At 38.4% G+C, this 144,179-nt stretch overlaps 9 protein-coding genes and 2 non-coding genes across 16 annotated transcripts in view; 7 read left to right on the forward strand and 4 right to left on the reverse strand.

The window, feature by feature from the left end:
- Positions 1 to 10,520: 10,520 nt before the first annotated feature.
- LOC131317784 (dammarenediol II synthase-like) lies at positions 10,521 to 27,801 on the reverse strand. 2 transcript variants are annotated; one of them, XM_058347420.1, is made up of 19 exons: positions 27,532 to 27,801; positions 26,656 to 26,903; positions 24,126 to 24,314; positions 23,364 to 23,453; positions 18,064 to 18,261; positions 16,967 to 17,051; positions 16,695 to 16,861; positions 16,421 to 16,609; positions 15,858 to 15,971; positions 15,622 to 15,741; positions 15,418 to 15,540; positions 15,225 to 15,323; positions 15,089 to 15,148; positions 14,813 to 14,859; positions 14,582 to 14,725; positions 14,273 to 14,450; positions 13,769 to 13,849; positions 12,023 to 12,106; positions 10,521 to 10,949 (listed from the first exon to the last, which is right to left on the reverse strand). In XM_058347420.1, exons 2-19 carry the CDS (start codon positions 26,851 to 26,853, stop codon positions 10,827 to 10,829), a joined length of 2,289 nt encoding a protein of 762 aa, XP_058203403.1. In that variant the 5' UTR covers positions 26,854 to 26,903; positions 27,532 to 27,801; the 3' UTR covers positions 10,521 to 10,826. The 2 variants fall into 2 exon arrangements, with proteins under 2 accessions (XP_058203403.1, XP_058203404.1); XM_058347421.1 differs by lacking the exon at positions 24,126 to 24,314 and having other exon boundaries at positions 26,656 to 27,801.
- Positions 27,802 to 49,231: 21,430 nt separating this feature from the next.
- On the forward strand, positions 49,232 to 53,813 carry LOC131317792 (pleiotropic drug resistance protein 2-like). The gene is made up of 3 exons (XM_058347432.1): positions 49,232 to 49,417; positions 50,167 to 50,562; positions 52,936 to 53,813. The coding sequence occupies exons 2-3, from the start codon at positions 50,174 to 50,176 to the stop codon at positions 52,937 to 52,939; spliced, it is 393 nt and encodes a 130-aa protein (XP_058203415.1). The 5' UTR covers positions 49,232 to 49,417; positions 50,167 to 50,173; the 3' UTR covers positions 52,940 to 53,813.
- Positions 53,814 to 56,605: 2,792 nt separating this feature from the next.
- On the reverse strand, positions 56,606 to 69,691 carry LOC131317793 (eukaryotic translation initiation factor 5B-like). 4 transcript variants are annotated; one of them, XM_058347436.1, is made up of 13 exons: positions 69,568 to 69,691; positions 67,903 to 68,011; positions 63,711 to 66,368; positions 63,510 to 63,617; positions 63,329 to 63,429; positions 63,119 to 63,209; positions 62,902 to 63,012; positions 62,759 to 62,824; positions 60,828 to 60,887; positions 59,778 to 60,335; positions 59,168 to 59,287; positions 56,965 to 57,084; positions 56,606 to 56,875 (listed from the first exon to the last, which is right to left on the reverse strand). In XM_058347436.1, exons 3-13 carry the CDS (start codon positions 66,300 to 66,302, stop codon positions 56,810 to 56,812), a joined length of 3,993 nt encoding a protein of 1,330 aa, XP_058203419.1. In that variant the 5' UTR covers positions 66,303 to 66,368; positions 67,903 to 68,011; positions 69,568 to 69,691; the 3' UTR covers positions 56,606 to 56,809. The 4 variants fall into 4 exon arrangements, with proteins under 4 accessions (XP_058203419.1, XP_058203416.1, XP_058203417.1 ...); XM_058347433.1 differs by lacking the exon at positions 62,902 to 63,012; XM_058347434.1 differs by lacking the exons at positions 62,902 to 63,012; positions 67,903 to 68,011 and having other exon boundaries at positions 69,568 to 69,659.
- An 8,347-nt stretch (positions 69,692 to 78,038) lies between these two features.
- Positions 78,039 to 84,038, forward strand: LOC131317795 (enhancer of rudimentary homolog). 2 transcript variants are annotated; one of them, XM_058347437.1, is made up of 4 exons: positions 78,039 to 78,204; positions 80,059 to 80,152; positions 82,868 to 82,988; positions 83,577 to 84,038. In XM_058347437.1, the coding sequence occupies exons 1-4, from the start codon at positions 78,202 to 78,204 to the stop codon at positions 83,665 to 83,667; spliced, it is 309 nt and encodes a 102-aa protein (XP_058203420.1). In that variant the 5' UTR covers positions 78,039 to 78,201; the 3' UTR covers positions 83,668 to 84,038. The 2 variants fall into 2 exon arrangements, with proteins under 2 accessions (XP_058203420.1, XP_058203422.1); XM_058347439.1 differs by lacking the exon at positions 78,039 to 78,204 and adding an exon at positions 79,248 to 79,272.
- A 1,791-nt stretch (positions 84,039 to 85,829) lies between these two features.
- Positions 85,830 to 86,813, forward strand: LOC131317543 (B3 domain-containing protein At5g24050-like). The gene has a single exon (XM_058347085.1). The coding sequence runs from the start codon at positions 85,830 to 85,832 to the stop codon at positions 86,682 to 86,684; it is 855 nt and encodes a 284-aa protein (XP_058203068.1). The 3' UTR covers positions 86,685 to 86,813.
- Positions 86,814 to 93,275: 6,462 nt separating this feature from the next.
- Positions 93,276 to 93,380, reverse strand: LOC131318279 (small nucleolar RNA snoR100). The gene has a single exon (XR_009197606.1). It is a non-coding gene; the product is annotated as a small nucleolar RNA snoR100 (small nucleolar RNA).
- Positions 93,381 to 93,892: 512 nt separating this feature from the next.
- On the forward strand, positions 93,893 to 94,747 carry LOC131317544 (putative B3 domain-containing protein At3g24850). Its single transcript, XM_058347086.1, has one exon. It carries the CDS (start codon positions 93,893 to 93,895, stop codon positions 94,745 to 94,747), a length of 855 nt encoding a protein of 284 aa, XP_058203069.1.
- A 4,036-nt stretch (positions 94,748 to 98,783) lies between these two features.
- On the reverse strand, positions 98,784 to 98,888 carry LOC131318284 (small nucleolar RNA snoR100). The gene has a single exon (XR_009197610.1). It is a non-coding gene; the product is annotated as a small nucleolar RNA snoR100 (small nucleolar RNA).
- A 6,667-nt stretch (positions 98,889 to 105,555) lies between these two features.
- Positions 105,556 to 107,442, forward strand: LOC131317796 (uncharacterized). The gene has a single exon (XM_058347440.1). It carries the CDS (start codon positions 105,808 to 105,810, stop codon positions 107,161 to 107,163), a length of 1,356 nt encoding a protein of 451 aa, XP_058203423.1. The 5' UTR covers positions 105,556 to 105,807; the 3' UTR covers positions 107,164 to 107,442.
- Positions 107,443 to 113,090: 5,648 nt separating this feature from the next.
- LOC131317798 (dammarenediol II synthase-like) overlaps positions 113,091 to 144,179 on the forward strand; it is a 122,023-nt gene continuing 90,934 nt past the window's right edge. The window contains exon 1 of the mRNA XM_058347445.1: positions 113,091 to 113,354. Within this exon, the coding sequence (XP_058203428.1) occupies positions 113,157 to 113,354 (198 nt within the window). The 5' untranslated portion in view covers positions 113,091 to 113,156. The remainder of the gene's footprint in view (positions 113,355 to 144,179) is intronic.
- On the forward strand, positions 128,278 to 140,973 carry LOC131317799 (dammarenediol II synthase-like). Its single transcript, XM_058347447.1, has 18 exons — positions 128,278 to 128,564; positions 129,010 to 129,198; positions 131,309 to 131,398; positions 132,197 to 132,394; positions 133,145 to 133,229; positions 134,184 to 134,350; positions 134,622 to 134,810; positions 135,464 to 135,577; positions 135,687 to 135,806; positions 135,885 to 136,007; positions 136,102 to 136,200; positions 136,275 to 136,334; positions 136,522 to 136,568; positions 136,667 to 136,810; positions 136,995 to 137,172; positions 138,013 to 138,093; positions 139,643 to 139,726; positions 140,682 to 140,973. Exons 1-18 carry the CDS (start codon positions 128,367 to 128,369, stop codon positions 140,802 to 140,804), a joined length of 2,289 nt encoding a protein of 762 aa, XP_058203430.1. The 5' UTR covers positions 128,278 to 128,366; the 3' UTR covers positions 140,805 to 140,973.

Consider the following 144,179-nt stretch of genomic DNA (forward strand, 5'->3'; position numbering starts at 1 on the left):
AATGGTTCAACTTCGAAGGTTTGACAATGAAAGAGTACTGCAACTGTGCCCGTGACTGGAGGCAATAATTCAAAAGCATTGGCATGAAATAATAATGAAAATTTTTCATGCACCCTCAACACTAAGACTGCTTAATCTCAATAGAAGATATTACTCAAGGAATCAAAGCAAATGCAAAATTGCTAAAAAAAATTTGGGAGCTATTATTCAAGGTTACATAAAAAAAATCACTATTTTTTCCCGTAAACATGTCAATAAATTTGTAAATACAAGGAAGCACTGTAAGGACACAAACAATGATCAAAGTAAACACCAACTGTATAATGAAGCTTCCTCCTTCATCTTCAAAGCACCAACTTAATCACTTCCGTAGACTGTAAACTATTTTCCTTGCAACAACTTGAAGCCAAAATAAAAATCCAATTGACTGAAATCAAAGATAAATTAAAAAGAAGCAAAGCTACGTGTTCCAAGAGATAGGGAGTAAGAGAATTCGGGCACAAACCTCATGGATAACGTGCACTCCACCGAAGGTAAATCAACATAGAGATAGGTCATGAAACTTGCATGCTTCTAACGTAGTGAGAGTTTGAAAAAAAAAATGGTTAGCATTTTTATAAGAGTTATCAACCCTCTTTAATTGAAAAACAAAATATGAATTTAAACTTTTTAGGTAGTTGATAAGTGCCAAAATATACATATTTTGGCCCTCCAATCTATATTTATTAGTCCTTTATTTTTGTTAACTGATTTTTATTCTGTGTTTTAATGTTTATAGATTGCTCGAGCTCGGTTTCCAATAATTTGGGTAAAAAAAAGATTTTATAGAAGTTTTGAATCAAGATGCAAAGTCCTTCGAAGTTGAATGGCTAATGTTTTATTATGTGAAGTCCAAGGGCCATTATGTAATTATTGCCTTCAATCCCTATAAAGCCAACTTTGTTACCCTACTGATGGGTCAGCAGCCGTGGAAAAAAAAGAAAAACGTACCAGGCCGTGGAAAAGAAGAGAAAGGACGGACGGGGCTGTTGCCAAGATCTCTTTCTGTTCCGATAATTTTTTCTTTCTTCCGCGTTTTGTTCCTATCAAGTTTTAAAGCTTTGTTTAATTAATCGTACTGAGGTAACTCATTTTAATTTCTGTTTTTAATAAAAGTTATTCGCTGGTATTTAATTAGTTGTTATTTTATGTTTATTTGCTATCTCGCGTAATAGAAGCATGTTTCAATCTAGGGTTTATTTTGCTTCTTACTTTTTGTTTAATAATGAGTGAGTAGTCGTACAGGTAAGGTCGCGGGGTGATTAGCGCACCGTGGCTAGTTCGGGCACTGCTTCTTTTATCAAACAATATAAAAAAAAAACGAGTTTAGATTGGAAAATACTTCCCGCGGATGAACCTCGGCATCGTCGGAGCTCATGTGAACGGGAGAATGGGGGTCCAAAACTCATTCTTCGCTGCGCATGGGTATAAGGCGACCATAGGGTTTCGCATCTTGCGGGGTATCTATTTCAATCTAAAATTAAACGTTTTTAAGAACTCCAAACAGAGCAGGTTAATCCGGACTAGTTACAAGTGCTATGAACCCTACGACTGTACCTCTTTTAATTATTTGAAAAATACAATCAATTTCTAGGTTTCAATTTAATCTCAATCAAAACGACAAAGGGTGGCTACCTAAGAGCCCATTTAAATTATAACAACCCGAGTTTTTAGTCAGCACACATCACTGTCTTTGTGGATTCGACTCCGGTCTTACCGGATATTGTGCTACGTCGGTCTCCGCCCTACGCTTGGGGCAACCCATTAATTTAGGACTAGAAAATCGTCAAGCAGTAGTCATGCATAGAGGATAGGTAGGATATACTTGTACAATTAATACTGAATTAGGTATCGAAAAAGGGAACAAAATTGAATCAAAATCAATTGAAAAATGAAGGGGATATGTTTATTGTTTAGTCTTCTCTTGGAAATTCTCTTTAATGCTAGCAACTGGTCAACATATTTGGACGTTTGGAAAACGTTTACATTTATGTAGGTTTCTACATTAGAAAATATTCATTTGATTTGACAACTACAAAGTTAACAAGAAGTACGATCGAACAGTTGTAGATGTTGCTCTATTTGTGACTCGTTCTATTGTTCATTGGGTTATTGTTATCATAATATTGTTTCATGCTGATTATATTGGCTCACTGTTCTTCGTTTGTCATTCCATGACAAAAAGGGAGAGTAGATTCTTATGGTTCTAATGCTTTGCTTTATTGAGTTGTGATTGCAATGGTCGCATTAGTTAGGGATACTGTTTCTTTTTCGATAGTGTGTTTTGTCATGGAAGTGCCAAAGAGAGAGATTGTAAGGTCCAAAAAGTCAAGCTCCCATTTGGTTGGCAATTCCATTGTCAAATCACACATTTATTCGAATCCCATATTTTTATCGAGTCTGTATTTTTATTTTATTTTATTTAAGCTAGCGAGTTTGTATAAAATTAGAGTGAAAAGAATCTTGTTATGTAATTGAAAGTGAACATATTTAGGGGCAAATTCATGGGATTAGCTTTCCAATTTATTGGCACATTTAGTGGTGGGAGCCTTCAATTTACGAGAATGCTGGTCTTAAGATATAAAAAGAAAAGGGTTGTGCTCTTTTTATGGGTGAAAATATTAAGCAAAAGGAAAACAATGGGGTTGCCCCTTTTGTTGTATAGACATGCAGCCGTGTGAAACATGAGATGGTGAACAGTAACCATTGTTGAGCCCCCAATTTTGAGGGATAGAGATTGGAAGTAGTTAGGTACTTTGAGTCTTGGAGTACAATGAGATCTTCGACCATTGATATACAATGACAACTCTAAGAAGTTTACACATATCGTTGATTCAATTATATCTAGAATCATCTTCTAATCCGGTGGATTTCTGGAAGTATTTCGAAAGGCTTGTGGATTCAAGGCGATGCCGGCCAAGCATTGGGTACGTGTGGTGAACGTGAATTTCTGAAAGTTTACGTATGTATCGCGTGTGGCCCGGCCTCTAGTTGTCCTCAATATCAGACACCACAATTACAAAAAAGTGTCGAGTTATGCATGGGCATGGATCTAATTTATCTAATTTTTCAATGACAACTTTTTAAAAACTTAAGTTAATTCACCTCTTCCCGCGGCGGAGTACGGTCACATGCAACATCTCCAGGTCCGGCCTTCAAAAAACGTCGATTGGCCCACCCGCAGCAAAGTACGGTCACAGTGTCCCCAGCCCTCCGAAAATATCCCAGGGTAAAAATCCAAATGATTAGCATCTCATTTTTAAGGCTATATATTGAAGTGTATTTTTCCTTCCGCATGTGCTTGGCGTTAAATTTAACTTGGAAAACTACATCAGTGAGCATAACCGTAACTTCAAGTTTGATCCTCACTATTCATAACTACTTGCAAAGACGCACGCACATAAAAAGTACACAACTCAATCTCCCAAGCATGCACACAAATACCTCCGAGTATTCACGCCCCACAAAAATTGAGCACTTATAAAGAACAGTTCACCGAAACATTTGTATTCCCTAATTTTCAAAGCCACAAACTTCCACTAAACCACATGGAGAGTGTAGCAGGAGCACAATACTCACAAACAACTACTCATGCTCAACGTACAATTGGAGTATTAACGTACCCACTATCACGAACTCCAGTTCACACATACTCATGCTCAACGTACGATCACTACAAGAAAAATGAAAATTAGTGACGAAAAAGTGGCGACGAAATTTAATTTTGTCACTAAATGAGTATATTTGGCGACGAAAAAATAAATTCGTCACTATTTTGATAACTTTCGTGACGAAATAATTTCGTCACCAATTATGCCTTTTTAGCAACGAAAGAAATCTTTTCGTCACTAAAGGTACCCATTTGGCGATAAAATACATTTTTCGTCGCCGAAAGCTTAAAAAAGGTGACAAAATTATTTTTTGTCGTCAAAGATAATCATTTGGTGACAAAAAATATATTTCGTCGCTAAATGTGAGCAATTTTAATGAAATATTTTTTTCGTCACCAAATGCTTAACTTTGGTGACGAAAAATAATTTCGTCACCATTTTAACGCTTTCAGCAACAAAAAATTTATTTCGTTGTCAAATGGGTACCTTTCGTGACGAAATTTATGAATTGCGCTTTGTCACTAAATGTATTTCGGACATAACTCTTTACTAAAATCTCCGATTGAGATAATTCAAATTTGGTTTGAACAATAACTCAATTGCCTACAACTTTTATGTTTATCAAAATTGCTAATTTTAATGTTTAAAGGTCCAAAATTACATTTGAAATATATTTTCATGTTAAACATATGTGTTATATATTAGATATTTCAAATATTTACTGAAAAGTGTGTGTAGTGCAGTTGGTTGGAGCTTGCGCGAAAAACTCAAGAGACTCAGGTTCCAAACCCAGCAGGAGCAAGAAAGATGGATTTCTTTTCCCATATGAAAACATCTTTCGCAATGAAAAATTTCGTCACTGATTTCTTATATTAGTGACAAAAAATTTCGTCACCAATGTAACCCATCGGTGACGAATTTTTTCGTCGTTAAAAAGCACAATAAGTGAGGAAAAAAATTTCGTCACCAATTATTCACTTTTTGGTGACGAAATATTTCGTCATCAAAAGGCACTATAGGTGACGAAAAATAGATTTTGTCACCAGGTAGGAATCCTCGACAACCTTTAGTCGACAAATTTTTTTTCGTCGCCTATATTATTTGTGACGAAAAACATGCAATTTGTGACGATTTTCATTCGTCACCCAATTCAATTTTTCTTGTAGTGGATTCCCAAAATATCTTGGGAAGCCTAAATATGTTAGTTGATCCTCTTTATATTACAGTGAGAAGAACTTAGATTGGGTTATGTGAGTGGCTGTTGATGCCCTAAAAAGTAAAAGCTCATTCAAGCGGCTCTTTGCTATGGTCATCTTTGCGAACCATACATGAAGCACAATATGAAAGTAACAAATCAAGTACTATTTTGACCTATCGGAAGTTCAAACAACATAACATGACCAAAGAAGAGAGAAAAGCTTGATCAAAAGCAGGGTATGAAAACTTACTCAAGTTGCAACCCTGAAAGTTGAAGCTTTACGATAAAATGTAGTACTTCTGCTCTTCCCTAACTCTATTTGTTCACAAACGTCTTTCGTCCAACGCCTATACTCTCCTCAAATAACATATGCATGAAAATTTCTTTCCCAACCGACCACAAAATGCACTAATCTAAATTTGCAACTTGCCTTTAATATGAGAGTCAATGATGTTATTATGTACCCATAATTGGACAATTGGATACTCTCCTCAATAAGATTTCTCTACGTAGAGATACTGCAGAAGTGGTTGCACATGATGAAACAAATTTCAATCATTTTTTCAGTTTCCTTGTTGCATGCAATGCATAGAATAGTGAGATCTTGAACCGTTCTCTTTATTTTTAAGTAAACAAAATAAAGCCAACAACCTTACAGGCGAATCAAGCCCATCCAATAAAATCACAAACAATTAAGATGTTATGGGAACGACTAAAGCAATGTTTGAAAGAGTTCCAAAAACCACTCTAGAAGCAACAGTTAAAAACAAGGGCTCTACAAAGAAAAGCAAGTCAAAAAGCATAATCCATGACGAAGCCACTAGGACACTTAAACATTGCACATTCCCACATATGCAAGAATAAAGAATATCCTAGAACCCAAAAAAATTAAGAAGTCACCAAGGGAGTCATAAAGGACTAGCATTATACTAACAAACTAAAAAACAAATGGACTTAACACAACAAATGCGTGGTAAAATAATATCCATGTGAGGAATCAAAAGTCAAAATGTTGACAACAAGCCAAAATATCAGGCTGTCAAATTTTAAAAGAGGAAGTGACATAATCGGCACAAATTAACAAAATATTGACTAACATACTAAAATATCATCCTGAAATATCAACATGCTAAAATATCAAGGCGAAAGTATATAAACACCCCCATCAACTATCACTTTGTCCCACGGAGGCCCCATCACATTTAAAATCGCCCATACAAACCCCGTAAACTACTGAAAATGAAAAAAACGTTAACTCCGTTGATGGAATGGAGGAAATGACTAGAGCCGTTCCAGTAACTTGGAAAAGTTACTATTTGAAAAAGAAGGCAATTTCAAGCTCAAAAATTATGTGCTTATGCAAATAATTTTTCTACCAATATAGATCTTGTTTAATAGATCTCATTAAGATCTTTTAAACGGTGCAAAAAAAAATTGAAAAAATATTTTTCATCTTCATTATATTTGAGTTTGAAATTACCTTCTTTTTCCAAAAAATTTATTTTGGAAAAAGTGGAACATCCCCTAAGATACCCTTTTTATATTAGGCGAAAGTACATAAACATCCTCTCAACTTTCACTTTGTCCCACGGAGACCCCCTCACATTTATATTGTTTTCGCTTGTCTGTTGCGTTGGTAAGGCGTTGATCTTTGGGCTTCTTTTTACTTCATTTCTAGATCTATTTTGCTGAAATTTTTAAAAAACTGGGTTTATTTTATTTTCTCAATTGATCTATACATAAACCAGCGTGCATACTTGTTTGCAACCTTTTGAATTGTGAATTTTATTTTGAGGTTGGGTTTATTTATTAGGCTACTGTGATTGATCTATGGGATGTAATTCATAAGTGAGTGTCGAATATGTTCGTAGTGTTTATGAATCTGTTAGATATGAACTAAAATTTCAGTATTAGATGAAATGGGTATCTTTGGTTGGGAGTATTGTTAAATAAAGCTCAAAAGTTTCAAATTTGTTTGCTGGTTTTGGATTTTGATTGGAGGCTATATGTAGAGAGGAGAAAAAGAAGGGTTAAAGGGGGTGTATGTATGTAATGCATGCATCTAATAAAATAATGGTATTTTCGTCTGATTTATGGATGAGGCCGAGGGTTCTTCACAAACGATTCTGAGACGGAAGGATGTCACTTGGGTAACGGAGAGTAGTTGAGGAGGTCTGCATGGGCGATTTAAAATGTAAAGGGGTCTTTTTGAGACAAAGTAATCGTTTTGGGGGGGGGGGGGGGGGGGGGGGGGGGGGGGGGTGCTTATGTACTTTTGCCAAATATCAAAGTGAAAGTTATCGTTATTTAGGGGGCGACTATTCGCAGTCTCGTTTTTTCTCTCTTAGCCCACTATATTTCAGAAAATAATTGTTGAAATCATATAACTGTTGAAAACAAGATTATATTTCGGTAACTACATGTCGAAATTATGTTCAACCTTCGGTAAACAACTACAGAACATACATTTTCGGTAAATAGCTATTGAAAAAAATATTATATTTCGGTAATTGTATGCTAAAAATATATCTCAATTTCGGTAACTAACTGTCAAGTATAATTGAAAATTTTTAACGGGCTAAGGAAGAAAATACGGATCTGCGAATAGTCGCTCCCATTATTTATTAAAACTTGTTTACGGCCACAGAGATGAGGGTTTTTTTTTTTTTTTTGTTGACAAGACGGAGATGAGGTTAGCGAAGGAAGAGAAGACAGATGAAATCATGGAATTCAAAACCCTTGTATATATCATCGGTCTTTCATTTTTGGTGATGAAATTAAATTTGAGAGGTGAGCTTTTTACCGAAATGTTATATTTCGGTAAATAGCTGTTGAAAAAAATATTATATTTCGGTAATTGTATGCTGAAAATATATCTGAATTTTGGTAACTAACTGTCAAGTATAATTGAAAATTTTTAACGGGCTAAGGAAGAAAATACGGATTTGCGAATAGTCGCTCCCGTTATTTATTAAAACTTGTTTACGGCCACAAAGATGAGGGTTTTTTTTTTTTTTTTTTGTTGTTGACAAGATGGAGATGAGGTTAGCGAAGGAAGAGAAGACAGATGAAATCATGGAATTCAAAACCCTTGTATATATCATCGGTCTTTCATTTTTGGTGATGAAATTAAATTTGAGAGGTGAGCTTTTGGTTAGACAATTTTTTTATACACAAAAAAAGAAAAGAAAAAATTGGGGGCCCTGGTTCCACCGGGCCGAGGGTACCTCGGGGCTGCAAAATGTTTGTAACTTGTAAGAACCAGTCTACTGGCACAGCAAATCTATGCACAGATTTTTATGTAGGGCTCACTACGGGTCTTACACAAGTGATCCAAGTCGTTCATTATGTTTAAAACATTTTTTCAAGAGCTCCCGTGTAAAATTAGCTCAATCTGAGACCTATAAGTACTTGATCTAATCGTCTAACTTTTCATTCTAGTTTTTAGAAAATGAAAAGTTAGACGATTAAATCAAGCATTTATGGTATCGGATTGAGCTGATTTTTCGCGAAGGCCCTTGAAAAAATATTTTTACATAATGAATGGCTCGAATCACTTGTGTGGAACCCTTAGTGGGTCCCACATAAAAATCTGTGCACAGATTTGCTGTGCCAGTAGACTTTTTGAACTTGTAATCCATAATTTTCCTAGAAAATTGGAGTGCATGTATCTTTAGTAATAAGATACATGATAATATTTTGTTTTATTACAATGGGATATGTAACGTTTTCTTGGAACTTGTGACTCCTCTAGATTTATCTTAATTTGTAGTCATATAGAAGGACATGTTACAATAATTAACACAATCGGAAATACTAGCTATCAAATATTTAGAATTCTTATCAAGCTTCTTTGGTAAAGTTCTAGTTCAGCAGGAGCTCTGTTAGGCTCTCCCCTACATCTCCAACATCTTTATTTCTTTCTTTTATTATTTGCTTTAACTGCCCACAAAAGTTTCCAACATGATATCAGAGCCCGTTGCATTCATCAATTGGGTGTAACATGTGGTTACATTATTGCCCCCTATTATTTTTTTGTGTTCCACCCCAAATATTTTGTCCCACCAGCTTGTTTTGAAAATGGTGGATTTTAAGAAAAATTGAAAAAAAAAAAGATCCTATGATCCAATGCAAAAAGTTTTTTAAATAAAAAATTTCATGATAGCCAATTGCTATCAAAGTTTCTTAAAAAAAACAAGAAAGAAATGCCAAAAGGCAAAGAGCATGTTGTGAAGCCTTTGTTGCAGGATCATATATGGAGAACGGAAATTCGACCAATGTCGTGAAAATATCATTCAAAGAATCTCTTGAATGAGATGTGGACAAATTCCACATGGCATCACCAATTTGCGAATCCTACCAAATTGTAGGGACTATCAAGACAAGGAGCTTTATAGTTTTCATCTCGTACATGCAGACTTCGCATTGGCTAAAGCACGGCAAGAGAACAAGGCTCTCAAAGATCACATATCGAAAATCACATCAAAGGCAAAGGTTGCGAAAACTATGAACTGAGGGGGGTGTTGGAACTTGTAATCCATAATTTTTCTAGAAAATTGTGGTGCATGATAATATTTAGTTTTATCACATTAGGGTATGTAAAGTCTTCTTGGAACTTGTGATTCATTCTCCAGATTCATCTTTGTAGTCTTACAAAAGGATATCCTATGTTACAATAATTAAACACAATCGGAAATACTATAAAATATTTAGCATTCTTATCAAGTTTCTTTGGTAAAAGTTCTAGTTCAGCAGGCTTTTCTTCTTTTAATATTTGCTTCCGCTGTCCCCAAAATTCCAACACAAAAGATGTTTGGCAGGCATTTTGACATTGAAGATGATCATCAGCTTGTCAGCCATATTTCTAGGAAGTCAATCGATCAACTTTCTTATGTGGACTGGATTTCTGTTGCACCAGGATCGATCACATTACATTGCTCACTTCAATTACAAATTTTACTGTCTTGTTCTGTTTATGCATTTGGTAACTTATATGTTGGAAAATTTCCAGATTAGTGAATGGAAATTGGGGCACACGGAGGATCACCGAGGCAACCGAAGGATCCCTCTTTTGGGTTCATTGTATCTGAACGAGTCCCTCAGATTTCCAGCAGTTTTTCAGCAAGTTATTGCCCATAATGTATGATTATTGGCAGAATTGAATCTAGTATTGATTTCGGCAGTTTTTCCCCAATTCATTGTTGTGTATTCGTGGCCCCCAAATTTAATTTCGGACTGTTACAAGGGCCACCTGAGGTGTATATATTCAGCATCCCATTTTTAGAAGTGACTCATGAGTTCACGAATTCACAAATCCACTCTGATATTGTTCTTGTGTGAGAAAGAGGCTGACATAGCATTCAGTTCGCCAAGGCGGCTGTCCGATGGTGTTCCGATAACTGTGGTCTAACCTTTCTATCCTAGGAGACTGTTTAGTTACAGAGACAAACGCCGGTCAACCTCCAACACTCAACAGTGAGGCGGTGAATCTGTATTAACTTTTAAGGAGACTGACTCTGGGCTCGGTTTGGTGTTACAATGTTATGTACATTCCGTTTTCTGTTCATGTAACATATAATCTGTAATTTGTTTATATTGTTAATGGAATTGTACTTTAATTTGGAATTACTTACACACAATTAAGTCTGATACATAACTTTTGACAAAAAATACACCTTGAAACACATGCTTTATAAACTTTATTTATTCAGCATTGCTCTGTTAAACACACCTTCAAAAACACAAGAAGGAAGATCATAGGTACATTTGACAAAAAATACACCTTGAAACACATGCTTTATAAACGTTATTAATTCTGCATTACTCTGTTAACTACACCTTCAAAAACACAAGAAGGAAGATCATAGGTACATTCAACTCAGATCATTCACATGGTATTTGACCCCTTGTCGACGTACTCGCTCTACTGGCTATCTTGTTTCAAACGTACAGACGCACTGCGTATACTGCCTTCGAGGTTATGTTTTCGGGGAAGAAGAACATAAGTGTTTGCGATACTCTCCCAGTGCCCATGTGGGAAACATATTTCTGTATAGGGTATAATTTTGCATGCAATTCTTCATAAAGGCTCCTGTTAATTCCTGTGAGGGTACATAGCTTGAAGGTTATGAGAGGAATGGTATTATAATAATTCTCATTCTCGCAATAATGTCGAAACTATTTGCCAAAAAGATTCCTAAACACGTTATCTAGATTTTTATTTTCTACGAAAAGCCCGAGTTTCCAGAGAGTACACCAAAACATAAATTTTATCTTCACAAGAACATTCTTCAACCAATAATGAACACGATAAGAAACTGTATTTTTCTTTTTGATTTTAGAGACTAATCATTTTGGAAAAGTGTTGCGTAGATCTATTATTGAAATGAGAACCTAATTTTGGTGCAATTTGGGCACATTTGCCCCTCAATTGGGCAGCTTTGTACACTGCCGCTTTGCCTTTAATTGTAATTTCGCACTTACAGATATTAACTATCAAAACCTAGAAACAATACAAATATATAGGTTTCTTTGAATAAAAGGGAAGTGTAAAAATTAATATATATATATATATATATATTGGGGCAGTTCTGGAGACACCCAAAAAAACACCTAAAAAAACATCTCATAGTTCCCGATCAAATTTTGATGATCCGAGCCGCTCAATGTGATCAGAACGTGATTTTAAGGGTACTCATGAGAAATCAGCCAAAAAAATGACCGGAAATGGCTTGATCCGAACAGTTTCGAACAGTTTTTTATTGAACGGTTCAAATAAAAACTGCTCAAATCAAGCCTTACCCGATCAATTTTTTTTGTTAATTTCTCGCGTGCACCTTTAAAGTCACATTCTGCACACATTGAACGGTTCGGATCATAAAAATTTGATCGGGAACTATAAGTTTGAGATTTGGAGTGTTTTTTTAGGTGTTTTTTTGGGTGTCCCTTGAACCGTCCCGTATATATATATATTGTTGGATTGCAATTTTGTGCAATCCATTTTTTATGTCTTTGTCTTAGTACAAAACTGCCCTTCACACATTATTTTCTTCACACATGAAAGGGTAGTCTTGTAATTCCCATGAATGCAAAAAAAAAAAAAAAATGAGTGCTTTTAGATAAAAAAGGAGTGTAAGAATCAATTCACTTACATAGTTTATACAATTAATATTACCTGTTGCGGAAAATCGCCGTCTTCCATTTGTGCATTAATTAGCAATTTGGCTGCTTTATGCAATGGGGTAGGATCTCTGTCAGCCTAGTTAAAAGAGAAGTCAAGAAAAAAAGTAAAATTTTGAATTATATCTACCGAACAAGATCTAATTATGTGCATTGTTACGATTCAAATGTCTCACATCAGCTAAGTATGGCCTTGGCCTCGTGTGTATAAGATCATGAGCACTCTTCCTTGTCCCAATTTATTGCACCTATTTTGACTTTTACGTAATTTAAGGAGAGATCATAATTACATTGACTTTGTGTCAATTTTATCATTTTACCCCTTTGTAATTTATGACTTTTTGTTAACTTTCTTTTCATGTCATTAATTTGCTTCACTTTTCTTTCAAATCAAGTTCAAAATTAGAATTTGGGAGGGAGAAATGAGGGGTAAAATGGTAATATAAACATCCAAAATTGAAAAGTTTTGAAATAAGCACATTATTTTGGAACATCACAAAAAAAAAATAAAGGCACAACAAAATAGAACGGAATGAGTAGTTTTCGGGGATGAATTCTAGACAAGGGTATCAATTGATATTAGATTTAGCCCCCACATTGCGATATGAGTTGTAAAATGAGGCAACCTCTTAGCTGTAAGGTACTTGAATTATATTTACTGATAGATGAGTGGAGCTGCCAAAAGTGAAAGGACTATCATAGTGTCAATGTCAATAAAGTGGACCGATTTAGACGTCAATTGTAGAGTGTGACAATCCTAATAAATGTTCCACATCAGCTGAATTGACCGTGTGTGTGTCTATATATATATATATATATATATATACAGTCATTTTCAAATAAGGTGATCTTTATTTTAGTTAAAATAAGGACCTCTCCATTTATCCCATTTTCCGTTTGAATTTTGATGATCCAAGCCGCTCAATGTGTTCAAAACGTGATTTTAAGGGTATCCGCGAGGAATCAGCAAAAAAAAAAGACCGGGAAGGTCTTCATCCGAGCAGTTTTAATTTGAACCGTTTGATAAAAAATAAACAAAAACTGCTCGGATGAAGCCCTTCCCGATCTTTTTTTTGCTGATTTCTCGTTAGTACCCTTAAAATCACGCTCTGAACACATTGAGCGGCTCGGATTATCGAAATTCAATCGGGAAAGGGAGGTCCTTATTTTATTAAGTTAAGATGGTCCTTAGGAGAAATGGACTATATATATATATATATATATATATATATATATATATATATATATATATATATATAAGGATTTGTCCGTCCCTAAAGGCACGGCGCAACATGAAATCTAATTAGTGGCAATTGTGCAACTAATATTGTTTGAGAGAGAGAGAGAGCCATAAGATTTATTGAGCAAATCAATTGTTAGGATTTATAGAGAGATATAATTCAAAAATAGTTCTTCCTTATTTTATATATATATATATATATATATATATATATATATATATATATATATATCCTTTTCAAAGCCGACTTTCAAGGGTAAGTTTTGCCCAATTGTTTGTATCAAGCGCCTTTCTCAACGAAAAAATTTTAGGGGCAAGTTTTCCACAAAATTAATGATATAGGCTCGATGTTGAAAACACTTTACTAAAGCAATCCCATTTACCACGAAACAAAATTTAATTCTTGAGAAGGCTATTTGTGCACTATAGATCAATAAATAAATAAAATTGGAAAAGAAGAAGTTATAATTCATCAAAAAAATAAAAAAAGAAGTAACTCACCTGTCCAGCATAAATGAGACCCAACATAGCCCATGATGTCTGTACAAAATGCGTTCGATTTCCTTCCAGCGGTATGTATTTCTGTATTTAACAATTACATAATTAAATAGAAACCAAGTCGTTAGATATTGTATCTTTGAAATTCTGTGCTGTGATAGTAATTAAGTTTATTGCTTTACAAGCTTGGGTGGACAAACATTTCGATATATATACCATTTTAACATCACATTATGCCTGGGATGGTAATGGAACGGGCCGGACTCGGATGGTACCAAAGGAATTACAAGAAATGAATTTGATTTACTTTTTTGGTATTTTATTCTTATAATTGAGGTTAGGTTAGGTAAAATAGGTCGGGAGGAGCAAATACTGTCTCCATCTCGTTTGCTTATCGGATCAGGAAATACTTGCTCAGATCGGGAACGGAAGACGGGGACAGTATGTGCTAAATTATCCATTAGAGCCAACATTATGGAGAAAAAGATGTTAGAGGAGGTTTGTTACCATAGATGGGCATGATTCATGGCTCTCTCCCCAGCCACCTTCCTCATTTTGTTTGGAAAGCAAAAACTGAACACCTCTACGAACTGATTGGCTATTTTTGTACGTACTCCCAGCCATAGTCAACCCTCCTAGCGCGAAATATGTACCATAGATGAAGCAAACTCCCCAGAAGCCATACCTGTGGATGTTTATAATGCTTTTGGTTAAGTCACAACTCTTATGCATTTTAGCATGTCTCTGAAAAAAAACACTCAAATGATGTATCTATTTATGATATCCTCAAGTTAGTTCAAAACAAAATGAACCCACCAAGAACCGTCGGGCTGCTGTCTCTTTTCGAGGAAACACACTGCTCTTTCCACAGAAGTATCTATTTCCTTTGCTCGATACATTGGGTATACGCGTTTGAACAATAGTAAACCTTCAATTACGGATGCAGTGTTCTCGACGTGCCTAGATTCCAATATAAATGTTCAAGCCATGGAAATTTTTTCAGGGCTAATAGCCTAATACAATGAAAGAAGTGGCACAAGAGTATACTCTTTCTCTAGCACAATGTCTGCAAAAAGTTCGGAAGGATTCAACATCTGAACAAAAAGGGAAAGGTGAGAGACCAAATAACCAATTAGGTTCAAATTGTATCGTAAATAGATTAACAAAAGCGTAACATTCCATTAGACTCCAAACAAGGTTGTGTTTGAGTAACCTATTGTAATTTGGAGCTACCGAGAGAAGAAAACAAAGTATTGTATCACTTCTTATTGTTTTACATGTATATACACTGCTCTAGGAATTTAGAACAATAGAACAACTTACTTCAAAATATGGCTGTGGAACTGCTGGTTCCCAAAGAGCAAAACCACCACTTTCAGGACTCTGAATTAAATGACATAAAGAGTTACGGTTCTAATCAAAACATCTAAAAACTACTGAGATACAATATTTTTCATACATGTAAGTACAAGAGGATGTCCACCGCCTCGTATAGCCGCTCAACATCCACTTTTTCTCCTGCAACATCTAGTGGCATTTGCGAAAGTAGTAATAGACACTGTAGAATAGTTAGTTGATTAGAAAATCGCTCTTTTGAATTTCAAGTAATCTTTCTTGTTATAGTGTCGTGGAGCTAATAAGACTAAAATTACCTTCATTGCTTCAGATGTGCAGTCTGAGACAGCCCAACCTTGATCTTGATCGGAGAAAGTCCATGCCCCTTTACTAAAGTGACGGTACATTTTCTTGAAATCCCCAGCAGGGTTTTCTTTGATCTTCATATTTAGTAACGGAAAATACATAAGTTGAAGACGTTGTACAAATTTTTAATTTTCTTCTAGTGAATTGAAAGATACCTGTGATTCTTTTATGAAAAAATGCGCCCTTTTAAGAGTATCTCCGTATTCATCAATAAGATTACTTGCCATAATAGCTTGAGTCATAAGAGCACAATCCCATAACTGACTACCAAAACTCTGCAATCAAAATCACAAGTGAGCAAATGAGTACGTACTACCCAGTACTATGTTTGTGACAAATACAATTGACAATCAAATAAGCACATCCAACACTATAATTTTGTAATGTGAACCTGCATTTTCATTCCATCTTCTGCAAGCCACAAGTAATCAGGAACTCTGGCAAGGTGATACTTGAACTCATCACCATTAGGGTCCTCTGCCCACCAAGACATCATTTGTAAACTCTGTTGCAATAAACACCCATTTAAATAAGAATCATAATGCTTTGGCACATGAGATCGTAAAGTGGAGTCCTTACAAATGTTATCGATTCTAGCAGTACTAGAAAGTTGGTTCCATTATGAAAGTTCAACTTCCTACAAAAATGCACTGAGAAGTGCCTTTTCTCATTTTCATTTTTTAAAGATTCATTAGGTCTATCTAGATGGTTGTATATCATCCAGGCCTAGGGACTAGAGAGAACTACAACTAGATATGGCATTTTTGCTTACTGAAATTAAAAGGATGAAGGCCTTCTTTTTCTTTTCGAGCTCATATCAACTTGGATAAGAAGGTGGCCCGAAAATACACCCGTGTAAAGAGTGTTTTTGTGTTACGGGAAGAACTCGCTTCATTCCTTCATTCACTTTTTATGTTCACTTCATTAACTTGTTTGCATTACTCATATACTCACCTTTTCTACGCATCCTATAGTAATGTATCTGCTACTTTCTGCTCCATGCCGCATGTGCTTGATTGCTTTTCGAAGAGCTTTCTCTCTAATCTTGGAAAACGGCCACCGGTTTATGATTGGCTCGCTCACATAATGAAGACCATCCCAAAGCAAATCTTGGATGTATGTGTGAGGATAATACACATCCTCCTGCATTGAAATTTAGCACCAAATTGATTTCCAAGTTGCTGTACTTAAATGTTGCTTGAAATACCATGAGAATTCATGCACCAACCTTACAACAACTATGGCGTGCTTTATTCCAGTCTATCTCCTCATATGGTTGTGTGTGAATTTCTTGTCTCAATGATTTGACAAGTTCAGTGATCGGTCCCACGGACTTTCTCCCATATAAATACGACATTGGCATGTAAGTTGTGCGAGTATAACACCACATTTTCCCTGAATTACACGAAGAATGAAATTAAAGTCAGGCCAAACCACATAATGGCTTGAGTCAAAAGTGCCTTTGAAGTTACTACTAGTATAAATCAATATTTAGTTCACCTGGATGGTAGGGGAAAAACGAAGGGAAAAGCCAAAACTCAGGGGTTAATGGGTTGCATCCTGACCATTCGTACACTCCAAGAACCTGCACAGCAGAACTTATACACACTTTAATGTTTAAACAATTCATGTCCTTTCAAACAATATTGTCACGAAGACAAATAGATAACGGTGCCAACGCTCAGCCGTCCGATTCGCTCAATTGTTGTTTGATGTGCAGTTCTAAACTACTAGATTTTAAGATATTATAATGCAACAAAATAAGATTACAAACGTAAGAGATAGATGTGTATCGGTATCTATTCCAATATACAAAGGGAGAAAACGTAACTGAAGTATTAAAAACTACCCATCCTAATCAATCGCAACCCACTTTCACATTTTATCCTCTTTGGTTTAAACTCTCTTCTAAGAAATCAATTTGATGGCAAGGGTCTGCTATTGATCCAGACACTAATCTGCCTGCCTCTTGGTTTTGATTTCCAGTTGTTTTACCTTGTGCACAAGCCATGTTATTCTGTTCGTTTGTTTTACATTTTTCAATCAACAGAAAGTCAAAGATAGTTTATTATTTTTGTGTCGATCGCCAGAAACTCTGTTTTCTTGTTTTTTGCATGTTTCCCCTGTTGGGTTCTCTCCCCAGTTTGTGGATTTATTACTTGTTCTCACTCATATCTGTTTAATGGCTAATTAAAACGTACTTGCAAAATCAGTGGAATAAACTAAAAAACTTTATGTCAAACACTTAGAGACCAACCTTTTGGTTGGGTGGAGAGGGGTGCCTAACACATTTCCCTCACCAAACCCTTGGCTCCCGGAATTCAGAATCTTGACCTTTGTAGTCTGTTGGTTCCTAAAATCAAGTGGTGACTCTAAATAGGATAAGTGAGAAGTGAGCCGCAATGAGCTCTTCCAATCAAACAAGACATGTCGTAACGGGTGTCTATGATAAGACCTCGAAAGAGGGGTACCTTTTTGGTGCGGTGGTTACTTTCCCTCTTGGATCACAAAAAAAAAATGGGCCAAAAAATTGACAGATCTTACAGGGTGAAATTTTGCCACAAATTGTCAAGAGAACCAGGTTTAGTAAGGTTTACCGAAAGATAGGTTTTGCCCCACGATGGTATCGCAGTTGCTCCACCATGATCAAGTATCCATTTCCGAGCCCTTTCCATTTCCATGTTTTCTCCATCATAAGGCCCTTTTCCTAACAAACGCAACGCAATGTAGCTAAGTGCCGAGCCAATCATAGTACTATGACCTCCTACGTAGAATCCCCATCCTCCATCATCATTCTGCATCAACAAATTTAATAAGAGTTAAAGCATTAATTCATGAATTCAGACAACAGATCACAAACATGGATTTTCGAAAAGAAAAATGCTATGGACATAATGAATGTGCACACGTCAAATACATGTGCATGTGTTGGAATCCGTTCTATGTGTGTGGGCCTCACACGTACACTGGGAATCATGCTTAGCATTCGATGGTTCCAAACGCATATGTCATGACCCGTGTGTTTCCGTCTGTCGGTAAAGTACGCAGATGTGTCGGAAACTGTCCTATGTATGTGGGCCGCCATACAAATTAAATAGGCATCCTTTTTAGAGGACTTATTTAGGTGCTCATCCTAGTAGGTTTAAATACTTATGTTTACATCCTTAGATAAGTTGAATGACTCATTTTGTCCTCTGTTATTATTCATATCCATATTTGAATGGTACTTATTTTCCTTAATTATAGATACACTCTCCCCAAATACATTTTGGCCCTCTTTTCTCGGAACATTGAAGTGGGAGAAAAGGAAAGTACACTCCAGAATGTTGAGTTCAAAAAAAAAAACAACGGTGCTACTTGCATATATTTTTGTGCACATATCATGCACATACATTTTTGTGAGATCCATATCGGAGTCCTACAAAATGATCCGAACCGCTCATCTTTTTAAAAATATTTTTTGGAGGGTTCCTGTAAAAAATCAACTCCAATGGATATTGGCAAGAGCTTTCTCAAAAATCATAGGGCAAAATAGAATGATTCACCCTACTATTTCTAAGAAAGCCCTTACCGATATCCGTTGGAGTTGATTTTTTACGGGACCCTCCAAAAAATATTTTAAAAAAAATTAGTGATTTGGATCATTTTGTGGGACCCTGATATGAGCCCCACAAAAATGTATGTGCATGATATGTGCACAAAAATTTGTGCGAGAATCATTATTGAAAAAAAAAATCCTAAATGGACAAGACGACCACATTGGCCATCAACATCACCTCGCTGTTGTGCGGCAGGCCCTGAAGGACCCAACCACAACCCGACAATCATTGATGGTCATGATATTGGGAAAATAACAAATCAAACATATCCGAAAAACTAATGGAGAAACCAAACCAAAAAAAGAAAAGAATAAGAGAGATCAAAATATACATGGTTCGGCTTATGGTTGTAAACCTACTCCACGAGCAAGCGAACGAGAGACGATTCCATTATGTGAAGTGAACGATGATCCAAAGAGCTACAATGGTGACAAACAAACAAAGCCCTCTCAAAGGGACCCGGGGACTGTGTTGCACAACGAGTGTTGTGCAGCGTGCTGCGCCAAAACTACGTCGTTTTGGTGATGTTTTGTGCCAAGTGTTTCAGCCAACTAGGGACTCGTTTGGCTGCCCAGATTTATGTTGTTTCAAATTATAGCCACAAAACAGAGTATTCCAAATTGCAAAGTGCACTAGGAAACAAATCAAACCCAAACAATTTCAAATGTAGCGATTGAAATTTGTCCCAATATGCTCTAAATACCAAATGTATTCCACTAGGCACAAATCAAAATAGAGTATTCCAAATGTATCCCAAAGTTTTAATCAATTGGGCAACAAAACAATAAAAACACGGCAACCAAAGTCTTAATCCTCTCGGTACTGATTAAGACGTTGTCGTTTTGTTTTTGTGGGTAGCCAAATGAGTCCCTTGTTGGCTGAAACACTTGGCACAAAATATCCCCAAAACGACGTAATTTTGGCATGTAGCATGCTACACGACACGCGTTGTTTGGATTGTCCACGAACTCGGCCCGGCCCGGCCCGAAAATAGACCTAACATATGGTTTCTATTAGCCTGTTCGATCGGATTCAGGTCTGTATGGTTGGATTTTTCAAACTGTCAGCTAGGTTTCGGATGTACCATATAAAATCTCAGGTGAACTCACCCGACCGACATATTTTGTATAAAAAGAGAAAAATACCCCTAATTTCCCAAATTCCACCCCATTTGTTCATTCTATTCAACGCGACTCCACTCCTCCAGACATCCACTTCTCCTTCCTCGTCCCACAGTCCCACTCCCACCCTCACTCCTCAGTATTCTCCTTCCTCTATTTTCCCTCCCCCAAAAACCCTAAATCGCAGATCAAAAAGCCCAATACAGTAGACTCCACATGTCTTCAACGACGACGTTCTCGTCCTCAACGACTATGGCGTCCTCACCGCAGTCGTTCCCAACCGTCCACCTCGCTCGATTCCTCCTCGATCCACCGGCCGCCACCTCCTTCTCTGCCATTGGGCCATTGTAATTTTGGAATCGAAAATATGATTTTCAGAAAAAGGTGTGTAGATCTGTGATTATGAATTGTGAATTTGTAATATTATGCTGTGAATCATGATTGTCATCTGATCTGATATTGTGATTGTGTAGATCTGTGAGTGTGTTTGTGATTTTTGCGACTCTGTATGTGTTTTTAAACAACCTGACAATCCGACCCAAATCAACACTACAAGAAAAATCACAATAGCTAACAAAAAAAAACATTCGTCAGCAAAAATTACTATAGGTGACGAAAACATATTATAGGTGACGAAAAATTGACTTTCGGAGACAACCTATAGGTGATGAAAGGTTGTCGAGAAAAGTCACTTTTGGTAACGAAAATCTTGTTTTCTGTCACCTATAGTAACTTTTGGTGACGAAAATCTTGTTGCTTCATCACCTATAGTAAAAATTAAACTTCGTCAGCTATTGTGATTTTTCTTGTAGTGCAACCCGAACCAATTAAAACTTGGTTTGGTTGGAACCCGACATGTGTTTCGGTCAGGCTCGGATGGCTATTTACACAATCCAACTAAAAGTCGGGTCAAGTCCAATCCGACCCAAATCCGACCAAACCCGTCCGATGGACAGCCTTACGCTCTATGCAGCACAGTCCCCAGATCCCTCACAAAGGGACTCCCACCAACCTCAAAATACAAGTTCTCTCACCGAATAAAAAACGATTAAAATCTCTCACCAAATACAGATTCTCTTTCATTAAGTCTCACAAAACCCCTAAGATTTTAACCAAGAGACACAGCCAGAACATATATAGTTCCACAAATGTGACCGGATGTCACATAGAAGTGAATGATTTTCATGAAACCTTACGATTTCAATCTGAAAGAATCGTCAAAACAGCCGGAACATATTTCTCATACATGGTATATTGCTCTTTGTAACCAAACAACTCTTCTTCAGAACTATTAATTCGACGAAGGCGACGAATGCTTGGATTCGGCAGTGGCTTGCGGATGGTGGTTGAGACAATGGGTGGCGGATTGGCTCTGGTGGCAACTCACTCTTACCTAGAGACAATGGGCTAATTTTTTGGTTGATCTGTGAAGTTTAAGAGGTTTGAGTAAAATTTGAGTAGGGTTTACTTCAATTTTTGCAGGGTTAATTTGTTGAATTTTTTGATGTGTTGTATGTTATGTTGAAGATACGTTTTCATGGTTTATTTCCAAAATTATATCATGAAGGTAAATAGTACGTTTAAATGGATTAATGGCCGTTCAAAAAAAATGTTTGAATGGACTATTTGCCTTTTTTGTTTTGTTTTTGCTATAATGGATGGTATGTTGAAGATAGATCTCCATGGATAACTTTTAGAAATATGTAATGAAAGTAAATGATGTATTTGTTGAATCTTTTTTTCATGGGATAATTTTTGAAGGAGGTCATGAATAATTGTTGAAATAAGTCACGACATAGATGATATATTCAATAAAGTATGATAGATTTAGGAAAGAAAAAAAAAAAGACCATCAATCATACAAATATGTCATGAAAAATATATCATGACATATTGCCAAATTGCCATTAGATTTTTTGCAAATTTATCATGTGTAATTCTCGAATTTGTCATGTTTATCATAATTGTCATGAACATGATGTTTGGTTGATTTATGCTGAATTTTTCAAATCATATATGTGAAATATCTACCATATTTGTATTCAACAAGTTTATTTTACTTTTTATAATTTGATAGTTTTTTAACTTTGTATTTAGTTTTAATTAAGTTTTGTTTTGAGATTTTAGGGGACTGAAAATTTAATAGAGAAGATTAGGAGAGAGAAAGAATTAAAAAGATTAGGTAAGAGAAAGGTTTGAAAGATTGGAGAGCGAATTGGAATAATTGGAAAATATAAGGAGAGAGAAATATTTGAAAGATTAGGAGATTAGAGAAATGGTAGTTTAAGATTTATTTGAATTTGAGAATGCAAAGATAAGTTCTTAAACCCATTAGGATGAGGGCTTAAGTATCTACGTAGGGGAGGACCTCTATTTAAGTTCCCCTACTTACTTTCAATATGGAACTCACGTGCATCAGACAACAATTTCGAACATGTGTCAGGATTTGTGCATCCCTTGTATGTCTCTAGCATTGCTCTTTGAAATTACAGCCCAACTATGTGCAAAGATTGTGCACACAGATTGTGCACAGATCATAGTGGGGCCCACTTCGAAACCCAAACAAACGATTCAAGTCGTTTATTAAATTTACAGTATCTTTTTGAGTGGCTAAGCAAAAAATTAGCTAAACCCAGATAACGGTAAGTGCTTGATTCAATTTTCTAACTTTTTATTCAAATTTTTGGATCTATAATTTGAATGTAAATTTAGTACATTGGATCAAGTAATTACAGTTACCCAATTGAGATGATATCAACAGGGCTACTTGAATCAATATTTTAAATTTAGCGAACGGTTTGGATTGTTTGTGTGGAACCTAGAGTGACCCTTATGCCGTGATCTGTGCAAAAAAAAATGAATCAATATTTTAAATTTAGCGAACGGTTTGAATTGTTTGTGTGGAACCCAGAGTGACCCTTATGCCGTGATCTGTGCAAAAAAAAATCTACGTTCAAAGACTTTCTATTGAAATAAAACTACGGTACAGGCACAAAGTTGCACGCACAGGTCTGATCAACACAGTTTCGTCCATAATGATCGACGTAGGTGGGTCCTACCATGCATGCTTTGAACAATTCCTGACACATTTGTGTTAGGATTTGTTCGTATCCAACTGTGTCCGTAACATTGCTGTTTTGAGTTTTCGCTCGCAATAATTTTTTTATCACTATATACCTGGTGATTGTAAAGGTACCGAATCATCTCCTTCTTGTGCTCTGCTGTTAAGACGGTGTTGATTGCTCCGCTAATGTATAGGACAATGAGCTGCAAATTCCAGTTGATAGTTGTCAAGTTTATTGATGTGACTGAGCTATGTTATTTTTCTAATAATTAAGAAGAAAAATTTAGACTAATTTATGAGCAAATATTTTTTTGAAATTCGTATATGAAATAATTATAGAATTTTTTGTACATCCTGGATCATACTGTCAACAAGAAAAAAGACGAATCGACGGATATCAGTTATTGAAAGAAACGAATTCTACGGAAAAACAGAAAATCCATGTCGGGAAACAAATGGAATATCTGATACGTTATTTCACTTTTTTTTTTGTGTGTGCAAAGGGACTCGACCGTATAGTCTAGCCCCATTTTGGGCCCTTCTCGGATTTGCTTGAATGATCGGGACTATTAAGTTCCTTAAACCCTGTCAAGTACATCACCCACCACAACCATGTTCATCGGAATATCAAATTTCTTTTTCCCGAAACACATTTATGATAGTGAAAAATGGTAACTACAAAGTTTGAAATACTGCATTGGAACCTTTTTTTTGCAACATTGATATGTTTCAAAAACATATTAACTAATCTCCAATAAATATAGTTCTCGGTGTGTTTGATGTTCTCAATAAAGGCTAAAAATGAATGATATCTGTCATTGGAAACCACAGGATCAGTAACTATATCTATATATATTAGCAAAAGTACTACTTACCAGGGGAGGTGTGAAAAAATTCGGGCCGCTATTTTCAGCTGGCCAGTGACCATCTTTTGATTGAATTGCACGATTCAATCGAACGGCTTTTTTGAGAGCAGTTGTAACGGCTTCGTAGTCCACTTGTTCCTCCTCCCCTAGTCTCGCAGGCGGTATGCTTAGATCGACGTTGCTGTTTTCCTTTTTAATCTGCGTCGTTGGTTTTACATATCAAGAGATGCAAATTGATGAGAGAAAAAAACGGTTTAGAATTTTTTTACATCTTCAATTTTCTTTTTTCGAACAGAATTCTCTAAACCGAACAGGATTATTTCACACCCCTCGATATGGTTTTATCAAGTGGAATGTCGATATATGGAGCTGTAAACAAGAACGGTGGAGTGGCTGGTGTTGGCATTGTCGCCCGTAACCATCTCGGCAGTGTATTGGGTATGGTCTCCAAGCCTTTTACAGGCGGCTAGAATCGTTGCTCGGGTATCATTGTGGAAGGTGATTCAGCCCAAGTAGTCCAAGCTTTGAACTGGCACTACAACAAAATTGGTCTATGTCGATGAAAAAAATCCGTCGCCAATTAGCTCATTTTTGTTGCCATAAGCATTTCCGACGAAAAAATCGTCATGCCCATTTGTCATCTTATCCTTGTCGCGAAAGACCCCTGGCGACGAAATATTTTTTTTGTCGCTGATTATTCCTATCGGCGACAAAAAAAATTCGTCGGCAATGCATTTTCATTGAGACGAATTTTTTCGTCTCTAAATGCCAAACGGTAAAAATAATCTGCAATTCGTAGTTGCCACCACTCGAACTCATGACCTTAGAGATTTACCCCCGTGGTGCATACAAACTGACCAGGAGACACTATGCGTTACCAAAAAAAAAAAACAATTATTGGAGTATATTTTACAATTTAGGGGTGAGCAAAATAACCGTCAAACCGTGAATCCTGTTCAAACCGACTAGTTTGGTTTGGTTTTTTAGTGATATGGTTTGGTTCAAATTTTAAAAATCTAGAAACCGTGTTAAATGGTTTGGTATGTGGATTTACGTTAATAGTTTTGATTCCAAACCGAATATCACACACGTATACTATAATATATATGTTCAGGTACATTAAAAAAATTAATTTTCTAATCTAATCATCTATTCCACCACCCTATTATTTTACTTCCAAATTAATTCCCTAAACTTCTATATGCGATAACCTATTCCTACCATTTCAATACACAAAGCATAGGTTCGACTCAATTGATTTCTCACTCTTTTCGCTCGGTTACTAATTCTAATACTCTATTCCTTCGCTAATTACTTATATTCTACTCTTATTTAGTTAGTTAATGTTAGTGAGTTTTTGTGATTTTTATAGAGCTAGCTAGTTTTAATATAAGTTTTGGTATTCAATTTTAAGTACTTCAAATAGTTTATGTGGATGATATCTCAATTTCGAGTGAACCGTGGTTTAAAACCGAAATCGAACCGCCTTTTAATGGTTTGGATTTGTTTGGTTATATGAACTTTATGGGTTGGTTTGATTCTCCAAATTCTTAATCCGTCGGTAGTGATTTGATTCTTAGTTTACTATAAAACTGGACTAATCCGGTTCATGCTCACCCCTAATTTACATCATTGGATTTGTCTCGTCGTTTTCTCTTACAACCTTCAGTGTATCCATAATTGCCTATAAATTAATAATGCAATTCCTGCAATGGGTCACGTAAAGGTGACACATGTTAGGTTTAGACATTCGGTTTACCTATTTCAGTGATAGATAACATTTATTTCTTTCTATTATTTTATAAATAATGGATTAAGGAATTAAGATTTGATCAATATACTACATATATGCACAGGTTTTGATATATATCCGGTTCTAGAGACAATACATTTGACAATACATTTTTTGAAACCCCACGTGGGACCTTTACATAAATGATCAGAGCCGTTTAATATATTTAGAACATATTTCTAAGGGGTCCTTAAAAAATTAACTCATTTGGATAACAGTAAGGGCTTGATCGGCTTATTTATTTGATTCCTGCCAAATTTTGCAGGATAAAATTGAATGAACCGATCAAGCCCTTACCGATATCAAAATGAGTTGATTTTTTAAGGGAATCCTTAAAAACATATTTTAAACAAGTTAAACGGCTCCGATTATTTGCGTGAGGCTCCGAAAAATGTATATTGTCTCTAGGATTGGCACAAATATATATACACACACACACACACACAAATTATCCAGTAAGGGATCACTTTGAGCGGTTCGGATCATCAAAATTTGATCTGGAAAGCAAGGTCCGCACGATAAAACGGTAAGGAATCTCTCACTGGATAAGGACTCTGTGTGTGTGTGTGTGTATATATATATATATATATATCCATCATTAATTTGTAGAGCTCATGTGCATGGCTCAGTTCCACACAAATTTGTGTCCAAATCTGCGTACTCTGAGTACTTTGCATACTCAAAAAAAGAAAAAAAAAATCTGCATACTTTGCGTGCACAAACTTTTTCTTAAGATTTTATTTATACCTGCAATCGCATGAGAACATCGCCGCCGGGACGAACTCGAAATTTATTTTTCTGGTAGTCATCTCGAGCTTTTTCAACTGCTTCTCTCTCCTCTGGTGTCCCAGCATCAGGATCGAACTCCCAAATTTGTCTACCAACAAAGTTGTTGGTGCTATACAACCATTGCCCTTGGCCTTCTGCAACCTTTAGCTTCCACATGTATTCTTTTTCGAACTCAATTCAATGGCTCTCCCCCTTTCTCTTGGTAGCTGAAGTACTTGCATGAACAAAATTAAACGCGACCATTTACATGGATATATCAGTCGGATCAGTGGTGGACGCACAATTTATGTTAGCAGGGTCCGAACCACATGCATTTCCACATAATAACAAATGTACACTTTATAAGTAATATTACAAGTTTCTAGGTTTGGGAAGAGATGAAGTGGTTTATATATACGTTGCCGTTGTTCAATTTTCTTCACGAAAATATTTGGAGTGGTGAAAATCTGCAAATTGAGGTATATACATAATGTTGACTTCATTTATCATACATGCATTTTATCTAATGAAAGTGATGACTTAAGTCTAAATTATATTGGCCATTAATATTATACAGAACCAGAACACAATTATGCATCGATGTCTAATCAAGTTGATTATACAAAATTCTAGTACTACTTTTAATTTGCCACATTGGCGAAATGAATAGTTTGGATCAATGTCGTTGGTCTCGGATGAGACTTAAAATCAAGTTTGAAATCAGTTATGGGTTGGGCTTAAAATTTTGGAATCAAGTTTGAAATCAGCTATGTACATGTAGAGAGAGAGAGAGAGAGAGAGAGAGAGAGGGGCAAATATGGGAATAAAGTGGAAGCTGTTGTGTAGTGTAGATACCTGGACGAGTGAGAGCTGAAAACAAGTACATATATAGAAACCCCAAGAGGTATTGCTATTTATAGACTTTGATTTCCTTACCGGATGGTAGATGACAGTGGAGTCACTTTAAGGAGCGTGCCGGTGATTTGACTTTTTTTTTCGGCAAGTAAAAAAAAAATGACTTTGCCGGTGATTGATGAATAAACCCTTAAGGCAACTTTGTGTCTAAATCTCTAACAACTACTGGTGCCGAATTTTATTGTCGGTGTGGATGGTTTTTGACAAATGCAATTTGTTCTTCTGTTACCAAATGCAATTTATACTTTTTAAGAGGAAATAATCTTGATTTCCGACTCAGTTAAGCAAAACTGGTCAACATAAGATATCATATTTTTAAATATGAAATTGAAGTACAAATAGGCTACTCCATAAATTAGTCAAGGAGAACGAGAACGCAGCATAAAAAATGAGAACGGGAGGAGCGCATGACTACTCATCACAAAGGATGGAATCAAGAGAGGTCTAGTGGCGGCGACCGTCACGACAAGAATTTTAGAAAATGCAATTATTATATGTAAAAAAAAAATTATGTCCAACTTATATAGTCTCGCCACTACTAGATTTTTTTAGTATACATTTCGCCAATGCTAGGGTAAAATCCTGGTTCTGTCCTTGCTCATGATATTTTGAAGGTTTAGATGACTAAACTCTGTTCCACTTAGTTTTTTATTATTTAAATACTTATATCTTATTTTACAAGACAGATCATTCTCTTACAATACATTATCTTTAATTCAAAACATGCATAATATTTATTTGTATTTCTCCTAATGGAACGGGGCCTAATAGGGTCACCAACCTTACCCTTTTCTTTTCTTCTTCTTTTTTCAAATCTTGTACCAACCTTACTCCTCCAATGAATGACATCAAGTTCATCCTTTTCTTGGAATGGGATTGGTCTAACTTATTCTAGAATTGTTTTTCACTAGTTTTCATGTAAAAAGTATTTTTGTTAGTTTTTGATTTTTTAATTGTTTTAAGTTATTTATTTGTCTCGTCGAGGGAAGTCAAAATAATAATTATTATTATTATGATTCGGTCTTGAAGATAATTGAAAAAAAATCTAAAAGTTCTATTTAGCTATTTGGAATTACTTTTGTCTTTATTGAACTTTTCTAAGTTGTTCATAACTTTTTAATTTCTAAATTTTATACATCAAGACCAATACGTAATCCAAAAAAATATGAAACAAAGCTAACAAAAGTTCACATTACTTTTTGGAATTTTTTTTGGATATTTCCAAAAATTCTTGTGAAAAAATCATAATATTTTACTTTTTTGATTGCTCTCGTCGAGACGAACCAACAATACATAATCATCAATTTTTTTTTACAAAAGTTCACATGACTTTTTAAAATTTTTCTTGGATATTTCTAAAAATACTTGTGAAAAAATCATAATTTTTTCCTTTCCTGATTGCTCTCGTCGAGACAAACCAATAATACATAATCATTAATTTTATTTTATTTTTGTCAATCGAAAGGCCAAATCAATTCATTAATATCCATCATACAACACCTACAGGTAATCCAATAACAGAGCAAGTCATACAGCAGCAGCAACTGATAACTTAATAGAGTTTGTCTCAATTTTTGATACCCACGAGTCACGACATTAGAGTTATGTCAGACCCGCAAGATATCTCATTTTTTTTAGTCAAACCCGCAAGAGATCTCAACTTTTAGTACTTAATTAATAGATTTTTTAGTCAAGCACGCATCTCAATTATTAGTTAGTACTACTTAATTGAGTTATGTCAACACCGCAAGAGACCTGGATTTTTATCCGGATCGCACCATACCCACGACATTAGCAGTTCATTCTTTTTTGATAATCAGATGTTCGGATCAGTTTACGCTCACTTCAACCAATATTCCGGAAGTTAACGAGCAAAAAAATCCTCTAGTAGCCTGAAGATTTGGAATGTTTGGTCTCCAGAAAATTCGAACATGTGACCTCATGAAAGATAATTAACTTTCTCATGCACAGGTAACCAAACACCTTGCGGCCAAGAAAAACGACCTTTCGTATGGTAGTACCGTTTACCGTTCAACATAGTTGAGCAAAAACTCTATGGACCGGCCGGTTAATATTATTACTTTCAAGACCGAAAAGTTATCCATAAAAAAACACCCGAAGAGACGGTGGCTCCAGATATTTGTAGTAGTGTGCTAAAAATATAAAACTGCACAATACATACAATTATCCTCATTTGCCGTTGGGAGAGGGGACAGGGCTCGATAAATATACTCATACCTTAAATTAGGTAGATCCTCATGTAGTTTAGAATAATCGTCATATGGAGTGCCTGGCCAGCCTTTGTTGATCATTATATTAGTCTTTGATTATGGATTTCTTTTATAGGTTCGCAACAAAATTTTATTAGAACTCGACAAATGGTACATCGAAGCGAGACCAAATACAGACCATAGAGATTGAGGTACCGCAAGAGGCCTACAAAAAAAAGGAAAAAAGAGAATAAAATACATTCAATGAAAATTGAATGAGCCCGACGACAACATGTCCCAAAATACCACAAAATCATTCCAGATAAAACATTGAATGCCAACATAAGACAAGCAGATGGAAAGCATCCAGTTCTAGTAGCTCTTTTTTTTTTTTTTTTTTTGTTACTTCGGAATATTATAAATAGTCAACTAAAGAGTTTGCAGCATAGGTGCATACATGGATCAAAAATTACAATCCACAAAATGAAATACCAAACCCCTAATCGAGAATCTGCCTTAAGTTAAGGCGATCGCGAATCCAAAACTCTCTAAGCAAGGGTGGTTGAACCAAAGAAACCACCAAAGTTCTGGTAACTCAGCTCGCAAGGTCTTTGATTATGGATTACTTGGGCTGTTAAGTATTGACAGGGTAGCCAAAACTTCTTAGGTGCTATCAACACTTTTGGGATTAGTTCTTACAGAATTTTGGTCTGACTTTAAATGAGGTCTGAATAAATATTGACGGTTAACCAACTGGGCTAGCTTAGTTGGCCAGAACTCTTGCATCTCACTAGGAGGTCAGGAGTTCGAGTCTTCCCACATGCGTGTGGGTATTCTTTGCTTTGTTATTTCTCTCCTCAATAGAGCTTGTAGTTGAGTTGGACTTGTAGTAATTGTTGTCCCTTTAATGGGCTTATTTATCCTTGTTGATTCAATTGTTAAGCTTGGTTATCTTGTGGACTCTCACACAATGGAAATAGTGTCCTGTGGTTTGTACTTTGTACCTTATACATGATGTAATGATCTCTCATACCGATTGGCAAAAAATAAAAAACAATAAATATTGACGATTGGATTAGTTTTCCAAGATTAGTCGAGGTGTATGAAAGTTGGTCCGAACACCTATAATTATCGAAAAATGTTGACAATGTAGCAGAATGGGTGTACAAATGAAATCTCAAATAAAATTCGGAAATTGTTATGAACCATGAAAAGTTCCATGAAACTTAAAATGCATGAAACTGAAATGGATGGCTGAGATTCGCTCGCCATCCATTTCAATTTCATGGAAACTTTTCATTTTTCCTATCGATCCCCAATAAAATTACTACTACTAAATATATATAAAAAGATGAACTGCCAAACATACCCATCTCTTAACGTGCAGCTGCAGCCACTGCCAAGAGACTCTCTTCTACGTTAATTTTTTTATGAAGAGTAAAAAAGTTATTGATAAGAGAATATTACAAACTACAGTGTTTGCAACTAATATAATTGAAACAAGAGAATTTGCACACTATTGAAGACAAATAACACAACCAAATCAAATGAAGGATATATCTAGTGATAAATTGATCTAGCAGTTAGACGTCAGAGAACCGCATACAAATTGTCAATGAGCAGCTGTCACAATAGTCCCACTCTTGACTAAGCTTCCTTGTAGAAACTGACCGATACAAACCAAGTGAGTAAAACCCCCAGTTGAGAAAACTGCGTGCACGGTTAGACATCATACATAGGGGCAGAGCTATTTTGGGGCCCGGGGGCTCTGGCCCCCAAGCCCCAACTCCCCGACCTTCCGAATTTTAAATTTTTTATTTTGTAGTATATACCTAATTTTGAATATTATTGATAATTATTCATGTATAGCTACTTATAATCATAATAATGGGGTTTGATTTGATAAAAATTGGTTATTTTACAAACTTGGAGAAACACTTATGGGAAGCTACCTTCTATGCAACTCTTTGGTGCTTGTGGTTGGTAAGAAACAACTATGTTTTTAACAATGCTTCAACAAGTATCCAGGAGGTGGGTGAGCTTGCGAAGACTAGAGTGGTTATATTGATGAAGTCTAAGTTTGAGATTAAATTATATACGGTGGAGGAGTTCAAAGGTTTTTTGGATGGTATTCGGAAGCTAAGGATTTAGCGGTATCTTTGGTGATGTATTGTCCAACTATCTGTTGGATGAAGCAGTCTAAGCAATTTTTCTTTTTCGTGTTTTTGTTTTCTCGATGTTCCCTTTTCGAGTGAATAAAAAGTTTCGTTTGCCGAGCAAAAAAAAAGTATAAAATAAGCACGTGACAATTGAAGTGGCCTAAAGAAAAAAAAACAAAAAATAAAAAGATTTGTATACTTTAACTGCATGAGGCTAGAATCATTTCAATGTATAAATGTAATGTATTAAAAAGCAAAATCCTTATAATATAATAAGCATACTGATTGTTTATACCAAACATTTTCACGGGAATCATGATAGTGGCAAGCCGAGCTCGCGAAAAACAAAAAGTACCATATAATTACCAAAAATTTAGAAATAAGTACTCCCTCCATCTCTAAATAAGTGTCCGGCGCGCAAACCTATGCCTTACAAAAAAATGCATATTTTTCTTTAAAAAATCTAATTTTTTTTCACAATCTAATAGAACTCATTGCTATCTATTCATTTATGAAAAAAATTGATTTTTTTAACAAAACAAATGCATTTTTTTAAAGGCCTAAGATTGCGCGCCAGACACTTATTTAGGGACGGAGGGAGTAATATATTGGGGAGAAAGCTAAGGCATGGTTGTATGTAAACCTTGAATGTATTACATATTTTTCCAAAAATTTAAAGAATGTTTGTCCCATGTCTTTAAGGGAGAATATTGCACGGAAAAAATGAAAAAATCATTTTTTTTTAACTTTCTGTGTGTTCAGTTATCAGAAAAGTTGTAGAATCCACAGCTTCAAATTTTCTTATTGAGGAACACTTTTCTGCAATATAGGTCGTAGGCCATCCATATTGGTATAATCAAAAGATAATTGTTGTTAAAGTTAACAATATTTGTGCAAAAAATGGCTCACAATGGTATAATCAAACTTAGCAACATCCTTAGAAATAATCAAATTTTGGGCTTTGGATAACCAAAACTAGCAACCTTTTTCAATAATCAAAATTTGTGAACCTCATACTACATAAGTTAACTAATTCCAAAATTCATATACACATGTTTTTCAACTACTATTTTATTCTTTTCTTCTTCACTTGCTCTATATCTTCTTCACTTCAACCACAAACTGTTTCTCTTTCTTTTCCTCCAAAAGTGGAGCTCATATTTCTCGATCATCTATAATTTAACTCATCGTTGCTGGATTAAGATATTTTACTCTTCTTTTACGTTTCTATTTTAGGCTGCATTCTTATGAATTTAACTTAAACTTAACTTAAATCCGAAAATTATCTTTATTTGAATTTTTTTCGCATTTTTTAGTTTTGCGTCAAACTTTTATAGGTTATTGATTCGTCTCAACGAAAGGAATCGGGAAAAGTGTTTTTTTTTATTTTTTATTTTTACCCTAGTATTTTGATAAATAATCACTTTTTAGCAAAAAAAAATTGATTTTTTCGACTAAAAAGTGGTTATTCATTTTTTTGTTCCTCCCCCTATGGTTGAGTAAACAAAGAACCTTGCATTCTTTTCCAAATTTAAGAACACATCTAATTTTTTTTTTTTTTTGAAAGATTAAGAGAGTAGTGGATTTGTGATATAGGCTATAGGAATAGGAAGAAGAAGAAAAATTGGTGTTGTTTGATAGATAACAATAGGAAGAACACCATATATTCGATATATTTTTGTCCAAAAAAAAAACGTAATGGAGGGAAGTGAATGGCGGGAAACAAAAGGGGAGAGAGAGATTGTGTGAAATTATAGTGGACCCCTTATTTTGGTTATAGACTAGAAGTGATCATTGTGAACCTCAGCATTATTAAGCTTAGCAATCTCTTAAGTGAATAATCAAAAGCTGATGTGTCAACTTTTGGTTATCCATTTTTGATTATACCACTGTGGATGGCCTTACAAAAATGAAGAAATTTTAGTTTTCCTTTAAGATTCTCTTCAAGCACAGAAAAAAAGGAAAAACAAAGAAAGGGAGTCGGAATAACACATGGCCTTTCCCTCCCATCACTGCACACGGATATGAAACCCATGGGAGGAAGGGAAGGGAAGGGAAAAGAGGAATTGTGGTGACTAGGATTGAAAGAGAAGGAGAGAGAGAGAGAGAGAGAGAGAGAGAGGCGGCTAGGGTTGTGAGCTTTGTTGACTGCATGAGAGAGAGAGAGAGAGGCGGCGGCTAGGGTTGTGAACTTTGTTGACTGCATGAGAGAGAGAGAGAGAGAGAGAGAGAGAGGCGGCTAGGGTTGTGAACTTTGTTGACTGCATGTATCGTGTTTCTAATATCTTTGAGAGAAACCAACTTAAGGAAGCAAAAGTAAGTACTCCATCTCGATTTATTTGTTTCATTTTTTATTTATATATGTTCTAAATTGACTATTCAATTTCAGAATCAATGGATCAAATTATGTAAATTTTTAAATCAATGAATCAAATTGATTTATTTAATAAGTTAAAAATCCGAGATTGAATAAACAAATGGAAATGGATGGAGTATAAATTTCATATAGGAAAGAATCTTTACTGTATAAAATTATTGCGTTCTTTACTGAGCAGCCCATGCATTTTCCTTATGATTTAATTTTTTATATTCTAAGTGATAGTTGAATTGACTATGTAGTTGAATTGACTATGCATGGTTGAATATCCCCTCACTTACACTACATTTCATACGAGTCCCATTCCGGATTACATAAAAATTTATAAAACTACACATAGATTTTAAAATATTATTTTATAGAGTCCTATAAAAATCAATTCCAACAAATATCAGTAAGTATTATTTTTGGATTCGTTGGGGCAAATTGCGCAGTTGAGCAGTTTCGTCACTACGGATTGAGAAATGATACTTACGGATATTTGCATGTTGAGCTGATTTTTTTACGGGACTCCATAAAACAAAATTGTGCAGTTAAGCAGTTTCGCCACTACGGATTGAGAAATGATACTTACGGATATTTGCATGTTGAGCTGATTTTTTTACGGGACTCCATAAAACGAAATTGTGCAATTGAGCAGTTTCGACACTACGGATTGAGAAATGATACATATGAATGTTCGCATGTTGAGCTGATTTTTTTACATGGCTCAATAAAATAATATTTTAAAATTTATGCTTGTTTTTTTAGAAGTTTTCGCGAGACTTAAGGTGGGCCCCACATAAATAGGCGTTTTTTTCTAGCTGCTAGGGTACGAGTTATATCCAGCAGTCAAGGGATATTGCGTGGGTGTCAGAAAAACAATCGTTAAACGCGTTCTCCTTGAATCTTGGGTTTGCTAATTGACTGTGAGAATGTGACGTGCTCTTTGGATCTTGGACTTGCTAATTATTGCAATTGGTGGAACGGGGAAGCATCAACCAAACTTCAACTTCAACAAGTTTTTACCCCACTTCATTCCGAAGGTTCGTGGAAAGCTCGAGGAGTCAAGGCAGCGGCAATTAAATGTTAGGTGTGGTGAACGATGAGTCAACAAGGAGTTCTTAGGGCGATTTGTGGGGATTTAGAATCGCAGGATAAAATTACTTATAACCGCACAAGTTAATGAGCAGCTGTCACAATAGTCCCATTCTTGACTAAGCTTCCTTGTAGAAACTGACCGATACAAACCAGGTGAGTAAAACCCCCAGTTGAGAAAACTGCGTGCACGGTTAGACATCATACACAGGGGCGGAACTATTTTGGGGCCCGGGGGCTCCGGCCCCCAAGCCCCGACCTTCCGAATTTTAAATTTTTTATTTTGTAGTATATACTTAATTTTGAATATTATTGATAATTATTCATGTATAGCTACTTATAATCATAATAATAGGGTTTGATTTGATAAAAATCGGTTATTTTACAAACTTGAAGAAACACTTATGGGAAGCTACCTTCTATGCAACTCTTTGGTCCTTGTGGTTGGTAAGAAATGACTATGTTTTTAACAATGCTCCAACAAGTATCCAGGAGGTGGGTGAGCTTGCGAAGACTAGAATGACTATATTGATAAAGTCTAAGTTTGAGATTAAATTATATACGGTGGAGGAGTTCAAAGGTTTTTTGGATGGTATTCGGAAGTTAAGGATTAGCGGTATCTTTGGTGAGGTATTGTCCAACTATCTATTGGATGAAGCAGTCTAAGCAATTTTTCTTTTTCGTGTTTTTGTTTTCTCGATGTTCCCTTTTCGAGTGAATAAAAAGTTTCGTTTGCTGAGAAAAAAAAAAAGTATAAAATAAGCCCGTGACAATTGAAGTGGCCTAAAGAAAAAAAACAAAAAACAAAAAGATTTGTATGCTTTAACTGCAAGAGGCTAGAATCATTTTAATGTACAAATGTAATGTATTAGAAAGCAAAATCCTTATAATATAATAAGTATACTGATTGTTTATACCAAACATTTTCACGGGAATCATGATAGTGGCAAGCCGAGCTCGTGAAAAACAAAAAGTACCATATAATTACCAAAAATTTAGAAATAAGTACTACTGTAATATATTGGGGAGAAAGCTAAGGCATGGTTGTATGTAAACCTTGGATGTATTACATATTTTTCCAAAAATTAAAAAATGTTTGTCCCATGTCTTTAAGGGAGAATATTGCACGGAAAAAATGAAAAAATCAATTTTTTTGTAACTTTCAATGTGTTCAGTTACTAGAAAAGTTGTTGGATTCACGGCTTCAAATTTTCTTACTGAGAAACACTTTCCTACAATATAGGTCTTACAAAAATTAAGAAATTTTAGTTTTCCTTTAAGATTCTCTTCAAGCACAGAAAAAAAGGAAAAACAAAGAAAGGGAGTCGGAATAACACATGACCTTTCCCTCCCGTCACTGCACACGGATATAAAACCCATGGGAGGAAGGGAAGGGAAAAGAGGAATTGTGGTGACTAGGAGAGAGAGAGAGAGAGAGAGAGAGAGAGAGAGAGAGGCGGCTAGGGTTGTGAACTTTGTTGACTGCATGTATCGTGTTTCTAATATCTTTGAGAGAAACCAACTTGAGGAAGCAAAAGTAAGTACTCCATCCCGATTTATTTGTCTCATTTTTTACTTATATATGTTTCAAATTGACTATCCAATTTCAGAATCAATAGATCAGATTATGTAAATTTCTAAATCAATGGATCAAATTGGTTTACTTAATAAGTTGAAAATCCGAGATTGGATAAACAAATCGAAATGGATGGAGTATAAATTTCATATAGTGTAAGGGTTCGAGTTGGAGGAGGGACCTTGACCTGAGTTAGTATTCCTTTTCCATTGCTCCGTTCACCTGCCTCTGAACCTGCAACAAGTCACTAGGGCTTGAATAGTCCAGTGACCCTCTAACGATCAAGTTAGATCTCAGAGGAGGATATAGATCTAGGGTTAGGAAAAGATGACATACCTCTTTAGGTTAGAGCTCTGAACTTGCAACAAGTCACTAGGGCTTGAATAGTCCAGTGACCCTTTGACGATCAAGTTAGATCTCAAAGGAGGATATAGATCTAGGGTTAGGGAAAGATGACATACATCTTTAGGTTAGAGTCCCTTCGTATTTATAGACCTAGGTTTGCTTGGCCTCCAAGTTAGCGCGTGAAGGATACACTCGGGTAACCGCCTCGGATGACATCACAGATGACGCACCGGAAGGCGGTTACGAAGCACATGGCCAGATCTTGCCTAGATGATCCTATCCGCCACGTATCGCTCTTGGTCCCCTCTTGTTATGCTACATTCTTTCAAGAGACCTTAACGGAATGCTTGCTTCGGTAATAAACGGAAGCATTAACAGGAGACTCGATACCGATCGAGTAAATAGAAGGATATAAGACGTGGCCCACCTGTGCTGTCCTACGGACCGTACCAACATGAGACTTCGGTTAACGGTGGTCCGATAAGGCTACCGAGGCCGTAACCGAAGCCACCACATATAGGAAAGAATCTTTACTGTATAAAATTATTGCGTTCTTTACTGAGCAGCCCATGCATTTTCCTTATGATTTAATTTTTTCTATTCTAAGTGATAGTTGAATTGACTATGTAGTTGAATTGACAATGCATGGTTGAATATCCCCTCATTTACACTACATTTCATACGAGCCTATTCCGGATTACATAAAAATTTATAAAAATACTCATAGATTTTAAAATATTATTTTATAGAATCCTATAAAAAATCAATTCCAACAAATATTTATGAATATTATTTTTGGATTCGTAGGGGCAAATTGCGCAGTTGAGCAGTTTCGTAACTACAGATTGAGAAATGATACTTACGGATATTGCATGTTGAGCTGATTTTTTTACGGGACTCTATAAAACAAAATTGTGAAGTTGAGCAATTTCGCCACTACGGATTGAGAAATGATACTTACGGATATTTGCATGTTGAGCTGATTTTTTTACGGGACTCCATAAAATGAAATTGTGCAATTGAGCAGTTTCGACACTACGGATTGAGAAATGATACTTATGAATGTTTGCATGTTGAGCTGATTTTTTTATAGAGCTCAATAAAATAATATTTTAAAATTTATGATTGTTTTTTCTGAATTTTGCGCGAGACCTTAAGGTGGGCCCCACATAAATAGGCGTTTTTTTCTAGCTGCTAGGGTACGAGTTATATCCAGCAGTCAAGGGATATTGCGTGGGTGTCAGAAAAACAATCGTTAAACGCGTTCTCCTTGAATCTTGGGTTTGCTAATTGACTGTGAGAATGTGACGTGCTCTTTGGATCTTGGACTTGCTAATTATTGCAATTGGTGGAACGTGGAAGCATCAACCAAACTTCAACTTCAACAAGTTTTTACCCCACTTCGTTCCGAAGGTTTGTGGAAAGCTTGAGGAGTCAAGGCAACGGCAATTAAATGTTAGGTGTGGTGAACGATGAGTCAGCAAGGAGTTTTTAGGGCGATTTGTGGGGATTTAGAATCGCAGGATAAAATTACTTATAACCGCACAAGTTAATTATAGTATTTGATTCATTCTTGTGATTTTTATCCGTTTTTTGGAACCGGTGATCATCTTTTATTCTTCGTTCCTATTACTGCTTGATTATTGGCTTGGTAGCAAAACAAGAATTTCAAGTAGTAGTAGTTTTATTTGAGATTTCATTTGCATGTACACCCAATCTGCTACATTGTCAACATTTTTTTCGATAACTATAGGTGTTCGAACCAATTTTTACGTACCTTGACTAATTAATCTTGGAAAACCTATCCAATCGCCAATATTTATTGGGACCTCATTTAAAAGAACTAATACCGAAAGTGTTGATATACCACCTAAGAGGTTTATTATTCCAAACAAAAGGAGGAGGAGGAGGATCTAATTAATTTAAGGTATGAGTATATATATCGAGCCCTGTCCCCTCTCCCAACGAGAAATGAGGAGAATTGTAAGTATTATGCAGTTTTATAATTTTTGTTGCGCTATTCATAGTGATATAATGATACTTCGTGAACATATATGTTAAAAAATATAACAAATAAAAGAATAATAGAGCTCGATCCTCTTAGTTAATCACATTTGATAGTAATGAAATCAAAAAATACTAAAAAATAAATATTGAACATATATATATCGGGGCGGTTTCGGAGACACCAAAAAAAACACCTAAAAAAATACCTCGTAGTTCCTGATCAAATTTTGATGATCTGAGCCGTTCAATGTAATCAGAACGTGATTTTAAGGGTACCCTTAAGAAATCAGCAAAAAAAAATGACCGGGAAGGACTTGATCCGAACAGTTTCGAATAGTTTTTTATTGAACGGTTCAAATAAAAACTGCTCAAATCAAACCTTTTCCGGTCCTTTTTTTTGGCTAATTTCTCGCGGGCACCCTTAAAATCACATTCTGCACACATTGAACGGTTTGGATCATAAAAATTTGATCGGGAACTATGAGATTGAGATTATGGGTGTTTTTTTAGGGTGTCCCTTGAACCATTCCATATATCGGTTATATAATAGATATTCCCAATATATTTTGAAAAGTATGTCTAGTGTAATTGGGCAAATGCTCGATCACGCGCTAGGGTGTGATTAGTTGAAAGGCCCAGGTTCAAAACCCAGAACGCGCAAGAAGTGAAATTTTTTACCACATTGAAACAGAATTAGCGACAAATTTTTATTTTTGGCGACAAAATAATTTGTCACCAATTGGTAACAATTGTCGACGGAATTTTTCGTCGCCAAATTGCTACATTTGGTCGCCAATTGTCAACTTTTGGCGAAAAAAATTTTCTGTCGCCAAAATGAAAAATCGGCAACGAATTTATTTTTTCATCACTGAGCTCTTTCGCGACCAACCTTCACTGGCGTATTTTTTTGTTGCCAATTTATTTGGCGACAAAATCTAACCCTTTGACGACGAAAATTTTTCGTCACCAATTACATGTTTTCTTGTAGTGATTGTTTGTAAATAAACCGGTAGAGCTTAGACAATTTCTAGCACACTGCTACAAATTTCTAGAGTCCCCACCGTCTCTTCGGGTGGTTTTTATGTATAATTTTTTGGTCTTGCTAGTTACATAACCGGCCGGTCCATGGAGTTTTTGCTTAACTATGTTGAACGGTAAATGGTAATACCAGACGAAACATTGATTTTCTTGAAAATGTTCATCAACAGAACTCCTAATTAATATCAACCCCAAGGGGTTTGGCCAAGTGTGCATGAGAAAGTTAATTTCCTCAATGAGGTCGTATGTTGGAATTTTACAGAGATCAAACATTCAAAACCTTAAGGCCACTAAAGAAATTTTTTTTATCGTTAACTTCAAGACTCCGGAATTGGTCGGGCTGAGCACAAGCTGACCCGAACGTCAAGTTATCAAAAAAGAATGAACTGCTAATGTCGGGCATATGGTACGATTCGGATAAAAATTGAGGCCTCTTGCGTGTTTGCCATAACTCAATTACTATTAAGTACTAAAAATTGAGATCTCTTGCGGGTTTTGACATAACTCTACTAATTAAGTACTAAAAATTGAGATTTCTTGCGGGTTTGACATAAAAATTGAGATGTCTTGCGGGTTTGACATAACTCTAATGTTGTGCCCATTGAAAATTGAGATTTCTTGCGGGTTTTGAGTATAAATTTTTTTATAGGAAAAAAAATTTATTAAAAAAACTTTATAAGGATACATGAAATTGGGGGAGAGGGATGGGAATTCAACTAATTAAAAGTTGGACAGAAAAAAAAAAAACAGCCAATGGAACCAAGCCCAATACACCCAAACGGCAAAGCACAAAGACACCTTTTTTTTCTTTGAACGGTGGAAAAAAGGAATATTATTGATAGAGATAATGGAGTACAACATATCAAGGGCAAGAAAAGATAGCTAGCATCACAACGAGAAAGTAACCTCCCATTTATGTTGGCACCCTACCCCACGACAATCATAAGCTATTCAAGCACAAAGACACCTAAAGAGCAAAGCCCAACCCAAAGAGCCAAAACCAAACCCTAAACAAAACAGCAAACCAGTCACCGCCACACGCCTAAAGCCCAGCCACCTCAACCATCAGTGGCAACCAGCCACTGTCCAAGACGCTCATTGTGACCGTGTACAGGCCCCACAAGACGACGACATTAGCGGGTTGTGCTACCGCGATTTCCGGGAGATGACAGACCCCAAGTCAAGCCCACCGAGAAACTACCAAACCGGCCATCACATACGGTTGAGATCCAGCACCTGAGCATATCCATTTGCCACTATTGACCGCTACCCCGATGCCACCCAAGACACTATAACACCCCAACACCACCGAATTGGAAACGCCCAAGGTCATGACGAGCAAAACAATACACGTGCAACATGTTGTTAGGCCTGTAACGATCACACCCGGGTGTTGCCAAAATTCTTGTTCTCTTTCCAATCGATGGAGAATCGACAGGAAATCGTATCTAAGCTTGCTGGAATGTGAGTGTGAAAAGTGGAGTTTGGTTCCTTGCCGTATTTCAGGACTTCTTTGGAAACAAACAATGAAGTGGATGAAGTATGGAAAAAGATTAACAAAATGGACTTTATTAACCCTCGAAGTAGAAGAACAATCAATCGAGATGATTGAGTAAATAATTACAAGTTAACTCTACTCCTAGAAAAGAAAAGATAAAAGCCTGATTGGCGTTGTTTGTGTGTCCTTGAAACTGCTACTAACTTGTACTTAAATAGGCCTCCTTCAATTTGAATTCAAATCTTCCCTTCAAAGTAGCAGTTGGAACTCCTTCAAATTCTGGCGAAGTACCTTCTTCAACTGCCGATCGTGCCCACGTCTGGAAAACTGTTTTGTTAATTGTGGTTAACATCCTCTTTAATCGTGGAATCATGGGACTTAATTCCCTTTGACATCTATCACCTGATCGACGGACCAAAGGACCATAAAAATACGCCACGTGTTGGCCAATCGACGGACAAGACTTTTTATAGTTTCATCATCGATTCACTTCCATTCTAAATAATTAAGGTGAGTCCATTCTATTCTTTTATTTGTCCATATTTACCCTTGCCATGTGTCGCCCGATCGACGGATAAAAGGAAATCTCAATTATGATACAAACACCGGGAGCAAATCGGTGGGTGATCTTGCGGCCAACCTCCCCTGCCTCCGCCCTACCTAGCCATTATAACTACCGAAAACTGCCAAGACAGTAACAGACGGGCAAAACAGAGGCAGAAGGAGGCACAAACATGGAGAAGGAGACGACGGAGAAAAAGAAAGAGAAATGGGAGGAAAAAAGAAGGGAGGAGAAAGAGAGAGATCAGAGAAGAGAGGGAAATCAGGCCTTTCCCCTCCCGCCGCCCCATTGGGTTAGAAACCCTAGGAGGGGAGGGGAGGAGAAGAAGAAAGCAGTTGTGGCTAGGGTCGATAAAAATTGATGATTATGTATTGTTGGTTCGTCTCAATGTTAGGTATCGAAAAAGTACAAAAATTATATTTTTTTTAAATTATGATTTTTACACAAGTATTTTTGAAAATATCCAAGAAAAACTATTTTTATGAATTTTTCGTTTTTTGACAATGAGGTTTGACCATTAACTTTGAGTTGTAACAAAGTCTCACTTCATATATTAGGACAAAAATGAATCCATTGAACATGAATAAAATAACCATTTTGAAGAAATCTTATTAGGGACTCCATTGAAGATCGAATTGAAACCTAACCAGTGAACAAGAACCCTATTGTGGTTGTCATGAATCATGAACATCAAATTGCTAATGTAGGCAAGCCTTCGACTCTCTTTAATTACAACTTTTCTTGGATTTCATAAGTTTGACTTCCAAGTAGATCACTTTCAGGACGCATAAAGGAATGACAATTTCACTCGAAACCAACTTGTACTTCGTGATTTGACCGCCCTTGCAAGGATGATTATTTTTAAGTTCTTCTTATTCGCTTGTCGATTTTGGGTTTAAAATTTAACTACCAGGGCAATTTCGTTTAGGATTTGGCATGCAGAATTACCCGAATCTAATCGAACCGAATTGAATAATGTCCTAGGACTTCTAAATTACCATTTATAAACTGACGGTATATACCTTTTTTTTTTTATATACCCAATATTGTAATTTCTTTTTCCAATTTGTATAGTACTGTAAACTGAAGGTGATGTTTGATGTCGATCAGCTTAGGCATGCATTGTTGATACTAACTGATTTTGATTCACATTTTTGTCGATCAGCTTAGGCATGCATTGTTGATACTAACTGATTTTGATTCACATTTTTCTTTTATTCTCTTGACGAGACAAATAAATAACTTAAAACCAATTTAAAAATGAAAAACTAACAAAAATACTTGTAACTTAAAAACTAATGAAAAACGATTGTAGAATATATATATATATAGAGGAATTTTCAAGTGAGGGATCCCTCATTTTGTTAAAATGAGGGACTTTCATTTCCCGATTAAATTTTGAAAATCCGAACCGTTCAATGTGTGCAGAACGTAATTTTAAGGGTCCCCGCGAGAAATAAGCAAAACAAATGACCGGGAAGGGCGTCATCCGAGCAGTTTTTTTTGAACCATTCAATGAAAACTGCTCGGATGAAGCTCTTCCCGGTCATTTTTTTTGCTGATTTCTCACGGAGACCCTTAAAATCACGTTCTGATCACTTTGAGCGGCTCGGATCATCGAAATTCAATCGGGAAGGGGAGTCCCTCATTTTAATAAAATGAAGGATCCCTCACCGGAACCTAACTCAATATATAGATATATATATATAAAAGTTAGACCAATTCCATTCCACAAAAAAGGATGAACTTGATACCTGAATTTTACAAAAGAAAAGAAAAGGGTAAGGGTGGTGACCCTATTAGTCAATATCCTTTAAAATGTCATGCTTTCCTCCCGTTTTAATTTTTCACAGTGCGCTTTCGTTCTTCTTGACTAATATATGGAGTAGCCTATTTGTACTTCAATATCATATTTTAAAAAATATGATATTTTATATTCTGTTGAATAAGTGGACCAATTTTGCTTAACTGAGTTTCATTGAGTGTTTTCTTGGTTAACATCTTGCCAATCTCAGATTTGACCTCGTATTATCACATGAACCTTTGTTTTTAGCTTGCATGTCAAGGGATATAATGCCGTCTAATACTTGTTTTCTTTAGTCTTTGTATTCAAAGATTATTAATCTTTCTTTTACCATTCAAATATTATTATTTTTGCTTAACTGAGTCGAAAATCTAGAATATTCCCTCCCGAGGAAAAAGTATGTATATATATATATATATATATATATATATATATATATATGTGTGTGTGTGTGTGTGCGTGTGTGTACGTCTACTTTACTTCCCTATCGTATTACTTCTTTTTTTTTTTGACAAAAGTGAGAAGTACTGCATTGATAAAGCCCAACAGCACTTACACAACGAAATTCATTGCCAATAACTTGGACAAAGTCAAACTAATCATTTAACCGATACATAACGAGAAAGAATGAGGCAATTGATGTCTTTCATCCCCAACCCTGGCATTGCCTGATGCATATTCTGTTGAGCGAAAGATTCATATATCTTATAGCAGTCTCAAAAAGAGATACATTGCTAGTCAAGAAAAAAAGACAACAAGAACACAGACGATTAAATGAACTTCAACCAGAAATGAACACACTAATGAATTTATAGCAAACCATCAATAGATGCATACTAATATTCTCGAGCCCGAACAGTAAACAAATCGCCCAAAGGCGAACTTTATTTCTCTCATAAGGAAAGACAAAACTCCCAAAGAAAAACAAAACTCCCCCAGATCTTGCTCTAAATTCAGCCGCCAAAAACTGCTGAACGGATCGCAATCCTCACTGCCTCCACCGATGCTACCACAAGGGCTCCAGTGACGGATTACATGAGGACAAATGACTCCAGTGACGGCGGAGCCCGCCGAACAGAAAGGGTCAGATCTGCAAGAGGAGAAAACGAAAAAAAAAAATCATAAGAAAGAGAGGGAGGACAGAGGAGAGTGGAGAAGGGAGAACGGATGGAGGAGGAGGAGGAGCCCGGGGAAGAGGGAGAGGGGCACCTCCCCCCAATAGAAAAGCAAGGCTGTTGAGACTTCTCAAAATTGCCTCAGTGCTCTCAAAAGTCAAAACCCTATAGGATTACATGAAAACGTGTGGTTTGTACCAAAAATAATAAACGAAAACGTGTGGTAAAAAACTACTTGCCAACCAACAACCACAATTTTAAATCCCTTAACTTAGGTTAAGTCACTTGGCTTACATCACAACCACCACAATTACTTTTGATCTAAACAAAAGATTCTCCAAAAGTAACAACAAATTGCCCCTCTATACCAATCCGTCCGTCGGTCCGTCTTTGTACACTCAAATCATGTGTGGATTTAAAAAAAAAATTAAAAGAATTTTCAACCAGAATAGATGCGCAAAACAAATTGGGCGCAGAGAATTTGAACTTGAACAAATGATGGATCACTTAAAAAGGAATGCATTACTTGGAGATTTTTTGCTGGATTAAATGTCGTCCCATTTTTAAGTTCATCTTGACTGAGGAATCAAATATTTAAGTTCTCGACCAACCATCAACTACTAGCAGAGCTAGGATCTTTATTTTAAAGGCGAACAGACAAATAGAATTTGTTATCGATAATTAGTATACACTCTCATTATTTAATAGTACGTTTTTCCATGTATATATGGTACATTAATTATGTAAATTCTCAGGGATTAAAGTACTCCTATCTAGTAGGCAATTAATGAGAAGGTTGAGCATGATATTTAATTTTATTGCGTACTACTAATATATATATATATATATATATATATATATATATATATATATATATATATATATATATATATATATATATATATATATATATTTGGGTAATATAAGGGGTCCTAAACCAGCTTGTGTGCATCTCGGACAAATCCCTACAGCCCCTCCCACATCCATTTTACATGCTTACGTGTGGGATGAGGTGGCTCAAGATCGAGTTGTTGGCAAGGAAAATCAAACCTAAGACCTCATAATAGAGCAAACAACTAAGTTCAGGTCAAGACCACTTGGCCAACTGCTTGGAATTATTGCATGTGTACTAATTTGAATACTGTGTGAATTCATAAGCATCGTTTTATCTAGACTAGAAGCTCTTCTAGATAGTTGGGTGGGATTGGGAAATTTTATAGTGCAAGGTCTTGCAAGGCACTCTGTAGAGCGCACATAGGCCACAATCTTAACAATGAATGGTGGAGATATGATTTTTAATTATGATTGGTAAGAATCATTTATTACCGGTCATAATTGATTTTTATGTGAACCATTGATTGATGAGATCGACGACTGTGTGCCACCCTACACGTGCACTATACAAGAATGAACTACATCACCCCTGGATCTAGTTGGGTGAAGGTTTTTTTCATATACTTATTTTGCCCACAGGGTTGAATGAGTAGTTTTTAATTTAATTTGATCATATTTTCTAGTTTTTTGATAAACGGGCCAATATTGTGGAAAACAGACCAAATTTTTTTATTAAGAATTTTCTAGTTTTTCAAATAAATACTTATTTTTTGAATTAAAAGTAATGTATTACTCCCTCCGTTCATTTTCAAGTGTCCCGCTTCGTAACTCCAATTTATTAAGAAAATATCATCATTACTCATTTCACCTCAACTTTCCCTACTTACCCTCTATGGAGACATCATCATTATATTTTTTCTCACTAACTTTTCAAAATGAAATATATTTTTAGGGGCAAAATGAAAAATGTACCAACTTTTACCCATTAACTTTAGAAAATGAACACTTATTAAGGGACAGCCTAAAATGAAATACTGAACGTATGAGAGAATGACCAATCCCGTAAAACAGAAAATAAATATTTAAAAAATAAGATCTTTAGCCGAGTGGAGCCTTAGTTCTAAAACTATCAATTCTACCTATTTCGTCCTCAGACTATCACATTGCAAACTATATTGTCCAATTCTGTTTTGCCATCCACCAATTTGCCATCCACCAATTTGGACGGCAAAGTGATCACATGACATCTTCCCCCACCAATGTGAGAGCAAAATCGGAATTACACCACTCACGAGCCATCTGGCGCCAAACCAAATGAGTTTCCCTCCAATTTGTGCTATATATACAAACATAGAGCTTCAAATGAACCAGCAGCTTGTAAGCTCGACTTGTTTACACTTGGCTCGGCTCAGCTCGTTTACTGGTTGAACTCGAGCTTGAGTTTTTGGCTCATTTAGTAAACAAGCCAAGGCTCGGCTTATTCGACAAAAACTCAACTAGTTAAGGAAGGCTCAACTTGATTAAAAAGGTTCGTTTAGTAAATGATTAAGCTCAGCTCATTAAGAGCTTGGCTCATTAAGACTCGAGCCAAGTTTGAGCTCAAATTTTTGGCTCGTTTAATAAACGAGCTGAGTTCGAGCTCGACAAAGCTCGGCTTGTCGTTTATAGCCCTATGCACGCACATAAATTTAAAAACAGAGTATTCTTCTGCCTCTTCCTCTACCCTCATATTGCATCTCTCTTCCTCTTCGACTTCAACCCTCCCCAGCCTTGGCCAAGCCCTACTCTTCATCTTCCACTTCAAGCACCCAGAATGAATGATTGAAAAGTGTGGAACCACACATTACACCCACTGCAATAACCCATTTACTAAAATAGACCTGGTACCACTATTCATATAAAAATTCGAAAATAGTGCATTAGCCCCGTTCCAAAATAGGAAATAAGTCTTTATTTTTTAAGAAGGCAATTTTAAGCTAAAAAATAATAGATTTACTGAAATATAAAAATATGCAATATAGATCTTGTTTGAAAGATATCAATGAGATCATTTACACCGTGCAAAAAAAATCAAAAAATTATTTTTTATTTATATTATTTTTGAGTTTGAAAATATGAAATAAGTACATATTTTTTAAGAAAGTATTCTGAAACGGGGGTAATCATGAAGTGATGATGATACTGCATCAAATATATCAAAAATAAATAGGACCTAATCTCATCAGTTAAAACAAATGAGTTTTCAACCCCAGATTGAGACTGACACCTCCTGTGGAGTGACTCCACTATCATCTACCAACAGGAATTTCGGTTAGTGAGATTAAAAAATAATAATTTCTATCCAGCTAGTAATCTAAAATGTATCTATATTAACAAGTTAATTAGAAGGTACATATACACTGACAAATCTATGTTTGCTTTATAACTGGTCCCATCCGCCATCCTAAGGGGCCCAATGTTTGGATACTAGCTCTAAATTTGTCGTTCAAGATTACGTTGTGGATATGTAATGGCTCCTGCTTAGAAATTCGACAATAGTTTTGTCGCTTTTAGGGTCTGGCTGTTTTTTTGTATCGTTGTTTTCAGATGGTTATTAATAGTTGTTGTATGGCTTGATCTGTATTAGGGTGGTTATTTGTAGATGTCGTACGGCTTGTTTGAATGAGTTGAATGGATATGCTTAATTTTTCCATGAAAAAAAAAAAGACTACAAAGTACAAACTATCGTTGAATGGGTATGCTTAATTTTTCCATGGAAAAAAAAAAAGACTACAAAGTACAAACTATCAAATGTCTGTGTGAGAAATTGGGTAGTTATTTGTAGATGTCGTATGGCTTTGTTTGAATGAATTGAATAAGTATGTTTTTTCCATGGAAAAAAAAGGAAAAATGATATTGGCACTCCAAAAATTGATGCAGGCACTCCAAAAAATAAAAGAAAGTGACTTTGGAGTTACACTGATTTTAGAGTGCCTGCATCAATTTTTGAAGTGTCAATATCATTTAAAAAAAAGACTACAAACTATCAAATGTCCATGCGAGGATTGAAAGCTCACTATTCCGTTTGACTAAAAAAAAGAGAGAAATCAAAGCTCATGTGAGCCCATTGGTCATCTAACATCCGGTAAGGAAAACAAAGTCTATAAATAGCAATACCTCTTGGATTTCGATTTACTTCCTTAATTTCAGCTCTCACTCGTCCAGATTTCTACACTACACAACAGGTTCCACTTTATTCCCATCTCTCTCTCTCTCTCTCACCCCAGAATTCTCTCTAAACTTTTTCCAATTTTTCAAAAAATGGGAAGATTGGATCGAGCTCCAACATATATTGGATTGAGCTAATTTTTCTCGAGACCTACTGAGTTTTGTTTCTAAAATTATAAAACGGCCGGATCAACCGTGCAAGGCCCGGAGTGGGCCCCGCACGACGGCGTGCAGTGGCCTAATCATTTCTGCAAATTATATCCGGTACCAAATTTCCAAACTAACGCCGGATATATACATATCCGGCATCTGCTTATATCCCCACCCTTTAACGTCTACCAAACATTATGTTAGAAGCATACCTACTGGCTACTGCATTTTGGAAAACGATTTATGTAGCTCAAGATCTTTCTTTAGTTTATTTTTTTTTAATTTGTAAGCGGTCTGGGTTAACTTGCGCGCATATCGATTAATTTCAGGACTCTGAAATTAATGACTGGGCAAACCCTCCAGTGACACCATTAATGTTTGGAGATTCGAGCATATATAGGACCTACGACAAATACTTATTTGTTTTATCATGCTCATTCCCATTTAGTGAAACCCTAGGTTATGTAGCTCAAGATCTCTTCTGTACGAAGAATATATTGCAAAGTATGTACCCATGCTAGGATCCTATAAATCTTGGGATGTTAGAATTGAGATTATTTTTCTTTCTAATAATAACTGAAGTGTATGCGCCAGCTTACAACTTCTTGTAAAACAGTATCATTATGGCGGCGTTGCCCCAGGATGATCTGACACGATCCTCGAGCAGTCGCCGGAGTTTTGCGTCAACAAACAGGGGGAACTGCGCGTCAGCGAGTATCCGGGAAGCATGGCGAGGGCAGCCGGAGGTGTTCAGCCGCACGACGAGCCAAAGGGAGCGAGAAGACGACGAGGAGAATCTCCGGTGGGCAGCGATCAACCGGCTCCCGACGTATGACAGGTTGAGGAAGGGGATGCTAAATAGAGTGCTGGACAACGAGGAAATCGTGCAAGGTGAGGTGGATGTAACTAAGCTAGGAAATCAGGACAAGAAGCTGTTGATGGATAGTGTACTCAAGACTGCGGAAGAAGGTAACGAGAGGTTTCTTCAACGATTGAGGGACCGGACTGATAGGTAAACACTCTCTCTCTCTCTCTCTCTCTCTCTCTCTCTCTCTCTCTCTCTCTCTCTCCTGTGCCATGCATGCTGGAACCTAAAATCAAGACACATTTACGTGGTTGGGATTGAAAAATGTAAATTACGCTACTGCATGATAGAAGAAAATTAGTTTCTCGTTACTAATTTTGACGTATTAGGCTCCGTTTGTTTGGGCGTAAAATATTTTCCAATAAAATGATTTATCTATTTTTTAGTGTTTGGTTGTATAAAAAATGAGAAAAACATTTTACATGTAAAATATTTTTCATTAATTGGATGAAAATGACTTACCCTTAAATTCTCCGTAAGTTATTTTCCAAAATGAACCCGCTTCCTTTTACTGCAATTCTCACTACTCAGTTTTCTCGATCGTCAGTCCTTACTCACGTTCAATTCCTTTATTCTCAAATCTCTCTCTCGCCGATCAAAACTCTCTCTCTCTCTACACTATTTTGTCAATTTCTGAAAATATTTTTCAAGTCATACCAACCAAACACCGAAAAATAAAAATTTGAAGTTTGTTTTCTTATAAAACATTTTGCATGTAAAATATTTTACATCGAAACAAACGGAGCCTAGTCTGCTAAATTGTGTAATTTGTTAGTATTTGCGACCATTAATGTAATACCCATCTCAGACGTTCGGTGTTTTAATTCGCGTTTTAATTTGAGAGTTGGAACACAAGTGGGCTCGTGGTTTCACTTGCATGTGATAATCTTACTTTGGGCTTAATCAAGAGAAATATCTCCCTTGCTCTATCTTGTTTTCCTTCAATTCGGTCGAGAGAGAGAGGAGAAAAAGAGATGAGAAGGGGATTTGCTAGGGGATGATCATTCTTTCCTACAATTGAAGTCTTAACATGGTAATTCATGCTTTCTTGTACTTGAATTCATGTTTTAATTATTGAGTTACGTGCTTAATTGATGGATTTAGCATGTACTGGTTCCAATAGAAGTAGAACTTGAGTTTTGAGGAGAACTTTACTTGAATCCCAAGGATTTGGTGCTTAGAACATACTTTGATTCATGAATTTGTTAGTTCTTGCTAACTCTCCATTATGTATGAGTTTTGGTAGGATTTTGTAAAGTTTTGATGTTGTTTTGATAAAGTTTGGATGGGTTTTAGGGTGTGGAGGTGCAGGGTGTCTGAACTAAGTTTTTCTGTCGAAACTCAGTTGTTATCGATACCCTCACGTCTGGAGACATTTTGAACCAGTTGGTATCGATACTATATTGGGTGGTATCGATACCAATGACACAGATTTTTCTGAAACTTCAAACGGGCATAACTTTTTCATCCGGACTCCGTTTTTAGCAAATTTTATATCGAAATTCATGTACCGAAAGTCTACTTTCTAATGGTGGTGGTCTCTTGATTTGGTTCTAAATCAATAAGAAGTTATGGCCAAAATACGACAGCTAGTCATAAGCTTACAAACCGATTTTAAGAGTTAAGTCGTGTTTGTACTTTGTGCTTGTCTTGGGACACTTCTAGGTCTTAAGATGAACATGTTTGTATTCGTTAGACATCGTTTAATTCATTGATGGATTTTTAGTTGCATATTGAGCATTGGTTTACGTACACGTGTAAGTGTTCAATAGCTGATATGGTTAGCTTGTGGCTAAGTGGCAAGCTGGGCAATTGGGAGGTGCCGAAACAGTAAGTTTTGCATAACTCGATCGATATAAATGTGAGTGTGTCTGATATGATTTTTCTCAGTAAGATATTGCTGTGGTGGTGAGTGTATATCTTGTTAATCGTGGTTTAGCTATTGTTGTGGATATACACGGTGGAGATTGCATATTATGCTATTGTTGTTTAGCTGTTGACATATTGTGTATGTTTACGTGTGAGGCACTCATGACATAAGTCATATCGATTATTTAACGGTGGTTGGGAGCATGGTATGTGGGACACGAGGTTTGGCCGTTGATATGTATGTTTAATGAATATGCATGTTGATGGATGTTGATTGTACCGCCGAAGGTTGGTTTGTGAGGCATACCCTATCATTTGTCATGCCGACTAATTATCGGTGGATGGGAGCATGGTATGTGGGACACCTCTTCTGGGGTACATGGGAATGTGGCAAACATGCCATTGCATATTGTGTGATTTACATTCATGCTTATATTTATTCGGTTATATATGTTGGTTGTTTGTTAGATATTATTGTTGAATATTATTGCTGTGTTAGGAAAACGTGGTGGGTATAACTGTTATATACATTTGAGTATTTCAGTTATGTTGGTGAATTCATATTCATGTTAATATTCCTTCAGATATTGTAATATATGGTTGAGCAATTCTATATCTCAAACACTCTGGCTTTCCTTCTTGGACTGTCAGGTAGCAGGTAGCTTGGAGTGGGTCCACTACCGATCAACGTATTGAGGAGTAATTGAGCTAGCTTTGGATGATGTGGATGGTCAAGTAGATTGTGGGTAGTTAATTAAGAAGCTAATTTATATTAGTTGTAATTAAGTTGTCGGTAGATATGTTGAAATATAGAATTTTTAAAGTATTGTATCCGAGGTTGTGGTTGAATGGTAGGTACATTGACACTAGGGCTGTCCACCAAACCCACCCACCCGACCCGACCCGACCCGAAAATACATGCAACAGACGGGTCTGATTACTCTTTCGGGTCGGGTTCGGGCCTGTTTAGTCAGATTTCGTGATATGTTAGTCGGGTGTCGGGTGCACCATATAATTACTCGGGTGACCCGACTCGACCGAGAAATCGTGTATAAAAGGAAAAAAAAGCCCTAGATCTATTACAGCTCCCAAATTCCTCTGTTACTCCTCCTGTCTCCTCCCTTCTGCTCCTCGTTTTCTCTCTCTCCCACAGCCCCCAAATTCCCACCAGCCACCACCACCAGTCCACCGCCACTCCTCCTTCTGCCGATCGACCCACCAGCCACTGTGGTACATCTCTCCTCTCTCTTTCTCTCGATCGATCTTGAACTCTCCCGTCCTTCTCTCTCTCCCTCTCTCTCCCGTTCATCTCTCTCTCCTCTCTCCCGTTCATCTCTCTCACTCTCCCTCCCTCTGTAGGAATGCTAAGGTTTCAGAGTTGAAAGCATTTTCTGTCAAGGAAGCCATGGAAAATCTTTGGTTCGTGATCTTGTTTTCAAGGAATCAAAAGAAACCATTGACAAGCTGTATTATGTAATCAGTGAACAATTTCTGGGTTGTATGTAATCAGTGAACCATTTCTGTTCAAATCTGATCTCATCTCTCTCTCTCTCTCTCTCTTCTTCGATCTGTTTGTTTGAAGCCAGTTCCAAATCCGACCGAACCTGACAAATTTAATCCGAGTGCATTTCGGTCGGAGCCCGACGAGAGTTTCGGTCGGGCTCGGGTGGACATTTTGGTAATCCGAAAAAAATCGGGTCGGGTCCAACCCGACCCGAATCCGACCAAATCCGACCCGTGGACAGCCCTAGTTGACACTTCTATGTTTTTAAAATGAGAAGTTTTCCGCTGGATGTTTATTAGGTAAGGATAGCATTCGGGGCTTTCGGGGTGGATATGGGAAATTCCGTACCGATCCCCGAAACCGAAGGCTACCCATATCCACTCTGATACCTGAACATAGAGAAGAGAAATAAACCATAACTGAACCAAACAGGGTTCGGGTAATCACCGAACCGATTGGATACCCGAACCAAACACAGAGAAAGAGGGAGAGAGACCATCGAGAACCCATTAATTTCAGATTACATGAAAACCACCAAGTCATGTACGCAATTAAGTATTAGAAATCTGGAAAATTTAAGGGAGAATATCGAGTAATTATTTAGAACAGATCATACAACCATGAACAGAAACAACTCGAGATGATTCTTCATCACCACAACCACAGCAAAGAACAATAGCAGCCACCAACAAAAGCTCTTCCATCGTAGCTACCAACAACAGCTCTTCAATATCCTTGATCGCCGACAACCGCAAGAGGAGTGATGAAGATCGACGGCGACTCAGCGAGAGGGGTGAGGATGACCGATGGCGATCGAGAGGTGTACGATCAAAGTGGCAATGACAGGGGGTTGGGGTTGGGGTTGTGGTAGGATGTGTGTGTGAGAGAGAATCGCCTCACCGTGGAGGCTGAGGAGGCGTTTCCACTTTGGGTGCCATTTGCGGAGCGGGGCATGACAATTAATGTTGTCGACTGATCCCGACAAACAAACAAGTATTGAATTAATGTAAAAAATAGTATTCAACTACACAAACGTCGGAGAATCTTTAAGAAAATGGTGATCAAAGTGGGATTGCTAGACGGATGGCTGGAGAGGTAATAATGGCGGGATGGGTGACTAATAAATTGACTGTATACGGTGACATATCGCGACCCTTTTGGGGTGAATATGGATAAATTTCACCATGCTATTAGGATTTTTTAATCTTTCTAGATGGGAAAGGAAGATAAATTTAACCATGCTGCCTAATTTTGTAGTGTTTTTTCTTTTGCTATTTTTGTCGTCTTTTCTAAATTTTTACTAGATTCATGTTAAATTTGTTGGATTAATTACTCAATTCGACGATAGAAGTCTAAAAAGTGAAAAAATTATATACTTATGACAAAATGCCAAAAAAAATATTACTATAAACGAAAAAATTATTAATAAGCTGAGAGTGTTGTCTTGTATAAACTTTTATTCAATTTTGGTCAATATTTTTATTTTTTATTTTTTTTGCTGAGCGAATGATTAATCTAAAAAATACGATGAAAAGCTAAACAAACAAATTGTGTACAGATTTCGTAAAAAATGATGCAAGGAAAGAAGCGCATTACTACTTGGCGGGGGGGTTGCCGCCTCCGAGCTGTTCCCTGCGGGGCTAGTTCCCGTCCTGGAAGATAGATGGGGGGGGGTGGTGTGTTGGTGGGTTGCCTCCGTGCTGATCCCGCAGGGCTAGTTCCCGTCGGAGAGAGATAAAATCTAAGTTAATTATTCCCACAACGAACAAATTAAAACTATTTAAGTTGTTTACAAAGCGTGAAGGTAACAACCTACTATTGCCCAAGCTTGGTGGTGCGAGCCCGTAACTCGAGCTGCAGACTCTACCACGTCGGGGGGCACAAACGGCCCGAATTTGTTGGGTGAATGAAAAGTTAAATGATTGAATCGAACACCTATAAGTATCGGATTGAGCTAATTTTTCACGTCGACCCTCGACAAAATATACACTTAAAGAATTGCTTGGATTGTTTGTGTGCGAGCCATGATGGGCCCCACAACAGAATCTGTGCACGATTCATCAATGTGGGTAGCAACATTATTTTCTCTTTTTTTTATACCTTTGATTAATTCTCTGCTCTTCGTTTGATCCCCGCCTTCATCAATACTTTTTCCTCCCTACCTCTTCCACTGATCATATTTGAGTACCACACTTTGGATATCATCTTATGTGATCACCATGCAAACGCAACGTTTTAAGCTATAAGTATAGGATTAGGGCAAAAAATACATCAGAAAATTCCAATCCGGTCCCTTTTTTTTTTTGGTTTTCATGTGAACTTTTTGTAGCGCTATCCCATGCAACCCCCCTTTTAAAGATGCTTTTATTAGGAGTATTTTGCTATTTTGTGTAATTCTTGGGATGTGAATTATTGGGGGTGTGAATTCTTGGAGGTGTAAATTCAGCTTAGGGAATAATTATTATACGCAAGAGCCCAAAATCTCAAGTTCTAAACCGCTAACAAACTGCCATGCACACGCCGTGTACTTGACTATCGTTACCAAGTAATGCCTGTACATGCATGACCTCTTACGTAGGGGAAAATGATAGGAAACACGAACATTTTCCATGAAAGTGAACAAGAAATTGGGATGAACAACATTCATTCCAATTTCTTGTTGAATCTCAGCCGTTCATCCCAGTTTCTTGTTCACTTTCATGGAAAATGTTCATGTTTTCTACCATGAACATAGAACTAATCAAAAAAACCCTAAATGTTCATGTTTCTGAGAAATAAAACCAATCGAAAAACCCTAAATACCTGAAATAGTGGATGGAAGATCGCCCTAGCCCGTGATTGCAGGACAAAAAGGGCTCACTCATGAATCACAATATTGGGCGCCACTTCAAATGCAAACGGGATCGATCCCTCCCAAAAAGAAGCTCCGTTTCTTTACATTGCACGCCTCACAACCTCGAAGGACCTCATTACATCTAGAAAGATTAAGTGCTCCGCCGATATGTCAAAGTTCTAAAGTTATTATTGTATCTTAAAGAGGATTTTCAGTTTCTTGACAAACTTCCACTCCTCCTCCGACAGGTCGCCCTGTAAAAATTCACAGTTGAAGTGAGCAATGTAATGTAATCCTGGTGCAACAGAAATCCAATCAACATATAGAGTTTAATTATGCTTACCCGATAATTATCTCTAAGAACATCAATTGACTTCCTAGAAACACGGCTGACAAGCTCATCTTCAATGTCAAAATGCCTGCCAAACATCTTTTGCTGCTCCTCCGAATTGCTACCAACTATCTACAGGTGCAACAATAGACTGCCAATGAGGCTTATTCGGACTTATTCCATGATTTACAGTAATCGGCTAAGATAACAAACTGATATTTGCTAAGAGGACAAACCTGCTCAATATGATTTTAACAGCTAGAACAAAAGAACCGACCATAAGAACCATAAAAAAGGAGCTATGTAGCATGGACATGGACATGACATGCCAGGTCCAACCTCTAGAAGGGTGTAATGGCCGCCTAATGCCTAACTTTTTTTAGAGGCCTCTGAACCAAAAAAATAAAATTCCTGTGTCCTCACACTGTCAAAGACAAGGCTATTAATTAGTCCAGCTTAATCAGAATTCAATTCTGAAAGGGTTACAGCCCCTGATCAATAGAGCACCATCTTATCAAAAATCTCAAAATGAAATCTTCATTGCCCCAAGATCTATGCAAAAAATGTACAACGACATTGTACCAAAAGCCCAGAAAAAAAGTTCTGGCCCAAGTGCCTCGATGGTGCCATAAAAAAAAAGGTAAATGTGACAATGTCGTGAAAAAACAAAAGATCTCAATTTGCAATTTCGCTTTAGGCCTAGAATAGGTTTGAGCCATCTGTGGGACATGATAACACAAACTACTAAGAAAGTAGAACACAAACCTGGGGGAAACACACCGAGTAAATTAAATCTTCGCATGTAATGTAACATCATTAATTATTTAATTTCTCTTCCAAATATTTCTAGGAGTACTGAGGAGTACCCACGTCTGATAGAAACACTTTCTAAGAAAGTAGAACACCAGTATCGAAAGGACAGATCAAGTATACAACTTTATTTGCTTTCATGTATCTTTCAATATTTCCAGGAGTTCTGATACGTGTCCATGTTTGACATGGATACTGCTCCTACCTAAGAGGTCATGCATATACAGGCTTGGCTTGGCAAGGACAGTCAAGTACACAGCGTGTACAGAAGAATCAGAAAAACAATGCCACCAAATGCAGTACTCGATCATGATATCCGATGGCACATTATGACACAAATTGATCACACGGTAAGCATCAACAAATTTGTTGACGGCTGCTAAATCAATATCCAAGAAATTTTTGTTACTATCATAACAATCCCAATCAAAAGCAGCGAAGCTTGATGGTTATGATTTCTTTTAAGAGCACGCAATCAAGTTTATCAAAACTCCAAGTCTCCTATCATATATAGAATGCAGCAGTTTGCAATGCAATTGCTTAAGGTTACACAAGCGTAAACTATTTATTTAACCTAAAACCCCAAGACAAGGGCAGAGGAACAAGTAATCTCTGCAAGTGAAGAACAAACTTTCCTAATATAAGCCCCAAATCTCGAGCGTCAGCCTAAGTCACTAGAGTATTTAGGGTGGTAGGCCTGCTGAGGAACTCAATTGTAGGGTATTAAGGCTGAAATCAAAAGGTGTCTCTTCCCGTTACCGGATGTGAATGGTAACAGTAATAATAAATGACATCAGAAAGTGACTCTAGCAAACAAAAAGAATCAGTTATGATACAGTGACATCAATGAGCAAATTTATTAATTTATCATAATTCAAAAGACAGAACTATAACTGAAAGATAACAATTAAACTTGAAATGGAGGTAATTGACACTAATAAAAGACATCAGAAAGCGATTTCAGAAAAGTGAAAGTAATGCCATACACAAGCGAAATCATACAAAAGATCACTGGTAATCCTAGAATCGGTAATGTGAGTGGCACGATGAAAATTTTCATTTGAGAATAGAGATGACTAATGGTAAGAAACGACATTTGAAGTAATTTCAGCAAAAAAAAAAAAAGAACTATAATATAAGCGACTAAAATAACCAATGCAAAAGAATACGAGAGATCAATTGTCATGATCAAATGCAAAGGTGATTGACCATGTTACAGGGTCTTAGGTAGAACTCAACCCCTATTGAGGTGAGAGCACTCCCTCGCTAGTATAACTCCTTATCACTTTAGTACCCAGGGAATGTGAGACTTCGGTTCGCAGATATAACAGATTATTCGATTTCTTTTAATGTACATACAAAAATCCAAAAAACACTAAAAAAGAAGTATGTGTTGGACTCATACCTTAATGGACACCTCCTGGCCTTTCTTTGAATAATCAAGTGGCTTGCGGTTATTCTGAATGGATGCAATTCGACCAATATCAATGAACTCCCTCTGTGGTATACAAATTGGAGTTCCAACCTGTGTCATCCAGTTTAGACACGAGAATTTCATTTTCCTCTTGTTTAATGTGGCAGGAAGAAGGGGAAAGAGGTGCTAAGATATCATATGCGTAATATCTAATTGCTCTACGATCTACATAAACAGTAAAGGATCCTGTTGTGCAATATAGGAAGTCCTAAGTCAAGGCCCAAACAGCATAACATCATAGTTTAGAGAATGAAATTTATCCCATGTACATCAGCATCTCTCCAGGACATCTGTTTCAATTCTACGCTGATGCAAAGTGTGAAATGTCTATGTAAGCAAACATATAGAATCTTGTAAAGTTCTTATTTTTTTAATTGGCAAGTTATAAGGAAAATAGGTCCTTAATTTGGAGGCCTTTAGACTCTTTATGCAGAAAGTAGAAGGCAAGAACTCAGCAATTCCTGCAAGTGGAATAATGAAACACATTGGAGACGAAACAAATAAACAAGTGACAATAAAGTCTATGACCACAACTTGATACCTTAGCAATGCCTTTGAGAATCTCAACCCCCAAAATAATGGGGTCCTTCTTGTTATAAACGCAGTTCGGCATAATCTTGAGAAGACATGGGAAAACTGCCTCTTCAGCAGCTTCTTTCTTCTTTTCCTCCTTGAGATTGTCAATGTAGGCCTTAAACTGATCAAACAGGTGATAAATGATGTCAGCAATGAAAATCTTGACACCAGCTTCATCCGCAAGTTCCCAAGCCTCCGGCGTCACTTTAACATCAAAGGCCAAGATTGTAGCAAACTCCCTTTTCTTCTCAAGCATAACACTAGCTTTCATGACATCCTTCTTATGCACCGGGCCTATGCTGATAACACTGACGGGTATGCTTACAGCTGGGGACTTCAAAAACTCCAACAATGCTTCTAATGATCCTAGAGTAGAGGCCTGAACGCACACTCCCTCACCACTTTTATCAATCCTGCTCAATAATGACTGCACATCTTCCATGGCTGATTCCTTGATGTCTTCTAAATCATCATGAGGCCCCACCACATACAGACCAGTGCCAGCAATCGCATGCTCAAGGCCCTATTTTGTAATTTAAAAAAAAAAAAAACACAATGTATCCTGTCAACAGCTATTCACAAACCACCATGAAAATGGCTAAAAAAAATGAGAGAACGAATGTAGGTTAATAATCCTTGTGCTCCCGATTGTAAAAAGCATGCAACATCAGTTGGGGCTGTCTACCTATGTTTTACACTATAAAGATAGGCTTATTTGAGGAGCATGCAAAGTGTCAGAAGTCTTAGATGTGTGGTAACTGGCCAAACCTCCACAACTTGGGGTTTTTACTCCTATGGCCTCTCATATCATAGGAAGACAGCCGAGTGTTGAACAGATGAAGATAACATATAGGCAGAATGTTAGACCATAAAGAAGCAATCATATCCAGTTTAAGTTGGGCCAACCTCGTTCTGGTTTTCCTTTCCCCAACAAAATAAATTGAGCCTTTGCAAGAAGCAAGGGGAAAAAAGGTGACTTAAGCTAACACAACTTCTTTTTGGATATTAACATCACCTGTGCAGTAATCTTGATGCCCTGAGCAGCCTTGATTTCTTTGTGATGCAGATAGGTTCCCTGAAAGAAAACAACCACAGGTCATATACTTTATTGGAGAAAGCAACAAGAAGAATCTACCTCAAACTAGTGGATAAAACCAAAAGCACGGATAACATCTACCTAATATTGATCTCCATCATGTCATTATATGAGGATAAAATAAATCACCACATTGCTCTCCATCTCGTCCTTTCCAAGATCAACCTAATGGACGCATATTCCCTACCCTAGTATGCCGAACAATTTAGTTACAAGTTTTGCAAAACACCAATTACACTTGCGGATCTTTGACTTCGGACTCCAAAAAGTTGGCAGGAGAAAACGCCAAAATATCTTGGACGCTGTGTTCCTCTTCACCTTATTGCCACCCCTTACTACTTTATACTTCATCAATAATAACCTCACTACTCAAAAAACAGTCAGCTCTAAAATATTTAATCAAGTAAGAACATATACATGTCAAATCAGGAAGGAGAAGTTGCATCATAGCATAGCTATTTAGAGTAGGGTCATAACTCTATTCCACAGATATAGTTTCTCTTATGAGATGAGGTTGCATTCCATACCGATTTCTCCAATTCCATGTCCGTGCTAAGCTTCAGTCATTTTTTGCAGAGTGAGCTACCAGTTTTCCAATTGGATGCTACAAGTATTATTTACCCACTTCTTACGGCATTTGTAACATGGACTGGACTACCCAAACACTTATTTGTAAAACTCAATAACTACAACATAACAAGAACTCAACTTGCCAAACTGGGAAACCATCTGAACTGCTGACCATTAGACAGTGCTTGCTTACAGTACAGGTTCATATTGTAATTATTCGGAATGAAACAATAGCCAATGGACATTCCCTCTCAGTAATCAAATCTAATTTGCAATAGCTGTACTAGTCATAGCAGGAGTAGTGGATTTCCCTCTAACATCTTTCGACGAGCAAGCGAAGGGACTAACTAGTCATTAGGCACAAGAGTAGCGGAAACAAAGTCGTATTGAAAGGAGTGAGTGAATGGACTCACTAGCGATGGCACCATAGCACATAAAGCGAAGGTGACAGAGCATACGAGGCAGTGAGGGAACGACACAGATGAGAAATAGGGAGTGCACCGCTCGGGGAGCGGTGTGCTCTCGTTTTCGTTACTGTCCTTTACATGCTCCAAGTGAATTAAGGAAGTCAGTAGGTACCCAAGCTAGTAGTTCAAACCAAGCAAGCAAGGGTAGCCCAACAAAAGCGGTCTTTCCATCCGTCCATTCCTGACCTGAGTAAGTACTGGAGTAAGGAATGAAGGCTCTAACTCCTAACTAAGGAATGAGTTACGAACGAAGGAGTTAACCAAAAGAAGGAGCTAAACGAATCAAGTCAACCAAGAACGTAGTAAGAACCAGTACATTCTAGGAGTGTAATCATTTTCTATGACCATTTCTGTGTACTAAAACCTTGAGTAAATACCGGTTCATGTGTGATTCTGTGGTCTTTTAACGTGCCAACAAAGGAGATTATTTGAAGCATCAACCTGCTAGTGAGAAGACTAAATAGAATCTTTCCGGGTTGTCTTACAAGTCCGATTCATTGAAGCCTTGCGAGAAGTATAATAGATTCTGGTGCATAAACAAAAACTTTGGACACAAACATTCATCACAACTAAACGATGAAGAAGATAGATGGAAAGCAATATGCAATTATTACAGGTAAGTGACTCCCATGGCTATAGCAATTTCCCAGATTACTATGCTTCACAAGCTCTTTTCAAAACAAAACCATAGCCTCATATATCTTCTTAAGACCTTTATCAGAAAGAGAGTAACAGACTTGAAGTCCAAGTAAAATGTCAAAATCTTTTTAAGAGGGAAAATTTTCCTTCAAAAAAAATCTGCAAAAGTCTTACCTTGACTCGGAGTTCCTTCATTGGATGGGGAGTCAGTAATGCTCGAATTGTGGTGACAATGGGTCCCTGTCAATACTAAACATAACTGAGCTTTTGACAAAACCAATTGTTAGATCTTAGGAGTAAAGGGTTATTAATCTTGCCTTCATGCCACAAACAACAATTTGATCTCCTTCATGAAGCACACCATTAACTAACACCACATCAATTGTTGTCCCATGGCCTTCAACAACCTTAACCTCCAAAACCGTACACTGGCAAAGAGTTCCACACAGTCAGTTATTCACACGTTCCATACATCTTCGCATCCAATAAACCAAAAAGAAAGCAGCTGTGCTCTACGGAGGAAGGTGGCTGTACCTGCACTTCATTACTGTACATTAGTTTGTCGACCATTGTCTTCTGAGTCCATTGAACTAACAATAATAGTAAATCAGGAATGCCTTCGCCACTGTTGCATCCAAAAACTCAAAGAATCAGGACACTGTTGAGCAAATATCAGTTTTTCCCCCTTAATAGAGGGAAAAAGAACTTTGAACCAACCATTACCAGAACAGATCAAGAGTCTACCTGATTGCACTTGTGGGAACTATACTGAAAGTTTCCCCCATTTCCTTGTTTTTGTAATACAACTCAGTGTTCAATCCTTGTTCCTTGAACTGAGTAATAACCTGAAATAAATAGAAAACAATCTTAGCAAGGTCTACAATACATAGAGCTGAAACCGAAAGAAAGGGTGAGCGTATGTGACGTCAGTGAGCCTCCTATCAAATTCAAGTTGGACATCTTTGGCTTGCTGCTTCATTGTCTTAACAATTGGTGCATTCCGACAAGCTTTCCACCCATATAGTTGGTCCACCTGCAAGTTGTGGAATCTAAGAAGCAAATAAACATAATGGGTAATAAAGTCCAAGGCATTATGAACTCCAAGGAAACAAAGTGTAATCTCCACCTTATTCAATGCGACAATAAATTTCGTATTCCTCATTTTCAGAAGATTGAGTGATTCGATAGTCTGTGGTTTCAGACCATGCATTATGTCGACGACCAAAATTGCAATGTCACATAAACCTGAACCCCTAGACCTTAAATTATTGAACGATTCGTGTCCAGGGGTATCAATAACTAAAAGACCTGGGACCTTCAGCTTTGCATCAGCTTTCAGTTCCTTTGTTCTCTCCCGTATGTTCTCAGCTGGAAAATATGTTGCACCAATTTGTTGAGTAATCCCTCCAGCTTCACCTTCCTGAACATTAGTGCCTCTAATACAATCAAGGAGCTTGGTTTTTCCCGTATCAACATGGCCCATGATGCAGTAAATTGGGGATCGGAGGTTAGCTTCACTCTGGTTTGGCCAAGCATATGAATTTTGTGCTTCCTTCTTGCCTTTTGGTTCTTTCCTCTTATTTTTATCTGCCAACTCTGTGTCAGGTCGGCTTTTCTTACTTTCACCATCCAGAGATTTAACTGGTAAGGTTGTCGTAACTTTTGGGGCAAAAACTGGTGCCTTCGAAGTTGAAGCCTCTTTCTTAACCACCTGTTCAGGCTCAAAGTCATCCTCTTCATTGGCAAAGGCAGCATCATCCCAACTCTTTGCATCCCATTCATCTTCATCACCATCTTCTTCAATTACATTCTCTTCAAACGTACCACTGACGACTTCTGTTTTCTCCTCCACAATTATGGTCTCAACCTTCTCTGGTTCCAAGGACTCAACCTCAGCGCCAGAGTCCTGTTGATTTTCCATTACTTCTGTGTTTTCAACTTCCATTTCTTGGGCCACGCCAATTGCTTGTGAGTTAGGTGGTTTTTTCTTGGTTTGATACTTTGGCCGTTGTGTGGGAGCACCACCCATATCACCAGTAGCAGGCAACCCTCCACCATTAGCAAGTATTTGGTTCCTCATTGCCTCCAGTCGCCGAGCTTCTTCCTTCTGTTTCCCAGTTAATGGCTTTCCTTCCTGTTTCTTCTTCTGAAGTTTCTCCTTTTCCTTTTCCTTTCTCAAGCGCTTCTTTTCTTCTGCTAACCTTTCGAGTTCTTCCTGCCTCCTTTGCTCTTCCTCTTCCTTCCTTAACTTCTCCTCTTCTTCCCTCCTCTTCTTTTCCTCCAATTCCTCAAGCGTAGCCAGCCTCTCCTGCTTCTCCCTTACATGCTTTGGGACTTTCTTATCTGTTGCTTTACCCTTCGATCCATTTTTTGCTTCTTCTGGTTTTTCTTGCCTTAATTTCTCTTTCTCTTTTACCTTCTTCTTTTTCTTCTTCTTTGCAGCAGCCGAAACCATGCCTCCTTCGGCTTCACCTTCCTTTTCAAATGAATCATCTGACAAACCAACTGATTCAGGTTGAGTCTGAGCTTTAATCTCTCGTGGAGAAGGAGCCTGAGCTGGTTTTGCTGTAGTAGACCCCTCACCGAGCTCTGCCAGAAGTAAGTCGTCCTCTTCTTGAGCTGTCCTTCCAAACTTCTTCTTCTTCTTTTTGTTCTTCGAAGTTTCTGACACATCTTCAATCACCTGTTTGTAACTTTTGGGATCATCAGCTTCTTTGCTACTAACAACCTCAATAGGCTCTTCCGGTTCCACATTTGAATTATCTCCAAGATTAGATTCAGGAGCACTGAAAATGCTATTACTTTTCTTTCTGGATGACTTCTTTTTACCAGAAAATATAATTGCTGATGGATCTTCATCAAGGGTAGCAAAATCATCATTAGCAACAGATGTGCCCTCCTCATTTTCTTCATCAATTAAAGCATCACTATCCATGCTTTTACTCTTCTTTGAAGACCATGAAGACTTCTTTTTACCAGAGAAACTTACTGCAGCAACATCGTCCCCTTTAACTTTGTCCTTAGTGTCCCAACGGTCAAACTTATCAAAACCGGAACCAGTGGACACATGGGCACTGCTCTTCTTATTGGATTTAGATGGTTTCTTCTTCCCCAGAAAAGAAATACACTCATCGTCATCGTTACTATATTGGTGTTCCTTTGCTGAGTTCTCAATAGTATTCCTATCATCATCCTCATCATCCACAATTACACCAAAAGCAGACACCCTCGCCAGATTACTATTCTTTTTTTCCGACTGAGATGGTTTTTTCTTGCCCATAAAAGATACTACAGACTCCTCATCATCATCACTGGCAACATCATCATCCTTATTACAAGTAACTCCAGACCTGTCATCATCATCATCCACCTCTCCAAGTAACCCAAAACTCGAAGAGCTAAAGCTAGTGCTGCTCACACCCTTTTTGGATCTAGACTTCTTCTTCCCTACAAATGCTATAGCGGGTACATTGTCCTCCTCTTCTTTTTCTTCTTCTTCTGCACCCTCATCTTTCTCCTGTGAATTCTTAGAAGCTCCCTTCTTCCCCTTCATCTTAGCACTAACTGGTCTAACTTTCTCATCTTGAACCTGCTGCTCCTCCAATAATTCTGTCCCTATCAAGTATTCATCGTCATCAACTACTACCAACTTCTTCCTCGATTTTACCCCACGACCCTGATCATCATCCTCACGTGCTCTAGGCTTCTTTCGCACCATTGAGATTTTGTGATTTCAACAGATAAATTACACTGTGAAGAATACCAGAAAATGAGCTCCAAAACCCTAATATCAGCATGAAACAGAAAATCACTATAAAAACAACTAAACCAACACTTTTGAATATGGAAATATGTACGAACCTATACGTTGTTCATAGATGACAGTAAATTCATCTCTCCCATGTAATAACCCAATCAAATCAAACCACGTCAAAATTTAAATACAAAGAGAGAGAGCTAAGTGTAACAATACATACATCAAAACAAATTCAAAGAAAGAGCTCACCTAGAAGATCAGGAGATTAGGTGATTGGACTTGTGCAGTGGCAATAATACTATGCATGTACATAGACAGCTAGACATGTATACAGCTAAGTATAGGCAAGGCCGGCCCCAAATTTTTAGGGGCCTAAGCAAATTCGCAAGCTAGGGCCCTCCAATTTTCAAGAACTAAAATTCAAAAAGATAAAAATCAATCAACAGACACAAGAACTCAAAACTGACTTCTTTTCACTTGTCAGCTGAAACAAAGATAATACTAGAACAATTTCCATCAATAGGACAACAATATCTGGGACCTCTTTTTTCTTAAAAATTCTATTAGACATCACAGTTTTGACTTATGTATATGACTAGAAAATGCTGGTCTCTAAAGGCGCTTCTTAAAGTAATTTAGCCTAAAGGCGCGTCCCAAAGACTTCAGTATCTATTGCAACTTCAAGTGTCCTTAGCAAGGTGTTTGCACAAAACAATATTAAAATTTGAAGTCGTATGACCTATGAATTCAACAGAAGTGTTCCAATACCTATGGAAGCATTATAACAAACTTTGTAGAATCCAAACTTAACTGTCAGACGTAAGGAGTCCCCCCCCCCCCCCCCCCCCCCCCCCCCCCCCCAACAAATTCCTGCCAAAAGCTAGATTGACAAATCAGTTTGTTCCACCAAAAGCTAGATAAAAAACTCAATCCCTCAATGCAGAATGCTGATAACAGTCGGAGGTAACATTCATAGCTTCATACTTGGCATCAGTTATACAGACAAGAAACAGTTCACAGGGTGACAGAGATAAACTATGATCATGAAACACAGTGCACTTTAATTCTGATCACATAAACTAAACATCAACATGCCCTGTCCAAAGCAAACATGTTATGCATCACTCCCAGACCTAAACACGAAAACAACCTATTCATACTAAGGTAATCCCCATCAAACAAACCAAATTCTAACATAATCGATTTTAGAATTCTGTAACTGGTTTTCAAACCTGCCTTTACTACCCAAATGAATATCATACTTCAGCAAGGAATTTTATCATAAACGTGAAATCCAGTGAATTTATCAGACAGGTATATGTATAGGCAAGGCCAGCCCGAGTTTTTGGGGCCTAAGAGAATTCGCAAGCTAGGGCCCTTCAATTTTCAAGAATTGAAAAACAACCTCTTTTCACTTCTCAGCTAAACTAAAGAAAATAGTAAAAACTATGTTAAAATAAAGGAAAATGCAAAACTCTACATACCTAATCAATTAGGAAAAGCAGAAAACTTAAAAAAGATAAATCACTGCCCAAAACGTTCACATGAAGAAAATAGTTACCTTAATGCCTTAGTGCCAGGGAAATCTGGAACACATGTACCTCTAAAATACAAAGTTAGAGGTACCGGAGCTTCGACGCCAATCAACTGTGTGTCCCAATTCATAAAAACTGACAAACAAGGCAAAGGAATTACAATCAAAAGGGGGAGTACAACGAACTATTTTTACAACATAAATTTTAACCAATTTAACTGTCAACCTTAGGGGGTGTTTCACTTTCCAAAAAAAAGTAATTTTTAAAAAAAGAAGGTAATTTCAAATTCAAATATAATGAAAAATATTTTTTCAATTTTTTTTTGCACCGTTTAAAAGATCTTAATGAGATCTATCAAACAAGATCATATTGGTAGAAAAATTATTTGCGTAAACACATAATTTTTAAGTTTGAAATTACCTCTTTTTTTTTCAAAAAGTACTTTTTTGAGAAAGTGGAACACCCCTTAACCAAAGAAAAATTATTTACGTAAACACATAATTTTTAAGTTTGAAATTACCTTTTTTTTTCAAAAAGTACTTTTTTGAGAAAGTGGAACACCCCTTAACCAATTAAATAAGAAGATATAAACTCAATAGAGAAACAATAAGCTCAGCCTCGGCTACTGTTCAAGCACTGCAATGGATTCAATAGTCAAGACCTACCCAGATCCCAAAGATAGCGGATTGGGATTTGAAGAACTATGAAACCTACCCAGATCCCAATGAACAACTGAAATAACAATTGCAGTCAAATAAGGCACATATGTATACTCCCACCTAGGTCTCAGGGAACCTCCGAGGTCTTGTGGGGCTTCTTTACCGGTCTTTGTTCTAGCTTTAATTGTTGGACACCTGACACCCCACTAGAGAAAGGTGATATTGATCTCAGTGATGCGCATAAGCTAGCAAATAACATCTTAGTTACCAAAAAGAGATCAGAATAATAAGGGACATACGGTAGTGAAAGGATGGTCTGACATCAGTTTTCTAAGTTTGTGATTCAAGAAGAACGTGGCTTCAAGTGGGTAAAGATTCTGCTGACTAAAGTGACTGGCAATTTCATGTAACATTTGGAAGGCAACTAAACTTAGCATAAGTGTGACACACACACACACAACTTAGTAGGTCTCAGAGTTATTTTTATACTTATGGACAAACAATCATCCGTATCCAAAAAATTTCACAATGAAAAGATACCGATTCAAAACATAAATGGCTTGAATCACAAAAAGAATTTTTCAATGGCTTCCATTTAAAAACCACGGAAGAAATTGATTTGAATAAAAATCAAAGACCATTGTTGCACTCACTTTACACATAACTTTCTTTTCATATTTTCTCGAAAAATATTTAACAATACAAGTGGGCTCCCATAAACAAGCACGCTACCCCCAATCGAAAATCGAAATCCGGGCTCCGTCTCAATCCCACCATCCACTACCGATTAAAGCAGAGTAAAGACCGCGTGGCCTGACATTAATGGAGTCGATAACCCGTAGGAGGTTTTGGTTAACGGAGTCGATAATACTTAGAAGGTTTTGGTTAGGTTTTGAAAAAAAAAAACCTTAAAAAAAGCAAACCCTAAATCTAAGCCTCTTTGCAATATACACACGACTCCAAAATAAAGAAATTAGTAACAAACATTCTTTATATCTCTACCATAGTATGAAAACTCTGTCCGTGGCTTACCCTGTAAATTCAGACAAAGTTCAGGGAAAGTGGTTTTCGCTTTTCAACGTTCGAAGCCGACTTGGACAGAAGAGGAGAGAGAATCAGAACTTTTAACGAATGGAGAGAGAGACCGACTTGAAGAAGCAAAGCAACTTTAGATTTTATATATAGGAGTACTATAAAAGAATACGAAAATTATTTATGGAAATAGAAAAAAATAATAAAAAAAAGTTTTTTTATTTTATTTTAAACACATCATAAGAACAAACATATTTTCCTTTCTCTTTTTTTTTTTAGATTGAATATTCTTTTTAGTTGTTTACTATAAACTCCACTCAGATGCTTAGAGCATCCACAGTGGAATAAGCAAAACAAAAAATTGTTAAAGTTAGCAATGTTGGAACAAAAAAGTACTCACATTGGAATAACCAAACCTAACAACCTCTTAACAACTCATCAAATTTTGGCTCTTCAATAATCAAAGCTAACAATATTTTGTCAGTAGCCAAATTTTATCTCTCAATCAAGTATACCAACATTACACAAAAACCTTTTCTCTTCCACTCTCTCTCTCTCTCTCAATAATGTTTTCAAAAAATAATTTTCAAAAATTTTAAATAACTATAAGTAATAAAGTGTGTTTTACAAAAATCTATTTTTGAAATTTCAAAACTCTTTTATAGAAAATTGTTTTTTTACACAAAATCTGTTTTTAAAAAATTGTATTTATAGTTTTTAAAATTTCAAAACTATTTGTGTAAATATACTTCTTTCAAATTTCTCCAAATTGTATTTACAGTTTTTAAGTGAACAACGTGTGTTTTTTGAAAAATTATTTTTTATTTCGAAATTTTTTTTTAACTGTTTCTAACATAAACTGTTTTCTTTTTCCTTCAAAAACCGTTTTTTCAAAAAATAAGAGTAAAATGAAGGGAAAAAGTTTGGAGGGCCCATTGGTTTTGATTATGAGCAAAAAGTAACCAATGTGAGATTTAATATTACTAACTTTAACAACCTTTAAATAGATAATCAAAATCTGATGTGGCATATTTTCATTATTCACATTTGTCTATTCCACTGCTGATCTGCTCTAATGCATTAAATTGAAGTGAGAGGTTATTTTTAGTTTTTTTTTTTTTAAATACGACTTTCCTTTGTCTTTGGTAATCTTTCAAATATTTTTTCTTTCCTAATATTCTCTTTCTTCAATCTTCTCTCACTTAAAATTACTTTTTTAACAAGTACGAAATCTAAATGAACAAAACTATCAAACATTATACCATAACTATTATTTTAACACTAAAGTAATGATAAAGAAAAGTAATTATAGAAAAAAAAACTAAAAAAGCTGTAAGAGTATTGATATACGTAAACAATAAAAAAAAATGCCACTAGATAGAGAATATCCAAAAAATTGAAGTACATAGATTATGTAAACAAAATACACGAAATTTTACAGAAATTATTAAAAGCAGATTATGCAAATTTTCAAGTGTGAGAAGGTTTTGTGAATGAGAAAAAGTTATATCCGGATGAACCGGTAACACAATGCTATCCGGGCAACCAATCCCCCTTAAGGCCCGGCTTGCTAGTTGATGTGGTGTGCATTTAAAGTATCGACTGGCATAATCGTAAATAAGCGGCGGCGCAACGGTGGACTTAGAAGTCGAGCCTACCTAGGTTCAAACCGAAACGGCCCAACGGTCAGAACACATGGCCTTGGGTCATGTGCCATGTGTGTTTTAGTCGTTTTCAGCCATTTAGGGCTCTGAAGGCCAAATTTGTCGTTTTAAGAAATAATCTTTTTGCTTATAACTTTTGGTAGGAAAGTCCAATAAAATCCGTTCTTGTTGGAGAAGTTTTTTTTTTCTTATATTTTCAGAATATGTATTAATTTCGGAACTTTCCAAAATTGGTATTTTTTCCTTTTCCTAGTAGGGTTAGGGTTTGCTTCATATTTAAGAAGTTATAAGCCTTAGAGCTAGACAGTTTTTGATTATTATTGATTGACAAAGTGTCTAGAGAGAGCTTCTCTATATCTATCCCGTTTGTGATTGCCTTTGTTGCACGTTTATTCTTCGATTCATAGTCTTGCCCATCACTAGTCAATTGGACTCATAGTCCAAACCCATTTTGGGTTACCAATTAAACAAGGTATTGGATGTCCCTTGAGATTGGTAGTCCAATCCTAAAGGCTAATATCCTTACTAGAGTTTTATACAGCATGAGTAAATTGTATAGACTCTAGTGAAGAAGGAAATGTAGTAGCTAGTTGGGAACTCGAAAACTATGATTAAAGAGTGATTTTCCGTTCCGCTAAATAAGCCAACTGACTTTTTTTTTGTCCTTATTCAATTTTTTTTCGTATTTGTTAGTTTTTCGTCAATTTTTTGGGAATTATTGAATCATCATGACAAGAGGAATCTAAAAAGTAAAAAATTACGATCGAAACCTAATTTTTTTGAATAAAGACAAAAATATGCCAATAAGCTAATTTTTTTGTCTTTATTCAAAAAAATGTATTTCGGTCATAATTTTTTACTTTTTATATTCCTCTAGTTTTGACGATGCAATAATTCCTAAAAAATTGACGAAAAACTAATAAATACGAAAAAAATTGAATAAGGACAAAAACATACTAAGTCAGTTGATTTATTTAGTCGAACGGGCGTCATTTTAAGGATCAGACTGAAGAAGGAAATGTAGTAGCTAATTGGGAACCCGAAAACTGTGATTAAAGAGTGATCATCGGTATTAGTCTCTTTAAATTTTGGACCAAATTACACCTTAAAAATTCTTTTTATTACTTCAGCTACTCACTTTTAAAATGTCTATTGCATTAGACACATCAGACTCTTCACTCAATTAAATATTCATACTTTTTGTCACGCCCTCGATTTTTAACATAAATAAATAATCCATTTTATTGTACGATCCTCGCATGGTGCATATATTATACCCAAAAGAGAGAGTTCCAAATGATCATTTACAAACCAAGTTTCCAAGTTTAAAGATTTACAACATTGGCACTATGGCCCAAACTCTATAACTAGTTAAAGAGAGTAAATTTAGAGATTACATAATAACTGAAATTAAAAGACTTCAAATGAATTTACAAATTTCATCCCTTCAAAATGATCGAGCAAAAGATGATTGAACTACTTCTCGATGACGGCTTTCAAAAGACGTGAAATTAAGCATGCACACCATGCACTCCACGTCAAAGTCCTTGAAATACACCTGAAAATGATAGGTTGAGTTACACTAGCCCAGTAGAGAATTCTATACCCAAGCTATATGTAAATGTGATGAAACGTGCAATGAGAATAGATGATTTCCAATAAACGTGTAATAGATACAAAAGGGGCACCATAATGAACCGATGGACTATGACTACGGAATTCAATACGTCTTAAAGATATTCCTAATCATTTATACATCAACTAGGAGCCACATTAAACACATATCAATCTAGATAACCCACTATAATTTCTCAAACCATTTTAAGACCTCACAAGTGAATGCCACAATTAATCTCCTGATTTCTTACCATTTAACATCAAGCCTCTTTTCATAAAAAGAAAACATTCCCCTTTGGTTTCCAAAATAACTTGTGAAAATTCTCGACCTTTATAGGTCAAGCTCCGTTGATTTGCTTGAATACCGGAATCCGTTAATTTGTGCCCAAATATCGGAACCGTTGATTCACTTAGGAATACCGGAGGATTTTTTATAAAAATCCTTTTTTTCAAAACCAAATTCTTTTCTTTTCAAAACTTTGATAAAATTGGTCATTTATTGCTTTGTTCGACAATTGCCATCTCAAGCAAAACAACTCAAACAACAACACAAACTTCTATAACCAATCATAACTTCTTTCATCATGCGAGACATTCAACCATAGTACCACCCCTTGCGTTACAATGAATTCTCTCCACCTGGGTTTCCGCATTACCACACCTTACGTTGCGGGCCCTCTAGAGTCTCCGCATTACTACACCTTGCGTTGCAGGGCCCTCAATTCAAAGGTCACAACTCACACAAACACACATGCGTTATCAATCCATATACAAAAAGTCGACACTTTCCAAAGTCACATCCTTCCATTCGTCATCACACAATATAATACAAACTCGAAACATATCCCATTGTACATCTATATATATATATATTCTAAGTCCACGTTATTCCCCTAAGTCTATTACAACACTCTACATCACATACCAAACCCACAACAACTCCACGACGCACCACTGTCTAGGTCTTAAACGAGAATCTATAGAACGAATACCAAAGGAACCTAAGATGATCAATCAAGACGAAGCATGAAGATACGAGTTACCCTATTCTCTTCTGGACCACTAGGCAAACCCCTATCGACCAACCAAACACCCACGTTATACCTTATAGCTTATGATATTTAATAACGACTCCATAGTACGTCCACCAATCCACCAATCACTACGTCACGTCATAGCGCTTAATAGGTCTATGTCATTCATTGAGACATGTTACAATATCTACTTAAATTAACCATATGCATAAATAGCGTACAAACACTCTAATTATTTAATTCTACACCTTTCTATGTTACAATAGGGCCCAAGGAGACCGATTGGTCAATGAATCTTTCGGGGTACGAACAATCAAGCTTAGAAGTGATTCAAATGTGTTTAGAGAGTGATCCGGGTTCAACGAGCATGAGAAGAGCAAAACGTGTCAAAACTATCCAGAAAATAAGGGGGTATCAATACCCCAAGATGAGGTATTGATACCTGGACGGCTGCTGTCCAGAAAAGACTGAGGTATCAATACCCCGTTTTAGGGTATCAATACCCCAGAATTTTTCAGTGAATTTTCAGACTTCGAAAGGTAAAACCCCAACAACAACAATGAATCAAGGCACGATCTAAGCACACAATCAACTCATAAACACATATAGAGAGTAAGAAATTCCTATCTCAAGCTTACAAGGCCGAAACCCAAGATCCACTAGCGAGGCCTAGCTTTAAAACTAGAAATCCTCCATGAATACTCCTCTCGAAGCTCTATCCAACGAATCACAAGCTTGAAATCACGTCTAAGAGGTGGAACGGAGGTTGATAACCATGGGTTTTGAGTTTTTGGATGAAGTTTTGTGTGATGGAGCAAGAGAGAAAGAGAGGGCCGAATGAGAGGGAGAGAGTCGGCTGGGGAGAGAGAGAGATGAGAGAGATTTTTGATCTCATACAACACACACCCCTTTTATACTAGCACCTAACTCAATTACACTTACACTCTCTCAAACAACAATCCTATCATTTAAACTCCAAATCAAATAAACTCACAATTTTCCCATTTATTCGGTATTCCAGCATTTATAAAACCTTTAAATCATTTTCGAATAATACGGGTCTCTACACTTTTGTATTTCCTTTATTTATTTTCACATTTCTCTCATAATTAAGTATTTATTCTTCATTTGGTTCTATAACTATCTTAGGGCTTGAACATAAGAATCATAGAATCAAAAATTAATTATGATTCTTTATGATAAAATGATCAGAAAAATAAAATTTTCGTAACAGTTCAAATATATTGAAAATTGAAACACTTAATTTTTTAATCATACTTTCTTAATATATAAACTGTCTAAAAAGATTAAGTACTCCAATTTTCAATCCTTTTTGAATCAGTATGAAGATTTTATTTTTCTGATCATTTTATCCTAAAGGGTTATAATTATTTTTTAGTTCTAGAGCTTTCATATGAGAGCCTTAAGAGAGACAAGTGTGAATGCAATCTTTAGGGCTCTTATATGAGAACCTTAGAGTCAAAAATTAATTATGACAATTATTAGAAAAATAAAATCTTCGCACCGGTTCAAACAAATTCAAAATTGGGACACTTAATTTTTTTCGAGTGTTATGACTCAAACAAGGTCTTTGAAATAAAAATATTAAAACAATAGCTAGAGGGTAATCAGTGACTGTTTTGTTTACAAGAGTCACTGTAGCAAAGCTACTCATTTTAGAAAGTGGAGAGGAAGGAAGAGAGTCTCGTGCAAGGCACTTTTTGTCCATTTCCTTTTTTTTGCTCATTACTTTAGTTTTTTTTTTTTTTGAACATGCTCGTTACTTTAGTTTAGAGAGTTGTTTTAAAGAGTCACTGCTTAGTCTTTTGAAGGATCAGACTCCATTCCATTAACACTTTTTTTTATTTCTTTTGGTTTTATCTTTGTTCAACTTTTTTCAGTATTTATTAATTTTATACCTTATTTTTTTACTTTTTCGATTCAACTCGAAAAAATCCTAAAAGTTTTTATTGGAACAAGGTCCCAAATTCCCAATACTCCACTTGTAAAGCAAGTCCGTCGGATACGTCACGCAACGGCTGATTGTTATAATCTGTATTTGATCATTTTCAAAAAAAAAAATTTGATCGAGCTATATTCCCCGTGCCCTCTGGGTTTTCGAATAGTGCAATTATACCCCCCAATGAATTTGTAGTATATTTTTGGCTTTTATATCTCCTAAAAAGTTATGCTAGTGCTTTTAGTACGTAGTTTAAAATTGTTATCACAACTACTCTCATAAGCCGCGCGCAAAGGTAATAAAAGTAGCCCCTAAATTAATTATCTTTGGAATTTTTTCCCAAAATAAATCACCTCTCGGTCCAAAATTTTGATTGTATAAGTCACACTTTTATAGCTTGACAATATTTTATAACTATTATTTTGTTTTCTCAATGTTCACATTGAATATATTGCTTATATTGTGTTTGAAACATGAAGGCACTTTCAATTCAACTCATTGTGCGGAACTTAAGTTATACTTTTCCTGCAAAATCTTAAGAAGAGTGATATCTATGTGATACTTTTGAAATTTTGAAATTTTCGATTGTTTTTGTTTAATGCTTGAGATTAGTGATATTTAAATGATGTTTTTGAAATATTGTATATGTTGCATTGTTTGGAATTTTTTATACAGTAAATGTGTGAAACCCTAAGGTGCTAAACCCTAAGGGATTTCGTTTAAACACATCTCGAAAACAATGTTTTCCCGACTTGTTACTCTGCAAAGAAACCAATGCTTGAAAGGAGTTTTTGGTACCCCTAAAGTATGTAGATCTTGGATCGGTTTGTTCTTTTCAGCAACCTCTTCACGCTTTGATGGACGAAGAAAGATCAGTTTTCGCTATAGAATCCGCCATTCGTTCTGTTGCTGAGTTGAAGGCAATCGACTTGGAAATACTATTTTCAGCAGGATGGGTGGAAAAGAAAGTTTAATTTTGTATTATGCATGTACCATTACTTTTGGAAAAAGTGTATATAAACTATAAAGAGGAAAGGTAAATGGGTGGCTAAGAGTGGCAAGGGAGCTGCTTTTATTGTCAATGATGACATCTTAGCAACCGATGCGCATGTTGTTTGCAAACACACCCGCTTGGCATCTGGGGTGATTGGCAGCATCCCTGTCTCCTTGGGTCCCAAGTAAATACAAGGTCTCGGAACTTTCTCTACTCTCACTTGGGGAAAAAAGAGTTTTCTAACTTGAAGCTGATGCTTTTGATTGTCGACACAATTAACGATGTCTCACTTGTTCAAATTCCAAATCATGTTGCATCTAGAGTCCCAATTATTGAACTTTGCTTCAATTGTAAGGCTGGGGACTCGATCTTTGGGATCGACCACTTGGCCTCCGAGCGTTACACTGTGCGCTTCTCTACTGTTTCATGTGCTAACTGAAAAGCCCATGATAAAGATTTTACTTCTTGCACTCCTCGATCAATTTGTTTTTCTTGATCTTGGTATCCACCATTCCTCGGTGAATGGTGAACCTTTGTGGATTTATAACCTTTCAGACACCGATCAAAAATATTAAGCAACTCATGGATTAGGTCGCATCGAAAAAGACTTCTAAGATTTTTTACCATGGAGATGGTGTGGGGGATTTTGCGTATATGAGTACATAATACCTTTTGTGGGTTTGAAAAAAAAAATGCTCTTTAATATTAGGAGGAAAAATAAGCTTAACGAATAATAATGTTGGTGAAAAATTGACAATTATTATAAAATTAAAAATAAAGAACAACGAAACACAAGGTATGCACTGAAAATAGTTTCTTCGGGAACTATCGGGAAATGAGTTAGTCTTCAAGACTAACAAAATTCTATTGAAGTACTATTTCTCACAACCTTACTTTCACTCTTTTATGGTAGTATTCCTTTGATTTTCTGAATGAATTTTTATAAAGGATTGTGATTTTGGCACTCCAATAATTGATGGAGGAGCTCCAAAACTAAATTATGATGATACACAAAACGACGTCGTTTTGGAGCCCCTCCATCAATTTTTGGAGTGCTAAAATCAATTTCTTATATATATAAAATTGAGGTCCCTATTTATAGATTAAGTCGCAGGGGCTAAACTTGTAATACACGAAACATGAGAGACTAAACTGCAATGGTGCAACAAAAGGCATTGCAGTTTTTTTTTTTTTTTGATCCGCAAAAGGCATTGCAGTTTAGTCCCGCGTAACACTTCCAGTCTCCCACTGCTGGTAAACCCTTCTCTCTCTCTCTCTCTCTCTCTCTCTCTCTCTTCTTCCCGACGCACTTCACCAACCATTCGCCTAGCTCTGGTATTGGCTTCTTCATCGTTGGCTTGTAACATGGTAGTACTCTCTCTCTCTCTCTCTGTCTCTCGCAAGCGGAAAGTACAAATTTTGTTTTTTGTTTTTTTTTTGGTAAGTACAATTTTATCCATATCTCTGATAATGCTGGCTGAGTGTTTGATAATTGTATTCGATATATAGAAACACTGCGTACGAGGGTTTGGCGGCGATTAGGCATGAGTTTAGCAGTGAATAAAAGATTTCATAGGTCCCTGCGTCTTCTAGGGTTTTAATTTTCCGTGTTGAATTAGCGATGGCAAATGGGTGGGTGGGGCCAAAATTGGGTGGTTTGATATGGGTCACGGGTTGGAATGGGTGGGGTGGATATGGGCCAAGATTGAATTGGTTGGATATAGGTGGGTTGGGTACGGTTCAATCAATACCCATGAACCCACTTTTGACCCAATTTTTTTGCCTTGATGTGTTTGACTGGAGCCGAACTCGGTTGATTCTCAGCGGGATAGTGCCTATGGGGCTTCCTAACTCGTCTTTTGTTTCTTCCAAGCGAGAGTTGACTCAGTAGGCTCCAAAACCACCGCTATATCTTATAGTTGCATTTATTAGCGGAAGCAACCTCCACCACGGCCATCCTCAAATATAGTTTGCCGCTCTTGGCTCTCCCCTCTTCATGAACTGCGCACAAAATTTATTACCCCATTTAGAAACCAACTACAACCCATATAAACCATTTATAAACGGGATGGACTAGCATATCCCAATTACAATTATCTAGCGCTAGCCCAGCTGGTTGGGTTTTTGCTGCCTTGTTCCTTTATGTTATCACTAGCTTGTTGTACTTATATGTGTAAAAAATGCAGCCATATTCCCTTTTTCTTCAAAGGTACAGAATGTAGATGCAAATAGGTGATAAACGATTGGAGTTAACTATTTTAAGTTAATATGCAGACATAGTCTCTCAAACAATTGCAAGTTGGTGGAATGTGTCGGTGCCCAATGGAAATGGACAGAGGACAAGATATATGACGCTCACTAGCTTTCAACATGATCTAGTCTGAGCGTAGTGGACAACTAGACATGAATGGCAATAAGAACATATGAATTCAAAAAGTTATGATGAGGAGATGACTCCTTTGCACCCGCCTCTTTTATAAAAACTTCAAGGTCTTACGAAGTTAACTAATATGGAAGAAAGTTTTTGTTCTTGAAAAAATTTCCTTGTCCCTGGCTCTATGCTACTGTCGTCTGATGCCACTCAATGTGATGTTTAGGGAAACACTTGTTTATACTCCCACTATTCTTTTTTAAGTGTCCACTACAGTTTTGCATGTCATTTTCAATTGCTTATATACATCAATGTATATTGTTAAAAATATGTAATATGGATCTTGTTTGATAGATCTCAATTTTTTCTATAATACAATGATTTTAAAAACAAAAAAATATTCATCGAGAGATATGAGCCATTGAAAATGACTCACAGAACCGTAGTGGACATTTAAAAAGGGACAAAGGGAGTAATTCTTTTAGTCCTCCCTTCATTTTTAGTGCGTGTGGGTTTTTTCTTCGTTTTTGTGACTCTTTTTTCTACTGTAGTTACCTAGAACATAGAATTTGGTCATACGTAGCTAAAGGTGGGAGGTGGTGGCATTTTAGTTATCATTAACGATGTTGTGGGGTTTTTTTATTTTTTTTATTTTCAAAGATACAATGTGTGCATGATTCTCGAGTTCCTTCTGTCATGCTAAGTTGTTGCCCCCTTTTGAATCTAGGTGACCATAAATCATTGGAATCTTAGTTTTTAGGACTTGTTTTTCAATTGCTCGTTCATCCTTAATTAGATTTTACCTTCGTCATTTTGTTGTTTGTTGTCTTCCGACTCTTCCCTTGTTGCAGGCCAATAGGCACACCATTATCCTGATGCAGACTTCTCAAAACAGAGCAACTAGAACATTTATGGATTATGATTCAATAAGTCAGGCAATGGACGGTATTTATGCTTACCCTTTTCTATAACCATCATCAGTTTTGATATCACACGTACTGATTTTGCCTTCTTCAAGACTTAAATCGTTTGCTAAATTAATTATGAGATCTATTGATATAGATTGCTTTAGCGCTACCATTAAGATTGTCTAGTGGCTTGTGCGTTGTGATGAACATTTTAGTCCACAGTACTCTAGAGTGCATACGTAATGACCACATTTGCATTTTATTCATGTGTTGGTGCTTCCTAACTTGACAAGGGAACAATGACTTCGTTTTTTCCCTTTTTTGGCGCCTTATGTTTTTCTCGCTTACTCTTTGTTGTTTAGAGGCTTTAATCTTCTTGGGTTTTGTTTTTATATTCCAATATCTGTACTTTGTTATGATACGACTTTGATTTTCAAGGGGTTTGTGCCTTGTTCGGATCACAATTTGAAAATTTTTGGGTTTGGTTTTGGGGTATGGAGTGGAGAGAGAAAATTAGGGTAATAATTGGAGATAGAGGTAATGAGTGGAGAGAGATAGAGAGAGTAATGATTGGAGATAGGGGTAATGAGTGGAGAGAGAAATGAGAGTAATGATTGGAAGTAGGGGTAATGAATGTTTTTGGAGTTGGAGTTTTTTTTCCAAATTGTGATCTGAACGAGGCGTTAGTGTGTCGTTTTGCCGAGTCATTAATTTGTTGCTGATGCAAAATTATGTGTTGCTTTTGGTGAATGTAATGTTGTTTTTGGAGTTGTTGCTGATGCAAAATTATGTGTTGCTTTTGGTTAATGTAATGTTGTTTTTGAAGTTTTGACAGGAACACTAAAATGCATTTTAAGAAGATAAGTAGTAGGCTAATGTCATTATACACTAGACCCTTGGGCTTTGGCCAATGTTATGCACTTTAAATCGTTCTCTCTTGTGAGAACACCTAGAACATAAGTTGCTCTATACTGAGCTCCGTAACGTACATTGAATGTTAAGAGAAGTTTGGATTTATGAACAAACCCGTGGCTAGTAAAAACAAGAAACATATGAAGAAAACTTATTCTAGGCATAACAATCTGCATAAGCATTATTCTATCTATGAAGTACGATACAAAGATGTCCACAAAAGCTCAAGAATGGTGAGGAATGAGTTTAATTTCAAGTGTTAAGTACTTATGTTTAGGAATTAGCTAGTAGCTTAGGAGCCTTAATTTCAACTTTTCAATATGTTTCAATACATCACGAAAGTTTCCAATACTATGTCAAAACTCTTTATTGGATGGCCCCGACTTTTTGTGTTCTCTCATTTCCCTTTTTGCACTTCTAATATCTAAAAATTTCATTTCTGCATGAAGCATTCTAATGTTCTCTCATTAATCTGTTGTATGAAGCATGGATGCGGATATTGGTACATGTATAATGCAACGAGGATATGCAAATTTTAAAATTTTTGGAAGTGGATGATACTACTTTACCCCAAAGGCCCAACTGTTTTCTTCATCTCTAAGAAGTACGGAAAGTACCAAGAAACTAAAACTCTATTTTATCATATAAACTTTATCTTTAATGTTATGCAAGAATCCTACTAGTAATTTCATTTCCTTTATACTTTGGACGTGTGATGTAGAGCATTCGATACTTACCCAGTAATGAATCTAGAATTTCCAATTGTGGATCAGAAACATATCTGCATGTATCTGAAGAGTGTGTGATGGGGAACGTGACAAATTGTTTGTACTTGATCCAGGAGCATATAATATGGATGGCGAAAATGCGACGACAACATTTGTTGCTGCTACGGCCATTGAACTGATGTCACATATTTACCCTTTAAGTTGACGCCATGTATCGAGTAATAAGTACTCCCCGTGCCTTCCCACTCTAAAACTTTTTATCATCCGCAAGCAGTGTGCATTACCGTCAACCAACGCCGGGCAAATGCCCCAAAACGTAGCCATTAATAAACCACCAAATCTATGCATAAAGTTGGCCAAAATCTCTGCAAGTTAAAACCGACAGCCATAAAATCCATAAATGGAATCCTTAGAAAGAATCGCCCACCTCCACCTACCAAACTGACCGCAATAGATAAACGACGGAGAAAATATGTATTAGATTAGATAGAGAAACCAAGAGATTAATTTCCATCACCATAACCAACACCCCATACATGCTACCCACGACCATCCATCTATATGGTTGATCTGGGTTTATAGTTGGAAAAGGAAAGATTGATGGGAAAAAGTGTGGCGATAGTGAATTTATAGTGATCGCCTGATTGAAATTTGAAATTTGAATGGTGGATGGCTAATCTTGTCTATATTGGAAGTTTAGTGGAGCGAGAGGGTGCATGTGGAGATGAGTGGGCAGTGGTTCAGTTGGGGAGAAGAAAAAGAGGGATAATTGAAGTCATAGTCGCGTGAGGCTGTTCGAGATGGTCAACTCAAAGGGAAAATATGTGATTTCAGTAGAATGGTTGTGGCCTAAATCTAGATGATTTTTTAGGCATCCCCTAAGCATTGTCTTTTTATTATTTTCTAGGAAAAACGGAAGAGAATTTGGACAGGTAGGTTATACCTTGACATTTTTGACTACCTATAAATGTCCACTTTTTGATGGATCATTTGAAATTTGATGTAGCTAATACATTGCTCTCTGTATCCTGAATCCATTCATTGGTTTCTGTATATTTCTGATGCAATATTATGTGCTTCATGAGAGGTGATTTACTGCTGTGCATCCCCAGGTATTTGTGGACTTTATGAAAGGAAACTTAAGGAGCTAAATCCAGCCATGAGAAACATTACTTATGATATTGCAGATCTCTACAATTTCATGGATGGCCTTGCAGACTTGAGTGCACTAGTGTAAATCTCTCTCTCTCTCTCTCTCTCTCTCACACACACACACACACACACACACACACCCCCGCACACCCACCCACACACACCCTGAGCGCACTAACAGACACACACACGCTCACTCACATTCACACACACATTTAGAGCAGTCAATGCCATGTAACCGTTTTGGGGCCAGTTGCATGGTTAAGGACGCTATGCTTAAGGGTTTTTCCCCCAAAAAAGAGACAAGGAAAATTCTGAGTGATGTTTCTGTTATACTTTGAATGTTTTGAGAGCGCAGGATTTTTGGTCACTTCAGAGTCCCTGACTGGGGTAGGGGATCACAAAACAACATTTGCGAATGTAGACCTCTATTTCTTTTATTGTTTTTGATACGTTCCTAAAGGGTCTCTTTCTTTGCACAAAAACGAGCAAACCAATGACGAGAAACATTTGTGATCTCTTGACTTAGATACTGTGACAGAGGTTACGGATATTGGCCTGTTGCCAATTCATGCATGCTTAGAGAGATCTTATGCTCCCTTTGGTACCTAACTAATGCACAATCTTGCATTCCGGATTATGGGTATTTCATTCATTCTGGCTTTGCAGTTACGACCACTCGATTCAAGCTTACCTACCCTACGACCGTCAGTGGATTAAGCAGCGGACATTCCGACACCTAGAGAAATTGGCACATTGATATGTTACAAACCCTTGATGTATCTAACTATTTCTACAAGAATCTTTCGATGGCTTTTACAGTATTACAGGAGAGGAAACTGGTATGAACTGCGATGTTGGCGTCATGTATGGCATCCATCTGCTGCTCTGTAGGCTGTCTGTTATTAGTGCGAAATTGTTTCGCTCCTATGCATATGTACACTGCAATAGCGGTGTGTTGTTGGAAGAAGTCAAGCTATTGTTGCTAAATCAGGGTATTGTATAATTTCACACTTGTATTGGAATCCTGGCCTTATTGTTTACTTAGGATGATTGTATGTACCTCTTATGAAACCGAGTTTGGATGGTTATTATCTGAAGAAGGCTTCTGCGTCGAATTTGAACCCTTCATCGCTGATTGTCCCTTCCTCATGTCATTCTGTTTCGCCAAATTTTTTCGTATCATGTCTGGGTGATGATGAAAATAGCGACTCCACCTATATATTTATTTCTTTGTTTCCTGTATATTACGGAGTAGTAATATTAGTGATCACATATTCTGAAAATTTGGAGGTATGAATTTTTTTCCCCTTCCTCTTCATTGTTTAGTTGCATGTTTTGATATTTTCAGTTTGGGAATATTTGAGAAATGTGCAATTTTTTTAAACTCCAGAGGAAAATGTTTTGTTTTTTTGTCAAAATTTGCAACCTTAGGTCTATTTAGAATGGTCCTCCTTACATTATAGTTTGTTTTTGGTCTAGTCAAAAGTAATGAAAAGTTTAAGAGCACATCATTTTATTATGTGAACTAGGAAAGAAGACGATAATTTTTTTTGGCCAAATGATAAGAGGTTAGTATATGTTCAATTACTATGAAGGTCAACCTCATGTCCATAGGAATTGAACCATAGACCTCACACTTTTAAAGGAGCACTACATAACCATCGTATTAGTGGTTTTCGATTAGCTTGGATTTTTTAATAGATGGAAGCATGGATACCTCACTTTTAAGTTAAACATGGGTTTGCCAGGGCTCAAAGTATTTGTATTCGTTCCCCTAGACTTCGCTTTGATGACCTCCTTACATCAAAATTGGAAAGTCAGAAATGCTAATGTCAGCTTTATTTCGTTAACATTACAATTTCCCAAGACGATTTTATATAAAGAAAATTGCTTCAACAATACAGAATTTTGCAAATTTTAGGGAAAATCGGGCCTTAATGTTGGTGCAGCAGGTCAGGAGAGTTTGCTCTGTGTCCATACATAGGCACTCCAACCCCCTTCACGAGAGTGATCGACGAGTCCGATTCCGGCGTCTTGATTCCAGACAGCTTTTCTTTTGTATTTTGTATTTTGTTTGTTATTTTTTTTTAATTTTCAGACCGGTAGTGTCCACTTTTATTGTATTGTGTTTTCTTTTAGATTGTTCGTCGAAAAAAAAAAAATCATTTTCCATGTCAACCTGCCTTTGGATTGGATTTTGGTCCAAATATCAGCAGTAGAGAAATTGGCGCATTTATCTATAAATTAAAAAAAAATAACAGCAGAACCCATCTAATTCCTAATTAGAATACCACCGAAGTTATGGCTCCCTTGTACCTCTAAGAACCAAGGAGCTAAAAGGATGTTTTGCTCAAATAGGGCAAGCCTATAGACAATGAATTTCTGTGCATATTATTATACTTCCTTCATTTATTGTCAGGAATTAGGACATGACGGACCAAAAAAAAACCCTAGTAATATGAAAGAGATCCTAAAAAAACCCTAATTTTGACCGTTGGGACACAGAGATATCTATCCCCTTCACTTTAGTATCCCAACCGAAATCGGAATTACTTTCTGTTTCACGAAAACTTGATCTTCCTAATTGAGAAACTTCACACCCAAGAAATCAAAATCCAAATCACACCCAGTTTAGAATCTCTCACTTCTAACTTCTTCCCAACTCCAAAACCCAAGTCTTACACAAACCCCACTTCTATTCAACTTAGGTTTCCAGAGAGAGAGAGAGAGAGAGAGAGAGAGAGAGAGAGAGAGAGAGAGAGAGAGAGAGATGCAATCATATAAAGATATGCCGTATCTTATGATTCTCATAACCAAATAAAAAACATCTCCGCTCCTCTGTTTCCATCATTCTCATTCACAAAAATTTCATACTCTGTTCTTTTCTGTCGAGTGTTGAACAACTAGTAGAAGGAAAGAATGGACCACGATTCCGGGTATGATTACTCTAAACTCGATAGGCTTTTGAAGGAAACTAAAGAGTGGCTTCTCCAACTGGATAGCAGGAAAAGGTTGAATGTCGTTCGGGAGATTTTCAAGAACCCTCATTACGATGAGTCTGATGTATACATCCTCTGTCTCAACGAGTATCAAATACCGTCTGATCATAAACCACCTGAGCCTAGAAACCCTTCCAAGATTCGGTTCTTGATGAGCGGAAGGCAACCCACCAAACCCGTTAGGGAGGATGAAAACGCGGGCAAGAAAACTCAAAAAACAGGTCGAAAAAGGCCACGGGGCAGTAGTGATTGTGAGTTTGGTGATGAAGAAGAAAAGTACAGAGCGATCAAGAAGAGGGCGAACATGAAGAAGGTGAACAACTTGGTTCGAAAAAGGAAGGTTGTTTTACAGGAAATCACACCAGACCTGCCTGATGAATTCAAGGAAAGAATCCGAAATCTTGGGGGAGCCAAAGCTACTTTGGTAATTCAAAAGGTACTCGAAGGCACGGACGTGAGCGCTCGCCATGGGCGCCTCTCTCTCCCGCGAGGTAAACTCGTAGACAAGGAGTTTCCAAGTGGGGAAGGGATCAATGGGAAGGATGTTGCGGAGATAGAAGCGCAGCTTATTGCAGAGAACGGAAAGGAACACGAGATCAATATAAGGCAGTGGAACATGAAGAACAGAATATATAATGTGGTGAAAGGGTGGAATGAGGTTGTGAAAGAACACAAACTGTGCAAGGATTTGCTAGTCCAACTTTGGTCATTTAGAGTAGAGGGAAACCTCTGGTTTGCACTTGTTAAACTCTGGAAGGTAAAGGAACAAGATTGATTAGTTCTCCTGCTGTAAGTATTGGGAGAATCATAGGGAAAATCTTCAGCCTTTGGATTTTTGTCCAGTTCTTATTTAGCAGCACAAGGGGGTGTGTCCCCTTTCAGTGTTTTGTTAAATACTGCATATCCTTTAATGAACTTATGATCGTTTGCGAGACATTAACTTGTCATTTTGGAAATTGCAGTGGTTGGTTCATTCGAATCGCTACTTTTCTTGGAATAACTATTCCTTCATCTTTCAACGTGCTTGGTTGTGTTTTCCTCTTACTGTCGATTCTCTTTTATCTTCTCTTCCCTTTTGAAACTGTGTTTTCGTTTGGATGTTGGGAAAACGAAAAAGAATAGCATATATAAAATTCCATGTGTCAATATTGGGTGTTGTTCTTCTGATATACCTTTTGTGATTGCCAATATTGGGTGTTGTTCTTCTGATATTCTTGTTGCTAAATCCATTATCCTGCCAATGGTACTTCAACACTTGTTGCACCATTTTTATAGTTGAAAGTTCGAGAAGCACATGAATTACGCCCAAATCTGATAAATCTTAAGTCTTTACTCACAGTCACAGAGTTGTTACGTGTAAGGCATGTTGCCCATAATTAAGGAATAATGGAACATGTCATATCAACGGAGTCCCCTTGGCCCTTAGGAATAGTGATCCACAAAGTATATGGTCTAACCATAGTTACGTACCGGTGAAATATGACAAACACTACCCCAAAAGATTCAGTAAGCTACTGAAGCTATCAGTAGTGTTGATCAAACTAGTATGAAGAGCGTTTGGCAGGCTTCTTATGTTTCCCAACCAGTGGTTCATAGGGTCGAGAGAATCTTGAAACGATAGTGGTTTTCGGACATTGAGCATGGCAAAATGTATCCCCTTTCATAACTGGCATTTTCAGTAGAATTTCAATGTTAGTTAGCTGCAAGCAAGGTGAGATCATAAATTAATGATGCAAGTGAGTGATCACAAGTGAACTCTTTTGCGAGAATCTAGCACTGATCATACTCAATTCAAAGGAGACCAGCATGTAAATGTTATTCATTTCATCGATCTGAGAGGCAAAAGGAAAAGACCATAATATAAGCAGGAAAGCCTGCTTATTAGAAGTACTAGCCTCGGTTAATGGATCCATGATTTTTTTTCATGCGTCGTATTATTCTTTTTGTAGATTATAGCTGTTTGACTGCTATTGTAAGTGTAGTCACTCAAGCAAGATACACATATTGCTAAAGTAGATTACCTTTTGTTCACCGCACGCCTATCTCTAATGTCGAGACAAATCAACATGAAATTCATAAGGGAGGAAGGAAGATGCTTGACCGATTCCTAGACCTAAAATAATGGATTACCCCAAGTGTAGGGCTGAGACCGATATAGCACAATACCGGGTAAGACCGGAGTCGAATCCACAAAGACGGTAATGTGTGCTGACTAAAAACTCGGGTTGTTACTAATTTAAACGGGCTCTTGGGTAGCCACCCTTTGTCGTTTTATAAAGAGATTAACTAAAATTTAGAAATTAATTGTATTTTTCAAATAATTAGAAGGAAGGTACGGTCGTAGGGTTCATAACACTCGCAACCAGTTTCGGACTTATCTGTTCTGTTCGGTGTTCTTAAAAATATTTGATTTTAGAGAGAAAAAGCTACTCCGAAAGATGCGAACCTTTGTGGTCGCCGTTTACCCATACGTTCTGCTTCTGCTTTGTAGTCGTAAAGGTAGGGTCGCCGTTTACCCATACGAAGCAGAACGTATCCGACCTAGCCACGGTGTACTAATCATCCCGCGACCCTACCTTTACGACTACTCACTCAACATCAAATAAAAAACGAAAGAAACCCTAGATTGAAACATGCTTCCGAATACGAAATAAACAGAATAAACAGATTATATAAGTTCCAACAAACAACTTTAATAAATGACGAAAATTAATACGAGTTACCGAAGTGCGAGTATTTAAACAAACGAAGAAAACTTCAAATGAAAAATTCTGGAAAGAAAAACGAACATCTAAATGCTTCCAAAATAAAATCCTAACCAAAGAAAATGGCACTCGGCAGTCCCGTTCTTCATTCTTTTCCGCCGCCTTGTTCTTTGATTTCGGCAGCCCCCAAATCTTGTCGTTTCATCTGTGGGCATGTGTATATATATATCAAGCCAAAAACCCTTCTTTCCTTTTTTAATTCTAATAATTCCCAGTCGGGGCCACACTTCTACTGACCGACCTAATTCCCAATTGATCCAAAAGCCATTATTATCCTTTGTAGTCATGCCCATGGACTACTTAAGTTTATAGCAAAATTCTTGACTTTGTATTGACCTCAAACGGACCACCTTCAATCACCATATAATATTTTAATTTCTCACTTCTTGCACTAAATCCTCTAAATACCTACAATACACAAATTAAGCATTAAACTCTAAATAATAATATAAATGAGACGTAACAAAGATAAATTAGGTGGCGCTAATGTGAACATTTACGCGCCTATCAAGAGTTTCTTGTCCACGCGGCAAAATGGAAATCAAGTTTCGCGGATAGAATCGAGGATCATTGACAAGGGAGGATTGGAATATGGGCTATGCTGAAGTCAGTCAGTTATGCCTTAGAGATTGTCAACGAACGTTAGTGTTGTGTACAATCTTCTTTTGGGGTGAAAGGAACTTTTAGAGCATCTCTAGCTTTCACCCATATTTTTTCTCAAATTTGAGTCAAATTTTGGGCAAAAACCTATTTTGGGTAGACACATCTCCAACCATCAAACCCAAATTTTACGCATCTCCCTCTTTTTCTCTCTCTCTAACTAGCCGTTGGAGAAATGGGTCAAGGCAAAAGTTGTCTCAGATTTGGGCAAAAAAATGGATAAAACCCAAAATGGGGAAGGGTTTGGGTCAAAGATTGGAGAGAGATTTTTGTGATTTTTGCCCCATTTTTAAATTTGAGTCTTAAAATGGGTCAAGGCTGGAGATGCTCTTAGAGACCCATAAACTCTGCAAAGATATGTTAGTGCAGTTGTGGTCATTCAAAGTACAGGGAAATCTCTGGTTTGCTCTTGTTAAAGTTGGATCTGGGGAAAATCAAGACCTCGGAGAGGTGGTTGATGAGAACTAGCACTAATCCATCGGAGAGTGTTTGGTAAATTGGTTCTTTGTATGATTATTATGCTTAAGATCTGTTCACATAGAGTGGCTATTAATGTAGAGTTGTTTTTCATTTCGTTTTTCAATTTTGTTTTCCTTTTCGTTTTTCAATCTGATCACTTTTGGATATGTCATTCATAATTTGGGAATGAGAAGAAAACATTTGATGCACTATGCCTTGAATTGGAATCAACTTTCATTTTATGGTTAATGCTGCATATTATTACAGCAGAAGAACTATATGGCAGATTATGTTTGCAAGGGCTCAAAATATTTGTATTTGTTGTCACGCCCACGATTTTCAACATAAAATAAATAATCCATTTCAAGAAATGATCTTCGCATATTACTGATTATACCCCAAAGAGAGTTCCCAAAATGATCATTTACAAACTAAATCCCCAAGTTTAAAAATTTACAATGTTGGCACCACGGCCAAAATTTCATATCTAGTTAAAGTGAGTAAATTTAGAGGTTACATAATATTTGAAATTAAAATACTTCAAATGAATTTACATTTTCATCTTTCCAAGTGATCATACAAAAGACGATGAAATCAATTCTCGGGCGGCTTTTAAAAGAGATGGAATCAAGCATGTGCACCATGCACTCCGCGTCAATATCCTTGAGATGTACCTGAAAATGATAGGTTGAGCTACACTAGCCCAGTAGAGAATTCTATACCCAAGCTATATGTAAATGTGATGAAACATGCGAAGGGAATGAATGATTTTCAATAAAAGAACAAGAGATACAAAGGGGCACCATATTGGACTAACGGACAACGACTATGGAATTCAATGCGTCTAAGAGATATCCCTAACCATTCGTACCGCAACTAGGAGCAGCTTTATGCATAAATTAATCTAATCAACCCAATACCGTTCCTCAAATCATCATTTTAAGATTCCTCGAATGACTGCCACCTTTATTTTCCTCATTTCTTACCATTTACTATCAAGCCTCTTTTATAAAAAGAAAATATTTTCTTTTGGTTGCCAAAATAACTTTGAGAAAACTCTCGACCTTCATGGGTCAAGCTCCATTGATTCGCTTGAATACTGGAATTTGTTGATTTGTACCCAACTACCGGAACCGTTGATTCGCTTAGGAATACCGGAGGATTTTTCATAAAAATCCTTTTTCCAACACGAAATTCCTTTCTTTTCAAAACTTTGATAAAATCGATCATTTATTCCTTTGTTCGACACTTACCATCTCAAGCAACAAACAACTCAAACAACAACACAAACTTCTATAACCAATCATAACTTCCTTCATCATGCGAGACATTCAACCGTATTATCACCCCTTGCGTTACAGTGAATTCTCTCCACCTAGGTTTCCGCGTTATCATACATTGCGTTGCGGACCCTCTAGAGTCTTCGCATTACCACACCTTGCATTACAAGACCCTCAATTCAAAATTATCAATTTACACACACACACACACACACATTATGAATCCACATACAAGAAGACAACATTCCCAAGGTCACATTCTTTCATTCATAATCACACAAAGTTTAACAAACCCATAAACACGTCCCCTTATACATAAATAAATACCTTAAGCTCAAGTTGTTCCTCTAAGTCTATCACGATATCCCACGTCATGCATCGAACCCACTAATGACTTTACAACGCATCACCCATTAGGTTCTATACTAAAATTCTGTAGAACGAGCACTAAAGGAAGTTTGAAAGATCAACAAGGCGAATGAGGAGGATACGAATTACTCTATTACCATTTAGACTATTTGATAGGTCCTTATCAACCAACCATGCACCCTACGATATACTTTACAGCCTACGATATTCAATAATGACTCCATAGTACGTTTCTCAATTCACCAATCATCCCGTCATGTTATAGCACTTAATAGGTCTATATCGATCATTGAGACATGCTACAACATCTACTTCAATCAACTAAATGCGTAAATAAAGTACGAGTATCCTAATCATTTAATTCTACACTTTTCTAAGTTATGACGAGAGTCCAAGGAGATCGATTGGCCAATGAATCTTTCGAGGTACGAACAATCAAGTTTAGAAGTGATTTGAAGCTATTCAAAAGGTGTTTAAGGTGTTCGGAGTTCAAACGGGCACAAGAAGAAACAAATGAACCAAATCTATCCGGAACAGAAGGGGGTATTGATACCCCCAATAAAGGTATTTGTATCTGGCCAGAATCTGGTCCAGAGGAGAGTGGGGTATCGATACCCATTTTGAGGGTATTAATACCACGGAGTTTTTTTGTAAATTTTTAGTTTTTCAACAACAAAATCCCAACAACAAAGGACGAATCACGGCACGATCAAGGCACATAATCAACCCATAAATAAATAGAGAGAGTAAGTAATCCTTACCTCAAGTGGTTTGAATGAGACCCAAGCCATTTGATCGAAGTCCAAGCGAACCCTAGACCTCCAAAGCTCCGAAATCGACTAAGAACTTCCCTCCAAGCTTGACCCACGAAATTTTGAGCTTGAGAACATGATTGGAAGGCCGAAGGGTGGTTGATCTTTAAGGATCTTGGAGGAGTTTTGAGTGAGAGAGAGAGAGAGAGAGAGAGAGAGAGAGAGAGAGAGAGAGAGAGAGAGAGAGAGAGAGAGAGAGAGAGAGAGAGAGAGAGAGAGGGGATCCTATATATACTATTATATCCTTTAATCACACACCCAATCCCTTAAGTTTCAATCCCCTCATTTCAACCCCTAATTTAAATAGCCACCAAATAAATCATGTTCTCCTAATTAGCCAATTAATAAACATTTCAATAATTAAAAAAAATTTACGGGTCTCTACGTTTGTTCCCCTAGGCTTTGCTTTGATGACTTCCTTACATCAAAATTGGAAAGTTACAAATGCTAATGTCGCTTTATTTCGTTCACATTACAATTTCCTAAGACGATTTTATAACAAGAAAATTGCTTCACAATACAGAATTTTGCAAATTTTAGGGAGAACGGGGCCTTAATGTTGGTGCGGCGGGTCAGGAGAGTTTGCTCTGTATCCATACCTAGCCACTCCAACCCCCTTCACAAGAGTGATCGAAGGGTCCGACTCCGGTGTCTTGGTTCCAGGGGGCTTTACTTTTCTTTTGTATTTTGTATTTTGTATTTTGTTTTTGTTTGTTGTTTTTTTTTTTTAAATTTTTGGACCGGTAGTGTCAGCTTTTATTGTACTGTGTTTTCTTTTATATAATAGTATAAGGGATGATCTTGTCCGTTGAAAAAAAAATACATTTTCCATGTCAACCTGGCTTTGGACTGGATTTTGGTCCAAATAAATCTCTCTTTGGCTTAATAACAGTAGTAGAGAAATCTGTGTATTTATCTAGGAATTAGGACAAAATAACAGCAGAACCCATCTAATCTCTAATCAGAATACCACCGAAATTGTGATCCCTATGTACCTCCAAGAACCAAGAAGTTAAAAAAACGTTTTGCTGCGGAATCATGCTCTCAAACCAAAGCCAAAAGGCATAAAATATGGCAAGCCTAGAGACAATCAATTTATGTGCACGTTATTATGCTTCCTTCATTTATTGCCGGGAATTAGGACACGACGGAAAAAAAAAAAAAAAAAGCCCTTAGGAATTACGAAAGAGATCCTCAAAAAAAAAAACCCTGATTTTGACCGTTGGACAGAGAGATATCCCCTTCACTTTAATATCCCAACCGAAATCGAATTGGCTTTCTGTTTCACGAAAACTTGAACTGCAATAATTTCCTAATTGAGAAACTTCATACCCAAGAAATCAAAATCCAAATCACACCCAGTTTAGAATCTCTCACTTCTAACTAGTTCGCAACTCAAAAACTTCACACCCAAGTCTTCCACAAACCCCAATTCTATTCAACTTAGGTTTCCAGAGAGAGAGAGAGAGAGAGAGAGAGAGAGAGAGAGATGCAATCATATTAAGATATACCGTATCCTATGATTCTCATAACCAAATAAAAAACAACTCCGCTCCTCTGTTTCCATCATTCTCATTCACAAAAATTTCATACTCTGTTCTTTGCAGTCGAGTGTTGAACAACTAGTAGAAGGAGAGAATGGACAACGATTTCGGGTACGATTACTCTAAACTCGACAGGCTTTTGAAGGAAACTAAAGAGTGGCTTCTCCAACTGGATAGCAAAAAAAGGCTGAATGTCGTTCGGGAGATTCTCAAGAACCCTCATTACGATGAGTCTGATGTATACATCCTCTGTCTCAACGAGTATCAAATACCGTCTGATCATAAACCACCTGAGCCTAGAAACCCTTTCAAGATTCGGTTCGTGATGAGTGGAAGGCAACCCACCAAACCCGTTAGGGAGGATGAAAACGCGGACAAGAAAACTGAAAAAACAGGTCGAAAGAGGCCACGGGGCAGTAGTGATTGTGAGTTTGGTGGTGAAGAAGAAAAGTACAGAGCGATCAAGAAGAGGGCGAACATGAAGAAGGTGAACAACTTGGTTCGAAAAAGGAAGGTTGTTTTACCGGAAATCACACCAGACCTGCCTGATGAATTCAAGGAAAGAATCCGAAATCTTGGGGGAGCCAAAGCTACTTTGGTAATTCAAAAGGTACTCGAAGGCACGGACGTGAGCGCTAACCACGGGCGCCTCTCTCTCCCGCGAGGTAAACTCGTAGACAAGGAGTTTCCAAGTGGGGAAGGGATCAATGGGAAGGATGTTGCGGAGATAGAAGCGCGGCTTATTGCAGAGAACGGAAAGGAACACGAGATCGATATAAGGCAGTGGAACATGAAGAACAGAATATATAATGTGGTGAAAGGGTGGAATGAGGTTGTGAAAGAACACAAACTGTGCAAGGATTTGCTAGTGCAACTTTGGTCATTTAGAGTAGAGGGAAACCTCTGGTTTGCACTTGTTAAACTCTGGAAGGTAAAGGAACAAGATTGATAAGTTCTCCTGCTGTAAGTATTGGGAGAATCATAGGGAAAATCTTCAGCATTTGGATTTTTGTCCAGTTCTTATTTAGCAGCACAAGGGGGTGTGTCCCCTTTCAGTGTTTTGGTAAATACTGCATTCCCTTTTATGAACTTATGATCGTTGCGAGACATTAACTTGTCATTTTGGAAATTGCAGTGGTTGGTTCATTCGAATCGCTACTTTTCTTGGAATAACTATTCCTTCATCTTTCAACGTGCTTGGTTGTGTTTTCCTCTTACTGTCGATTCTCTTTTATCTTCTCTTCCCTTTTGAAACTGTGTTTTCGTTTGGATGTTGGGAAAACGAAAAAGAATAGGATATATAAAATACCATCTGTTAATAATGGGTGTTGTTCTGTTTCTCCACAAAATGCTTCGAAACCGAATTGGCAAATGTGTTGCGGGCGTGCCAGGACAGGTCTGCTGTCCAAGTTGTTTTCAAGGCCTTCGTGCCTCAAAAATCTGACTTCTTTCAAATGATAGTGCTAGGCCCAAAGGGTAAGGCCTCGTGATGATTCGTTGTTCGCCTTTGCTGGATAAGGACTTAAATATTTCCTAACTGTTGTTAGAAAATGGATAAAAGAAAAAGAAAGGATTGAAAGGTAAATAAGAAATGAAAACAAACTTTATTAATCGGTTTAACAAAGTTTGGATACAAGGAAGTGAAAGGAAATAAAATCTAGTCCGTGCTAGATTGAACGGGAAAGTAAAGACAATGAAAAGATAAATTGGGTAAGCCGTGGGCTTGAAGGTCGTGGACCATTGCCAAGGCCTTCAATTCTTGCATTTATAAGCAATGCTTCCAGGCCTTGAGTTGCTTGAGCTGCTTCCATAGGCCCTCATGCATGGCTGCCATGTGGCCTTCTAGCAGAGGCTTAGGCTTGAGCAGCTTCGAAATGCTCCAATGAGGGGCTGTTCTTTGACCAAAACGTGCTCTTCACTCCAAGAAAATGGCCAAAGCCTGAAAAATCCTCATTTTCTGCATAAAACTTTGTAAAAGAGCAAAGGGAATTTCAGCACCCAGGCCTTGAGCTGCTTCAACACTCAAGCTACTGCTTGATTGGACATCCTCTGGGCCCACCACTGCTGAAGACCAATACTTCTCCAGGCCTTCCTACCATTTTATTGGTCCTCTATCTCTTGTGGGCCCTTAAATCCTCTAATCTTGATTCCTTATGAATGAAGAATCGAGAAACAAAAGATTAACCAGACCTGAGTGAGCTACTTGTGTGCAGCTTGCTTAGGTCTGCATGAGTCATTCACCAACAGCTCCAAGGGCTGCATGTACGCCACCTGTCCCTGGCCTTGCATCATGCTGAAGAATGGGGTCCCACCAGTTCAGACCTTGAGCTGCTTGTAAGCAGCTTACCTAGATCTGCCCAGCAAGAACATTCTAGGCCTTTAAGCTGCTTGTGAGCAGCTTGAGACCTTTTAGCTGCTTGTGAGCATGGATGTTTATAAAAAAAAAGGGATAGTTGGGCCCACCAAGGCCAAAAACGCAGGCCTGGTTGAGCTGCTTGTGAGCAGCTTATGTGATGTCAGATAGAGGCCTTTGAGCTGCTTGTCCAGGCCTAAGCTGCTTGTGAGCTGCTTGGGATGTCTCCATGCATGGTTGCCACGTGTCCCAAGCCTTGCTTCATGCTAAAGGATAGAAAAGACTCAGACCTTGAGCTGCTTGTAAGCAGCTTACCTAGATCTGCCCAGCAAGAACATTCTAGGCCTTTGAGCTACTTATGAGCAGCTTGAGACCTTTTCCCTGCCAACTGAAGGCCATAGGTGACGTTTTCTTTAAGAAGTAGGCCCATTTATTACTTGGGCCTGAATTTGAAGAGCATCATAGGCCTCTTCTCTTTGTAAGCCATGCGGACCCAAGTTTGGAAAGAAAACTTGGGCTTTAACTGATTTAGGCTCACTTAGAAGGCCTTATTATTTCTAAGAACTGGCCTAGACCTGGATAAAACACTTAGATCTAGCGGGTCAACCTAAGTCTTCGGCCAATCTTGAGCTTGGGCTTGTGATAACGAAATCTTAGGCATAATTTGGCCCAGGCCTTTGAAAACTCAACTCGATCAGTGGCGTTCAAATCGGCCCGATTTCGTGGATGACCGATCATGAGGCTTTTTAGCATCTGAGACCTTCATTCAAGTCCTTCTTCTAACCACAAATTGATTTTCTGAATTTTGGCCAAAAATGGGTGTAAACATGTTCTTCTGATATACCTTTTGTGCTTGCCAATATTGGGTGTTGTTCTTCTGATATTCTTGTTGCTAAATCCATCATCCTGTCATTGGTACTTCAACACTCTTTGCGCCATTTTTATAGTTGAAAGATCGAGAAGCACATGAATTACGCCCAAATCTGATAAAACTTAAGTCTTTACTCACAGTCACAGAGTTGTTATGTGTAAGGCATCTTGCCCATAATTGAGGAATAATGGAACATGTCATATCAACAGAGTCCCCTTGGCCCTTAGGAATAGTGATCCACAAAGTATATGGTCAAACTAATTTAATTCGGTTAGAAATTAGTCTAGACAAGCTTTTTGGTAAAATGGTTCCATCTTTCTTATTTTAAATCGGATTAAGACCTATTATATATGGATAAGGATTTTGAAAGAACTCGAGGATTGAATCCAATTATTAAAATAAGTTTAGTACCTCTTATGAAACCGAGTTTGGATGGTTATTATCTGAAGAAGGCTTCTGCGTTGAATTTGAACCCTTCATCGCTGACTGTCCCTTCCTCATGTCATTCTGTTTTGCCAAATTTTTTCGTATCATGTCTGGGGATGATGAAAATAGCCGACTGCACCTATATATTTAGTTTCTATTTCTTTGTTTCCTGTATATTAGTAATATTAGTGATCACATATTCTCAAATTTGGAGGTATGATTTTTTCCCCCCTTCCTCTTCATTGTTTAGTTGCTTGTTTTGATATTTTCCGTTTGGGAAGATTTGGAAATATTTGTGAATTGTGCAATTTTTTGAACTCCAGCGGAAAATGTTTTGTTTTTCTTTTTGTCAAAATTGGCAACCTAATTAGGTCTATTTAGATCCTCCTTACATTTTAGTTTGTTTTTGGTCGAGTCAAAAGTAATGAAAAGTTAAAGAGAACATCATTTTATTATGTGAACTAGGAAAGAAGACGATAATTTTTTTTTGCCAGATGACAAGATGTTAGTGTATGTTCAATTACTACGAAGATCAACCTCATATCCATAGAAATTGAATCCTAGACTTCACACTCTAAAGGAGCGCTACATAACCATCGTATTAGTGGTTTTCGCTTAGCTTGTTTTTTTTTAATAGATGGAAGCATGGATACCTCACTTTTAAGTTAAACATGGGTTTGCCAGGGCTCAAAATATTTGTATTTGTTCCCCTAGACTTGGCTTTGATGACTTCCTTACATCAAAATCGAAAAGTTACAAATGCTAATGTCGCTTTATTTCGTTAACATTACAATTTCCCAAGACAATTTTATAACAAGAAAATTGCTTCAACAGTACAGAATTTTGCAAATTTTAGGGAGAACGAGGCCTTAATGTTGGTGCGGTGGGTCAGGAGAGTTTGCTCTGTGTCCACACATAGCCACTCCAACCCCCTTCACGAGAATGATCGACGAGTCCGACTCCGGCGTCTTGATTCCAGGCGGATTTTCTTTTCTTTTGTATTTTGTATTTTGTTTTTGTTTGTTGTTTTTTTTTTTTTAAATTTTCAGACCAGTAGTGTCCGCTTTTATTGTATCGTGTTTTCTTTTATATATTAGTATATGGGATAATCTTGTTCGTTGAAAAAAAAAAAAAACACTTTCCATGTCAACCTGGCTTTGGACAGGATTTTGGTCGAAATAAACGTCTCTTTGGCTTGATAAGAGTAGTAGAGAAATCAGTGTATTTATCTGGAAATTAGAACAAAATAACAGCAAAACCCATCTAATTCCTAATTAGAATACCACCGAAATTATGGCCCTCCCTATACCTCTAAGAACCAAAGAGCTAAAAGGATGTTTTGCTGCAGAACCATGCACCCAACTAAAAGCCGAAAGGCATCAAATAGGGCAAGCCTATAGACAATCAATTTCTGTGCATGTTATTATGCTTCCTTCATTTATTGTCGGGAATTAGGACATGACGGAAAAAAAAAAAAAAAAACCCCTAGTAATTGTGAAAGAGATCCTCAAAAAAACCCTAATTTTGACCATTGGTACAAGAGATATCTATCCCCTTCACTTTAGTATCCCAACTGAAATCCGAAATACTTTCTGTTTCACGAAAACTTGATCTGCAATAATTTCCTAATTGAGAAACTTCACACCCAAGAAATCAAAATCCAAATCACACCCAGTTTAGAATCTCTCACTTCTAACTACTTCCCAACTCCAAAACCCAAGTCTTACACAAACCCCACTTCTATTCAACTTAGGTTTCCAGAGAGAGAGAGAGAGAGAGAGAGAGAGAGAGAGAGAGAGAGATGCAATCATATTAAGATATGCCGTATCCTATGATTCTCATAACCAAATAAAAAACATCTCCGCTCCTCTGTTTCCATTATTCTCATAACCAAATAAAAAACATCTCCGCTCCTCTGTTTCCATCATTCTCATTCACAAAAATTTCATACTCTGTTCTTTGCTGTCGAGTGTTGAACAACTAGTAGAAGGAAAGAATGGACAACGATTCCGGATACGATTACTCTAAACTCGATAGGCTTTTGAAGGAAACTAAAGAGTGGCTTCTCCAACTGGATAGCAGGAAAAGGCTGAATGTCGTTCGGGAGATTCTCAAGAACCCTCATTACGATGAGTCTGATGTATACATCCTCTGTCTCAACGAGTATCAAATACCGTCTGATCATAAACCACCTGAGCCTAGAAACCCTTTCAAGATTCGGTTCGTCATGAGTGGAAGGCAACCCACCAAACCCGTTAGGGAGGATGAAAACGCCGGCAAGAAAACTAAAAAAACAGGTCGAAAGAGGCCACGGGGCAGTCGTGATTGTGAGTTTGGTGGTGAAGAAGAAAAGTACAGAGCGATCAAGAAGAGGGCGAACATGAAGAAGGTGAACAACTTGGTTCGAAAAAGGAAGGTTGTTTTACCGGAAATCACACCAGACCTGCCTGATGAATTCAAGGAAAGAATCCGAAATCTTGGGGGAGCCAAAGCTACTTTGGTAATTCAAAAGGTACTCGAAGGCACGGACGTGAGTGCTCGCCATGGGCGCCTCTCTCTCCCGCGAGGTAAACTTGTAGACAAGGAGTTTCCAAGTGGGGAAGGGATCAATGGGAAGGATGTTGCGGAGATAGAAGCGCGGCTTATTGCAGAGAATGGAAAGGAACACGAGATCGATATAAGGCAGTGGAAAATGAGCAAAGGAATATATAATGTGGTGAAAGGGTGGAATGAGGTTGTGAAAGAACACAAACTGTACAAGGATTTGCTAGTGCAACTTTGGTCATTTAGAGTAGAGGGAAACCTCTGGTTTGCACTTGTTAAACTCTGGAAGGTAAAGGAACAAGATTGATTAGTTCTCCTGCTGTAAGTATTGGGAGAATCATAGGGAAAATCTCCAGCCTTCGGATTTTTGTCCAGTTCTTATTTAGCAGCACAAGGGGGGTGTCCCCTTTTAGTGTTTTGTTAAATACTGCATATCCTTTAATGAACTTATGATCGTTTGCGAGACATTAACTTGTCATTTTGGAAATTGCAGTGGTTGGTTCATTAAAATTAATCGCTACTTTTCTTGCAAAATAACTTTCCTTCATCTTTCAATGTGCTTGGTTGTGTTTTCCTCTTACTGTCGATTCTCTTTATCTTCTCTTCCCTTTTGAAACTGTGTTTTCGTTTGGATGTTGGGAAAACGAATAAGAATAGCATATATAAAATACCATCTGTCAATATTGGGTGTTGTTCTTCTGATATACCTTTTGTGCTTGCCAATATTGGGTGTTGTTCTTCTGATATTCTTGTTGCTTAATCCATTATCCTGCCAATGGTACTTCAACACTCATTGCGCCATTTTTATAGTTGAAAGTTCGAGAGGCACATGAACTCCCAAATCTGATAAAACTTAAGTCTTTACTCACAGTCACAGAGTTGTTAGGTGTAAGGCATGTTGCCAATAATTGAGGAATAGTGGAACATGTCATATCAACGGAGTCCCCTTGGCCCTTAGGAATAGTGATCCACAAAGTACATGGTCTAACCATAGTTACCGGTGAAATATGACAAACACTACCCCAAAAGATTCAGTAAGCTACGGAAGCTATCAGTAGTGTTGATCAAACAAGTATCAAGAGCGTTTGGCAGGCTTCTTATGTTTCCTAAGCAGTGGTTCATAGGGTGGAGAGAATTTTGAAACGATAGTGGTTTTCGGACATTGAGCATGGCAAAATGTATCCCCTTTCTTTACTGGCATTTTCAGTAGAATTTCAATGTTTGTTAGCTGCAAGCAAGGTGAGATCATAAATTAATGATGCAAGTGAGTGATCACAAGTGAACTTTTTTGCTAGAATCTAGCACTGATCATACTCATTTCAAAGGAGACCAGCATGTAAATGTTATTCATTTCATCGATCTGAGAGGCAAAAGGAAAAGACCATAATATAAGCAGGAAAGCCTGCTTGTTAGAAGTACTGGCCCCGGCAAATGGAACCATGATTTTTTTTCATGCGTCGTATTATTCTTTTTGTAGATTATAGCGGTTTGACTGCTATTGTAAGTGGTCACTCAAGCAAGATACACATATTGCTAAAGTAGATTACCTTTTGTTCACCGCACGCCTATCTCTAATGTCGAGACAAATCAACATGAAATTGATAAGGGAGGAAGGAAGAGTTTCTTGTCCACGCGGCAAAATGGGAATCAAGTTTCGCGGATAGAATTGAGGATCATTGAAGAGGGAGGATTGGAATATGGGATATGCTGAAGTCAGTCAGATATGCCTTAGAGATCGTCAACGAAAGTTAGTGTTGTATACAATCTTCTTTTGGGGTGAAAGGAACTTTTAGAGACTCATAAACTCTGCAAAGATATGTTAGTGCAGTTGTGGTCATTCAAAGTACAGGGAAATCTCTTATTAGCTCTTGTTAAAGTTGGATCTGGGGAAAATCAAGACCTCGGAGAGGTGGTTGATGAGAACTAGCACTAATCCATCTGAGAGTGTTTGGTAAATTGGTTCTTTGTATGATTATTATGCTTAAGATCTGTTCACATAGAGTGGCTATTAATGTAGAGTTGTTTTTCATTTCGTTTTTCAATTTTGTTTTTCTTTTCGTTTTTCAATCTGATCAGTTTTGGATATGTCATTCATAATTTGTGAACGAGAAGAAAACATTTGATGCACTATGCCTTGAATTGAAATCAACTTTCATTTTATGGTTAATGCTGCATATTATTATAGCAGAAGAACTGTATGGCAGATTATGCTTGCTAAATGATCACATGTTGGTCTAAGGGCAACCTGTATAGGGATCTGAATAAAAGTTTCGTTCTACAGAAAAACATGGAAAACTGGGATTCCGAACAGATAGAATTTACCTTAAACCGATGGAATTTGGCCGAGCAATATTGAGGCATGTGGTGCTACTGATCAGTTCTCCTGCCTAGCTGATCTGTTTCCACATTTTTATGCAAATATTTTCCGGGGAAACAAATATATATATATATATATATATATATATATATATATATATATATATATTACAGACTGGTGTCGAAATTTTTGCACATTGTAACTTGGAACACTGTACTTTGTACGTATACGTACACTTACTTGAGTTGTAGCTGCTTTGACCGTTGGATTCTGGTAGGTTTGGTAAACTAGAGTTTGTGGCCGCTGACTAGCAGCTGTTGGTGTTCCGTCGATAAACTGGACTCAATTATTAGTGCTGAACATAATAATAATAATATTATTATTATTATTAGTGCTGAACATATCTAATAATGTACCAATTTTTCTGTACCAGTAGCTGGACTCAATCTTATCTCATCCAAATTGTACACTAATAATTGAATGCTTAGATAAAGACTTATCATCAGTATCCAATTACTGATGATAACATCTGTATCTTTCTGCCAACAAGTTTTTTTTAAATCAGGAGGTGTATCCGTATATGGTCTAAACCAACAAGTTGAGCAGAAGAAAACAAAAGAGAGCCAACACTCCCACACGTCTCCTCTGCTTTTACAGCACAGCACCTCGTCCTGTTTGTCCTCGTTGGTCAAGTTCCTCCCCTTGTCCCTATCCTCTTTCTTTACCAATCCAAATTTCCTTTGTTGGTTCTCATGAAAGGAGAAATTTTGGGGTGCGGAGCAGGTACCTGTTGGTGATCTCAATCATTCAAATGTATTTTGGATAATTCAGATTTATTTCCTCTTTCAACTCTCACTCCAGTACTCTCTTTTCTCTTTTTCTTTTTCTAAAATCCGAACCGTCCATAATATGTTTGGACAGTTGAAATAACCGATACGGTACAACATATTGGTATCCACCCGACACACAAAAACTTCTCCTCATGAAGAGCCTACATGGTTAATCCAAACTACGCAGTTCGTAGAGAATGAACTACGCAATTCGTAGAGAATGGCTTAAGTTGAAAGTTACATCTATCGGTGTCCGATGAAGTTTACATGTGTGTATATATATAGGGTTTGTTTCAAATGAGGATCTCTTCAAATGTGGACTCTACTTTTTTGATAGAATTTCGATGATCCGAACCACTCAATGTGTTCAGAACGTGATTTTAAAGGTACCCATGAAAAATCGGCAAAAAAAATGATCGGAAAGACTTGATTTAAGCAGTTTTTATTTGAACTGTTCAATAAAAAACTATTCAGATCAAGCCTTTCCCGGTCTTTTTTTTTTTTTTAATTTCTCGCGGGTATCCTTAAAATCACATTCTGATTACATTGAGCGGTTCGGATAATCGAAATTTGATCGAAAAATGAGAGAAATGGAGAGGTCTGCATCTTAACTAAAATGAGGACTCTCTCATATAAAAAGGGCGCCCTTACCGTATTAAAAGTTAAGGACGTCCCATTCCCGACCAATGTGCGATGATTCGAGCTGCTCAATATGTTTAGAACGTGATTTTAAGAATATCCGGGAGAAATCAGCAAAAAAGAAAAAGACTGGACTTGATCCGAGCAGTTTTTGTTTGTATTTTATCAAACGGTTCAAATAAAAACTACTCAAATCAAGTCTTTCCCGGTTTTTTTTTTTTGCTGATTTCTGCGGGTACCCTTAAAATCACGTTCTGAACACATTAAGCGGCTCGGATCATCAAAATTTGATCGGGAAAGATGAGAAAAGGGGATGTCTGGATTTTATTTAAAATGAGGACGCCCTTACCTAGGGATGGCAATCTCGGCCGCCTCGTTCGAACCCGCCCCGTTCCCCGCCCCGAAAATCCCCGAACTTCTGGGATTAGTTTGTGGATTTCGGGGATTGGGTAGGGTATGGGGAATTTTTTTTAAAAAATTCGGGGATCGGGTAAGAGACGGGGATAGGTCTGTCCCCGCCCCGAACCCTACCCGTCCCCGTTCCCCGTTCGTTACCCGCCATGCCCCGTCCCCGAATCCTTGAAATATATATATATATATATATATTTATATATAAAAATAAATAAATATATACTATATTATATATATCCCTTCAGTAGTATGTTTTTTTAGGGTTCTCATTCTTTTCCATTCTTTTCCGCCGCACCAGTGCACCACTCGGTCCACTCTTCTCTTATTTCCGGTGTAACATTTGTTGATGATTGATCGAGTAAGAGTTCTTTTAATTTATAATCATCTCAATTGAAGATATTTATTAGAGAATAGAAAGTGATACATTTCTGTTTTACACGTTGCACTACTTTGGTCCTTGGAATTGGGAAGGATCAGGGATGCTTTGGTCGCTATGTCTTTTGTCCATGACTGTTTTTTGGTCCATGACTGTTTTGGTTGCACTACTTTGGTCCATAACTGTTTTTTGTTTGAAACTATAGAATTGTGCACTGTTTCTTTATTTGCTTAATGTTTGCTCCGGTTATGAGCTGTTTAGAACTATGGAACTATGAAATTAGGGCTGGAATTAACTTAGTGTTGGAAAAACAGTGCTGCAGATTAACTTATGTGCTGGAATAAGCTATTATGTGTTAAAAATTGATAGTACTTGCCCGAATTCTGAATCCCCGAATCCCCGTTTTGGATCCCCATTCCCCGGTTAGGTAGGGGATGGAGGAAAAAAACAAATTCTCATTGGGGATCGGATTGGGGATGGGGTGGGGAGTAATGGGTAGGGGGTGGAAAGGGACTCTCTCTCTCTCTCTCTCTCTCTCTCTCTCTCTCTCTCTCTCTCTATATATATATATATATATATATATATTGTTTTTTTAAGCAAAGATGCACATCATCGACGTTATTAAAATTAACGGGTCAAATTCGCAGTATGAAATAGAACGACTCATGAAAGGTGGAGTAGCTTGGAAGAGAGATAAATAAAAGATAGAGGTACGATGAGAAACTTTAGACCCTATCCCTATCACGAGACAAATTTTTCGGTGCTCTTTGAGCACGTCACAAAATGGCCCAAAATCCTGATCATCACATATTTTTGCGAGATCAAAAACTAAGCATATTGCTCTGCGAAAACGTGTGGTGGATAAATGTATTAGGGGCATCACGTGACAATGTTCCAAAATCACAAAATAATTAATCCTATCATCGTCATCTTCACCAACAGTATTGGTGCAAATAAGATATAATTCACGAAGTATCCGAGCACTAATCCGAGCCGTCTAAACATGCTTTAGATGGCCACGATTTTAGAGAATAAGAGAAGAGAGAGTGGTCGGCTTAGAGGGAGAGAAAGTGTTCTAATCAAAACACGTTTGGACTGCTTGAATGCGTGCGGTACCTAATTTGCACTCAAAAACTTCTCCGGTTATTCACATGAATCATACATATCTCATCACTCCGCCTCTAACAACCAGAGTTCATCACCAAAATCAATCCCCACACCACACCACCACCGCCACCAACCATGCCAACTTCCTCATCCCTCTCTCCTCCACTCAAACCCCAATCTGAGCCCAGCACCACCGCTCATGACCACCACCAACAGCAGCAGTACCTCCAAACCCTCCTACAATCCGCCCGCCCTTTCCTCACGGGCGACCTCTCGCCCATCGACCCGAACCTTCCCTCCCTCATCTCCCTCCTCCGCTCCGTCGGCGCCAACGAGTGCTGGCACAAGCACGGCACCTTCCTCCACCACCTCCTTAACATCCACCGCATCCTGACCCTCTGGAACTCCCCGGCCGCCGTCGCCCTCTGCGGCCTCTTCCACTCCGCCTACTCCAACTCCTACGTCAACCTCGCCATCTTCGACCCCGCCACCACCGGCCGCGAGGACGTCCGCCGCCACGTCGGCGCCGAGGCCGAGCGGCTCATCTACATGTTCTGCGTGGTCCCCCGCCAGCCCCTGATCCACGACGACCTGCTGTTCCGTTACGCGGACGCGGAGCTCGTCGAGGACCTCGGGGCTTCGGAGGTCTCGGTGAGGAATGCCAAGGAGAGGGGCGTGTTTGACGAGGAGGAAGGGTGGAGGAAGAAGCTGGAGTCTGTCGTGCCGAAGGATGGGGTGGTGGTGAAGCACATCAAGACGGGGGAGGACGTCCTCGTGTCCCGGAGGCTGGTCGCTGTGTTCGTGATGATGACCATTGCGGACTTCAGCGACCAGCTTTTCAGTTTCCAGGACGTCCTTTTCGAGAATTTTAACGGCCGTCTCGAGTTTAGTGGGAATGATGTGGCAGGGGGTTTGTGGCCCGGGGACGGGAAGCCGGGGTTGTGGATGAACTCGTTATCGAGGATGGGCGCAATTTACAATCTGATAGTGAGAGAAGAGGAGATTTTGCTGGAAAAGAGGAGAAGGGAAAAAATTGGTGGTGGTGGTGAGGGTGTTGAGGGAGTGGTGATCGAGGCCGGTAGAGACGAGGAGATTGAGCTGGTGGTACCGCCGGTTTTCGATGGTTGCACCAGGGTTTTGGATGCAGGGGAGCAAATAATTGCCAGGGATATGTACTGGGAAGCTGTCAATTGTAGTGCTGGTTTGGAGCGAGCCGAAGAGTTGTTGGTTGGGTGTATCGCGAAAAACCCGTTTATTGGAGAGCCTCATGTGGTGTTGGCTCAGGTTTATTTGAGCAGTGGAAGGTTTGAGGAAGGTGAGAGGGAAGCTGTGAAAGGGCTGACCTTGTTGTTGGAATGGGGAAGCCCTTGGGACAAGAGGATGTCATGGGAAGGCTGGATTGCTTGGGCTAGAGTCCTGCTCATGAAAGCCAAAGAGAGGTCATGGCCTCACACTTCTTGGGGCATTCTCAATTTGGGGCTTGTCAGATAGGGAGGAATTATAATGAAGGAAGATGTTCGAGACACGGATGTCATCTGGAGCCTTTCGATCTCGGACAATTCTCTGTACATCTGTGTCTGGATCTGCCGTCTATGTCTTGTGCTTGGATTCGTGTCTTGTGTCTGCAGCCCTGCCCCTAAATAAGTGCCCTCTAAATAAGTGCCCTCTTTCTTCTAGTCTACTAGTTGCATAACAGCACAAGCTATTATCTTTTAGTCTGCTACCCTTCATGGACCAATAAATAATAACCTGCGATATGTTCTTTGCTTTGCTTTTGTAGTATCAAATTGCAAATATGTTATGGTGGTACCGTAGGTATATTTGCTTGTTTCTTCTAGAGTCTGATTATCAGAATGAGTCCCTCAGACTAACCCAAAGATTTCTGCTTGTGAAGCCTTGAGGTGATGGTTTGTTCCTTTCTTTGGTTTGTTTCCTTTCTCATATTTCTGAAATTATGCACATCATGCATCATCAAATCATTGCAGGATTAGGTTGTTCCATTAGGGAAATATTTTTGAACACGGAAGAGAGATGAGAACTAATTAATTTGTAATTTCCCACTTTTGTGTTAAAGAGTACTAGGGCTGCTTCTTCTTGTTTTGTTTTTTTTGGTCAAATTGGCTGGCTAATTGCGGCATAGAATTTTATATATATATATATTTATATATATATATATACCACTCGAAAACAATGAATCATACTACTGATCCAATCAACTACGCGATGGATACGCAATGGAAGCCATTTATGAAGAACAGATTATCATATCAAGAAGAGATATGTTGCCGAGGCAAAGTAAAGAGCTTTAAAAAGTCTATCTTGTATGAGCAAGGGCTTGGGGAAATTTGTCATACAAGGCAATGATATGTTTCAGTAGAATTGGTATTTCAGGCTAATTTCAGTGACTCTTCAGATTACTTTTGAGGACAATCGTGTTGCATTTTGCCCGTTTGTGGGATCTTTGCATCTCTTTGTAACCCATTTATAAGCTCGTTTACTGGAGTCAGACTCTGGTCCTGTGAATGTACCCTCAACTTGCATCTCTTTTGATTGTAGTTTGCACTTCTGAGAGCCGTATTCGCTTCACTGTTCATTTTCTTTCATCAACACAAGTGGGAAATCTCCATTTTTTCCAACACGGAACTCTTCTTACAGTTCGAAAGGCAAGGGTAAAAAACCATTGCTCGTTCAAGCAAACTTTTAGCAGTATGCTTGACAGGTTTCAGGTTTGGCTGGGTGGTATATCTAGGGATGACTTCAGTCAACTTGTTGGAGCTACGTGGAAAAGAACTGTAGTACTAGCGAATTTTCAATTGGGAGCTCCAAGTCGAAATCACTGCAAAAAAGAAAGAAAGAAGAGTGTTATTGAACTCCCAACTGCATGTCTAGACAAAGGCAAGTTTGGCAAGGCTATGGCATGTAATCAGCCCACATACAAGTACACCTCAAGTGGAAAGTGGCAGCCCCTTCAAGAGGGATGGTGGAACTACTTTAAAGGCAGAAGATATGGCAGCCGTGAAGCCAATCACTATGTTAAATGGCTGAAGTGTTCTGAGGTTGTCCTTGAGGTTGATTCAGCGGAATTCAAACAAGCTATGTATCGGTAGAAATCTCATTTGTTTGGCTCTTGTACAGATTGAGATGGAGGATATTGACAGAGGGGGCTCAACATCTATCTAAAAGTACTTGCTTTGTCTCTAGTTTTGAGATGTATGGATTCTGATATGCACATCCCTTATGTTTTCAAGTAATATACTGGTACAAAATCTGGAACCTTCAAAATCTGCTTGAACTTGAACAATCTGATGGAATCCTACCGAACATGTTTCACGATGTATCTTCAACGTGTCTAGAGCTGTTAGGAGCTTGTCAGTCATGATTCTGCGCGTCACAATCGGAGTGGTATATGTAATGCTTTTCACGCCTAATGTGTCAACTTTTTAATTGCCAAACATTAAAAAAAATTGCTTAGACAGTAAAATTGGCCTACATCTTTGTTCATTTTCAACTCCGTTTTTAATGAATAATTAGTCTGCACGTCACCTTAAATAAGATACCAGCAGCGAAGCCGAAACATAGAAGTTGGGTTTTAGTTTTTTCCATTTGACAGGATGCAAAAGATACTATGCTGATGTCCAATGAGTTTTTTCAGTATCTAAAATTTCCTGTCTTTCCGTTACCATATCAAGAACCAAACATGTCTCGCCCTATTGCAGAACCAAATGTACCCTATGATGAATCAGATATTAGCCGAGCAGCCGCACAATGGGGGAAAAAACCAGCAGTTCCTCTCATTAGTTACGGTCAAGCTATGGTTTTTGTTACTATTACCTGTGTATCGAACGAGAAAGTAAGAAGTTCATAGTCAAGGTGTACTATAAGTACTCAATCCAAGTAGCAGCGCGGCAGCAGCAGCAATCTACGAACTACAAACATTTGTACCACCAAATGACATTTGATGCTCTTTTCCGTTTTCCCCAAGTTACAATGAGACCTTCGTTTACGATAGGAAAGAGACAATCGATAACAAGATTTGACTGTAAGACAACAAGATCTAAACTGAAACGCCAAAAAAAAGAAAAGAAAAGCTTACGAATGAAAAGCTACAACACCACCACTAGCATGCCTGGAAACAGTGATTTTGGCAATCCACATGAACTCGGAACAACAACTTAACAGTCTCATAGACAAATAACCACAAGCATGCGGAATACTATTCTTTGGAGTCCAGTTTCATCTACCCAAGAACCCCAGGGTGATCATCACCTTTATACTAGACTTAGGTCTAACGAATGGCCAAAAAAAAAAGAGGCTATGCTCAATTGTTGCCTAAAAACATCAAGAAAAGTCAGAGTTCCACAAAAGCAAACCAGAGGTTTTCCCTCTACTCTGTTTCCCCCAAGCTCCACTGTCATTTCAGTCCATGCTATTCCCGAACAGCATTAATTTCCTCTCTTTCACCGCGACTTGTGTTCATGTTCGCCGCCTTGCCCCTATCTCAAGTCGAAGGCACTAGCAAAAATCCCAACAATTTTTCTTTTTAAAGTAGCCAAAAACCCAACCTCACCGTCTATATGACTTCATATATGAAGTATGGAGCCAATTGGCTAGGTGCAGATCGGTGAGCTGGCATCCGTGAATCACATGGGTTATAACGGTTGGATCCGATAAGGTACGTTTCCTCAGTTGAACGGCTCGGATCAAACCATTCGGTTCCGGTTTGCTGGCCCGTGTAATAAGTGAGTCGAAAGGCCCGAGCTGTGGACTCGGGCTATGATTAGGTCCGGTCCTTCCACTCAGGTCCAGCTAGCCTGGACTGGCCGTTGGGCCACCCGACCTGACTTAGCCACAGTTATTAGGCCCACTACACAAACAGTCCACAGTACAATCCCGAACAGCTTGTGTTCATCTCAAAACCAATTGGAAATGACTAAAAAGATCTCAAATGTTATTAAGTAATCTTAACAATGTTCACTCGCAAACAATGTGAAACTCTATTTTCTTGACAAAACAAAAACATTATGGATTGATCTTGAGATAAAAATGAGTTCCAATCCAACGTGTATGTCAATTCATTTTTTTCTCGAAGATAAATGTGTTTCTATAACACTTATCAGTACGCCGATCACGTCGATCATCATTGTTAGAATTGATATTGTCAACGAACTTTACAAAATGATCTGCTTTGATTTATGGATCAGCGGATCAACAACTTTATGAGATTTTCCGTCAATTCACAACCACCCTCAACTTCAGATTGTGTCTGATCGAGTAAAAAAAAACGCACACTAGAATTGAATGCAGTGTACACTGAGCACCAAACTTCAATAATTGCGGAATTGATTTATTTATTTATTTATTGGAATCAATAAAAAAATCCGAAAGAAAAGAAAGTAACATTTTTATCAGTAAGATAAATGTGTTTTTTATAGAACTATGCTACTGGTATCTACAATCTGTGCACAATCATGTGCACAGATTTTGTAGTGGGGCCCAACACGAATCCCACAGAAATGATCCGAGCCGTTCATTAAATGTAAAATATTTTTTCAAGAGTTCTTGTAAAAAATCAGCTCAATGTAATATCTATAAGTGCTCGATCCAATCATCTAATTTTCATTCAGATTTTCGGGTAATGAAAACTTAGATGATTAGATCAAGCACCTATAGGTATTGGATTGAGCTAATTTTTAACAGGAACCCTTGAAAAAATATTTTACATTTAATGAACGGCTCGAATCATTTATGTAGGACCCGTGGTGGATTCCATCACAAAATCTGTGCACAAATTGTATGTACCAGTAGCATTTCGGGCGTGGAAAAAACATTTCTTTGATCAAAGATTCAAAATTGGAAGTGACAGTTTACTCTCCTCCATGCGACTCTGCCTTCCTCGATCCATGCGACTCTGCCTTCCTCCATGTGACGACTCTGCCGCTCTCATTAACATACGATATGGACATGCATCCATAACATTTACCAGAGGTGTATTAATATTCATCACTGAAATACGTAACGTTTTATCAATAGGCATCACATTTTATCAAGTAGGTGTAACGGTGCATACCGTATGTACCCTTAACTATTGCGAGACATAACATTGTTCATTTAGAAGCATAACATTTGTCTATAATATGCGGACGCGGGGGGGGGGGGGGCGCCGTCTCCGAGGGGACAGCATGCCCCAATTTTGGGGCCCACTCCGGTCTCGCTCCGATGATCTGAATCATTCACTTTGTAGAGCTCGTCGAATAGAACAACTATGCAAAAAATCAGCTTAATTGGATATCATTAAGTACCTGATCGGAGCCCATAAAACTCTTAGTCCATGGGTTACAGTGGATTTAATCCAGTGTTTCGGATCCATTCTTTTTAAAATAAAAAGGTTCCGATCAAGTACTTAGTGATATTCAATTAAGCTGATTTTTTGCATAGTTGTTATACTCGACGAGCTCTACGAAGTGAACGTTTTCGATCATCGGATCGAGACCGGAGTGGGCCCCGAATTCGAGGACAGCAGACCGCTGCTGCCCCTAAGGGGACAGCAGACCGCTGCTGCCCCTAAGGGGACAGCAGCCCCCCTCCCTCCATAATATGCGTAACATATTTAGTTATGCGTGATGTGTATTTGAGCTATTCCCCTATAAATAACATAATAGAACCTCTTAGGGGTTTCTATATTTGGACTTCCAAAGCAGCTTCCACAGCAAACAGCTAAAGTCATTCAGGCCTCTTGTAAGTAAAACTAGTATCCTATTAAACGTTTTCTTCCAATTCATGTTTATTTATAGACTTCAAGAATTGGAATATATTTTTGATTTGATGAAAAGGAAAGAAAGTAAACTGAGATAGGCAAACATTGTAACAATTCTTAGGCTCGATGGGCTTAACGAAAAGGAACTCTCGTGATTCAGAAATAATTTCCTTCATAATGTCGCAGCATCCTTTAAGTGAGTTGGGGGGCAGTTTTGCATAGTAGGGATGTGCCGGACCGCCGATGAATAATAGGTACCCCACCCCAGGCAGAGTTAGTGAGCCGTGTAATAGGCGACCATTTTGCTTGTAACAATTGGTAGGCATGCGATTCTATTCCTCTTGTTGGTAGTGAAATTGGTCCCCTAGAGGAAAAAGCATGAGTGCCAAAGGTGCAATTGGGTCCATCAGCACTCCAGAATATTTTCTCTATTTTTTGAATTGCACGATCTAAACAACAGGAACGATATATACACACTACTTCTTCTCTTTCCAAACCAAGTAACAAGCAATATAAATTGTATATATATTGAAAAATGTATTTTTGTTATCGATGTAGAAATACATGTGATCCGAACCCGCTTGCTAAATATAAGTCTTGCGTCCGTCACAAATTCCCTTGTTGACATTATATATGTATGATTGTTTTTGAATTTGTTTCATGCAACCTCAGCTACGTACTAAGAGAAAGGGCTGAGAGGCGCCATTGAATTGAGTTCAAAAAAGAATACATGTGGAAGCTAAAGGTTGCAGAAGGCCAAGGGCCATGGTTGTATAGCACCAACAACTTTGTTGGTAGACAAATTTGGGAGTTCGATCCTGATGCTGGAACACCGGAGGAAAGAGAAGCAGTTGAAAAAGCTCAAGACGACTACCGGAAAAATAGATCTCGGGTTCGTCCCTGCGGCGATGTTCTCATGCGAATGCAGGTAAATAAAATCTTAAGAAAAAGTTTGTGCACACAGCAAATCGTACATACAAATTTGGACACAAATGTGTATGGTTCCGTCCGATGCACGTTAGCTCTACAAAATAATTGTAGCTCCACGTGCTAGACATATATTTAACTATGCACATATCAAAATATGTACTAGTATTGATCAAATCAAAATATGTACCAGTATTGAATATTTTCTTTTAGAATATATATATATATTCTTTTGGGGGTTCGAAAATGGCATGAAATTCGTGGAGGGAGAACAATTAAGGGACAGAGAGGGAGTATTAATTAGTCTTAAACTCAAGTTGTTTTACATAATTACTTTGAGAAAATTAGTAGTTTCTTTCTTTGAGATACAACAAATAATTAGATTGCGTGTTTCAGTTGAAGGTGTAGAAGAATTCTTGAATTGTTTTCTCATCAGTTAGCATATATGTTTTGATGAAACCAAAAACGCAGCTTAAAAAGGAAAATAGCAACATCGATCTAAGCATACCACCAATGAGACTAGGGGAAAATGAACAAGTCAACTACGAAGCTGTTACAATTGCTCTCAAAAAGGCCGCTCGATTGAATTGTGCAATTCAGTCAAAAGATGGACACTGGCCAGCTGAACATACTGGCCCGCATATTTTCACACCTCCCATGGTAAGTACTTAATTCCTATGGTTGCAATGAGGAAGATCCTCAAGTCCCTTTTGGGGGACCATCTAGTCTGGCCTGTTTGAAGGTCCTATCTGAGCCTACTTTGATGATTGAGACCATTCAAATTTTAACTCTTATTGAGAACATAAACACGTCGAAAACAATATTTATCAGATATTGTTAAAAGTATGATTGGGGTGGATGATTTGCAAGCTTTGAAAAAATGAGCGGTCTCAATTATTAAAGCAACCCCAAAAAGAGCCCAAAACGAGTTGGACCGGACAGTCCAGTCCGTTTGCTATAAACTGTGAAGTAGCATAAAAGATCTTTCATTTGTTTCAAAGACCCCCCATGGATTTTGTGTCTTCGTAGAATTTGGTTGATGTCCGTCATCTTATTTCTTGTCGACCGTATAATGCAGGATAAATACAGAGTCGAAGAATTCATTTGCGATTTTTTTTTAAAAAAAATTGTGTATAATTATGTTAGATTTAATCTTCCATTGTAAAGTAATTAGGAAATAGGGATAAAGATTATCACCTTGTTAAGTGGGGTTCTAGTTTCCTTTTCAGTTAGAAATCCCCTTTGGATGGAGGGGTTTCATAAAAAGGGTTATGGTTACTTGTAAAATCCCTCATTTGGATTGAACATTTTAGTGAGAAATGGAAAGAAAAGAACAAAAGAGAAATATTTTGATTGGTCCTTCCCCTTTCTAATTTTTCATTTTCTCACCATCCAAACGAGCTATAATTTATTCAGACCTTTCATCATCATAGCACTCTAAAAGTCTAAAACAACCCCAAGCTTGACCCAATTAAATCTCGCCCATTTACAATTCCTGATCCAGTCCCTAACCCATACTAGAACCTAGCCCTTTACATCAGCCCATAACCAGAGCCACAAAGCCCAGCCACACCAACTCAACTTGACTAGGAAACAGAAAGAGACGGAAAAATCACAGATACTTGTAGCAGGCCGAGCAAAATGGCTCGCGCCGTTTCCGAACGTGATCCAGTATCCCTATCAACTCTAATCCATCTTTCTCTCAACGTTCGGAACTCTGAAGGCCTTCGTAGCCGAGGGTGTCGTTAATTACGACTTCCTTAATCGCCTTAGTTTCCAGTACCCACGCGAACGGAAAACTTGCTCGGATTGGACACCATCCGAGGTCGCACAACACGCCGAACGAAGTGTAGCCATCGTTCCAGCTCGCCCGCTTGGGAACAGCAACCGTGGCAATGATGATGGTTGTGACGTCATCCAAACGGTTATGAGGATAGTGATGGTGGCACGTGAAGGTGCCAGCTCATCCTATAAATGGTTGCAAAACCCTAAACATGACATAAGAGTGACGTCAGCCGACGCGTGTTGAGCGTTGGTGCAATCTTGGAGATCAAGCTAAGAGGTTCCCTATAAATATCCCATTATGCCTACTTGGAGGAGGTACGCACAAAAGAAAACCCTAACTCCTGGTTCTTATTTTCTCTCTGCAAGGAAACTGATTCTTACACCGGAGGGCCATCCCGGAGGACCTCCGATGTGGTCTTTAGTCGTGCTTCATTTTTGCAGGGCAGAGGATGGAACTAGGAGTAGATCTCGAGCCCACAATTCAGAAAGCATGAACCACTCGGAATGGAGCCCCACAATTTGGTGAACCCGACGTGAAACGGTTGTTTCTTAGATCCACGGCGGCTCCTCTGTGTCCTCCAAATCTTTTGTCCTAACAACTTCTTTCCACCGGATTTCCACCAATCTCCCCCTATTAAAAATGGGCGGAGCACCTCCACCCCCTCTTTTTCAACCCCTTGGTTCCTCTTTGCAAATCACCTCTGAAACCAGTATCAATGCCGCCTCCCCATCTCACCCTCCTGGATTTACTCCTCCAGGTGTAAGCACCACCATCCAACGTCCAATGGGTTTAAGTGAGGATGCTCTAGCATACGTTCAAATGCTAGAACAGCAGCAAGAACAAACAAACGCTGACGTCGCCATTCTAAAAATGGAGATCGCAAAAATTAAAGCCAATGAATGTCCGACGGCATCCCACTCCGGATCTAAGGGACGGCGCCGGAGAGGAGATCTGCCACCACCTCCTCCTCTGGGTGGTGATGTACGGCCACATAGAATCTCAGTCCATGATCGCTTGGACCCACCATTGACAGTGCACCGAGCCAGGGATAGCGCTCGCTTTAGGCAGCAACTTTCCTCGGTTCATCAACGTCTCGGCAATGGTGCGGGACTTAGAGGAAGAGAAGGGCAACGAGAAGGGAGCCCACATACTGTTTTCTCAAGTTCATCGGCTGGAGACGAATACTCCCAGGGCTCCCAAAGTTACGATACCGTGAAATTTTAAGACAACGATCAGGCTCTTATCCCGTACAAATCCGAGCGGCGAAGAAGTCGAACGCAGCGAAGAAACGGGAAAGGTCCTCAGAGACAACGCTTTGAACATGATGAAGTACTTCGGGAAAAGACCGACGACGGACGAGCAACAATTTCAGGAAGCGCTCGGAAACTTCCCCGTGAAAAAAGCGTAAGCGTAGTCGTTCGGCAAGACGATCGTCCTAGCCAATGAAGGGTCTATCATACTGAAAATCTTCCAGAAAAAGACCACAGAAGGGTCCTAATAGCGAAGAGAGAGAGGGGATCTCAACGTCAGCATGATGTGATAGAAGAAAAACAGAGGGAACAGGAATACCGAGCATCGAAGAAATCTCGGAACACTCGGGAAGGTCTTCCTCTTCGGCCAACTCACAAGTATCAATTGAAAAAGCTGACAGAACCTCCCTTCTCGGCCAATATCCAAGCCACCTTGCCAAAGCCAGGGCTCCATCTCCCGAAATTCCAAAAGTTCAACCCCAGCACGACCGAAGCATACACCCATCTCATCAGTTACAGAAGCACCATCTCATGCGTCACCGATGACGACGCCATCATGTGCAAAGCATTTCCCTCGAGTCTTGGGCGCCTCGGCCTGCTATGGTTTAACCAACTAGAAGCAGGATCGATCCATAGTTTCAAAGAACTTGAAAGGGCTTTTAACTATCGGTTCATCACTAGCAACAAGCAAGCCAAGGAAGAAGATGCCCTGGCACAGATGAGGAAGAGGCCCGGCGAAACACTTCGGAAGTATGCCGAGCGTTACTGGCAATTGTTTAACGAGATACCCGGTGTTGATCAATATTGGGCAGCAAGGAACTTTAAAAATGGATTGGAAATAGGAAGTAAGATTCTAGATGAGCTAGCAATACGGGCACCTCACGGAATGAACGAGCTAATGAGAACGGTTGAACAGTTCTGTTCCTACGAAGAGTTCCTCGCCGAACGAGAACTCCAAGGTCGACAAAACTCAACCACACCCCAAAGCCTTCATATCCCCACGCCCCAAATTGCACCCCCAAAGCCTGTGGTCACTGTCCAGCCGAAAAAGCAGATCAACACAGTCAAGATGGCAGACAAAAAGGGTCCGAAAGCTCATGACTATATAGCTGAGACTACCGTTTTTAAAGAACCAATTTATTTCCTCCTCCGTACGTTAGGGAGGGAACTGTTCTTTGTCTGGCCAAACCCTCCCAAATTGAACACAGAAGAAGGTAATAATAATAGTCGGAAAAAATGCTCGTACCACAACGAGCTTGGGCATTACACCACGGCTTGTGCTCCGTATAAAGCACTTTTGGAAAATCTAGCGGCACGGGGACTTCTCGATGATCATATTGATTGGACAAAAACGCCGAGGAGACAGCTGAACACCGATGGACAAAATCCCATTCCCCGTCCGGTCGGAGTAATCAACGTTATTCATGAACCAACTACAAAGGAGGCAGCAAAACAGCTTCATTTAGAGCTTGACAAAGCTCAGAAAGTTACCCAAATTTTTTCCATCGATCGTGCTCCTAAACGAATGAAGACGCTTGAGCGTCCCTAGTCAATCACTTTCACCGAGCAAGATCTTCAACGAATCCAAACACCCCATAGTGACGCTCTGGTGGTCACGGTGCAAATCTCAACCCACTCCGTCAAAAGGGTGCTTGTAGATCAAGGAAGCTCGGCGGAAGTAATGTACTTATCCCTCTTCAAGGAGCTCAAAATCCCAGAGTCATGCCTTCTCCCAGCAGAAGTTCCCCGAATTGGATTCAATGGATCGCCCGTTTGGCCTCTCGGTAGGATCACCCTCCCCGTTGTTATAGGCTCGGTTGCTTCTAATCTGGAGTTCGTCATCGTGAATGCCCCGAGTCCGTACAACGCAATCCTCGGCCGAAATTGGCTCCATTCAATAAAAGTCGCCGCCTCAACCTACCACCAGGTGATCAGATACATCGGCGCTCACGGCAAACAAGAAGATCTGCTGGGAGACCAATTACAGGCCAGACAATGTTATGTCTCAACCGTCGGAAAGACATCAAACTCCAAACGAGTACATTGGGTTGAAGTCCCAGACAAACCGGTTCTCGAGGACGTCGGATCTCTTCCAGAAGAAAAATCCATTGAAGACCTTATCAAATTCCCACTCAACGAGGATGCATCACGATATTTCATGCTCGGCGCCGGTTTGCCCGAAGCCGAGAGTGAAGAAACGTTTCAGTTCTTAAAAAGCAATATCGAAGTCTTTGCTTGGACGCCGTACGATATGCCAGGCATCGACCCGAAGCTCATCCAGCACTCACTCAACGTTTCAAAATCGGCCAAGCCAGTGATTCAAAAGCCTCGACGTTCGGCCACTATTCATGCCGAAGCAGTAAACGAAAAAGTGGACAAACTCCTCGAGGCAGGTGCCATCAAAGAAGTGCAATACCCCACTTGGCTTGCGAACCCTGTGGTGGTAAAGAAGAAGAATGGAAAATGGAGGGTCTGCGTGGACTACACCAACTTGAATGATGCTTGCCCAAATGACTGTTTACCCCTCCCAAAGATAGATCAATTAGTAGATGCAACAGCGGGTCATGCTCGGCTCAGGTTTTTGGATGCCTACAGAGGTTACCACCAGATAGCCATGGACCCCGACGACATGGAAAGGACATCATTCATCACCCCCAGAGGCCTCTTTTGCTACCTGGTTATGCCGTTCGGTCTTAAGAACGCGGGGGCCACATTTCAAAGAATGGTATACCTATTGTTCGGAATACTCATCGGAGAGATCATGGAAGCTTATATTGACGATATGGTCGCCAAAAGTCTCAAAGCCGAGAACCACCTCTCTCCCCTTGCCGAAGTCTTTACAATACTGAAGAAGTACAAGTTACGGCTAAATGCCGACAAATGCGCCTTCGGAGTTAGTTCCGGGAAGTTCCTCGGATATTTCGTCACTCGGCGTGGAATCGAAGTAGATCCGAACCAGATTTCAGCTATTCAACAATTAAAACCACCATCAACTCCTCGGGAAATTCAGAAGTTAACAGGGATGGCAGCAGCCCTCAACAGGTTTATTAGCCGCTCATCAGATAAATGCCATGTTTTCTTCCAAACCCTAAAAAAGCAAAGCCGACAAAGTTTCAAGTGGACGGAAGATTGCTATGAGCTCGGCACTTATCCGACGGGAAGGCCTTGAAGACCAACCCATTTACTTTACTAGCCGAACCTTACTCCCAGCACAAACCAGATATCTACCACTGGAGAAGCTTCTTCTAGCATTGGTTACAGCTGCTTGGAAATTACTCCCTTATTTTCAGGAGCACCCTATCGTAGTCCTCACAGAGTTTCCACTAAAAAACCTCCTAAGGAAGCCCGACCTATCAAGCCGAGTATCTCAGTGGGCGGTCGAATTAGCAAATTTTGATATCCATTTTGAGCCTCGAACAGCAATCAAGGCCCAAGTATTGGCAGACTTCATTGCTAAATTCACCCCCGAAAGCCCGGACGAAGAAGCATTGGTTAAACCTAATTTTGGAATGCTGGAACAACAAGAGGCTCGGAAAACATGGAACTTATTCAGTGGAGACATTTGGAAGCTACACGTTGATGGGGCATCCAACAACAACGGTGCGGGTGCAGGGGTTGTCCTTGTAAACCCTTGTGGCATCCTCCATGAAAGCGCTATCACAATCAACTTCCCAGCCACAAACAACGAAGCTGAATATGAAGCACTGCTAGCTGGGCTCCGAGCAGCAACAAGTTTACAAGTTGAAGACCTACAAGTTTTCTGTGACTCTCAGCTGATCGTTAACCAAGTAACAGGGGATTTTGAAGCTCGGGACCCAAGGATGATAAAGTATCAGGCTTCGGCTCTTGAGCTAATACGAGGATTCAGGGGATTCCACATTGAACAGATCAACAGAGAGAACAACGCTCATGCCGATGCTCTGGCAAGTTTAGCCTCGGCAAGTAAAGCATCTGAATACAGACACATTAGCCTCGGTGAGATCCACCAGCCAAGCTTTGAAGTCTCAGAGGAAGTTCTAAGCATCTCCATCGGTCATAGCTGGATGGATGAGATAGTCTCGTTCCTCAAGAGTGATACGCTACCCTCCGACAAAAAGGAGGCCCATCGTGTACGTAGCAAAGCAGCCCACTATTGGATCTCTGAGAATGGCCAACTCTACAGGAAAAGCTTCACAGGGCCATATCTTCGAGTCATTCATCCAACCGAGGTCCCAACAATTTTGACCGAGCTTCACTCTGGAAGCTGCGGTTGTCACTCCGGCAGGCGTTCCCTCTGTCAAAGAGCTCTAAGTCAAGGATACTTCTAGAAAGGAATGAAGAAGGATTGTGAATAAGTAGTCAAAAAATGCAAACCTTGCCAACTTTTTTCTCCTATACCAAAGCAGCCCGCTCAATCCCTCAAACCCATCACCAGCCCTTGGCCCTTTGCCCAATGGGGCTTGGATATAGTTGGCAAACTTCCAACTGCCCTTGGGGGCTTCAAGTTTTTGATAACTGCAACGGATTATTTTTCAAAGTGGGTGGAAGCTGAGCCATTAGTCACAACCACTGAAGCAAACGTTCGGCGATTCGTTTGGAGGAACATCGTCACGAGGTTCGGCGTGCCTTATGCAATTATTTCGGATAATGGCTCCCAATTCGTCGGCAAAGAATTAATAGGACTTTGTGCTGAGTTCGGAATTAGATTTTTCAATTCAACCCCATCCTACCCCCAGGGCAACGGTCAGGCCGAAGCAACAAACAAGACATTGTGCGCTGGCATTAAGCGTCGGCTAGACTCCAAACGAGGAAAATGGGCCGAAGAACTGCCTCGGGTTCTCTGGGCCTACCGCTCCACTCCAAGACACTCCACTGGCCAAACTCCCTTTGCAATGGCCTTCGGCATGGAGGCTGTCATTCCACTTGAATCCAGGTTCCCAACCCTGCGCACTGAAACTTTTGATCCACAAACCAACAATGATGCAGTAGCTACCGAGCTTATTTTAGCTGAAGAAAAGCGAGACGATGCCCAGCTCAAATTAGCTAACTATCAGCAGGAAGTCGCTCGGGGCTACAATCGGAACGTACGACTTAAGAAGTTCAGAACCGACGACTGGGTCTGGAGGAAGGTTGTCCGAGCCAGCCAGAAGACTAAATTCAAACCTAATTGGGAAGGACCCTATAGGGTGATTAAGGAGGTCGGCAATGGCTCATACAAGCTGGAAGATAAAGAAGGAAGGGAAATTGAGAACCCCTGGAACGCTCTAAACCTCAGGAAGGCATACCTGTGAAGTTTTTCCTCGGTCTCGATCTATCACGTCCTCTACCAAGTTTATTATTGATCACTTACCAAAATGCTGTACCTATTTTGGTCATCTTTTTATTTAATGAGAAGTCCCTCCTATTTCTGAAGCATCAATGTTCTCTATATTTGATTACATTGTTTAAACTTCGATACTTAAGTTCGGCTTTCTAGCTTTCATGATTACGTTCGGACCAATCATCAGCAAAACATGTCGTGGCTCAGACAACTTGACGTCCAGACATAAAACAATCAACGAACTTAAAAGTTTGTTTTTAGCTCGGCTACGTTCATACTTTGACATGAACTAAATAGCCACATCAGACAATTACTCCACATATTACCTTGGCATAAGACTGGCATTTTTGAGCCAAGCCTTATACCAACGTAGGGGCTATTATGAGTAAATATCAAAACCTTGGAAACAAGCCAAGGTTGCTTGACCTTCGGCCAAACTCAGAAAATATTTCTAAGGCATAGAGGAATATTCAATAAAGCAACAAACTTGAGAATTTTTCCTAAGTCATTGAAAGATAAACTGAAAATTCAAAAACTCCTACAAAGAGGGCTCGGCTTGGTAAACCATTCGATGCTGTCCCTCTTCAAACTATTACATCTGGCATGGCGAATACGTAATGTTCGGAGCCATCCAGTCCAAAAATAAGGTTCAAAGTATTCAGAAAGAAAAAAGACTTAAGAAAAATTGAAGCGCGTCCATCTTAGTCGATTTGAACATTTCCACTTTCGGCATTCTTCTCTCGAAGCTCGGATGGCTGATCAGCAATTTTCCTCGGATGATCACCATCGGCCATTTCCTCATCATCCTCCTCAGGCGGTAAAGGCTGGCATTCCTCTTCGGTATATGGAAGGGCAAGATCTGGCACAACCGGCTCGGGAAGCTGTTTTAGGAACCCAAATTCTGGTTGGATAGCCATCACCCCAGCCATCGCGTCGGCACCAGTAGTGTACCCCAGTCGGTAAAAATCAGGAAGCCGAGCCTCCAGCTCATCGTTCACCATTTTGTGAGCAATTTGGGTGTACTCAATGGCAGCTCCATTGATCCTGGCTTCGTAACCCTTTGCGTTGGCCTTCCTGAGTTTTTCCTTTTCCTCTTCCTTCGTCTTCTTTATCTCAGCCTCGGTAGTCGAAGCAGCGGTATTAGCATCAGCAAGCTCTTTCCGAAGCCCCTCTAACTAAGCTTCGGAATCCTTAACCTGCTGATCCGAGATCCTCCATTTGGTTCGAAAGGAGTCCCGGTCAGACCTATATCACTCACGCTCGGCGCTCACCTTGGTCGCCTTGTCGTAAGCCTTCAAAGCAGCTTGCCCGGCCTATCAAAAACATGGAAATAAAGATTACCACAAGGAAATTCTAAAAGCAAGATCACAAGGAGTAAAACTAAGTACAAGTAATACCTGCACCAGATGGGAGCACATTTCTCCGAGCCCAGGGATTAGGTCGGTTGGCACTTGATCATAGTCTCTCGGAAGAGCTAGACCCCTTAGGAGTGTTACTACAAGATTCGGTTCTTCCTTAACGGAATCACTCAGCTGCAGGACTCTGCCGTCAGACATCATGTAAGAAGGACTGAATTGACGTCGAACGGCAGCCTCGGTTACAGGGTCAGTAAGATCGATGTGTGGTTCGGAAAGATTTCTTTGTTCCTTGGGCGGAAAGGCTCGGGCAACATTTGAAGGAGCTGATTGAGAGACGTTCGGCGGTGGAACATCCTCAGATATTTTTTGTCTCTTTTCTTTTTGCTGATGCTGCTGGTCCGCAGAGCCTCGGCTACGACCTGGGTTAGTCGTCTTTGTTGGAATGACAAGCCTGGGAATGTTTCTCCTCGACATGTCTTCTTCCAAGGGTTCGGCTAAATCGTCGGAAAAAAACGGAGTGAGCCACTCCTCGGCTGTAAATCCAATCTTAGGCAAGCGTACTCCTTGTTGCCTCTTCTACCAAACGCCTTCAGCGTTTGAATCCTCCCTCTTTTTGGAAGCTCTGGTAGTCTTAGGGGCACCTGTCTTCTTCTTTCCCGGTTCAGCCTCTTTACTCCTTTCCTTCCTCCTCAACACACCCTTGTATGAGGGTCTGTAGTCAAGCAGGGTTGGAGCGTGTCGGCAAGCTTGGGCGAGAAGCGTGTCGCAAGCTTTCTCTCGGGAATTGGTATTGAGTCCCTTCGATATTGGACCGAGCTCTGCAAGCGGAAGATGGCAAGAATGAAAGCGTTAGCAGTAAAAGAAAAGCCGGATGAATATTTATTAAAATAGAAAAGGAACTGTTCGGTAGTACCTCTTGTGTCCCTAACCTTAGGAACTGTGTACCGACGCAGACCGTCGCCAAATTCATAGTTCCCATGAACTTCAAGATTAAAATTAGCCCATTTATCCGTGTCGGATAAGCCTTCGATCAGAGGACTCTTTTTGGGACGAGTTGTAAGGTACCGACAGCTAGACTTACCATGACGAGGCATTGTATATGTGAAAAAGAGGTCCGTCGGCCTGAAATCAAGATCTTGGCTCTCGATCAAGGCGATTACCGACATGATGATTCGGTAATTGTTGATCGCAAGTTGATAGGGAGCCAAACTAAATCTCCAAAGTACTTCCCTAAGGAAGGGGTGGAGGGGGAACCAAAGCCTAGCCTCGGAAATGGCCATTAGGGGTACGGTTATATGCTCGGGATGATGCTCCCTAGGGTCTTTTATTTCAGTGCTCTTGACTCTATGAATCAGCACATCGTCAGGGATGCTGTATTTTACGCGGAATGCTTCATACTCCCCGGGATCACCACTAAAGTAATGGGCATAGGGGCATAGCAGACCCTTGTCAAAGAGGTCGACGTCACTCAGAGCCGACGTCGAAGCCTCGGTTCTAGACAGAAACCTTGACTCGGCCTCATGACCCATCTGAGGATCAACTTCAGACTGCATCTCTGCGATAAAGCTGATCTCAAGGTCAGTCAAAAAGTCATCTGCGACGTACTCGTGAACTCGCTCGGCATTCGAGTCATCGGATGCGAGAGAATTTGACGACATCTTGGTGGAGGTAGATTCGACCGGGCAGCCGCTCCTCCTTCTACGTTGCTCGAGCAATTCCCTAATGAATTGACGATCGGACTCCATTTCTGAGCAATCCGAGTCTGAAGACACGTCGATGACCTCGTGAGCCAGACCTAGGAGAAGAACAAAGGGGTATTAAGCAGTTGAAATCTGCGTCGGCAAAAAAAAAAATTATTCTGGAAGTTCGGCTCATCTTATTGGCTCACGAGTCATAGCTATCCTAGAACGGACTCGGCATATCTTAAACGTTTCTCGACACTCGGCTTAATAATCAAAAGGTGATCCCGTTCGGTTACTTACCCCCGACGGGAGAAGTCGTTCAGAGAGCCCCGAACATCCTATTGGGGCTCAGAAGAACAGGTTGAGTCCATGGATGAACATCACTGTTCACCCCCAGTTTTCCACTATTGACTCAAAACAGAAAAACCCCAAAAATCACCCCAGAAAACCCAGAAAGGATGCGTAAAAGAAAAGGAAAGGGAAAGGCGATGAAAATCAAAGACATACCTGGAGATTTCTGTTGAAATAAGGCTTGAGAATGAAGATCTGAGTCTGAATCAAGTTCTGAAACGGGGTTGTAGAGGGAGAAGCTCCAAACGCTAGAGAGAGAAATTGCAGAAGAGCCTTCTCTCCCCTCCTTCGTCGTTATTTATAGATGAAGTGGGCGTTTCGAATTTCCCGCCCATCATTTCACAGCCGAACCCCTCGCCAACCACCACATGACACGTGGCGATTGAAAGCCTTACCCATGCCAACCGTCCCCTCATCTGCCAAGACGTCTTTTCGACTGACACACCCGTTCAAATGCTCGACAGCTGTCATCCTATGTTGGGCTCGGATGAATCCGTTGCAGGTTCGAAAGAAGATCTTCGGATAAAGCTCGGCCTAATCTGAAATCAACCCATACCAAGTAAAGAGCTTCAGCATGGGTTGAGGGGCTATTGTAGCAGGCCGAACAAAATGGCTCGCGCCATTTCCGAACGTGATCCAGTATCCCTATCAACTCTAATCCATCTTTCTCTCAACGTTCGGAACTCCGAAGGCCTCCGTAGCCGAGGGTGTCGTTAATTACGACTTCCTTAATCGCCTCAGTTTCCAGTACCCACGCGAACGGGAAACTCGCTTGGATTGGACACAATCTGAGGTCACACGACACGCCTAACAAAGCGTAGCCATCGTTCTAGCTCGCCCGCGTGGGAACAGCATTCGTGGCAATGATGATGGTTGTGACGTCATCCAAACGGTTATGAGGATAGCGATGGTAGCACGTGAAGGTGCCAGCTCATCTTGTAAATGGTTACAAAACCCTAAACATGACATAAGAGTGACGTCAGCCGACGCGTGTTGAGCGTTGGTGCAATCTTGGAGATCAAGCTAAGAGGTTCCCTATAAATATCCCATTATGCCTACTTGGAGGAGGTACGCACAAAAGAAAACCCTAACTCCTGGTTCTTATTTTCTCTCTGCAAGAAAACTGATTCTTACACCGGAGGGCCATCCCGGAGGACCTCCGGTGTGGTCTTTAGTCGTGTTTCATTTTTGCAGGGCGGAGGATGGAAATAGGAGTAGATCTCGAGCCCACAATTCAGAAAGCATGAACCACTCGGAATGGAGCCCCACAATTTGGTGAACCTGACGTGAAACGACTGTTTCTTAGATCCACGGCGGCTCCTCCGTGTCCTCCAAATCTTTTGTCCTAACAACTTCTTTCCACCAGATTTCCACCAATCTCCCCCTATTAAAAATGGGCGGAGCACCTCCACCCCCTCTTTTTCAACCCCTTGGTTCCTCTTTGCAAATCACCTCTGAAACCGGTATCAATGCCGCCTCCCCATCTCACCCTCCTGGATTTACTCCTCCAGGTGTAAGCACCACCATCCATCGTCCAGTGGGTTTAAGTGAGGACGCTCTAGCATACGTTCAAATGCTAGAACAGCAGCAAGAACAAACAAACGCTGACGCCGCCATTCTAAAAATGGAGATCGCAAAAATTAAAACCAACGAATGTTCGACGGCATCCCACTCCGGATCTAAGGGACGGCGCCGGAGAGGAGATCTGCCACCTCCTCCTCCTCTAGGTGGTGATGGATGGCCACATAGAATCTCAGTCCATGATCGCATGGCAGAATGAAAAAAAATATTTGATCGTCTCTTGAATTGCTGCCCATTGCTCCTCTGGACCCTTCTCTTTGCAAAGAAACTATAAGAGAATTAATGGAGACCACCGCGCGCTGCCCACACCGTCACATGTAAATATTTGTGAAGTGGAAGATCAGAATGAGTTTAATTTTACGTGATGCTTGAAATGGACATTGGAAAAAAAAAAAAAACTTGCATCAATGTTTGTTTTCGATCAGGTTTTCTCGTAGGAGTATTTATCAAGCCATGGTAATGGGGAGTTATCCAATGATGAGAGTAGTTATCTGATATTGTGAAGTTACTTTTTCATGTCTTCTTGTTTTTTGGTTGGAATTTTAATTATCCCACACTCTAAACTCACACCCGGCTCAACTCTCTCTCTCTCTCTCTCTCTCTCTCTCTCTCTCTGGCTAGAAATTGGGGAAAAAAGAAAAGAAAAATGTGGAAGTGGGTCGGGGAGAATGGACGTGGAAGTCAAGTAGCATGGGGGAATGGACGTGGTAGTTTTTTTTTTTTTGGCATGTGGGTATTTTTTTTTTTTTAAAGTTGAAAATCCAGGAAATTAAGAATAGAGGTTTGGAGGTTTGTGGGGCTCAAATACATTTTCATAAGATATAGATAGAAGATAGATAGATAGATAGATAGATTCTCTCATTGATTTCCATGTTTTAATATTAGACAAGGTTACTTATTGGATTTTTTTAAATTAAATTATGTACTTTGAAGGCTATCAACTCGACAACGGATTATCTCATATATAAAACAAGAACAATATAACACAACAAAGAATTAAAACAAAAAATAAAACAAAATACTAGAAAAGCCACTCGGTTCCGATGCCGTGCGACTCCGCTCGTCGAGGTAGGTGGACGATCGTCATTGTATCTGCTTTCCGCCGTAGGATCAATCACTGGATCTGCTTCCGGTTCGCATGATCAATCACTGAATCTACTTCTTGATGCTTTTACCGTCGCTATTGGAGAGTTCAAGAATCGTCACCTAAGCCGACCGAATTCAAAAGCGAGAACGCAGATCTATAACCCTGAGTGGCATCAATGTTCCCAAATTGTACAAATAGTCTGAGCTCAGACGCTAGCTGGTGATAATATTTACAACGAAATATATGTGACTCATTTCAGCTGCCTCACGAGACCTCTGAATGCTCCAAATTCTTTCACCTAAAATTCCAACAAACATTTCCCTTATTCTCAAGTATTCTTTCATTGTTTTGGAATGCTTTTTTTTTTTTTTTTTTTAAAGTGGCATCAATGTTCCAAAATTGTGCAGTACGTAGTTTGATGGTAGGTGCTGATAACATTTATTAACGACAGATGACCATTCACTTCATTTATTAACGACAGATGGCCGTTTCTCTTATATAATTCCCTTGTTGACATTATATATGTATGATTGTTTTTGAATTTGTTTCATGCAACCTCAGCTACATACCAAGAGAAAGGGCTGAGAGGCGCCATTGAACTGAGTTCAGAAAAGAATACATGTGGAAGCTAAAGGTTGCAGAAGGCCAAGGGCCATGGTTGTATAGCACCAACAACTTCGTTGGTAGACAGATTTGGGAGTTCGATCCTGATGCTGGAACACCGGAGGAGAGAGAAGCAGTTGAAAAAGCTCGAGACGACTACAGGAAAAATAGATCTCGGGTTCGTCCCAGCGGCGATGTTCTCATGCGAATGCAGGTAAATAAAATCTTAAGAAAAAGTGTGTGCACGCAGCAAATCGTACACACAGATTTGGACACAAATGTGTATGATTCCGTCCAATGCACGTTAGCTCTACAAAATAATGATAACTCCACGTGCTAGACATATATTTATCAGTGCACATATCAAAATATGTACTAGTATTGAATATTTTCTTTCAGAATATATATATATATATTCTTTTGGGGGTTCGAAAATGGCATGAAATTCGTGGAGGGAGAACAATTAAGGGACAGAGAGGGAGTATTAATTAGTCTTAAACTCAAGTTGTTTTACATAATTACTTTGAGAAAATTAGTAGTTTCTTTCTTTGAGATACAACAAATAATTAGATTGCGTGTTTCAGTTGAAGGTGTAGAAGAATTCTTGAATTGTTTTCTCATCAGTTTGCATATATGTTTTGATGAAACCAAAAACGCAGCTTAAAAAGGAAAATAGCAACATCGATCTAAGCATACCACCAATGAGACTAGGGGAAAATGAACAAGTCAACTACGAAGCTGTTACAATTGCTCTCAAAAAGGCCGTTCGATTGAATTGTGCAATTCAGTCAAAAGATGGACACTGGCCAGCTGAACATACTGGCCCGCATATTTTCACACCTCCCATGGTAAGTACTTAATTCCTATGGTTGCAATGAGGAAGATCCTCAAGTCCCTTTTGGGGGACCGTCTAGTCTGGCCTGTTTGAAGGTCCTATCCGAGCCTACTTTGATGATTGAGACCGTTCAAATTTTAGCTCTTATTGAGAACATAAACACGTCGAAAACAATATTTATCAGATATTGTTAAAAGTATGATTGGGGTGGATGATTTGCAAGCTTTGAAAAAATGAGCGGTCTCAATTATTAAAGCAACCCCAAAAAGAGCCCAAAACGAGTTGGACCGGACGGTCCAGTCCCTTCGCTATAAACTGTGAAGTAGCATAAAAGATCTTTCATTTGTTTCAAAGACCCCCCATGGATTTTGTGTCTTCGTAGAATTTGGTTGATGTCCGTCATCTTATTTCTCATCGACCGTATAATGCAGGATACATACAGAGTCGAAGAATTCATTTGCGATTTTTTTTTTAAAAAAATTGTGTATAATTATGTTAGATTTAATCTTCCATTGTAAAGTAATTAGGAAATAGGGATAAAGATTTATCACCTTGTTAAGTGGGGTTCTAGTTTCCTTTTCAGTTAGAAATCCCCTTTGGATGGAGGGGTTTCATAAATTGGGTTATAGTTTCTTGTGAAATCCCTCATTTGGATTGAACATTTTAGTGAGAAATGGAGAGAAAAGAACAAAAGAGAAATATTTTGATTGGTCCTTGCCCTTTCTAATTTCTCACCATCCAAACGAGCTGTAATTTATTCAAACCTTTCATCATAGCACTCTAAAAGTCTAAAACAACCCCAAGCTTGACCCAATTAAATCTCGCCCATTTACAATTCCTGATCCAGTCCCTAACCCATACTAGAACCTAGCCCTTTACATCAGCCCATAACCAGAGCCACAAAGCCCAGCCACACCAACTCAACTTGACTAGGAAACAGAAAGAGACAGAAAAATCACAGATACTTTCCACTCAAGTACCGTTTTCCCCGCCACACATTCTTGTTGGATCCTGTATCAAATGTATGGAGCATACAAAAATATGTAGTTTCGAAAGGCATTGGGACACTATGTGGCGGTGTGTCAAGATGACTAAACAAGATGCAATACGGAAAAAAGAAAATTAAAAAGCCTCGCATAAGGACAGACCCAAATGAAAGGGGGAGATATAAAATTCCACATGAGGATAGGCTCCCATGAGAAATATAACAGAGCCGTAAAGATATTCAATAAATTACACCATATGAAAGCCACAAGCTAACAAATGTGATCACTGAATGTAAAAGCTTCCACCTGACTTCAACCTGATGAAATGCTTGAAGTTGATACAAGGTTGGCATCCCTTCCAGATTTAGAGCAAAATGAAACTCCTTTTAATTCCAGAGCCAACAAGTTAAGTTTGCAAGAGATACTTATAATGAAAACCAGCACCAAAGTTCTTCTGATAGGAATCCAGTGAATGGGTTCCAAAAGCTGAGTGCTTCAAGCTCTTCTGAGCAATTATGTAGAGATTCAGCAGATCACCCACATAACGTTGACGCACAAGACACCGCCACCAGACACGCACAAACCCACAACAGACAAGACCGCAACACTGCCCAACCCAGAAGCCAATCTAACAGGAGAAGGCAAACACCACGAACACAGAAAAAACCAAAACAAGAGAAACAGACAGACCGAACAAGCCCAGACCAAAGGGGACACAAAGACCCAAGGGATACACCCACCCACCAAGGATACAAACAAAAACCCAGGAAAGACCAAAATTAAAACCAACAGAAGAAAGGAAATTGTAACCCAAATACCACCACCCACAGGCCACAACCCCAAGAAGGACACAGCAGACAAAACAAAACAAAACCCCAAGGAAGACGCCACCACCCACCCCCCACCTCAGCAGGTTACAAACCAAAAAACTAAAGAGATTCCAGAATACATTTGAGTCTGAAGATAAAATCGTCCATAGAGTAGTCATACCAGCCTTTTTTTGTGCGTACCCAAAAAATCACCCTTGATTTGATGAGTTCTTGAACCTCCATCCAGTTTGGATTAGAGCCTTCAAAAACACAAGCATTTCTTTGGTTTCAAACTCAATTTTGATCAACAATCTATTGGAATTTGCAGCTCATTAGCCTATACATTAGTGGAGTAATCAACACCGTCTTAACGGCAGAGCACAAGAAGGAGATGATTCGATACCTTTACAATCACCAGGTAGTAATCAAAAACTCTTGCTTGCGAATTTTCAAAACAACAATGCTACAGACACACAGTCGGACACGCATGTATCGAAACATAAATGTGTCTGAAAATGTCCGATGCATGTGGGTCCAACAGAGTGAATGTGATACTCACAAACATCGAAGGGTTCAGACAGGTGTGTTCAGAAATTTGCACTTCATCTGTCCTTCACATTTTTATTTCAAAGAGCCCTACAAACAAACACGGGGACGCACAGATCCTAGTATAGATGTGTCCAGAACCGGCATCTTATGCACATGAGTACTACACAGTAAATGTGGAGTTCACACACATTAAACGATTTTGAATACATTTGGGTACGGATGAGCACATTTTTGGCTGTATTCATAGAAATTTCATTTTGAAAACACTGATGCTACTTGGACATTTGTAGCAGACACAATGCACTGATTGTTTTTGGGACCCGTCCCACAAAGATGATCGGAGCTGCTCATTTTGTTCAAAATATTTTGCTTATGGTCCTTGTAAAAAATTAGCTCAATTTACAAAAAGTCCAACGTTGTCCCAGAATTCTGGTCTTAATTTTGAAGCAAAGTTGGATGTTTTACCGATATCCGATTGAACTGATATTTTAAAGGACCATAAACAAAATATCTTGCACAAAATGAGCTGCTTCGATCATGTTTGTGGGATCTAAGACGGATTCCAAAACCATCTATGCATGGAGCGTGTACTACTATGTCTGTGCAAGTAGCAAAACTCTAGATTTGTTATCTGTTGTCTAAATTTGTGAATGTTTTTATTGTACAGAATGATGATGGAGGATGGGGATTCTGCATAGGGGGTCATAGCACTATGATTGGCACGGCACTTAACTACATTTCATTGCGTTTGTTAGGAAAAGGTAAGGATGATGGAGAAAACAGGGAAATGGAAAGGGCTCGAAAATGGATACTTGATCATGGTGGTGCAACTGGGATACCCTCTTGGGGCAAAGTCTATCTTTCGGTAAAGCTTACTAAACCTAGTTCTCTCAATAACTTTTGGCTAAAAGTCGATGTCGTAAGTATATAGGAGAATATTACTGCTGGCTAGGTATGAGGAAAAGATAAAGTTGCGTGTACAGACGTATCGGCCATTTAACTCTATGAGAAGGATGGCAATGTTTTATTTCAATCTATCGAGGACGTACTTGAAGAATAGAGCAGATGACACTAACAACTTCTAAAGCAACAATGTAAGATTGGTCAATTTTTTTGTTTTTTTTTGTTGCTGTTGGTCATGACAGAAACAAAACTGAAACAATGTACTTAATCAAGAAGCAGTCTGATTGAGCTTGGACTTTTCTTCCTTGTCTTTGGCTTTCTGTTGATCAAGAAGATTTAGAAATCAAAAGCAACAGGCCTGGGTCAATAACAAAACCAGGCCATCAAATTGATTTAAGAGTTCCTAGAAGAGAGAGTAGAGGTTCAGATATAAACGGACGAGGATAAAACGTGAAAGTGGGTTGCGGTTGATCAGGATGGGTAGTTTTTAATTTCTCATTTACGGCCTTCGTATATTAGAGTAGATACCTATACACAACTATCTTACGTTTGCGTCAAATTCGTTGCTCATTAAATCTTAACGCCTAGTCGTTTAGAATGTAGCCAATCGGATAGCTGAGCATTGGCACCATTATCTGCTTGTCTTTGTGACATTGTTTGAAAGAAGATGAATTGTTTAAACATTAAATTGTGTATAGATTCTGTTGTGCAGGTTCTTGGAGTGTATGAATGGTCAGGATGTAACCCATTGCCCCCTGAGTTTTGGCTTTTCCCTTCGTTTTTTCCCTACCATCCAGGTGAATGAAAGATTGACTTATACTAGTAACTTTAAAGGCACTTTTGTGTCCATGACACAGGAGCTTAGCCATGGCAGCCGTGTGGATGATGAAGAGTTATCTTAATTAGTTCAAAGTGTCTTTTTGGTTTCCAATCAATGTCTTTTCAATGTCTAGTCAACGTAGTTATCGTCATTAATATTAGTTACAAATGCATGCAGTTGGATAGGGTTGGAAACATGTTTCTAGGTTTCTATTTATTAGTGTTCATGCATATAGATGAAGGATTTTCTAGGCATTTGAAAGGTCTGTGTTGGAAAATTGTCAAAGTATTTATTAGTAGTCTTGAAGAGTCTCTTTGTAATGCCTATAAATAGTTTATCTGAATAAATGATCAGAAGTAGAGTTGAGTTGATCATTAAATATTGTGCAAGTGTGTCTTGCTTGAGTGAGTGATTCCTCCTATAATCAAGCGACTGCTTAGTCACGTCGAGTGACATCCACGATTAGTAGCGCCAAGTGGCATTCGCTTCCCCATGTCGAGTGACATCTCGGGACTACCCCAACCTTGCAGGTCTCGGCCTGCATCAGTCCAATAGAGTTCTTTGCAGAAGACTTAAATAGGCATCTTCGGCTTGTTTCAGCATCTGTTCACTATGAGTAAGACCAGGCCTAAAATGCACTCAATCCTCTGAATTTTCAAGCGCCGCCAGGAGCACTATTTGTCCTCTTGTGCGACACAACTCAAACTCATTTTTTTTAACAAAAACAAAAATATCAGAGGATTTGAGGATGGAGATTTCGAGGATTGTGTGTGTGATTTATTTGAGTCTGATTCTCGGATGCGGAGCTTTATGTGGTATATTTTGCTAACCAATTTGTATTTGTTTTTGCAATTCACCCAATTTGTTTGAACTCTAGAAGCTTTATTAATTGGTTTGGTTTGGCTTTAATTTAATACTTGGTATAATTCAGCAAAAATGTGGTGTTATGCTCGCACAACTTACATGCCAATGTCATACTTGTACGGGAGAAAGTACGTGGGGCCGATCACGGAACTTGTCAAATCATTGAGACAAGAAATTCACCAACAGCCATATGAAAAGATAGATTGGAATAAAGCACGCCATAGTTGTTGTAAGGTTGGTGCATGAATTCAGAAAGTATTTCAAGCAAGATTTAATGAGAATTACATTTGAGTATATCAACTTGGAAATCGGTTTGTATTGGACTCACATCCCATATTTTATCTGTGCTTCTTAGGGTATCACTAGTAAACACAAATTGTAGTGATGTATGCCTCAAGGAAGGAGATTAAGCCGTGTAGAAAATCAAAGTCTTCCCCTGTATTGGGTTCAATTGGAGAAACTAGTTGAACAAGTTCAAGCTTAACAAATATAAATTTCAATGCAGGAGGATGTCTATCACCCTCACACAATCATCCAAGATCTGCTTTGGGATGGTCTTCATTATATGAGCGAGCCAATAATGAACAAGTGGCCATTTTCAAAAATTAGAGAGAAAGCTCTTCGAAAAGTAATCAAGCACCTACAGCATGGAGCAGAAACTACCAGATACATTACTATCGGATGCATAGAAAAAGTGAGTAATACAAACAAGGGAATGAATTTTATTATTAGTTTTGTCTTGTTGATAGTAAGAGCACCTAGAAAAGATATCTACACCTTGAAAGTAGGTTTAAGGCATGAAGGTGTTCTTCCCATGACACTAGTACATTCTTTACACGGGTTCACTTTCGCGCCACATTAATTTCTTATCCAAGTTGATATGAAGTTAGCATGAACTCGAAAGAAAAGGAAGGCCTTCATCCTTTTGAGTAAGCAAAATTACGAAGTCCAGTTGCAATTCTCTAGGCTAAGATTTACATTAGTCTACGTAGAATAAAAGGTCCTACTCAGTGCACAAGGATTCTGCTGCTAATAAGTTGTGATATACATAGTAGTTAAACATTCTTACCACATTTTCTGTAGGAAGTCAAACTTTCTAAATGGAACCAATTTTTCAATGCTATAGCTAACAACACTTGTGATGACTCCACACATTATGATTCTTAGTTGTCAAATTCATAAGGTATTTCAGCTTGTGTAATTCATCTTAACATATAAATGTGGATTTATCCCATGAATCTATCTCCGTAAAGATGTGCTCTTGGTTGTGAATGTCTTCCATCATTTTTCTAGGGAACCAAACTCTTTAGACTTTTTATGGGGAAATGGGTGTTTATTGCAACGCAGAGTTTACAAATGATGTGTTGGTGGGCGGAGGATCCCAATGGTGATGAGTTCAATTATCACCTTGCCAGAGTTCCTGATTTCTTGTGGCTTGCAGAAGATGGAATGAAAATACAGGTCCGCATTACAAAATAATGATGTTGGTTGTGCTTGTTTAAATGTTAGTTTTATTTGTCAAACATAGTACGCGCACTACTCATTTGCTAAATTGTGACTTGGATTGCAGAGTTTTGGTAGTCAGTTATGGGATTGTACTTTTTTGACTCAAGCCATTATGGCAAGTAATCTTGTTGACGAATATGGAGATACTCTTAAAAGGGCGCAATTTTACATAAAAGAATCACAGGTATCTTTCTATGTACCAAAAGAAAATTAAAACTTTGCACAACTTCAACTTGTTCATTCTCCGCTCCTAAATATGAAGATAAAAGAAAACCCTGCTGGGGATTTCAAGAAAATGTATCGTCACATTACTAAAGGAGGATGGACTTTCTCTGATCAAGATCAAGGTTGGGTTCTCTCAGACGGCACATCTGAAGCACTGAAGGTAATTTTAGTCTTATTAGCTCCATGACACTATAACAAGAAGATTATTTGAAATTCAAAAGAGTAATTTTTCTAATCAATTGATCGTTCTACAGTGTCTATTACTACTTTCGCAAATGCCACCAGATGTTACAGGAGAAAAAGTGGATGTTGAGCGACTATACGAGGCGGTGGACGTCCTCTTGTACTTACAGGTATGAAAAGCATTGTATCTCAGTAGTTTTTAGACGTTTTGACAAGAACCATGACTCTTTGTCATTTAATTCAGAGTCCTGAAAGTGGTGGTTTTGCTATTTGGGAACTAACAGTTCCACAGCCATATGTAGAAGTAAGTTGTTCGCTTGTTCTAAATTCCTAGAGCATTGTATATACATGTAAAACAATAAGCAGTTATACAATCCTATGTTTTCTTCTCTCTTGGTAACTCCAAATTACAATAGGTTACTCAAACAAGACCTTGTTGTCCTTTTGAAGCTTATTCGCTTATTCGGTCTCATTTTCCCCCTTTTGTTCAGGTGTTGAATCCTTCAGAACTTTTTGCAGACATTACGGTCGAGCAAGAGTATGCTTTTGTGCTACTTCTTTCCTTGTATTAGCTCTGGAGAATTTTCCATTGCTTGAACAACTGATATTGATAGTGGCTATAATATTGGGATTTAGGCATGTCGAGAACACTGCATCCATAATAGAAGCTTTACTATTGTTCAAATGCTTATACCCAAGGCATCGAGAGAAAGAGATAGATACTTCTGTGGAAGGAGCAATGCGTTTCCTCGAAAAAAGACAACAACCTAACGGTTCTTGGTAGGTTCATTTTCTTTTGAACTAACTTGAGCGTATGGGAAATGGATACATGATTTGGGCTTTTCCGGGAGAGATGCTAAAATGCATACAACTTGTGACCTACATGATTTGGGCTTTTCCCGTAGAGATGCTAAAATGCATACAACTTGTGACCTAATCAAAAGCCGGTTTTACACATTGACAGGTATGGCTACTGGGGAATTTGCTTCATCTATGGTACATTTTTTGCTCTAGGAGGGTTGATTGCTGCTGGGAGCACATATGACAATAGTCAATCAGTTCGTAGAGGTGTTCATTTTTTGCTTTCAATACAAAATGAGGAGGGCGGCTGGGGGGAAAGCCGGGAATCATGCCAATTTATGGTAACTGACCTCTTCTATCATCCTTTACTACCAACATATCGTCTCGGCCGGAATGCTCCGATTTGATACAATTGGTACTTTGACTGTGGTACTAGCCGTTACATATGGGATTTTTAAAATACTGGTCGGTACTAGCCAGTACCGGTCATATCCACATTTTGTAATTTTTTATTTCTAGGAGCTAATTCCCTACAGCGAAGAACATTATACTAATATATTTTTAAGACAATTAATTCATTCATTCTTTTTTTTCGGTAAATAATTAATTCATTCTTTAGTACTTAAGAACTTATAATTTCAGTTTCTCTTGATATATAGTCTTCATAATCACTGTATTATTGTTTTTGAGTACATATTTTCAAGTCAATTGGATATTTCAAAATTTTAAAACATATCTACGTATATTGCATTTATAACATCATACGGATATAAAAAAAACGGAATTCATAATTACACCAGTACTGGTACGAACCATACCAATAAAAAAACCAATACCAAAACCGGCAGGATATGTAGAACCTTGGTTACACACAAGGTTGGCTCTGATGTGAAACCAAGCAAGAGAAATAATTGCTCGGTAAAATAAGAAATAAATTACTAGCTTTCTAATCCACATTTGGCCTAACCTATTTTTCAGATTTTTCTTGTGTTTATTTTTTAAATTGTGCATCAAACTTTTTTTTGTTTCAACGAGAGAATAAAAAAACAAAATTATGACTATAAGCTTAAAAAAATCAATACAAAGAAATTCAAAACAATCAGATTCCTTTGGATAGTTTTGTAGCGCTACTATCTAACTACCACTTGGTTTCTATTGGATTATTTAATTCTTAAAAACAGAAATACAAACCGCTCGAAGGAAATCGAACGAATTTGGTACAAACGTCATGGGCTATGTTGGGTCTTATTTCTGCTGGACAGGTGAGTATATATTTATTGTGATGAAATATAAGTTCCTTTTTGCATTCAAATTTTATTTATTTAGCGATCTATAGTGCACAAACAGCCTTCTCAATTGTATTTACAAGGTTTTTTTTTTTTTTTTTGTGGTAAATGGAGATTGCTTTGTGAAGATTTGAAACATAGAATGTATATTGTGTTTGTGGAAAACCACAAAAATAGCCCCAAAACTTTTTTGGTTTAAAAACGCTCAAGATACAAAGCTCTCGGAAGAACTCCCCTTGAAAACTAGCTTGCAGGGAAACGGTACCCACGAGCTTATAATGTACATGGCCAAGCTCAAACTTAGCCAATGTAGAAAATTAATCAAAATCGTAACATACCATGACGCTCCGGGGTCTATGTCCATGACGCCCGGGCATGGATTTACAATGGGGCATGTGGGGGCACATGCCCCACTCAATTTCAGGTTTTTTAAAATATAACTTAGGTGTTCAGGCTAGCTTTCACGCGCCTCGACTAATCCTAAAGGGCCAATCCTACTACCCACTTGCGAATGTCCCAATTGAAGAGCAAAGCTCTATATGGACGGGACTCAAAGGAGTTGATAGCAAGAGATTTCGAACCTGATACGTTAGGAGGGACTCTAAGTTTAGGCTTTGACCACTAGGCAAAAAACCTTGGGGTTGGTTTTTAATTTAGTTTTACGGAAAGGTAAAACTACACAGCCCTGAAATAGAAAAGAAAACATGCACAAGTTCTACGTAAGCCACATCGCTCTCGCCATCAGTTGTCCATCCATCACCGATCAACTCTCTCTCTCTCTCTCTCTCTCTCTCTCTCTCTCTCGGCTTTGACCACTAGGCCAAAAACCTTGGGGTTGGTTTTTAATTTTAGTTTTACGGAAAGGTAAAACTACGCAGTCCCTGAAATAGAAAAAGAAAACACGCACAAGTTCTTCACAAGTCGCACATCGCTCTTGCCATCGGTTGTCCATCCATCGCCGATCAACTCTCTCTCTCTCCCTGAGGCATACATATATGCAATATACATGATGTATATAAACGAATTGGCTTTCTGAGTGGTGACTCTTTTGTTTGTAGAAATTGGTGCCCCCACTATAGAAAATTCCTAGATCCGTCCCTAACGACGCCCCACTTTGTAGACATTGATTTGATGCCCCATTGTATCCCTTCTCTTTTGGCAGCTCCATACCTATCACTTCTCAATCTTAATCCAGCCTATAGTTTGTCCTATTTGCCGCTCAAATCGCATCGTTGTGGTTAGCTCTATTATTAAATGATCTAGAATCTTCGATAGGACCTATCCTTGAAAATTGGGGAAGGATATGCCTGAGAACTTATACAAATAAGGCAAAGAACTAAGTTGATGCGGGACATTAGGATCGTAACAGTGCATGCATGGTAAATATTTATTTGCAAAATAACTTGGTTTACAATTCAAACAAGATATATTCTTTGTAGTAGACATATATAAGTGCACACTATTATTACTTGTTCATCAAATACACTATTCAGAAATTTATTAGTTTTGGTTTTTCTACTACTAGGCTGATAGAGATCCCACCCCATTGCACAAAGCAGCCAAAGTGCTAATTAATGGACAGATGGAAGACGGTGATTTTCCGCAACAGGTAATCATAAACCATGTAACATGTCCAAAAAAAAAAAAACAATATAAAAACTTTCATCTTCTAAAATTTGATAATCATATCTGGAAGTTTTATTGTGGAAGTTTCTTCTTCTTGATATCTAACTAGAAAGTCCTATTGGATTCTCATTCCAATATTACTAGAGTTCAAATTCTGTCCATCGACTGTTCCCACCGCAAAATTTTCCACCGCAGAATTTTCGTCACCACCATTGTGGGCCTCACCATGCGGTTACTGTTATAATATCAACCATTAGTCTTATAGAGCCGATAGAGTAGTATGTCTACAGAAAAAATCAGCTTGATCGGACATCAATAGGTATTATATCAAAAACATAATTTTGGTTTATAAAATGGATAGCCATATTCCATCAATAATTTTAAAGTTAAACTGTTCACAATTGTCCATTTTATAAATCGATTTTTAATTTTGACATACCTATCAAATCAATGTCTGATAAAAAATAATTTTTTGCACGGATATACTACCCTATGGGTCTTATAATATAAACGGTTTAGATTACTATAATAACTATACGGTGGGCCCACAATGCCGGTGGCAGAAAACCTACAATTTCTACTGCGGGCAAAAAGCTAGTCCTACATAACATATTTCCAAAAATAATACTACTCTTGAAAAAAAAGAAAAAAAAAACTATAGTTTCCCATCGTGTTCATTATTGATCAAATAACGCTCTCTCTCATGAAGATAAAATTCTTGTGTCGGTGCACTGTCTGAAATGTTAATTTTTTCTAAAAACACTAGAAATGAAGTTTTTGTTTTGGTTTATTGTCTGAAAACTTCATTTCCCCAACATAATTTAGAAAAGAGTTTTAGGAAGATATCTGGCAAATAGCTAGTTTTCAATCCATGTTCTAAAATGAGAATTACTATAATACCATTCTACTCATAACCTTCAAGCTATGTATCATCTCAGGAATTAACTGGAGTCTCTATGAGGAATTGCATGCTACACTATGCTCAGTACAGAAATACGTTCCCCACATGGGCACTAGCAGAATACTGCAAACATGTTTGTTCTTCTATCCCAAAAACCTAATCATGAACGTAGTATGCGTACAGTCCAACTGAACGCAATGTGAGTGTGTATGTTTGAACTGTACGCAATGTGCGTGTGTATGTTTGATTCTAAATAACCAGCATTGAACCTGTACGTCGACAAGGGGTCAAATGACATGCAAATAATGTGAGTTTGGATGCATTTACAATCTTCGTTGTTGCATTGAAGTATAAACAATGCACATTCTGTGTGTCCGAGTTGTAATGTAATGTCTGCAATTCGTTTATTTCAATCCGGCTTGAAAACCTTTAAATAGTATACGTCACAGAAACTCTTCTCCACTTAAATGAAATTTGCCCGGCATTTACTCTATAGTTTGCTTTGCACTCTTAAAACAAGTTCTTTAACTGGTTATTTATAGCTATATTTACGACCAAACTAGACTCTCTCTCCAACATCTTAAACATCATCCAGGCCAAAAATGAGAGAAGACTAGAAAACAGGGGAAACAAATGATGAGCTTAATGATTGCTTAACGAGTAGAAAGAAATTAGTCAGCAAATGCATAAACAGACCAGACATTAAGAACTTCAGGCATGGTCTGAGAAATAAAACTAACCGAAAAACCCATAAATACCTGAAAAATAGTGGATGGAAGATCGCTCTAGCCCATGATCGCAAACAAAAAGAGCTCACTCATGAAACACAAAGTTGGGCGCCACTTCAAATGCAAACGGGATCCTTCCCACCCAAAAAGAAGCTCTGTTTCTTTACATTGCACGACCATGTTATAGTGTCGTGGGTAGAACTCAAACCCAAAAGCTAGCTATTGAAGTGAGAGTGCCCTCATGCTAATATAACTCCTATCACTTTGGTACCCAAGCAATGTGAGACTTCGGTACACAAGAACGTACCAAACTGGCTAAAGAAGATAAAGCAGATAACTTGGTTTCTTCTAACATCCATACAAAAAGCCCAAAAACATAAAAAACGAAGTCAAAGAATGTGTAGGACAAGGACTCATACCTTAATGGTCACCTTTTGACCTTTCTTCGCATAATCAATTGGCTTGTGGTTATTCTCAATGGATGCAATTCGACCGATATCAATCTGTTAATCTAGGGTTTTAGTGTCTCTTGTTATATGTTATTATTTAGTCCTTTTGTTATATTAGATTTATCTAACGTTATTAGGGTTAGCCTATATAACCTCTTTATTATTCTTGTAATCTATATCTTTTAAGGAATACAATACGTAGTTCTCTTCTCTGAAGTTTCATGGTATCAAAAGCAGGTCTTCTTAGACCCACCGGCTGCCGTTGCCGGTGTTGCACAGTAGCATCTCTCCTTTTCTCTCATGCGACAGCAAAATCCCCCCCTCTCTAATACGACTCTCTCTCTCTCTCTCTCTCTCTCTCTCTCTCTCTCTCTTGTACGCCACACTCGATCTAACAAGCACCACCACCGACATCTCGGATCACTAGCGACCACCTCCGATCACCTTCTGACCATCGCAGACCTTGTTCCAATCACCGGTAACACTGGGTTGTTCTTGAAAATCCCTCGATCAGTTGTGCAGTGATAACTTTGGGTGCTTCTCTTACTGGTTGGGGTCTCCCTCTGTCTCTCTCTCTCTCTCTCTTCAGATCAGTTTTGAACCAAATTCAGGTTACCGCAGTTATCTCTCTATAATTTTCTTCAGTACAGTACTGAATTTTCTTATCTGTTTATCATCATGGTTGACGATAAAACTCAAGCTATCAGTGTGCGTTTAACTGGTAATAACTATTCTTACTGGGCATATGTTATGAAGAATTTTATTGAGGGTAAGGGAGTATGGGGACATGTAGATGGTTCAGTACCATGTCCTGTTCTAGATAGTAAGTTTGAAGGGTCTGCCACTGCTATTGAAAAATGGAAGATTGAAAATGCACAGATACTTACTTGGATTCACAACTCTGTTGAACCAAGTATTGGAATGAATTTCTCAAAATATGACACATCAAAGAAAGTGTGGGATTATTTGAAATCTATGTATCTTGAATCAAACTTTGCTAAACAATATGAGCTTGAGATGTCTATTCACAGTGCTACTCAAAAGGATAAATCGATTCAGGAATTCTATAATGAGATGACAAATTATTGGGATCAGTTGGCTGTTATGGAACCCTCAGACTTGCAATTACTTGATAGCTATTTGCAGTATCGTGAGAAAAACCGTCTTGTTCAGTTTCTGATGGTTCTTCGAGGTGAATTTGAACCCCTCCGAGGAGCTATCTTACATCGGTCTCCCTTACCTACAGTGGACGGTGCAGTTCGTGAACTTATTGCAGAGGAAACTAGGTTCAAAGTATCCTTCATTGCTCCTCCTACTCAATCTGTGTTTGTCACTCCAGCAGCTCCTATTCAGCATTTGGCACCCCTTCTACCCACTCCAGCTTCACATTTGATACAGGTTACTGGCAAGCCCAAGCCTCGGGTTGCCATGGATGAGTGCAGTTTTTGCCGTCAAAAGGGACATTAGAAGCATGCATGTTCTAAGCTTTCGCAGCCAAAAGGACGTACTTCGACTACACCATCATCTTCTCGGCCACCATCCCAGGCTCCTCGACCTCCAATAGCCTTTGCAACTCCTACCGCTAACGGAGTCCCACCTTCTCCCTTATTTGATCAGTGGCAGCAGTTTCAGGCATTTATAGCTACCCAAGGGAATCATTCACAAGCTTCTGCTATGATCGCTACCTTGCCAGGTTTGCACAGTGCTTATACCACAAGTATCTTACCCACCACATGGATTTTTGATTCTGGTTGCTCCAATCATATGACTCCTGATTTGTCGTTACTTTGTAATTCTATCTCCCTTGTCCCTCCCATTAGTATTGCTACTGCAAATGGATCTCATATGCATGTTGTGCTTGCTGGGTCTATCCTTCCTACGGCTTCTTCTTTATTATCACTTTCTAATGTCTTCTATGTGCCCCATTTGTCTTTAAGCCTTGTTTCGAAAAAGTCAGTTGTCCGACTCTGGTTTTGACGTCTTGTTCTCTTCCTCTGGTTGTCTTGTGCAGGACCGGGTGTCCAAGAAGCATATTGGGACTGGCCGTAGAGTTGGTGATCTATATGTGCTAGAGAGCCTGCATGTTCCTATGGAGTCTACTTCCACTGCATTGTCGTCTTTTCGTTTGGATGAAAAATCCTCTCCTTTTTATCTTTGGCATTCTAGATTAGGTTATTTGTCTAGTGAGCGTTTGAAACTTCTTGTTCAGACTGGTTTTTTGGGTAACATTTCTATTAGTGATATTTCTGAGTGCAGTGGTTGTAAGTTAGCAAAGATGTCTGCTTTACCGTTTAATAAAAGTACTTTCTTTTTCCACTTCACCTTTCCAAGTTGTTCACACAGATTTATGGGGGCCTT

The sequence above is a fragment of the Rhododendron vialii genome, chromosome 2a (genome assembly GCF_030253575.1).
Source record: "Rhododendron vialii isolate Sample 1 chromosome 2a, ASM3025357v1".
In the NCBI taxonomy this organism is placed as follows: Eukaryota; Viridiplantae; Streptophyta; class Magnoliopsida; order Ericales; family Ericaceae; genus Rhododendron; species Rhododendron vialii.

Coding starts and splice junctions, on each gene's coding strand:
- LOC131317784 (XM_058347420.1), bottom strand. CDS start 26,853: ATGTGGAAGCTAAAGGTTGCAGAAGGCCAAGGGCAATGGTTGTATAGC. Junction 16,610..16,694: donor CACGCCATAGTTGTTGTAAG/GTTGGTGCATGA, acceptor ATTTCAATGCAG/GAGGATGTGTATTATCCTCA. Junction 15,972..16,420: donor CTATAGGATGCGTAGAAAAG/GTGAGTATATGA, acceptor TTATTGCAACAG/AGTTTACAAATGATGTCTTG.
- LOC131317792 (XM_058347432.1), top strand. CDS start 50,174: ATGGCGGCGTTGCCCCAGGATGATCTGACACGATCCTCGAGCAGTCGC.
- LOC131317793 (XM_058347436.1), bottom strand. CDS start 66,302: ATGGTGCGAAAGAAGCCTAGAGCACGTGAGGATGATGATCAGGGTCGT. Junction 63,013..63,118: donor TGTACAGTAATGAAGTGCAG/GTACAGCCACCT, acceptor ACTCTTTGCCAG/TGTACGGTTTTGGAGGTTAA. Junction 59,288..59,777: donor TTCTCAAAGGCATTGCTAAG/GTATCAAGTTGT, acceptor TGGATGACACAG/GTTGGAACTCCAATTTGTAT.
- LOC131317795 (XM_058347437.1), top strand. Junction 80,153..82,867: donor AATAAGTCAGGCAATGGACG/GTATTTATGCTT, acceptor GTGCATCCCCAG/GTATTTGTGGACTTTATGAA. Junction 82,989..83,576: donor GCAGACTTGAGTGCACTAGT/GTAAATCTCTCT, acceptor CTGGCTTTGCAG/TTACGACCACTCGATTCAAG.
- LOC131317543 (XM_058347085.1), top strand. CDS start 85,830: ATGGACCACGATTCCGGGTATGATTACTCTAAACTCGATAGGCTTTTG.
- LOC131317544 (XM_058347086.1), top strand. CDS start 93,893: ATGGACAACGATTTCGGGTACGATTACTCTAAACTCGACAGGCTTTTG.
- LOC131317796 (XM_058347440.1), top strand. CDS start 105,808: ATGCCAACTTCCTCATCCCTCTCTCCTCCACTCAAACCCCAATCTGAG.
- LOC131317799 (XM_058347447.1), top strand. CDS start 128,367: ATGTGGAAGCTAAAGGTTGCAGAAGGCCAAGGGCCATGGTTGTATAGC. Junction 132,395..133,144: donor GGGGCAAAGTCTATCTTTCG/GTAAAGCTTACT, acceptor TCTGTTGTGCAG/GTTCTTGGAGTGTATGAATG. Junction 137,173..138,012: donor GGGAATCATGCCAATTTATG/GTAACTGACCTC, acceptor TCTTAAAAACAG/AAATACAAACCGCTCGAAGG.